The 144,179-nt window shown below is 42.2% G+C and overlaps 2 protein-coding genes across 3 annotated transcripts; one reads left to right on the forward strand and one right to left on the reverse strand.

The window, feature by feature from the left end:
* Window positions 1–7,586: 7,586 nt before the first annotated feature.
* On the forward strand, window positions 7,587–17,215 carry LOC121574661 (protein-glutamine gamma-glutamyltransferase 5). Its single transcript, XM_041887199.2, is given in 15 exon segments — window positions 7,587–7,593; window positions 8,187–8,366; window positions 8,546–8,592; window positions 8,594–8,780; window positions 9,414–9,532; window positions 9,793–9,921; window positions 10,360–10,537; window positions 10,758–10,893; window positions 11,080–11,183; window positions 11,481–11,720; window positions 14,932–14,964; window positions 15,273–15,482; window positions 15,751–15,908; window positions 16,162–16,298; window positions 16,966–17,215. Coding segments are annotated over 15 exon segments (2,019 nt in total). The 3' UTR covers window positions 17,120–17,215.
* A 32,659-nt stretch (window positions 17,216–49,874) lies between these two features.
* On the reverse strand, window positions 49,875–95,622 carry LOC121576024 (eyes absent homolog 2-like). 2 transcript variants are annotated; one of them, XM_041889323.2, is made up of 16 exons: window positions 95,238–95,622; window positions 70,330–70,400; window positions 67,859–67,899; window positions 66,479–66,601; window positions 66,090–66,191; window positions 61,585–61,661; window positions 61,097–61,277; window positions 60,821–60,960; window positions 60,314–60,397; window positions 55,664–55,753; window positions 53,605–53,663; window positions 52,455–52,615; window positions 52,100–52,214; window positions 51,586–51,707; window positions 51,104–51,204; window positions 49,875–50,575 (listed from the first exon to the last, which is right to left on the reverse strand). In XM_041889323.2, exons 4-16 carry the CDS (start codon window positions 66,579–66,581, stop codon window positions 50,495–50,497), a joined length of 1,416 nt encoding a protein of 471 aa, XP_041745257.1. In that variant the 5' UTR covers window positions 66,582–66,601; window positions 67,859–67,899; window positions 70,330–70,400; window positions 95,238–95,622; the 3' UTR covers window positions 49,875–50,494. The 2 variants fall into 2 exon arrangements, with proteins under 2 accessions (XP_041745257.1, XP_041745258.1); XM_041889324.2 differs by lacking the exon at window positions 66,090–66,191.
* Between the last annotated feature and the right edge of the window lie 48,557 nt (window positions 95,623–144,179).

Consider the following 144,179-nt stretch of genomic DNA (forward strand, 5'->3'; position numbering starts at 1 on the left):
AAAAAGTTGTTCGCCCCACCAAGATTGACATGCTAAAATCAATACTGACAGTATGTGAATGTACAATATGTAAAACTACATGTACAGTATATCAATATATAGATAATTTAGCCCTTTTTTCTAAAAGACTAACTCAGACATTTTTTCTCAAGGATCAGAAAATGTCCTAATCATTACAAAATTAGCATGTACTGCGGCACAAACTCTGCACCGTTGACCCATTGTAGAGTCTCACTCCGGGCCCTGTTTGAAACAATAACTGTCACGCCCTGACTCAGGGGATGCTTAAATGTTGAGTCAGGGTGTGTATGTTCTATGTTGGGTATTTCTATGTTGGTGTTCTATTATGTGTATTTCTATGTTGGCCGGTGTGGTTCCCAATCAGAGGCAGCTGTAGCTCGTTGTCTCTGATTGGGGACCATACTTAGGCAGCCTATTGGCACTAGTGGGTTGTGGGATCTTGTTCCGTGTTAGGTAGGTTGTTTGTGTACCTTGGACGTCACGTTTCGTTTCTTGTTTTGTCGTTGTGTTTAATAGTCAAATAAACATGTATGCATATCACGCTGCGCCTTGGTCTGACTCGTCAATCAACAAACGTGACAGAAGATCCCACCAAACGAGGACCAAGCAGCGTGCCCAGGAAGAGCGAATTGCCATGTCACAGGTGGGCAAATGGTGGTCATGGGAGGAGATATTTGCGGGGAAAGGGCCATGGGCAAAGGTAGATGCCCAGGCAGGAGAGGAGCAACGGCAGCACAGAGGAAGCCGGTCGAGGAAGAAGCCCGAGAGACAGCCCCAATAACATTTTGGGGAGGGGCTAAGAGGGTGGTTGGCGGAGCCTAGGGTTAGAGCAGGTTATGTTATGCGGAGCTACGTACTGTGTCGCCAGTGCGTACCAAGCCAGTGGTGCGCGTCGCCAGTCCGGCCCGGCCTGTTTCTGCCCCTCGCACCAAACCAGTGGTGGGTGTTCCCAGCCCGGCCCGGCCTGTTCCTGCTCCTCGCACCAAGCCAGTGGTGCGCGTCGCCAGCCCGGTCCGGCCTGCTCCGGCCCCTCGCACCAAGCCAGTGGTGCGCGTCGCCAGCCCGGCCTGTTCCTGCTCCTCGCACCAGGACAGTAGTGCGCGTTGCCAGCCCGGCCCGGCCTGTTCCTGCTCCTCGCACCAAACCAGTGGTGCGTGTTCCCAGCCCGGCCTGTTCCTGCTCCTCGCACCAGACCAGTGATGCGTGTGTCCAGTCCGGCACGGCCCGTGCCTGTTCCACCGGTGCCTGATCCGGCACCGGTCAGCTGCTCCACACCGGAGCCAGAGCAGTCCGCTCCACCGGTGCCTGATCCAGCTCCGGTTAGCTGCTCCACTCCGGAGCCAGAGCAGTCCGCTCCACCGGGGTCCAGTCCAGCTCCAGTCAGTGGCTCCACTCCGGAGCCAGAGCAGTCCGCTCCACCGGGGTCTAGTCCAGCTCCGGTCAGTGGCTCCACTCCGGAGCCAGAGCAGTCCGCTCCACCGGTGCCTGATCCAGCTCCGGTCAGCGGCTCTACTCCGGAGCCAGAGCAGTTCACTCCACCGTCGTCGGGTTCAGCTCCAGTCAGCGGTTCCAGTCCAGACGTCAGCCCCTCTCCAGGTTCGGGGTCTCCCACACCAGGGTCCAGACAGGGCTTGGTACTTCTTGGGAGGAAGGAGAGGGCAAGCAGCGCGCCGAGGTCCAGACCAGACCAGGGGTGCAACAGGGAGGCGGAGAATCGGTGGTTGTCACACCCGGAGCCGGATCCGCCTCCGAGGCGGAATGCCCACCCGGCCCCTACCCTGTTATGTTTATGTTGTGCAGTCGGAGTCCGCACCTTTGGGGGGATACTGTCACGCCCTGACTCAGGGGACGCTTAAATGTTGAGTCAGGGTGTGTATGTTCTATGCTGGGTATTTCTATGTTGGTGTTCTATTATGTGTATTTCTATGTTGGCCGGTGTGGTTCCCAATCAGAGGCAGCTGTAGCTCGTTGTCTCTGATTGGGGACAATACTTAGGCAGCCTATTGGCACTAGTGGGTTGTGGGATCTTGTTCCGTGTTAGGTATGTTGTTTGTGTACCTTGGACTTCACGTTTTGTTTCTTGTTTTGTCGTTGTGTTTAATAGTCAAATAAACATACAGTGGGGAGAACAAGTATTTGATACACTGCCGATTTTGCAGGTTTTCCTACTTACAAAGCATGTAGAGGTCTGTAATTTTTATCATAGCTACACTTCAACTGTGAGAGACGGAATCTAAAACAAAAATCCAGAAAATCACATTGTATGATTTTTAAGTAATTAATTTGCATTTTATTGCACGACATAAGTATTTGATCACCTACCAGCCAGTAAGAATTCCGGCTCTCACAGACCTGTTAGTTTTTATTTAAGAAGCCCTCCTGTTCTCCACTCATTACCTATATTAACTGCACCTGTTTGAACTCGTTACCTGTATAAAAGACACCTGTCCACACACTCAATCAAACAGACTCCAACCTCTCCACAATGGCCAAGACCAGAGAGCTGTGTAAGGACATCAGGGATAAAATTGTAGACCTGCACAAGGCTGGGATGGGCTACAGGACAATAGGCAAGCAGCTTGGTGAGAAGGCAACAACTGTTGGCGCAATTATTAGAAAATGGAAGAAGTTCAAGATGATGGTCAATCATCCTCGGTCTGGGGCTCCATGCAAGATCTCACCTTGTGGGGCATCAATGATCATGAGGAAGGTGAGGGATCAGCCCAGAACTACACGGCAGGACCTGGTCAATGACCTGAAGAGAGCTGGGACCACAGTCTCAAAGAAAACCATTAGTAACACACTACGCCGTCATGGATTAAAATCCTGCAGCGCACGCAAGGTCCCCCTGCTCAAGCCAGCGCATGTCCAGGCCCGTCTGAAGTTTACCAATGACCATCTGGATGATCCAGAGGAGGAATGGGAGAAGGTCATGTGGTCTGATGAGACAAAAATAGAGCTTTTTGGTCTAAACTCCACTCGCCGTGTTTGGAGGAAGAAGAAGGATGAGTACAACCCCAAGAACACCATCCCAACCGTGAAGCATGGAGGTGGAAACATCATTCTTTGGGGATGCTTTTCTGCAAAGGGGACAGGATGACTGCACCATATTGAGGGGAGGATGGATGGGGCCATGTATCGCGAGATCTTGGCTAACAACCTCCTTCCCTCAGTAAGAGCATTGAAGATGGGTCGTGGCTGGGTCTTCCAGCATGACAACGACCTGAAACACACAGCCAGGGCAACTAAGGAGTGGCTCCGTAAGAAGCATCTCAAGGTCCTGGAGTGGCCTAGCCAGTCTCCAGACCTGAACCCAATAGAAAATCTTTGGAGGGAGCTGAAAGTCTGTATTGCCCAGCGACAGCCCCGAAACCTGAAGGATCTGGAGAAGGTCTGTATGGAGGAGTGGGCCAAAATCCCTGCTGCAGTGTGTGCAAACCTGGTCAAGACCTACAGGAAACGTATGATCTCTGTAATTGCAAACAAAGGTTTCTGTACCAAAAATTAAGTTCTGCTTTTCTGATGTATCAAATACTTATGTCATGCAATAAAATGCAAATTAATTACCCACTGTATATGCATATCACGCTGCGCCTTGGTCTGACTCGTCAATCAACGAACGTGACAATAACATTACATTGAAATAAAGTAAATACTGTGCAAGAAAGAACAGATAGGCAAAGTCTCATTAGGGCTAAGTGAATGTAACGTTACAGACCTCCATGGCTATCACATCCACATTGTGCTGTGGTGAATACGATGCTGGGGCTGACCATTGCCCTAATGGAAAGACAATGGCTTAGCTAGCTAGAAGGGACTTTTTCTCCTCTGTATGTAGCTAACTACATAGATATAATGTTAGTCAATGTTGTTAGCTAGGTAGCAAACCATCTTGGTTAACGTTAGCAAGCTAGCTAGCTAAGTAACTCGGCTAGCAAGGACACAATCAGATAGCAAACTAGCTAGCCAACTTAACCATATTTACCATCATTTAGCTAGCAACTGTCAAGTCCATGTTTCTAGCTAGCTACACTGCATGACCAAAAGTATGTGGACACATGCTCGTCGCTCATCTCATTCCAAAATCATGGGCATTAATATGGAGTTGGTTCCCCCTAGATGTTGGAACATTGCTGCGGGGACTTGCTTCCATTCAGCAACAAGAGCATTAGTGAGGTCGGGCACTGATGTTGGGTGATTAGGCCTGTCTCGCAGTCGGCGTTCCAATTCATCCCAAAGATGTTTGATGGGGTTGAGGTCAGGGCTCTGTGCAGGCCAGCCATTTTCATCTTTCTTGTATGGACCTCGCTTTGTGCATGGGGCATTGTCATGCTGAAACAGGAAAGGGTCTTGCCCAAACTGTTGCCACAAAGTTGGAAGCACAGAATCGTCTAGAATGTCATTGTATGCTGTAGCATTAAGATGTCCCTTCACTAGAACTAAGGGGCCTAGCACAAATCCTGAAAAACAGCCCCAGACCATTATTCCTCCTCCACCAAACTTTACAGTTGGCACTATGCATTGGGGCAGGTAGCGTTCTCCTGGCATATGCCAAACCCAGAATCATCCGTCGGACTGCCAGATGGTGAAGCGTGATTCATCACTCCAGAGAACACGTTTCCACTGCTCCAGAGTCCAATGGTGGCAAGCTTTACACCACTCCAGCTGACGCTTGGCATTGCGCATTGTGATCTTAGGCTTGTGTACGGCTGCTCGGCCATGGAAACCTATTTCATGAAGCTCCCAACGAACAGTTATTGTGCTGACGTTGCTTCCAGAGGCAGTTTGGAACTCGGTAGTGAGTGTTGCAACCGAGGACAGACGATTTTTACGCGCTACTTGCTTCAGCACTCAGTGGTCCCGTTCTGTGAGCTTGTGTGGCCAACCACTTCGCAGCTGAGCCGTTGTTGCCACAGCTGTTGTTGCCACAGATGTCTCAAGTTTTGAGGGAGCGTACAATTGGCAGGAATGTCCACCAGAGTTGTTGCCAGAGAATTGAATGTTCCATAAGCTGCCTTCAACATCGTTTTAGAGAATTTGGCAGTACGTCCAACCAGCCTCACAACCGCAGACCACTTGTAACCACGCCAAACCAGGAACTCCAGCCGGACAGCTGATGAAACTGTGAATTTCTGCACAAACTGACAGAAACCGTCTCAGGGAAACTCTTCTGCGTGCTCGTCGTCCTCACCAGGGTCTTGACTTGACTGTAGTTCGGCGTCGTAACCGACTTCAGTGGGTAAATGCTCACCTTCGATGACCACTGACACGCTGGAGAAGTGTACTCTTCACGGATGAATCCAGGTTTCAACTGTACCGGGCATATGGCAGACAACGTGTATGGCGTCGTGTGGGCGAGCGGTTTGCTGATGTCAACGTTGTGAACAGAGTGCCCCATGGTGGCGGTGGGGTTATAGTATGGGCAGGCATTAGCTACGGACAACACACACAATTGCATTTTATCAATGGCAATTTGAATGCACAGAGATACCGTGTCGAGATCCTGAGGCCCATTGTCGTGACATTCATCTACCGCCATCACCTCATGTTTCGACATGATAATGCACGACCCCATGTTGTATGGATCTGTACATACTCACCAGACATGTCACCCATTTAGCACGTTTGGGATGCTCTGGATTGACGTGTTGATAAAGAAATGTGTGAGTAAGATATGACTAAAATGTCACACCCTCAGTTAAACTAATAATGTATGACTAATTAGTAGACTAGAGCTTAGAGAGTTAATCAAATGTGTTTATATCCCAGCAACAGAGTATTTGTGTCTTGTAATTAGGCAAGCAGAAGTGCAAAACGATTGAAACCAATAACAGGAGACTGGTTCCAAAAACACACAGGGAAAGGGGAGTGAAAAGGCTTGCAGGATATTGTGAGGACGGTGATAACTAAAGAATGCAGCCTGCCCGAGCAAGGAGTAGACTATGATAAGAACATGTATGTGTGTGTGTGTGTGTGTGTGTGACCTGATGGTCAGGAGAGCAGAGGAAAATCACATGAGCTAAACCCAGGTGTGAGCTTACAAGATGTGTACGGTGGATAAATACAGCGTGCCTAAAGCAGGGTGGGATTTTTCCTCTGACGTGTGTGTGTATAAAAAGATTGTACGAACATTTTGTTGCAGAGCGCTCTCAATGAATAAAGGCTGACCATTGCAGGATTGGGTCTTTGTTTAATTAATTTCTGGGAATTATTCAAAGATTTAAGAAGTGTTTGACTTCAACCATTGAGATAACAAAATTCTCGTGACACGTGTACAACAGAGTGTTCCAGTTCCCGCCAATATCCAGCAACTTCGCACAGCCATTGAAGAGGATTGGGATAACAATCCACAGGCCACAATCAACAGCCGAATCAACTCTATGCGAAGGATATGTCGCACTGCATGAGGCAAATGGTGGTCACAACAGATACTGATCGGTTTTTTGATCCACTCCCCTACCTTTTTTTTAAGACCAACAGATGCATATCTGTATTCCCACTCGTGAAATCCATAGATTAGGGCCTAATGAATTCATTTCAGTTGGCTGATTTCCTTATATTAACTGTATCTCAGTAAAATCTTAGAAATTGCTGCATGTTGGTTTATATTTTTGTTCAGTGTAGTTTTATAGAAATAGGCAGGGTTTATGACTCTGTGGCTGTGGTAACTAGTGATGTCCATGGAGGATGGTAGCTATGAAAAACGTTATGTTGAGGCTTTTCCGCTGTGGGTTTTCTTCAAGTGGGTGAGACAGTTTAGGAAGTGGCATTTATTGCTAGAAAGGAACCGTTTGTAGTGCCTCAAATACATAGTAGCCTATATTAAATCAATGGTAAAAATGTAGGCTATTTTTGGGCATAATCATGATATCATTAACTTAAACAATAAATGATTAGATGTAGGCCTATCAACTTTTGTGTAATCAGCAATGATTGTAAATTGATTATGTCCACATGTGTGGTTGTATTGTGTTTTTAAATTGGCAAATAAATTACATCTAATTAAAATCACAAAAATATAAGGTATTTATAGAAACAACAAAAATAGCTTGCAGCCTCTGGCTGGCTGTGGTTAGCTGGAAGGTGGCAGGCCGAATTTGAGCTTAGAGAAAATCCTTGCTATTGTCTTTGGAATTATCTCATGGCTTCCCTAGCTTTCCTCTGAATGGGGGCTAACCTGTCATGTCTTGAGTGGCTAATTCTTCCGCTGGCAGTATGAATTTATGGCCTTGGGCGTAGCGGTAAATATCTGGGATGTACTGTCCTTTTGAGTGGGTTGGTCCTGTTAGTCACTCACATTCTAAACATGCACATTGGCAAGAACACACCTATGACTTTGACAATTGTGCAACTCTTTCCCTAGGCGACCACATAAATGTTGTATGCCATGTTAAAAACCTGTCAGTGATCAATGGCGAAACCAGTAAATCCGCTTGCAAACACCCAGTACAGTAATTGTTCAGACATTCCTGTGGGTGGGGCAGAGGAGACTTTAAATAGGTGGAGAGGGAAAGTGTTCCCCATATCATTAAAACAGTGTATCTTTCAAACCGGAGCACACACAAATGGAAGGTGAGATACTGCTTTTGTTATACTTATCGTTAGGTTGTTTCTTACGACTATCACTACACTATTTTCTTTTTAGACTACTTAAATTATCAGCCTGTGACATTACAAGTTTAGTGGTATGATTCTTTGGTGGGTTATGTCACAACTCAGATTTACTCAGCTATCAAGCTGTGGTTTGTGGTCACATGGTCAATCCGCAATAACACTTTCAAGGCAGTTTAACATTGCACACCTGTGAACTCTTGACACCACAATTGAATCAGTATGCTTTTATAATCCTTTATAATCCTTGAAATTATTCTAGTGTAAATGATCATGCACAACTGAACGATTTTATTATCTGTAAAAAAAAAATATATATATATATATATATATATATATATATATATATATATATATATTCTAGATGGAATTGTTACATGTGTTCTTAGCACTGCTAAGTAGAATTTACTATTCAGATGAGATATCTTATTGAATAGCAAAAAGGAACACCTTGGTATTGCTTCATTTTGATGTAGTTTCTGATCTCTGCATTTTACTCACATTAATGTTTTCAGTATTCCATTGACAAAAGCCCAATGTTTCTTTCTTTCCAGAATTGATTATCCAATTTGTCAACTTGGAACTGCAGGGCAACCATGAGAGCCACAAGACCCAGGGGTTCAGCTCTAAAACCCTGGTGGTGCGGAGAGGAGCACCCTTCAAAGTCACCCTGCTCCTCAAGGGACGAGCCTTTAACCCACAAACTGACACCCTGGTGTTCAGAGTCCTCCTAGGTACACTGCCATACATACTGTTCAAGTCAATAATTGGTTAGGACATTTCTTGTCAGAGCGTGGATGATGTATTTAACTCTGTAGAAAGCTAAAGTATACACATTCATGAGGATTAAGGAGACAATAGTGGTGGTGTGCGTTGCGTTATCTGATCCATATTCATTCCTTTTCCCCAACAGGTCAGATGTACGTGGAGTTCCCCGTCACCTTCTCCAAGCAGGGATCCCCCCTCCCAATGGAGCGCCTACTTCACCACCAAAGGCCTGAACCCCAAATCTCCCTCTTTGTACATATCCAGCCCTGCCTCTTCCTCCGTAGGGCTCTACAGTATTCAGCTCCACGTGCTCACACAGCACGGTCAGCAGGGCTACGTGGTGGGAGACTTCATCCTCCTTTGCAACCCCTGGTGCCATGGTGAGTTAATCTACAGAACAACTTAAACCCGCTCCTATGATTAAATGTATTGATGTAGCCAGGTTTGGGGTCAAGTCCATTTCGCTTCATAGCAATATGAAAGTGAATAGAAATTATGATTCAAGACACGAAATGGAATGGAATTTACCCCAACACAGATTGTCCTTCAGTCTAGTGTAAACTTTAATCTTGATTAGATAGGATAATAATATTTATGGAAATGCTAATAGGGACTGCATTAATGCAGTGCCTTTCATCAAAAGTGCTTTACTAAGTGTGATCACCTTGGTGATGCATGGCGGCCATTTTGAATCCTACCTCCGTTATTGCGGTGGAGAGGTAAGGTAATTTCTACATCGATCTATTTTCAAACTAAGTACCAGTACTATACGATACAAATATATACTCCATGTTTGATGTTAATAATAATTGGTCATTTAGCAGACGCTCTTATCCAGAGCGACTTACAGGAGCAATTAGGGTTAAGTGCCTTGCTCAAGGGCACATCGACAGATTTTTGACCTAGTCGGCTCGGGGATTAGAACCAGCGACCTTTCGATTACTGGCACAACGCTCTTAACCACTAAGCTACCTGCCGCCCATGTTAAAGTAATCAAAGTTTTCTCCCTCCAGAGGATGCAGTGCACATTCCCTTCGAAGACCAGAGAGAGGAATATGTAAAGAATGACTCTGGTTTATTGTACATGGGGACCCCTAAAAACCTTGAATCAAGACCTTGGTCGTTCGATCAGGTGAGCATCTCCTGACCAGCTTCAAAACATTTTACAATACCATTCAAAGTCAATTTACATATTTTCCAAAGAGATCTGCAAAAAGGCTTGACATGACAACATACATGACTAAAAATAAATTAATAAAGGAAGAAATGAAAAATCTATTACATAAATTAAGAAATAATGACATAAATTGACAAAATAATTACATAAATGAAAAATGTATAACGTAGATTAAAAAAAAATATATATATTCCAAAAAAATTATATCTATGCAGTACGAGCCAGAGATTCTGGATATTTGTCTGAAGCTGCTCCAGGTCAGCCCGCAGCATGGCAGGAACTGGCAGAAGGACTACCTTCACCGCGCTGACCCTGTCTACCTCAGTAGGGTGGTGTCTGCCATGGTGAGTGACAACGCCTCAGATCCCTCAGATAGTAAATGAATCACTCAGGCTTTATGTGTGGGAATGAGAATAACAGCTCAGGAGCTCACAAAACAGTTCCTGGTTTGATATGACTGGCAGTCTATAATACTGATAATATACTCACGCAATGTAATGTATTTCAGTTCAAGCAATGAAGGTTAAAGTGAGGTTACGTGATAAGGCCATTAAAAACTATTGTATCTATGTAGCTGAGTCATCTTACTACATTAAACTTTCTTAAATAATTTCTCTCGAATTGAATTAATGGTACTTAGTACTTAACTTTTGGAGTAGAAGAAAATGACCATGGAAGTACCTTGTTACCAGGTATTTACCTGTCAAATAAATGGTTACCGAATAAACGTTGTTGATCCCTAGAGGGAACATTGGGTAGATAATTGTGTCATTCTCTATCAGATTAACTGCGAAGACGACCGAGGAGTCCTGAGAGGGAACTGGTCGGGCGATTTTAAGAACGGGGTGCCCCCCTCCAAGTGGACAGGAAGTGCGGATATTTTGAGACAATGGGCCAAGTCCAAGTTCAGCCCAGTGAAGTACGGCCAGTGCTGGGTGTTTGCTGCTGTGATGTGCACAGGTAATGAATATGTTGGAAATGTATGTATTGTAAACATTTTTATCTATGCATATTCAATAATATCGCTTCCAGCTGAATTTCTGTATATGTGCATCATGGCACAATCATAATGAAATATTTTAAGAAGATTGTCTAATTTATGTTAGGAATATAAATAGTTAAGAACTCATTGGTCAAATCATTGACAATTTCTTCATCCTTGTATTTCTATCTTTGCTAGTCATGAGAGCTCTTGGCATTCCATCCCGTGTCATCACCAACTTCAACTCAGCCCATGACACCAACGGCAACCTGGTCATCGAGGAGTTTTACTCTGAGACGGGCAAGAAACTACCTCACAGTAAAGACAGCATATGGTAAGCACATCTGTAGTCTACAGCATTACCACACGTTGAATAATAAATATTATTTGTAGATTAAATAATATGAAAGTAGATTATATGATAGCAATAAGTATTCTAAGTAAAATGTAAGTAATTGCATGTAAAAATCAATCAATCTGTCTTTGGTATTAAAATGTGCTGTTTTGTCCTCCATTTCAGGAACTTCCATGTATGGGTGGAGTGTTGGATGACCCGGCCAGACCTGGGTGCAGGATTTGATGGGTGGCAGGTTTTGGATCCAACCCCGCAGGAGAGGAGCGGAGGTCAGAGTCAAAACAGACTAAAGAGAAACTCCATAATAAATTAGATTAAATAAAACTGAAAACCCATACATAAATAACAAGTAAAAAACTATTATTTTAGTTTTTATGATATTCAGACACTGCACTTGTCACAGTCAGCCGCCACCAACACTGATAACCAGACATAAATATATGTATAATTATTACCTGTTATATTATTTAGGACACGTTCTACATCATCCAGACTGGAATCAACCAAAGAGTACAGCTGCTATTGCTTCTAGTTCTAAACCTCTACCATATATTTCCTCCTCCTAGGAATCTTCTGCTGTGGCCCAGCCCCAGTGAAGGCTATCAGAGACAGGCGTGTGGACCTGGTCTACGACATCCCCTTTGTGTATGCTGCGGTGAATGCTGACATCCATACGGTCATTGTGAAGCAGGGCCAGGTGCTGAGCTCCAGCACAGACACAGAGAGAGTTGGATCCCTCATCGTCACCAAGACCATAGGCTCACCAAGGCCTCAGAACATCACAGGGGACTACAAACCCACCAAAGGTGAGTCGAACAGGAAGTGATGTCATGAATCAAATGCTAATATCAAATCGGTAAGACTTTATAATAACTATCATGAATAAGCTATTTGTAAACTATGAAGACACACCACACACATTTAAATTTAAGTCATTTAGCAGACGCTCTTATCCAGAGCGACTTACAGGAGCAATTAGGGTTAAGTGCCTTGCCCAAGGGCATATCGACAGATTTTTCACGTAGTCGGCTCGGGGATTAGAACCAGCGAACTTTCGGTTACTGGCACAACGCTCTTAACCACTAAGCTACCTGCCGCCCCTTCAATTTTTCCACATTTTGTTACGTTACAGCCTTATTAAAAAATGTATAACAAAAAAAATAAAAACATCAATCTACACACAATACCCCATAAGGACAAAGCAAAAACAGGATTTTATAAATTTTTGCACATTTATAAAAAAATACAAACTTTAACATCACACTTACATACAATGAGGGGAAAAAAGTATTTAATCCGCTGCTGATTTTGTACGTTTGCCCACTGACAAAGAAATGATCACCTTTTGCAGCAATTACAGCTGCCAGTCTCTTGGGGTATGTCTCTATAAGCTTGGCACATCTAGCCACTGGGATCTTTGCCAATTTTTCAAGGCAAAACTGCTCCAGCTCCTACAAGTTGAATGGGTTCTGCTGATGTACAGCAATCTTTAAGTCATACCACAGATTCTCAATTGGATTGAGGTCTGTGCTTTGACTAGGCCATTCCAAGACATTTAAATGTTTCCCCTTCAACCACTCTAGTGTTGCTTTAGCAGTATACTTAGGGTCATTGTCCTGCTGGAAGGTGAACCTTCGTCCCAGTCTCAAATCTTTGGAAGACTGAAACAGGTTTCCCTCAAGAATTTCCCTGTATTTAGCGCCATCCATCATTCCTTCAATTCTGACCAGTTTCCCAGTCCCTGCCGATGAAAGACATCCCCACAGCATGATGCTGCCACTACCATGCTTCACTGTGGGGATGGTGTTCTCGGGGTGATGAGAGGTGTTGGGTTTGCGCCAAACATAGCTTTTTCCTTGATGGCCAAAAAGCTCAATTTTAGTCTCATCTGACCAGAGTACCTTATACAATGTGTTTGGGGAGTCTCCCACATGCCTTTTGGCGAACACCAAACGTGTTTGCTTATTTTTTTCTTTAAGCAATGGCTTTTTTTGGCCACTCTTCCGTAAAGCCCAGCTCTGTGGTGTGTACAGCTTAAAGTGGTCCTATGGACAGATACTCCAATCTCCACTGTGGATCTTTGCAGCTCCTTCAGGGTTATCTTTGGTCTCTTTGTTGCCTCTCTGATTAATGCCCTCCTTGTTTGGTCCGTGAGTTTTGGTGGGCGGCCCTCTCTTGGCAGGTTTGTTGTGATGCCATATTCTTTCCATGTTTTAATAATTTAATGGTGTCCGTGGGATGTTCAAAGTTTCTGATATTTTTTTATAACCCAACCCTGATCTGTACTTCTCCACAACTTTGTCCCTAACCTGTTTGGAGAGCTCTTTGGTCTTCATGGTGCAGCTTGCTTGGTGGTGCACTTGCTTAGTGGTGTTGCAGACTCTGGGGCCTTTCAGAACAGGTGTATATATACTGAGATCATGTGACAGATCATGTGACATTTAGATTGCACACAGGTGGACTTTATTTAACTAATTATGTGACTTCTGAAGGTCATTGGTTGCACCAGATCTTATTTAGGGGCTTCATAGCAAAGGGGGTGAATACATATGCACGCACCACTTTTCTGTTATTAATTTTGTAGAATATTTTGAAGCAAGTTATTTTTTTCATTTCACTTCACCAATTTGGACTACTCTGTGTATGTCCATTACATGAAATCCAAACAAAAATCCATTTAAATTACAGGTTGTAATGCAACAAAATAGGAAAAACGCCAAGGCGGATGAATACTTTTTAAAAGGCACTATGTATATATATATATAAATATATATATATATATATATATATATATATATATATATATATATATATATATATATATATATATATATATCACAGTGCCTTTAAAAATATATATATACAGTTGAAGTCGGATGTTTACATACACTTAGGTTGGAGTCATTAAATCTCGTTTTTCAACCACTCCACAAATTTCTTGTTAACAAACTATAATTTTGGCAAGTCGGTTAGGACATCTACTTTGTGCATGACACAAGTAATTTTTCCAACAATTGTTTACAGACAGATTATTTCACTTATTATTCAATGTATCACAATTCCAGTGGGTCAGAAGTTTACATACATAAAGTTGACTGTACCTCTAAACAGCTTAGAAAATTCCAGAAAATGATGTCATGGCTTTAGAAGCTTCTGATAGGCTAATTGAAATCATTTGAGTCAATTGGAGGTGTACCTTTGGATGTATTTCAAGGCCTATCTTCAAACTCAGTGCCTCTTTGCTTGACATCATGGTAAAATCAAAAGAAATCAGCCAAGACCTCAGAAATAAAATTGTAGAACTCCACAAGTCTGGTTCATCCTTGGGAGCAATTTCCAAACGCATGAAAGTACCACGTTCATCTGTACAACAATAGTACGCAAGTATAAACACCATGGGACCACTCAGTCATCATACTGCTCAGGAAGGAGACACGTTCTGTCTCCAAGAAATGAACATACTTTGGTGCGAAAAGTGCAAATCAATCCCAGAACAACAGCAAAGGACATTGTGAAGATGCTGGAGGAAACAGGTACAAAAGTATCTATATCCACAGTAAAACGAGTCCTATATCGACATAACCTGAAAGGCCGCTCAGCAAGGAAGAAGCCACTGCTCTAAAACCGCTATAAAAAAGCCAGACTACGGTTTACAACTGCACCAGTAGCCCCCAGCTATCTTGGCACGCATACCTTCTGGCTCCCACCAGTGACAGAAATAAATACATGGAATGTCCTCATCCTCCAAATCCTATGCAGTTCACAATATCCAACATCAACTAATGCTGTATAAAATATGTAATATCAGGGATATACAAGGATTCACCATAACCCTACACTACCTTTCTATATTATGAGAAAAGTGGCCTTTGAGTGGCTGTTATGAATCCATAAAACAATTGTGAATATTGGTTCAAGAATACTGATCTCTTATGAGTCTCAATGTCACAGCGTTGTGTTTATACTGTAACGATCGTCTTTATATCTCAATCTAAATCCTTTTTGTTTCATATGCAGCTGCCATGTCCTCCCACAGATCAAGGGGTGCAAGTAAGTGTTAACTTATTATCTACATTATTCAATTAGTGTATGAAAAAATAGCACTATTCAACAGTATTTATTACAAGCAAATTCATATTCCTATTTCCAAATGTTATTTGATCTTCTATTTGGTTCTGTCTATATTCCATCTTTCCACACATTTCATTGACATCATACATTTAATTGAGTAATTGACATAATAAACTTCATTGAATCATTGACATAATACACTTAATTGTGTCCTTGACATATTACGCTTCTTTGAGTCATTGACATAATACACTTCATTTAATGTTCCATTCATATGTTTCTCGTAGGGTCAACTCAGGGCCTCTCAGTGTCTCTGAGCCTCCTTAAAGTGCCTGCTGCTGGGGAAAACATCTCCTTCACAGTCATGGTCACGAACATGGAAAGCGTCCCCAAGGTGCTGAGGGAGCATGTCAACGCTCAGACCAAGGAGTACAACCACAGTCCCTCAGACGCCTTCTGGGAGGCCCACAACATCATACGGATAGCGCCGCACGAAGGTAGGAACCTTAACGCATAGTTAACGTTAACTCTGGCGCATAATGTCGAATGGCTAGCACCCTGAAGATAGTGTATCTCCCTCCACACTGATATATGGAATTAAATCTGTTATATTTCTTGACATACCAGTAGTAATTTTCCTTGAAATTATGTCTTTGGTCATATGGAACATTTCGGGGACACCATGCCATTTTGTTGAACCTACCTCATGTATTCACTAATTTGTCCCCCCTCTCTCTTTCTCCCTCTCTCTCTCCCTCCCTCCAGCTAAGGCCATTCATCACCAGATCGGCCATGTCCTGTATGAGTCTCTGATGGGAGATGACCTGGTCAACCTGGCTGTGGTCATGGAGGACAAGTCTACTCAGGAGAGAGTCCTGGCCTCAGAGGAGTTCAACATCACCAGCCCTCAGCTCTTTATACAGGTATAAGCATCTCTTCAGAAAGTCTCTAGACACCAAATTAACTTCACACAGGGTATTTGAATGCCGTTATTAATCTTGCGTCGACATTCAAAGCAATTAAGTCCTAGACTAAACAATATTGCTATGTTTAGACAGTGATTTGCTGTGTGAAATAGGTCCATTCCTTGTTTTACACCTAAAACAAATGAGTTGATAACATCCTGTGTACTATGTGTGCAGATGAAGGACATAGCTTGAACCTTTTATTCTTTAGATTGCAGATGAAGACTCCATCGTGCCACACAAGGAGCACACTGCCCTCGTAGTCTTCCGCAACCCCTTCTCTGTACCTGTGAGCGGCGTATTAACCGTGGCTGGCTCTGGTTTGATCGAGGGGAAAATTCACTCAAGGTAAGAACGTGTTCTTTTAGTGTTCTTTAAATGTGTTTCATTCTTTGGTGTCTTAGACGTCAACTAGAAAAAATGTCTTACATAAGGAGTGACGAAAGGCAGTGTTGGTAACTGCCAATTTGGATTCCATTGAGTATTAGCAAAAGAAGGTGCAACCACTAGGAGTGGCATAGTCGTAAGGTATATGTCATAAGTCCTTACATATTTGTATGGTTAATCAAGGACAGAACGTATGCTGCGCAATAAGGGCCAATTTAAGATCATTTGGAGAAACAATTGTAACTCTTATATAAAGGCTGTAACTATTCTGTACATGGTTACTTCGTGCCATGTAATTTGAGCGATAACCACAGAGGAACTTTATAAGATCCAGAGACAAAACTACATTCTGTCAACTCTTTGCACTTCAACATTTTCATTATGAGATGGCATGCAGTAGATTAACTTCACTAGATTCAAAGGGATAGTTCACTCTTATTACAAATTACCTTGTCCATAGACTGCTTACAGGGTAAAGAAACAAATATGTCATTTTGTAATTGGGTGAACTACCCCTTTAATCTCCATTCCCCTAACCTTCACACGAATAACCAGTCTTGTCAATTCATATGTTGCATCATTCAGACAAATACCTTACATACTGTATACATTCCTTCCTATCTTGCAGGATTCACCTGTTAAAGCCAGGGGGCACTGTGGAGAGGATTTTCAGTTTCACTCCGAGGATTGTGGGAAAAAAGATGTTGCAGTCTACTCTAGTCCTCAAAAACAACTCTACAAAAATTACAGGCTACAGAATGATCTCTGTGAAGGCAGCGTAGTCATTTTGCAATGATTCAGATGGTGCAAGTAAATATGCTTGTATTTCAGGTAGGAATATCATGTACAACTTAAGTATTATATACATTATTTATATTTATGTATTTTTAACTCAAACATGTATTTATTTATTTATTATAATAAATGTATTTGTTGTTTAATGTTAATGATATGTATTTTATGTTTTAAAAAAACCAACATATTAATGTATGATTGGTAATCACTACTTGAATAGTCACTTATGACTTTGAATAGAATGAGGTTTAATTGTTCAATTGACATTGGCCTATGAACAAGTTAAGGTTTGTGGAGTTTGTTTCATTTAGTTTGTTTTCAGATTGTTTCAAATGTATTGAGTTGAATTTTTATTTTATTATAAACCACTTTTTATACAAATCTGTATACAAATCAGATAATTGAATTCTGAGTTTTGTAGATCACTCAAAGACAGGTTTATTGACATTAAGTGAAACCACATCCTCATCAGCTCAATATCTTCTTAGTATTTCTACAGCCCAGGTATTTTAAAACAGTCATATGTAATAAACACTGTTTTAAATAAAGAAACTCCGAAATCTTGACCATAACCACATAATCTAGTCATTATTTGGATACTTCCTATGTAATCTCCAGGCTAAATAACCCCAAAACTATAGTCCATATTAGCTAGGCCTACTGTAGATGGGTGACAAAAGTAATCTATTTCTAACTCAAGTACCCTCAGAGTAGCTTGTCATCGCTGGGCCATCAATTTACTGGAGAAAATGTGGCGAAATTGTCATATTTTATCACACATGCAGCAGTAGAAAAATACTGGGAAAATAATCAAAAATAAACCCATACCCCAACGCAACCTCAAAGTGTGTGTTTTCCTGTCTCCAGACCTATTTAAAACAAGGATTGCCCACTCACTAGAAACTTGCTGTGAGATATAAAACCATTGAGAGAGTGGACCGAAGTTGTAAATTATATTTATAACATGGAAAAAATCCAAATTTGAGAAAACACAGTCACCTAAAGACAAACGGTTGAAACGGAAGGAATTGATAAACATTGATAAGGTACCTTGATAGGCCTACAGAGCCTAGTGAAAGTCTACACCCTTCGCACAGTTGTCACCTTTTGCTGCCTTAAAATTAAATGTAAAAAGGTTCATTCAGATCTACACAACCTGCTCCACATTTTCTAAATTAATAATAATAACAATAAAAACATGTCATGATTGCGTGTCTTCACACCGATTTAATACTTGGTGGAAGCACATGTGGAAGCAATTACAGCAGGCTCGGCGCCAGAACGAATCAGTTGGACGGGCCTTTTTATTTCCATAGGCGGGAAATAACTTACATCATCAACTAAGTAAAATACATAGGCCTAAAGCCTAAAGCCGACAAATAAACACAGTAGAAAATATCCTGATGAAAAATCCAGTTCTTTCAATCACTCTTTTCTCTTCTCCGCCTGTCTGTGCGCTCGCCAACTTGCCTTTCCAATTCGCAAGAGGCTGAAACCAGAGAGCCATATATCATGACGAGATGCTCATGTCTCCGTCCTAACAATGGGTGTCTTTGTCCCAGAGGCGACAAGCTTAGGTCTGCATATTATTCCTATTGAAACGCATTGGGTTTATACTGGACAGATTTTAGCGAGCGTGAGCCCTCTCGCTTCGCCTCTTCCTATCTGCTGAAAGTATATAACCGGGAAAAGCAGGGATTTTGTTCCACTCCTCTTTGCAGATCTTCTCCAAGTCATTAAGGTTTCGAGGCTGACGTTTGGCAACTCGAACCTTCAGCTCCCTCCACAGATTTTCTATGGGATTAAGGTCTGGAGACTGGCTAGGCCACTCCAGGACCTTAATGTGCTTCTTCTTGAGCCACTCCTTTGTTGCCTTGGCCGTGTGTTTTGGGTCATTGTCATGCTGGAATACCCATCCACGACCCATTTTCAATGCCCTGGCTGAGGGAAGGTGGTTCTCACCCAAGATTTGACGGTACATGGCCCCATCCATCGTCCCTTTGATGCAGTGAAGTTGTCCTGTCCCCTTAGCAGAAAAACACCCCCAAAGCATAATGTTTCCACCTCCATGTTTGACGGTGGGGATGGTGTTCTTGGGGTCATAGGCAGCATTCCTCCTCCTCCAAACACGGCGAGTTGAGTTGATGCCAAAGAGCTCGATTTTGGTCTCATCTGACCACAACACTTTCACCCAGTTCTCCTCTGAATCATTCAGATGTTCATTGGCAAACTTCAGATGGGCATGTATATGTGCTTTCTTGAGCAGGGGAACCTTGCGGGCGCTGCAGGATTTCAGTCCTTCACGGCGTAGTTTGTTACCAATTGTTTTCTTGGTTACTATGGTCCCAGCTGCCTTGAGATCATTGACAAGATCCTCCCGTGTAGTTCTGGGCTGATTCCTTACCGTTCTCATGATCATTGCAACTCCAAGAGGTGAGATCCTGCATGGAGCCCCAGGCCGAGGGAGATTTACAGTTATTTTGTGTTTCTTCCATTTGCGAATAATCGCACCAACTGTTGTCACCTTCTCACCAAGCTGCTTAGCGATGGTCTTGTAGCCCATTCCAGCCTTGTGTAGGTCTACAATCTTGTCCCTGACATCCTTGTAGAGCTCTTTGGTCTTGGCCATGGTGGAGAGTTTGGAATCTGATTGATTGATTGATTGCTTCTGTGGACAGGTCTCTTTTATACAGGTAACAAGCTGAGATTAGGAGCACTCCCTTTAAGAGTGTGCTCCTAATCTCAGCTCGTTACCTGTATAAAAGACACCTGGGAGCCAGAAATCTTTCTGATTGAGAGGGGGTCAAATACTTATTTCCCTCATTAAAATGCAAATCAATTTATAACATTTTTGACATGCGTTTTTCTGGATTTTTTTGTTATTATTCTGTCTCTAACTGTTCAAATAAACCTACCATTAAAATTATAGACTGATCATTTCTTTGTCAGTGGGCAAACGTACAAAATCAGCAGGGGATCAAATACTTTTTTCCCTCACTGTACATGGTCTACACATACTGATACAGAGGGGTGCTGTTTCGCTCGCTCGGATGCTTTAAGTGAGATTAATGCGTTTTTCTGTCGACGCGCGTCTCGTCAAATAAATTATCAATATTTCAATATTTTATTTGGACAGGCAAGGAGGTACGATAGGGACCATGGCCGGCCCTAAGGCCCATCCATAATACCGGCCCTGAATTACAGCTATAATAATTTACATTTTGAATAAGATACTACCAACTCTGCAGAAGTCTTAGGCAACATACTGTATATTCATTGTTTTTGTAAAATTGCTTAAGCTCAGTAAATGTGATTAGGAATAATTGATGGACAGCAATATTCAAACCTTGTCTCAGACTTTCAAGCAGATTTAAAACAGGACTGAGACTAGACCCCTCGGGAACACTCAACACCTCTTGGAAAAACATTCTGGTGAGTCTTTGGCATTAAAATGAGTGTAATTGTCCCACAGAAAAATACAACTCTATCCCAGGGTTAGGTATTTAGAAGACTGAGGCACTGTGGCCGGAGGCGCTGTCTGACAAACATAGGTGTGATCTTGTCAAAAAGGGGCCAAAACAGATCAGAGATATTGTATTCCGTCAAAGTGTATTCCCTCAAAGTCCCTTGAAGATTTTCTAGTGACAACTATGAAAAAGTTATAAAAAAGATTGATAGTACACAGACATGGCTTCTGTATAGAAGTAGAGCTGATGCAGCTTTTTGTTTTTGTTGTTGCATTTTTGGAAAAAGAGACTCATTTGAGCAGTGATGGTTTTCATTACTGGAAGCATATCAGGACCAATTTAAAAGCACATGAGCGTTGTACTGAGCATTTAGAAAACATGGAGAGTTGGCGACACCTTGCGGAAAGATTGAAAACAGGCACAACCGTTGACACAATCAACCAAGAGTTAATGGAACTTGAGGTAAATCACTAGCAGGTGGAGTTAATGGCACAATTTGACCCTGAAAATCAGGAAATAAGTGACTATTATCTTAGCAAGAGTATCCGAAATGAACTGATAACTCTGGTTGCACATAAAACAATAGAGGGAATTGTTGAGAAGATTAAGAAGGTACAATTATTTGCTGTCATCATGGACTGCACGCCAGATATAAACCTTACTGAACAGCTGTCAGTGGTATTACGTATCTTACACCGTGTGTGAAATACAATGGTGTTGCCATTGAAGAGCACTTTGTGGGGTTCATCGATGTCCATGATACAACTGGGAGGGGACTGTTCGACACATTTTTAAACCATCTGAACAAAGTCAAACTGAACATCTCTGACTACCGTGTGTGTTCCATGTGAGAGTCACACCTTAATTAATCTAGTAGTTGGGGATGCAGCAAAATCATCTGTAAAGTTGCTGAGCTTTGGGGTTCTCCAGAGGGCTTTCAACCCGTTCAGCTCCTCTGTGCAGTGTTGGGAGATAATGCAAGAGCATGTCTACTTGACAGTCAAGAATCTGTCAACAACCAAATGGGAGTGTCGTGTAGACAGTGTTAAAGCTTGTCGGTATCAAATTCCTGAAGTTTTGGAGGCTTTAGCTACACTTACAACATATGCCCTGGAGAAAAAGGATGCTGGGCTGTGTCCACATCACAGGGCATATACAAAGAAATTAGGATATGGAGTTACTGCAAGTTATTGTTTGGTATAACATATTGTATCAAATCAATTGTGTCAGCAAACTCCTACAGAGTCCCCATGTGTGAATAGAAGCATTGAGAAGTGAGACTGATGCAGTGAAAGACTTCCTACAAGAGTACAGGGACACAGGATTCAAAGCAGCATAAACAGATGCAAGGGATATTGCAGAAGAGTTGCAGATTGAAATGACACGGCCAGAAGAGAGACGGTGGATGAGAACTCGGTAGTTCCTTTATGAAGGGAGAGAAGAAAGTCAGTAAACTCCAGAGCAACGGTTTAACCTTGAGAATGTTTTGTATTCACTAGAGAACATTAAAAAAAGCATTGCCGGATGGAACATTGGGCCAGAGCTGCAGGAACATGAAAACAGAAAATGTTGACAGTGAGGACTTTGAGCTGTAGGTAAGGGCTGCTGTTAAGGCCTTCCCCAACTGGATTTCTACACCAACAGAAATGCTGGACTACATATGTACAGAAAACCTGATTGATTTGTATCCCAACTTAAGCATTGCTTTCCGCCTACTTCTCACCCTCCCTGTAACTGTACCCTCAGGAGAAAATAGTTTCTCTGCTCTAAAACTCATCAAGAACTACCCGAGGTCTACAATGTCACAAGAGCAGCTGTCAGATCTTGCATTCATTTCAACAGAGCAGGGAGTTAGAAAAATGCAGGACATGGAGGGCCTGATAGCAGCATTCGCCAACTTTAAAGCCCAGAGGGTGACGTTTTTGAACACCAGCATTTCCTGCTAGAAGGTAAACGGAACTATTTTGACATAATGTAACTGACTTTTCAGTTATATTGCTGAAAGGTTTTTGAATTCTGTTCTAAATCTGTGCTCCATAATTCTTTGTCCTAGCCATGAGAGGTCAATTCCAGCTGTATGGGTCCAGACTCCCAGCGTTCGTTGTCAGTGTGGTTGCCATGGCAGCTGAAATTAAGGATGTAAGTAGTAACATTTGACATTTTTCCACCAGGGGCCCTACAGCCTATCACTCCGTGTATGATAATGTGCGTAGTTGTGTTGTGCATGTAATAAGCCCTGTATGTGACTCTTGAATTGTGTTCTAAGTCTGAGCTCCATAATCCTGTGGCAGTGGAAAACATCTCCTTCACGGTCCTGGTCACCAACATGGACAGCGTTCCCAAGGTGCTGAGGGAGCATGTCAATGCTCAGACCAAGGAGTACAACCACAGTCCCTCAGACGCCTACTGGGAGGCCCACAACGTCCTATGTATAGCGCCGCACGAAGGTAGGAACCTTAACGCATCGCTAATGTTAATATTAACCATAGAATATTAACCACCATTGAATCTTAGCTATAATGACAAACAAGGAATAATAATAACTCTATATCCTCTCTTAATTTGTCCAGAACTCTTATTAATTTTACAGCAGGTTTGCAAGTCATAAAAATAAGTGAAACTACATTTTAGTATAGTTAAATCCTTCCTTCTCTCACTCCCAAGCCAAACATATCCCTCTCCACCTCCCCTTCCCAGTTTCTCCCACCTTTAACCCACCCAAGCCAAGCTTGTCCCAACCTCCCATCCTTGCCCACCCTTACCCACCCAAGCCAAGCTTGTCCCAACCTCCCATCCTTGCCCACCCTTACCCACCCAAGCCAAGCTTGTCCCAACCTCCCATCTTTTCCCACCCTTCCTCTCAGACACACTTCTTACCATCCACCCAACGACTTCCTCGTCCATTCTCATTCATTCCCACACCTATGCATCCACACACTCATTCTCTCCCACCCTCTTACACATATTCATCATCCCTCACTTCTCCCTCACACTCCCATTCATATACAAAGATAAAGGCACCAACGCACACACACACACACACACTCACCCACACACACACATAAATGGAAGTTATTGTCATACTGTACATGCTATATTTTCTCCTTATAATTATATTTTCAGTGTCCATGTAGCCCATTGGCATAGGCTACTTCTATCGTTACTTCATAGAGAAGAACAGTTACTTGGGGAAAGTGTAGATTGTTTTGAGGGGAGGGGGAAAATATTGTCTCAACTAACGATAAGCTGGTCTTCGGCATCAGTATACTGTATGTAGCCTACAGTGCGGTCATCGCTTATTCCCGCTTCGTCCTCTTCTTAGTGCAGGGGACTCTCCTCCTTCGACTGGAAAGGTTTCTTGCAGCTTTATTAGGGCTTTGTCGGCGTTTGTGAATTCCACCCTTTGCGTTCCCTTCCATACCCACAGCACTTCCAAGAAACGGAGCTAAGATTGTATCCCTTTTTCCTCCAGTGACTGTCTGATCGGGATGTAATCCTTGTGTCTTTTTCTCTGCTTTTCAGACAGGTCCTGGATGTATCGAATGGTCTGGCCTGTGGATTTTGATCTCCTTTCCCCCTTGTGCCTTCTGAATCTTGACAGTTCCACAGTTTGAAGATTACCATGCGTGGGTATTTAGCATTCTTCTGTTTCACGCCGATCCTATGGCATCACTATACATCTTTTGGTGATATATCCACATTTGTGACCAACCGCCTAGATTCGGTCTTATGTCGCAAAATTTGAAATTGTGTTTTTTACATTGGATGAAAGTAGAGACTCAGAGCTAGAAAATGGTATATCATACACTGCAGTTGAGGAACAATGGGAAAGTAATTCTGCTGTGAAAGTTGATAAACTTGTAACCCCACATTTGAGAAAATGGCCCTTGAATGTTTTGGTACACCTACTGGAGAGCTCTTCTTTGTCTACACCCATTCAGCATAGTTTACAACCTCTTAAGCCTTCAATCAATCAATCAATCAATTTCAATCAATTTTATTTTATATAGCCCTTCTTACATCAGCTAATATCTCGAAGTGCTGTACAGAAACCCAGCCTAAAACCCCAAACAGCTAGTAATGCAGGTGTAGAAGCACGGTGGCTAGGAAAAACTCCCTAGAAAGGCAAAACCTAGGAAGAAACCTAGAGAGGAACCAGGCTATGAGGGGTGGCCAGTCCTCTTCTGGCTGTGCCGGGTGGAGATTATAACAGAACCATGCCAAGATGTTCAAAAATGTTCATAAGTGACAAGCATGGTCAAATAATAATCAGGAATAAATCTCAGTTGGCTTTTCATAGCCGATCATTTAGAGTTGAAAACAGCAGGTCTGGGACAGGTAGGGGTTTCGTAGCCGCAGGCAGAACAGTTGAAACTGGAATAGCAGCAAGGCCAGGCGGACTGGGGACAGCAAGGTGTCATCATGCCCGGTAGTCCTGACGTATGGTCCTAGGGGCTCAGGTTCTCAGAGAGAAAGAGAGAACGAGAGAATTAGAGAGAGCATACTTAAATTCACACAGGACACTGGATAAGACAGGAGAAGTACTCCAGGTATAACCAACTAACCCCAGCCCCCCGACACATAAACTACTGCAGCATAAATACTGGAGGCTGAGACAGGAGCGGTCCGGAGACACTGTGGCCCCATCCGAAGAAACCCCCGGACAGGGCCAAACAGGAAGGATATAACCCCACCCACTCCGCCAAAGCACAGCCCCCGCACCACTAGAGGGATATCCCCAACCACCAACTTACAATCCTGAGACAAGGCCGAGTATAGCCCACAGAGGTCTCCACCACAGCACAAACCAAGGGGGGGCGCCAACCCAGACAGGAAGATCACGTCAGTAACTCAACCCACTCAAGTGACGCACCCCCCCAGGGACGGCATGAAAGAGCACCAGCAAGCCAGTGACTCAGCCCCTGCAACAGGGTTAGAGGCAGAGAACCCCAGTGGAGAGGGGAACCGGCCCGGCAGAGACAGCAAGGGCTGTTCGTTGCTCCAGCCTTTCCGTTCACCTTCACACTCCTGGGCCAGACTACACTCAATCATATGACCTACTGAAGAGATAAGTCTTCAGTAAAGACTTAAAGGTTGAGACCGAGTCTGCGTCTCTCACATGGGTAGGCAGACTGTTCCATAAAAATGGAGATCTATAGGAGAAAGCCCTGCCTCCCGCTGTTTGCTTAGAAATTCTAGGGACAATTAGGAGGCCTGCGTCTTGTGACCGTAGCGTACGTATTGGTATGTACGGCAGGACCAACTCGGAAAGATAGGTAGGAGCAAGCCCATGTAACGCTTTATAGGTTAACAGTAAAACCTTGAAATCAGCCCTTGCCTTAACAGGAAGCCAGTGTAGGGAAGCTAGCACTGGAGTAATATGATCAAATTTCTTGGTTCTAGTCAGGATTCTAGCAGCCGTATTTAGCACTAACTGAAGTTTATTTAGTGCTTTATCCGGGTAGCCGGAAAATAGAGCATTGCAGTAGTCTAATCTAGAAGTAACAAATGCATGGATTAATTTTTCTGCATCATTTTTGGACAGAAAATTTCTGATTTTTGCAATGTTACGTAGATGGAAAAAAGCTGTCCTTGAAACAGTCTTGATATGTTCGTCAAAAGAGAGATCAGGGTCAAGAGTAACGCCTAGGTCCTTCACAGTTTTATTTGAGACGACTTTACAACCATCAAGATGAATTGTCAGATTTAACAGAAGATCTCTTTGTTTCTTGGGACCTAGAACAAGCATCTCTGTTTTGTCCGAGTTTAAAAGTAAAAAGTTTTCAGCCATCCACTTCCTTATGTCTGAAACACAGGCTTCTAGCGAGGGCAATTTTGGGGCTTCACCATGCTTCATTGAAATGTACAGCTGTGTGTCATCCGCATAGCAGTGAAAGTTAACATTATGTTTTCGAATAACATCCCCAAGAGGTAAAATATATAGTGAAAACAATAGTGGTCCTAAACGGAACCTTGAGGAACACCGAAATGTACAGTTGATTTGTCGGAGGACAGACCATTCACAGAGACAAACTGATATCTTTCCGACAGGTAGGATCTAAACCAGGCCAGAACTTGTCCGTGTAGACCAATTTGGGTTTCCAGTCTCTCCAAAAGAATGTGGTGATCGATGGTGTCAAAGGCAGCACTAAGGTCTAGTAGCACGAGGACAGATGCAGAGCCTCGGTCTGACGCCATTAAAAGGTCATTTACCACCTTCACAAGTGCAGTCTCAGTGCTATGATGGGGTCTAAAACCAGACTGAAGCATTTCGTATACATTGTTTAGTCCCACCCACCTCTTTAAGGATTCACATGTGAGGCCATGTGGTAAACACCCGCTATATCAAATAAAATCTAAGTTTATTTGTCACATGCACAGGATAGTGCTTGCATACTTGCATAGTAGCAATATCAAAAACAGAAAGTGTCCAGATAAAAATATTTTATAAATATTTTATTGTTATTAGATGACGCTTACCTGACACACTTTGATGGGTCATGTGAAGGAAATGCTATAACCACCCCTCACCCACATCTAGCTAAGTGGATGGGTCACTATTGTCTAGACATGTACACATGTTCATGAAATACAATCAATGGCCGTAATCACCCCCAGACACACCTGCTAATTTGATGAGTCATGTAATAATCCAGCCGAAGTGGAGTCTTTTGTTTAGACATGTAGCTAGCTAGGTAGCTAGCTAGCTAAACAATGAACCGGCATAATCCCAACTCATACTACTACCAATGCAAACATTGTCATAGCTGTAGTATGAATCTGCAGGTAGCTAAAGCTAACAAACTAGGTTCAATGTTAACTAGCTAACATTAGTCTATAACTAGCAATGCAAATAGATTTCTGATTCGAATAATATTACTACACAGATCATACATGTAACGTTAGCTAGCGAGCCAGCAAGCTAATGTTTGCTAGCTAACTAACAGTATTCTTTAACTTGCAATAAAAATGACTTTCTGACAAAATTAGAAACGTATATCTGGAAAATGTAGCTAGACTCTTACCCGTATACATGGATGAATGCTTCACAGCAGACTGGAACCATTTAACTCAGTTTTGTTTGTAGCTACATCTTGTTTGGCCAGCTTTGTGTCAAGTCACTCCGGTTCACACTGACCGTGGTGTGTGCAGAAAGTAGCCCATCACTTTTTCCTACTGATCTGTCGATAGCACCTGCTAAATTCAGGGCATCAATGTTGTTGAGAAAAGTAGCAAAACTTTTGTCGTTCTCGATGGCTAACGTTATATCTTTCAAAAACGGCATGGTAGAAAGGACTGTCAACACATATTGAACAGCTCACGTTATAGACAGAAGCATGCTACATGGCAGACTAATCCAAACTCATCTCCCGGCATGTCCAGCCCATACATTATCTCAGCCAATCATGGCTAGTGGGAAGGTTCCTGTCTTTTTCCATAGCTAAACCAACTAGGCACGTAATTTAACAATTCGTATTTATGGATGGAATACAAGTTTGTAATTAAGGCACATTAAAGTTCACATGTTCCAGAAGGCATTTCTGCCAAACAACGCATTTTGATAAAAAATAAATGTTGATGTTCAAATGCTTCTCCTGTGAAGTAGTGATGTGCGACATACACCTAGTTTCCTGAAACGAGTCACATTTAGTTTGTCTGATATTAGTTTGACCACGTAGCTGGAAAGGTCTCCTTTTCCCTTGTCTTCCAGGAAGGACCATATTCTCATGTTTTTTCATCTAATTCGGTTTTCTTCCTGGTCCAATTCATCTTCAAAATTTTGCAGCTTTGTTTCCAAAAGGCTAATTTTGGTGTATTGTTAGTTCATACACATGCCTTGGTTGTGCGTGTCTGACACGATTGCTTCTACTTTCTTTTCGAGCGAATGTACTTATTTAACAACAGATTGTAGCAGTTTGTTTGTTTTGGTGTGCATTGAGATAATTTTGGCTATGTTATCCTGGATAGCATTAAGCTGTTTATTTCTCTCGTTTGCGTCTCCAAGTTGCTCCTTGTCTTTTCCTCTGAAGGAAGCCATGGCTTGTTGGATTCATGTTGCCGCACCACTTTACCTACTGATTGGTGCGCTGTTGTACATAACTGATCGCTCACACTCTCCCAGTTGCTTGGGGATATGTTGATTTATCGATTTTGAGACCTGATTTAAACTTTATTATCTGGTTTCTACATATAACCACAGTTTTGACGGTACAAAACGGAGCTACTCACTCTTGTAAATTATATTTATAACATGGAAAAAATCGAAATATGAGAAAACAAAGTCACATAACTGTTGAAATGGAATGAATTCATAAACAGTGACACGTGCAAATGAGGTACCTTGATAGCAGTGGCGGTCAGTGCTATTTAGGATGAGATTTTTTTTTTATGAGCATGGCCTTATTTCTATTACAGCAGCATATTGGATTACTGTCATTCATTTTCCATTCACCCAGTTCAATGTAACATTGATAGGTTTAGGCTACTACATTATCCTCAAATTTTCCCTATACCCATCATGAGGTTGATACAACCTAGCCTATGAATGAAAGTTTACAACGTAGGTGCACAGGTCAAGAGAAATGTTTTAGTAATCAAGGTGACAGACACACATTCAATAGCGCTTTGCACAACCTTGCTGATCTAGGGTGTAATCATTACTCTAACAGTTGCAAACGAGAGTTTCTATAGTATAAATTCAGGTATCTTTATCCCCGTTTTGTTCCTTTCTCTTCCGTTTAAGAACATTTTTTCAACAGAATTGCCAGAATGAATACACCCCTGATCACCGCAAAGGCAGTTCACTTTCGTAGCAGCCACAAACAAACAGCATGATCATTTTCTCGTTGTATAATTCCTTCTCGCAACTACGCGCTCTCCTCCTCTCAACTTTTCCCTTCGCTTGTGGACTTCAGTGCACAATACAAAAACATTTTGAAGCCAAAAATTCATACCATAACCACTACACACAGCCTACATCATTGTCACCATATTAGCTAACGTGTCATAGTCAACATAGCTAGCGACTAGAACTAACACATTAATAAACCCCGCTACAATCATGCACTACAGTGTACAGCAAGGAGTTTAGCAGTTGAACTGGCGGGCCCCAGTGGCAATTCATTTATAAAACCAAAAGCTTACCTTGACTTGGAAGAGTTCCAGTGTTGGATAGCCATAGCCAGCTAGCTAACATAGCATCCCTCTCTGTTTGAGCCGGGTGTTTGAGTAGGTAAGTGAAAGTAAAAAAATAAAAAATAAACTATACTGTAGCTATCTCTTTCTCTCTCTCTCTCTCTCTCTCTCTCTCTCTCTCTCTCTCTCTCTCTCTCTCTCTCTTGCTTCTCCTTCATTTTCGAAGAAATGTATTTGTTCAAAACTGTTCAACTATTGTCTCTCTCTCTTTGAGAGCTGTATCTTATGCTTTCAGTACTATATTCATTCTCTGATCCTTTGATTGCGTCGACAACATGTCAGTTCACATGGCAAGAACTCTGAAAGGTTGGAGGATGTCCTCTGGAAGTTACTTACTGTGTAAGTCTATGGATGGGGGTGAGAACCATGAGCACCCAGAAGAGGACGGAAACTAGCTGTCCTCCGGCTAAACCAATGGCGCTACCCCAGAGAGTGCTGTTGAGTCTACTGTAGACCTTCATTGCAAAACAGTATGTTTTAATTAATTATTTGGTGACGTGAATATATTTAGTATTGTTTTATCTAAAAAGAAGAACCTTTTTTAATCCACTTCCTCCTCTGATGAGCCTCCACTCCTTGATAGGCCTAGAGTGCCTAGTGAATTTCTACACACCCCTTGCACAGTTGTCACATTTTTAAATTCAATCTAAAAAGGGATTCAATTAGATTTTTGTCCTACAGATCTACACAACCTGCTCTACATTTTCTAACTTAATAATAATAATTTTAAAAAATATGTCTTGATTGCATATGTCTTCACACCCCATAGTTAATACTTGGTGGAAGCACCTTTGGCAGCAATTACAGCTGAAAAAATAGTTTTGAATAAGATTCTACCAATTTCTTCAAACTCCATATTTCGTTACGTTACAGCCTTTTAAAAAAAAATTGATGTTAAAAAAAAACATTTTCCTCATTAATCTACACACAATACCCCATAATGGATTTCTTTGCTAATTTATAAAAAACAAAAAACAGAAATACCTTATTTACATAAGTATTCAGACCCTTTGCTATGAGACTCGAAATTGAGCTCAGGTGCATCCTGTTTACATTTGATCATCCTTGAGATGTTTCTACAACTTGATTGGAGTCCACCTGTGGTAATTCCAATTGATTGGACATGACTTGGAAAGGCACACACATTTCTGTAAAAGGTCCCACAGTTGACAGTGCATGTCAGAGCAAAAACCAAGCCATGCGGTCGAAGGAACTGTCTGTAGAGCTCCGAGACAGGATTGTGTCGAGGCACAGATCTGGGTAAGGGTACCAAAAAATGTCTGAAGCATTGAAGGTCCCCAAGAACACAGTGTCCTCCATCATTCTTAGATGGAAGAAGTTTGGAACCACCAAACTCTTTCTAGAGCTGGCTGCCCGGCCAAACTGAGCAATCGGGGGAGAAGGGCCTTGGTCAGGGAGGTGACCAAGAACCCGATGGTCACTCTGACAGAGCTCTAGAGTGCCTCTGTGGAGATGGGAGAACCTTCCAGAAGGACAATCATCTCTGCAGCACTCCACCAATCAGGCCTTTATGATAAAGTGGCCAGACGGAAACCACTCCTCAGTAAAAGGCACATGACAACCCGCTTGGCGCACCTAAAGGACTCTCAGAGCATGAGAAACAAGATTCTCTGGTCTGATGAAAACAAGATTGAACTCTGGGGAGTTTTTCCTAGCCACCGTGCTTCTACATCTGCATTGCTTGCTGTTTGGGGTTTTAGGCTGGGTTTCTGTATAGCACTTTGTGACATCTGATGATGTAAAAAGGGCTTTATAAATACATTTGATTGATTGAAATAGAAAACTATTTAATAAATTTTAGAATAAGGCTGTAATGTAACAAAATGTGGAAAAAGTCATGAGGTTTAAATACTTTCCAAATCCATTGTTTTTGTCATAATTGCTCAAGCTCAGAAAAGAAGGTCAGGAATCATTGATGTACCATATTCAAACCTTGTTTCAAGAAGATTTAAGACAGGACTGAGACCAGACCCCACAGGAACACCCAACACCTATTGGAAAGCCATTCAGTTGAGTCTTTGGCATTAAAATTAGTGTAATTGTCCCACTGAAAAATACAACTCTCCCAGGGTTAGGTCTTCAGAAGACTGAGCCAGATTTTCCTTTAACTGTTTACCTGGGCTTTGCTCCTTTCTTATTTTTGAAGTCTGAATTTTTGTTTGAATTTTAGGCCAAAAAGTAAATTTCTTTGCCATGTTGTCTTGCAGTATTACTTACGGGCCTTGTTATGAAGAGAATGGATTATTTGAAATGTATTTCTTAACACAGGCTTCCTTCTTTTCACTTTGTCATACAGGATAATTATGTGGAGTGAATACAATTCTGTGAAACCCTCTGTATTTTCAAGAATTGTGGTAGCCGCATCATGTTATGGGTATGCTTGTCATTGGTATGGACTGCGGAGTTTGTCAGAATCAAAAGAAAATATGAAAGGTGCAAAGCCCAGGTAAAAAAACCTGCCTCAGTCTTTTGAATAGATAGAGTTTTATTTTTCAGCGGGACAATTATACAAATCTTAATGCCAAAGACACATGAATGGCTTTCTAAGAGGTGTTGGGTGTTCCAGAAGGGTCCAGTCTCAGTCCTGACTTTAAATCTGCTTAAAAATCAGAGACACGGTTTGAATATTGCTGTCCATCAATGATTCCCAACAAAATTTCCTGAGCTTAAGCAATTCTGACAAATATGAGTTTACAAAACATTAGGAATACCTTCCTAATATTGCGTTGCACCCCCGTTTGCCCTCAGAACAGCCTGAATTCGTCTGTGCATTGATTCTACAAGGTGTCAAAAGCGTTCCACAGGGATGCTGGCCCATTTTGACTCCAATGCTTTCCACAGTTGTTTCAAGTTGCTCTAAGTGTTGTACAGAGTTGGTAGAATCTTATTCAAAATGATTTACAGCTGTAATTGCTGTCAAAGGTGCTTCCACCAAGTATTAACTCTGGAGTGTGAAGACATATGCCATCAAGACATTTTCGTTTTTTGATTTTTGATTAATTTAGAAAATGTTCTATACTTTTTCTTTCACTTTGAAAATGTGGAGCAGATTGTGTTCATCGGTAGAAAAAATATTCAATATAATCTCTTTTTAGATTGAATTTTAACTCCATGGCTCCCAGGCCTCCCCCATTGAAAAAGCTGAAAGCTTTCAATAATCTGCTTGCTCTGCCCTCATATTTAACCTCACATTTAAGTGTTTTACCATTTTATTTTCAGGATAACCAGGCCTACAAGTACAACACAAAACAATTTGGCATAAACAGTTGCATTCATGAGTTTTATTGACAAAGGTCAATAAGCAAATAAGGTCTGCCAAGCAAAAACCTGATAGAAAATGAATGCTGTAAGTACAGAAATGAATATCCAACTAGTCAGTCACAACTGTGTGGTGTTTGCAGTTTGTGACAGGAACTTATTGTGAACTCATTACAGTATTATAGACACTATGTCCTGGGATTTCTTCTGATCTTCTATGTAGAATAACCACTTACCTTCTAACGACTCTTGTGTGGCTTGTGAGCATCATAAAGCAAAACCATTCAGACTTTGCAGATGTTTTGAGAATGAGAATAACGGTTTTTGGGATCTGCCCTTGTCTCACAAACATCGCTCTAGTTCAGCCCCGGTCAATCGCAGAGGCTAATGGTTGGTATTGGCAGATGTAGAATAAAAAATTGAATTAGAGAATTACAATCCATTGCACCATTCGACTGTGATAAGAATTCCATGTTCAACAAAAGGTCACAATACCGATGCATCATCATCATTCTCAGAATTCTCAAGTTAAGATTATTCTTGACTCAGCAAACAACCAACTCAGTTTCAGTATTTTAATCTTTAATATCAGAATCTTCTTAAACAAAACTCAAATACGGAGAACGATTTTACAGTGGGGAAAAAACGTATTTAGTCAGCCACCAATTGTGCAAGTTCTCCCACTTAAAAAGATGAGAGAGGCCTGTAATTTTCATCATAGGTACACGTCAACTATGACAGACAAAATGAGATTTTTTTTCTCCCGAAAATCACATTGTAGGAATTTTTATTAATTTATTTGCAAATTATGGTGGAAAATAAGTATTTGGTCAATAACAAAAGTTTCTCAATACTTTGTTATATACCCTTTGTTGGCAATGACACAGGTCAAACGTTTTCTGTAAGTCTTCACAAGGTTTTCACACACTGTTGCTGGTATTTTGGCCCATTCCTCCATGCAGATCTCCTCTAGGCTGTCACTGGGCAACACGTTTCATCTTCAATGCCCTTGCTGATGGAAGGTTTTCACTCAAAATCTCATGATACATGGCCCCATTCATTCTTTCCTTTACATGGATCAGTCGTCCTGGTCCCTTTGCAGAAAAACAGCCCCAAAACATGATGTTTCCACCCCCATGCTTCACAGTAGGTATGGTGTTCTTTGGATGCAACTCAGCATTCTTTGTCCTCCAAACATGACGAGTTTAGTTTTTACCAAAAAGTTCTATTTTGGTTTCATCTGACCATATGACATTCTCCCAATCCTCTTCTGGATCATCCAAATGCACTCTAGCAAACTTCAGACAGGCCTGGACATGTACTGGCTTAAGCAGGGAGACACGTCTGGCACTGCAGGATTTGAGTCCCTGGCGGCGTAGTGTGTTACTGATGGTAGGCTTTGTTACTTTGGTCCCAGCTCTCTGCAGGTCATTCACTAGGTCCCCCCGTGTGGTTCTGGGGTTTTTGCTCACCGTTCTTGTGATCATTTTGACCCCACGGGGTGAGATCTTGCGTGGAGCCCCAGATCGAGGGAGATTATCAGTGGTCTTGTATGTCTTCCATTTCCTAATAATTGCTCCCACAGTTGATTTCTTCAAACCAAGCTGCTTACCTATTGCAGATTCAGTCTTCCCAGCCTGGTGCAGGTCTACAATTTTGTTTCTGGTGTCCTTTGACAGCTCTTTGGTCTTGGCCATAGTGGAGTTTGGAGTGTGACTGTTTGAGGTTGTGGACAGGTGTCTTTTATACTGATAACAAGTTCAAACAGGTGCCATTAATACAGGTAACGAGTGGAGGACAGAGGAGCCTCTTAAAGAAGAAGTTACAGGTCTGTGAGAGCCAGAAATCTTGCTGGTTTGTAGGTGACCAAATACTTATTTTCCACCATAATTTGCAAATAATTTCATTAAAAATCCTACAATGTTATTTTCAGGAAAAAAAAATCTCAATTTGTCTGTCATAGTTGCCGTGTACCTATGATGAAAATTACAGGCCTCACTCATCTTTTTAAGTGGGAGAACTTGCACAATTGGTGGCTGACTAAATACTTTTTCCCCCCACTGTATATCAGGTGTGAGGAAGGAAATTCTAATTCAACATTTTAAAGGGAGACATTTATTGAACAATTATTTTGTGGAGAAATATATCTCAAAGTAGGCCTATGGAAAATTTGGCCTTTTGGCTGCATTTGTGTTAACGTAGCAAATTAACCATCTAATACCATACAGATGACTTAAAGTTGCATGATTTGTGTTTGAGTTTATAAATGGCTATATTTTCTTTAATCTTACATAATCCATAACGAGAAAACTATTGTTATGCTCAAACCATTTATTTACCTTGAAGTGCTATAGTGTTTCTTTCAGATCTGACCCTGAATGAGATGGTCAACTCTTCCAGGTCAGGTTTTGAGATGGAGATAAGGGAGCCAATTGGAAGTATTGGTTCACCCTCCGCCATACAGTTCTTCCTAAATAGCCTGAAAGACGAGACTGTCAAGCTCAGTGCTGAAACAGCTTCAAGTGTCCTGACTCAGGATCCAAACCTGGGCTGGGATGCCCATAATCACTGCTGTGTTTCTTCCCTCCTCTGTGCTGGTGAGGATTGTGCATCAGTTGATTTTGTGTAGAAGAGACAGCCTCACCTTGCTGGGGAAAAGGACTGATTGATGTTCATTTGTGAGCCCCTTTCTCATTAAACGAAATGTGCTTTCTCTATCATATTATTTATTTATTTGTGTTTATAAATTATTTTTCATAAATTATTTTCTCTGTAACCGTGTCCACTATAACCTCATAAAGAAGGGATCAACTAAAACCAATGACTGTTAGAAATGTTATATAGAAAGTATAATCAAATGGGCAGGTATAACTAGTTTTATGTAATTATATTCATGAACTTCTACATTGGCTACGGATGGTTGAGGGGACATAATCCTTTCTGTTCAAATAATTTTTTTGCAATTTCACCAATCAATTGGTCTGCAGGTGGCGCTATAATGAAGGGTACCAAATATCTCTTAAACAGAGTCACTGGACGCATACAATGAAGGATTGTTTAATAATTATCAAATATCAAAAATGCTATATAGGCCTATTAAAAGGTAACCATTTGAAGGCATGTTTTAATAGGAAGTAGCATAGCTGCTGGAAGTAGGGGTGCTGAGGGTGCTGCAGCACCAACTGAAAAATCCACAAAAGTAGTGCACTGGGCCTTTGCTAGTCCTGTATTAGCAGACTAGTAATTCCGTAGACAAAAAAAATGATGTTCTCCTATATGTATTCTTTTGTATATATTTATGGTAAATAGTTCACTAAAGTTTATTGCAATCAAATCTAAAAAAAAAAGTAGCACAATCGGCACTGTAAAAATATAGAAATGTTTGAGAAATAGCATCCACACATGGGGGCAGTGTCATCTCAATTAATTTTTCAATTATAGTTTTTTTCTAATATATTCCATTCTCCTTTCACTTGTTTATATTTTGACTATATTCCCACTAATATTCCCCTGTAGCTCAGTTGGTAGAGCATGGCGCTTGCAACGCCAAGGTTGTGGGTTCGATTCCCACGGGGGGCCAGTATGAAAATGTATGCACTCACTAACTGTAAGTCGTTCTGGATAAGAGCGTCTGCTAAATGACATAAATGTAATTAAGCTTTTACATGTATATTTTTCTGTCTTTATAATAAGAATAATATTTAATTTGTAGAGTGCATTTCCCACCCTCATTGCACATGTGAAGCTTGTTGGTGCTTTCTTCTGTGCTCAAATCATTTGACCGCTGCAGTTTGAGATTATTTATAATATTATATATTATTATATATATATTATTATATTGTATTTATAAAATATAATGTAATATGATACTGACCTTTATTATTTACAATTTATTTCTGATATTTTAGCTTTTATATTATGGTGTTTCTATTCCAAGAAAAACTAGATAACGTTTACTGTGGGAGGAGTAGGCTAAGTAATTACAACTGAATAGGCCTAATTAACCGTTTACTGCAGTGGGCTAAATCAGGGTCTTGGTAGTCTTAAACAAATCTAATTTGAAACAAAAGTATACACCTTACACACATGGTTATGGTCTTTAAAAAAATAAGACACCTGTACCATGTCAGATATAGAGTTGAAATATATTACATTTTGAGTTTGTATTCCAATATTACACTTTATATACATCACAGAAGACTGAAATATAACAAAACTGTTTGACATAGAAACACCAGATGTGTATTTATTTAAATATTCTTTATTAATTATGGAATTCTGAAAAATATTAATAACATTCCACCCATGAGGCCAAAGAGGGCTATTTTTTGGTCATTGACTGCAGGAAAGGGCTACAAGAATAGTGATAAAGGAAAAGAAAAACGTGAGGTAGAGCATGCCCAGAGCTTGTGGCTGAGCAGTACCAGAGCTACATTTTTTTATCTACTCAGCTACGCTCTGCTCCTCGCTCCACACTTGCCCACTTACACGCTCTGGCATTCAAAAGCAGCCATGCTTTAGGCTATCAAATAACTGTCAATGAATAATCATGTCAATGGATGGAATCAGTGAATCAATGGCTGCAACAACAATTACAAGGTCTGACAATCTGCATAACAAATTAGGCCTAATTGGACAAAATAACAAATCAGTTGTTTGAACAAGATACTAAGTCGTTCAAATGAGATACTAAATCATTCAAACAAGATAATTCCAACTTACTGTTGAGAATCAGAATAGTAAAATACAGAAGGTGCCATTTCTAAATTTGGTTGTGCATCAGCAGTTTTTCTCTTGTTCTGTCAGTCACTGACAGTCACTTAATTAGCCATTTCAGCTTGCAGTTGTATGCTACTCCCCATGAGACCTATAAGCCAATGGCCGGTGCGCATTTATTGCGCCCGTCGCTCCATATCTAAAAGTCATATCAAATATATTGGTTTTTAAAAAGTTTATATTGAGCTGAATCTTAAGAGTTGAGAAATAAACATGATACCTACAGAAAGCTGAGGTCCTCCTCTCTTCGACAAGGACAAGGGGACGCTTCCAAAGCTGTGTTTTTCCCGCAATTGCATTTTGAAATATTATACAATCAGAATATATTTATTTTTCGAGTGCATGGGGAAGATTCATTACCAGAATCATAAGGATAATGCACTTTACTGTTTGACCAAATCATGGTTTTATCCGCCCCAAAAATAGAACGCTTTGAGTGAGGCGACAATGTAGAACGTGCTCTTTCTACTTTTATAGGCATCCTTTTGTTTTTTGATGATCCATGATCTTGGCTGTCTAACTGATGACAGAGTTGGAGAAGGTCTCTTTGCTGATGTGAGTTTGCGTGACCTCAGCTCACAGAAAACCAGACTGGCCCATCTTGGTAGGGGGGCCGGCTGTTGCCCACTGATCAGCCAAAGGCTCATTATAGGTTAGTATAACAGGGAAATTGTGAAAAAAACGTTCAACTAAAATCTTAACAGGCCGCCAACCATGTCACCTTTTTCATTGTTTTTGTGTGTGTGTCAATTCTGTGTCAATTTTGACCAGCCCACCCAACAAAAACATTGTCCTGCCCATCTGGCATTTGCCAGAATTGCCAGATGGCCAATCCGCCCCTGGTCCACCTGAACATGATTTGTAAATTGCTACAATAGATCCTCAGGGAAATGTAAGTATAGATCACAAGAATACTGTATACCATCACCAAAATGCTTCTGATTATATGCTAATAGATTTGTTATTCGCTTTCTCATTTACATTTTACATTTTCTCCAGTGATATAGCACTGTATGTGCTCCAAGACACTCCAGACTTGGATATTAATAGGATTTATTCGGATTTCTTACTGGTATGTGAAGAATCATGCCTTTCTCCTTGCAAAAACTGCCTTGAATGCAACTTTCTCTCAGGAAAACATACATCCCCCCCAAAAAAATTGTCAGACTATGGGCTCGATTCAATCCGTATCGCTGTGGTTCAGCGCTATACCGTGATATAATATGAAAACCAATGATCCCGGTTCGCGGAGACTGCATTCATGGTAAACACTGCAAAAAAATCTAATAAAATGGTATTTGTCACATGCGCCGAATACAACAGGTGTAGACCTTACATTGAAATGCTTACTTACAAGCCCTTAACCAACAATGCATAATTTTTTAAGTAAGACAATGTTGTAAAAAAATTATAATAAAATAAATAACGGAAAAGTGGTGCGTGCATATGTATTCACCCCCTTTGCTATGAAGCCCCTAAATAAGATCTGGTGCAACCACTTACCTTCAAAAGTCACATAAATAGTTAAAAATAGTCCACCTGTGTGCAATCTAAGTGTCATATGACCTGTCACATGATCTCAGTATATATACACCTGTTCTGCAACACCACTAAGCAAGGGGAACCACCAAGCAAGCGACAGCATGAAGACCAAGGAGCTCTCCAAACAGGTCAGGGACAAAGTTGTGGAGAAGTACAGATCAGGGTTGGGTTATAAAAAAATATCTGAAACTTTGAACATCCCACGGAGCACCATTAAATCCATTATTAAAAGATTGAAAGAATATGGCACCACAACAAACCTGCCAAGAGAGGGCCGCCCACCAAAACTCACGGACCAGGCAAGGAGGGCATTAATCAGGGCATTAATCAGAGAGACCAAAGATAACCCTGAAGGAGATGCAAAGCTCCACAGCGGAGATTGGAGTATCTGTCCATAGGACCACTTTAAGCCATCCACTCCGCAGGGCTTTAAGGAACAGTGGCCAAAAAAAAGCTATCGCTTAAAGAAAAAAATAAGCAAACTTGTTTGGTGTTCGGCAAAAGGCATGTGGAAGATTCCCCAAACATATGGAAGAAGGTACTCTGGTCAGATGAGACTAAAAATGAGCTTTTTGGCCATCAAGAAAAACACTATGTCTGGCGCAAACCCAACACCTCTCATCACTCAGAGAACACCATCCCCACAGTGAAGCATGGTGGTGGCAGCATCATGCTGTGGGGATGTTTTTCATCAGCAGGGACTGGGAAACTTGTCAGAATTGAAGGAATGATGGATGGCGCTAAATACAGGGAAATTCTTGAGGGAAACCTGTTTCAGTCTTCCAGAGATTTGAGACTGGGATGGAGGTTCACCTTCCAGCAGGACAATGACCCTAAGCATACTGCTAAAGCAATACTCGAGTGGTTTAAGGGGAAACATTTAAATGTCTTGGAGTTGCCTAGTCAAAGCCCAGACCTCAATCCAATTGAGAATCTGTGGTATGACTTAAAGATTGCTGTACACCAGCAGAACCCGTCCAACTTGAAGGAGCTGGAGCAGTTTTTCCTTGAGGAATGGGCAAAAATCCCAGTGGCTAGATGTGCCAAGCTTATAGAGACATACCCCAAGAGACTTGCAGCTGTAATTGCTACAAAAGGTGGCTCTACAAAGTATTGACTTTGGGGGGTGAATGGTTATGCACGCTCAAGTTTTCTGTTTTTTTGTCTTATTTCTTGATAGTTTCACAATAAAAAATATTTTGCATCTTCTAAGTGGTAGACATGTTGTGTAAATGAAATGATACCAACTCCCAAAAAAACAATTTCAATTCCAGGTTGTAAGGCAATAAAATAGGAAAAATGCCAAGGGAGGTGAATACTTTCGCAAGCCACTGTAGGTAGGGGTTAAGTGTCTATGCATAGATAATAAACAGCGAGTAGCAGCAGTGTAAAAAAGGTGGTCAATGCAAATAGTCCCGGTAGCCATTTGATTAACTGTTTAGCAGTCTTATGGCTTGGGGGTAGAAGCTGTTAAGGAGCCTTTTGGACCTAGACTTGGAGCTCTGGTACTGCTTACCGTGCGGCAGCAGAGAGAACTGTCTATGACTAGGGTGGCTGGAGTCTTTTACAATTTTTAGGGCCTTCCTCTGACACCGCCTGGTATAGAGGTCCTGGATGGCAGGAGGCTTGGCCCCAGTGATGAACTGGGCCGTACACACTACCCTCTGTAGCACCTTGCGGTTGGATAATGAGCAGTTGCCATACCAAGCGGTGATGCAACGAGTCAGGATACTCTCGATGGTGCAGATGTAGAACTTTGTGAGGATCTGAGGACCCATGCCAAATATTTTCAGTCTCTTGAGGGGGAATAGGCATTGTCGTGCCCTCTTCACAACTGCATTGTTGTGTTTGGACCATGATAGTTTGTTAGTGATGTGGACGCCAAGGAACTTGAAGCTCTCGACTCGCTCCACTACAGCCCCGTCGATGTGAATGGTAATACAGTTGAAGTCGGAAATTTACATACACCTTAGCCAAATACATGTAAACTCAGTTTTTCACAATTCCTGACATTTAATCCTAGAAAAAATATTCCCTGTTTTAGGTCAGTTAGGATCACCACTTTATTTTAAGAATGTGAAATGTCAGAATAATAGTAGAGAGAATTATTTATTTCAGCTTTTATTTCTTTCATCACATACCCAGTGGGTCAGACGTTTACATACACTTAATTAGTATTTGGTAGCATTGCCTTTAAATTGTTTATCTTGGGTCAAACGTTTCGGGTAGCCTTCCACAAGCTTCCCACAATAAGTTGGGTGAATTTTGGCCCATTCCTCCTGACAGAGCTGGTGTAACTGAGTCAGGTTTTTAGGCCTCCTTGCTCACACACGCTTTTTCAGTTCTGCCCACAAATATTCTATAGGATTGAGGTCAGGGCTTTATGATGGCCACTCCAATACCTTGACTTTGTTGTCCTTAAGCCATTTTGCCAAAAAAATTGGAAGTATGCTTGGGGTCATTGTCCATTTGGAAGACCCATTTGCGACCAAGCTTTAACATCCTGACTGATGTCTTGAGATGTTGCTTCAATATATCCACATAATATTCCTTCCTCATGATGAAGTGCACCAGTCCCTCCTGCAGCAAAGCACCCCCACAGCAGGATGCTGCCATCCCCGTGCTTCACGGTTGGGATGGTGTTCGTCGGCTTGCAAGCAACCCCCTTTTTCCTCCAAACATAACGATGGTCATTATGGCCAAATAGTTCTATTTTTGTTTCATCAGACCAAAGGAAATTTCTCCAAATTGTACAATCGTTGTCCCCATGTGCAGTTGCAAACCGTAGTCTGGCTTTTTTATGGCGGTTTTGGAGCAGTGGCTTCTTCCTTGCTGAGTGGCCTTTCAGGTTATGTCAATATAAGAATTGTTTTACTGTGGATATAGATACTTTTGTACCTGTTTCCTCCAGCATCTTCACAAGGTCCTTTGCTGTACGTTCATCTCTAGGAGACAGAATGCGTCTCCTTCCTGAACGGTATGAAGGCTGCGTGGTCCCATGGTGTTTATACTTGCGTACTATTGTTTGTACAGATGAACGTGGTACCTTCAGGCATTTGGAAATTGCTCCCAAGGATGAACCAGACTTGTGGTCTACAATTTTTTTCTGAGGTCTTGGCTGATTTCTTTTGATTTTCCCATGATGTCAAGCAAAGAGGCACCTAGTTTGAAGGTAGACCTTGAAATACATCCACAGGTACACCCAATTGACTCAAATGATGTCAATTAGCCTATCAGAAGCTTCTAAAGCCATGACATCATTTTCTGGAATTTTCCAAGCTGTTTAAAAGCACAGTCAATTTAGTGTATGTAAACGTCTGACCCACTGGAATTGTGATACAGTGAATTATAAGTGAAATAATCTGTCTGTAAACAATTGTTGGAAAAATTACTTGTGTCATGCACAAAGTACAGTGGGGAGAACAAGTATTAGATACACTGCCGATTTTGCAGGTTTTCCAACTTACAAAGCATGTAGAGGTCTGTCATTTTTATCATAGGTACACTTCAACTGTGAGAGACGGAATCTAAAACAAAAATCCAGAAAATCACATGGTAGGATTTTTAAGTAATTAATTTGCATTTTATTGTATGACATAAGTATTTGATCACCTACCAACCAGTAAGAATTCCGCTCTCACAGACCTGTTAGTTTTTCTTTAAGAATCCCTCCTGTTCTCCACTCATTACCTGTATTAACTGCACCTGTTTGAACTCGTTACCTGTATAAAAGACACCTGTCCACACATTCAATCAAACAGACTCCAACCTCTCCACAATGGCCAAGACCAGAGAGCTGTGTAAGGACATCAGGGATAAAATTGTAGACCTGCACAAGGCTGAGATGGACTACATGACAATAGGCAAGCAGTTTGGTGAGAAGGCAACAACTGTTGGCGCAATTATTAGAAAATGGAAGAAGTTCAAGATGACGGTCAATCACTCTCGGTCTGGGGCTCCATACAAGATCTCACCTCGTGGGGCATCAATGATCATGAGGAAGTTGAGGGATCAGCCCAGAACTACACGGCAGGACCTGGTCAATGACCTGAAGAGAGCTGGGACCACAGTCTCAAAGAAAACCATTAGTAAAACACTACGCCATCATGGATGAAAATCCTGCAGCGCACGCAAGGTCCCCCTGCTCAAGCCAGGCTATGTCCAGGCCCGTCTGAAGTTTGCCAATGACCATCTGGATGATCCAGAGGAGGAATGAGAGATGGTCATGTGGTCTGATGAGACAAAAATATAGCTTTTTGGTCTAAACTCCACTCGCCGTGTTTGGAGGAAGAAGAAGGATGAGTACAACCCCAAGAACACCATCCTAACCGTGAAGCATGGAGGTGGAAACATCATTCTTTGGGGATGCTTTTCTGCAAAGGGGACAGGATGACTGCACCGTATTGAGTGGAGGATGGATGGGGCCATGTATCGCGATATCTTGGCCAACAACCTCCTTCCCTCAGTAAGAGCATTGAAGATGGGTCGTGGCTGGGTGTTCCAGCATGACAACGACCCGAAACACACAGCCAGGGCAACTAAGGAGTGGCTCCGTAAGAAGCATCTCAAGGTCCTGGAGTGGCCTAGCCAGTCTCCAGACCTGAACCCAATAGAAAATCTTTGGAGGGAGCTGAAAGTCCGTGTTGCCCAGCGACAGCCCCGAAACCTGAAGGATCTGGAGAAGGTCTGTATGGAGGAGTGGGCCAAAATCCCTGCTGCAGTGTGTGCAAACCTGGTCAAGACCTACAGGAAACGTATGATCTCTGTAATTGCAAACAAAGGTTTCTGTACCAAATATTAAGTTCTGCTTTTCTGATGTATCAAATACTTATGTCATGCAATAAAATGCAAATTAATTACTTAAAAATCATACAATGTGATCAAATACTTGTTCTCCCCACTGTAGATGTCCTAACCGACTTGCCAAAACTATAGTTTGTTAACAACAAATGTGTGGAGTGGTTGAAAAACGAGTTTGAATGACTCCAACCTAAGTGTATGTAAACTTCCGACTTCAACTGTATATACATGTAGGTAGGGGTAAAGTGACTATGAATAGATAATAAACAGTTAGTAGCAGCAGCGTAAAAAAAGGGTGTCAATGCAAATAGTCCGGGTAGCCATTTGATTAACTGTTTTGCAGTCTTATGGCTTGGGGGTAGAAGCTGTTAAGGAGCCTTTTGGACCTAGACTTGGTGCTCTGCCCCCCTTTTCCTGTAGTCCACAATCATCTCTTTTGTCTTGTTCACGTTGAGGGAGAGGTTGTCCTGGCACCACACTGCCAGGTGAAGGCATTTAGCTCGTCTGTGAAGGCATTTAGCTCGTTGTCACGATCGCCGGTAAGAGAGGAGGACCAAGGCGCAGCGTGGAATGCGAACATATTTATTTAATAAATGATCACACGATCAAAAACAACAAAACGATGACGTGACAGTCAATGGTCAAACACAAACCAACACGGAACAAGAAACCACAATGAATGAATGCCTAACGGCTACCTAAGTATGACTACCAATCAGAGACAACGAGCTACAGCCGTCTCTGATTGGGAGCCACCCTGGCCAACATAGATATACAACACCTAGAACCAACACACATGACAACTCACACCCTGGCTCAACATACTAGAGTCCCCAGAGCCAGGGCGTGACAGTACCCCCCCCTAAAGGCGCGGACTCCGACCGCGCCAACCAAGTACCACAGGGGAGGGACCGGGTGGGCACTCCGCCTTGGCGGCGGATCCGGCTCCGGGCATGATCCCCACTCGCTCTCTAACCCCCCAAAGTACCCCTGGTCCGGTCTGGCCCTGCTGACCGGAGCTGGACTGCACACTGGTGGAGCGGATTGCTCTAGCTCCGGCGTGAAGCAGCTGACCCGTGCTGAACCAGGCACCAGTGGAACAGGCACGGGCTGTGCCGGACTGACGACGCACACCACTGGCTTGGTGTGGGGAGCAGGAACGGCCCGAGCCGGGCTGACGCAAACGCACCCCTGACTTGGTGCGGGGAGCAGGAGCGGGCCGAACCGGGCTAACAAACGCACCACTGACTTGGTGCGGGGAGCAGGAACGGGCCGAGCCGGGCTGACGGGGCGCACCACTGACTTGGTGCGGGGAGCAGGAACGGGCCGAGCCGGGCTGACGAAGCGCACCACTGACTTGGTGCGGGAGCAGGTACGGGCCGAGCCGGGCTGACGAGCGCACCACTGACTTGGTGCGGGGAGCAGGAACGGGCCGAGCCGGGCTGACGAGCGCACCACTGACTTGGTGCGGGGAGCAGGAACGGGCCGAGCCGGGCTGACGAGCGCACCACTGACTTGGTGCGGGGAGCAGGAATGGGCCGAGCCGGGCTGACGGGCGCACCACTGACTTGGTGCGGGGAGCAGGAACGGGCCGAGCCGGGCTGGGACGAGCGCACCATTGGCCTGGTGCGGGAGCAGGAACAGGCCGGACCGTACTGGGGACACACACCACTGGTCCTACGCAGGGATCTGGAATGGGCCGGACCGGACTGGTAACACACCCCCAGTACCTCTCGCCGTGCCTCTACACCTTCCATCCCCTCTTCGACCAGTGGCCCCCGTAACCTGGCGGCCTCCTCTGCCAACCCGCTGGGCCGCTCTGCCGCGGTCTCCTGCTGGCCCGTCGTCCACGGCGTTAGCCCCCCCTAAACATTTTCTGGGAGTCTCTCCTACCCGTGGACCAGGTCTCCATGTCCCTCGCCAGCCTTTCGCCCTTCTGCCTCCATGTCAAGCCCTTCTCTTCCTCACCCGGCTTGACCCAGTCGAGGAGGCGAAGGAGATCTGCTAGAGATCTCCCTGGCGATGGCTCCTGGACACGCTGCTTGGTCCAGTCTTGGTGGTTTCTTCTGTCACGATCGCCGGTAAGAGAGGAGGACCAAGGCGCAGCGTGGAATGCGAACATATTTATTTAATAAATGATCACACGATCAAAAACAACAAAACGATGACGTGACAGTCAATGGTCAAACACAAACCAACACAGAACAAGAAACCACAATGAATGAATGCCTAACGGCTACCTAAGTATGACTCCCAATCAGAGACAACGAGCTACAGCCGTCTCTGATTGGGAGCCACCCTGGCCAACATAGATATACAACACCTACAACCAACACACATGACAACTCACACCCTGGCTCAACATACTAGAGTCCCCAGAGCCAGGGCGTGACACTCGTATGGTAGGCTCGCGTCACTGGGCAGCTCACGGCTGGGTTTCCCTTTGTAATCCGTAATAGTTTGCAAGCCCTGCCACATCCGACGAGCGTCAGATCCGGTGTAGTAGGATTCAACCTTAGTCCTGTATTGATGCTTTGCCTGTTTGATGGTTCGTCGGAGGTCATAGTGGGATTAGTGTCCCTCTCCTTGAAAGCGGTAGCTCTAGCCTTTAGCTCAGTGCGGATGTTGCCTGTAATCCATGGCTTCCAGTTGGGATATGTAAGTATGTCACTGTGGGGATGACGTCGTCGATGCACTTATTGATGAAGCCGGTGACTGTGGTATACTCCTCAATGCCATTGGATGAATCCTGGAACATATTCCAGTCTGTGCTAGCAAAACAGTCTTCAGACCACTTCCGTATTGAGCGAGTCACTGATAGTTCCTGCTTGAGTTTTTGCTTGTAAGCAGGAGTCAGGAGAAAATAATTATGGTCAGATTTTCGAAATGGAGGGCGAGGGAGAGTTTTGTATGCGTCTCTGTGTGTGGAGTAAAGGTGGTCTCAAGTTTTTTTTCCTGCATTGATTTGTGGTGGTAAATAGACAGCTATTAAAAATATATATGAAAACTCTCTTGGTAAATAATGTGGTCTACAGCTTATCATGAGGTACTCTACCTCAGGCAAGAAAAACCTTGAGACTGCCTTAATGTTAGAGATCGCGCACTAGCTGTTGTTGACAAGATAGACACAGACCACCATTCCTCATTTTACCGTAGGTTGCTGTTCTGTCTTGCCGATGCACGGAAAACCCAGCCAACTGTAAATTATCCATGTCCTTGTTCAGCCACGACTCGGTGAAACATAGGATATTACAGTTTTTAATGTCTCGTTGGTAGGATAGTCTCGAATGGAGCTCATCCTGTTTATTCTCCAGTGATTGTATGTTCGCCAATAGGACGGATGGTAAAGGCGGATTATCCACTCGCCGACTAATTCTCACCAATCACCCATATGTCGGCTTAATCGCAAATTACCTTTAAATGTTTACCAAATGTTTATGTTATGCTCTTCTCTTTTACTCCTTGTACCTTTAAATGGGTTTATATCTTGGGAGACTATTGGTGTTTGGCATTATTTGAAAGTTAATATTTCCTAACATTATTGAGTTCAGATCAGTGCAGTAAGCATCCACTTGAGGGTGCTATTGGCCCGCATTTTCTAATTTGTAGCCTGCCAATCTAAAATCAAAGTTAGATAAATACATGACCTAATCATTTTATTTGCTTGAGAGATCTGTATGCTAACCTCCTCTCCCAAATTATTATTTGGTTTGAATGTGTTCTGGTTGAATATGAGTACATTATTTTCTTCTATTTGTCTTCAACAATTTGTCCAATCATGGCATCTTGAAATAAAAGTGATTGCGCTGTCTTCTCATGGGATCGTTCAATGTCTGAAAAATGTCCATTCAATTAAGGTCTGAAATGTTACAGATTGCGCGATAGAAACGTATAGATTGCGCGACACCTTGTATACTCAGTGTATATTCCTAATTTAATGGTTAACAAACTATCTAATATTGTTCATAAGTAGACGTCAAATGACCTATTACCTGAAAATTCTGGAATACAGTTAAAATGTGTAGTCAATGAGCAATTCAATCTTAAATAAGAATGTAATTAATTTATCTTTATTAATCTATTATAATTGTCCGTCAAAACAAATCAACAATAAAACCTTATATACAAATCGTAGCTAAGCTGACAGGCAGTGTAATAGGCACATGCTAGTCCAAAGACAACCATACCATTTTCATTACATACAGGCTATATAAACATTCATGGAGAAAGATGACAATTGTACACCCATCAATTTAAGAAACAGGAAAAGATTCAATCGCCAGACTAAGTACTCTATTCAATCTGTGAAGCTGAAGTATTACATATTCTGCGATAGAAATGTAAAGGTAATTTCCGATTGAGCCGACACATCGTGAATGCAGTCTCCGCTAATGCAGGAACATTGCCTTTACATTTCAGTCACGTTGTAAAGCTGAACTTCCGCAATGCGGATTGAATAGAGCCGTAAGTCCTCTCCATGACAAACTTACATGCTAAAAATACGTTTCACGAGGAATTGATATTTCTTAAGTTAAGTATATGATTTCCCTGTGCTTTGTCAAATGGTTGCTTTGTCTGTCTGTTTGTCTGTCTGTCTGTCTTTCTGAACCTCTTGGCTTAGCTGCAAATGGACATTGCAGAGTTGGCTTTTACCAATTTATACTTTATTTTCAAAGAATGGCATGGAATGGATAAGATAATTGAGTATTAATCTTTGGTATATTAGATAACATTAAACAGTCATCATCCAGAAGAGGTATGGCACCTTCGGTAGGGTTGGAAGTATTTTGTTTAGATTGACTGCATAAGTGTGTTTGTTGCAAATCAATAGAAGATTAAATTAAATTATTTAGGACACATATCATGGTTATGGTTAATCAAATGTTATGGTAATATAAGAAAATGGTTGCTATCTCCATCTTCATTTTTAGATAATTGTCGCTGGTAGGTTTTGCTCAAATCCTCTCCCATGTCTTTCTTTTAGGTCTCAGCTCATAATATTGTGATTGGACACTTGACTGATTTGTATCTTAATCTACAATATCAATTTGATTAGGTATAACTGAACTGACCAATAAATACTGTAGGTCACAAATTATAGGTAACAATATATATATATATATATATATATATATATATTTAGACTATTAATGAATCAATAACTTGCTGAATGAGACAGAGCTACTATTGGGGCCATAGTTATAATAGAAATGTACAATGTATCAAAAAAGCCATGTGAAAAGATCAAGTCAAGGTAGGATTTATCTTTAATAACTTGCTGGTAGTGTCCAATCCTCATTCATAATCCTTCTTCTAGAAGGTTTCTTATCTTAACAATTGCTTCTATCCCATTCCTAATAAGAAAAGTGAGCACACAACAAACAAATAAACAAAAATCATCTCCCATGTAAGGACTAAATGCACTTAGATCACCTAGGCCATGGATGGGCAACTTTGATGGGGGTGGGGGCCACAAAAAAACTGAACTCATTATGAGGGATGGCAGTTGCTCGCCGGTCACACCCACCACATTGTGAGCAAAACATATTAGCAGCCCCCCTCTTGACAGCGGAGAGACGTTTTTTAAAAAGTTTTTAATTTTGTGCAATTCTACACATTCTGCCATGGGGCATAGAGAAAATGTTGCAGTTTTAAAGAAAGTTTGCTGCAATTCTACACATTTTGCCATGGGGCGGAGAGAAGATTTTGCAATATTGTAACACATTTCCTGCAATTCTACTCATTTTGCCATGGGCGGAGAGGAAAATTAGCTGTTTTACAGCAACATTTTTGTAATTCTACACATTTTGCCGTAGGCTGGAGAGAAATGTTTGCAGTATTTAATATGATATCTGACTGAGACTGACTAACAAAATCAATGGGGGCCCCCGGCCGGTAATTCAACCATGATTACTAGTTTAGATAGCTGATCGCTGGACTAACTTACCAATCTAAAACATTTTAGCTGATATGGGCTAATTGACATAACAAGAGAAAAACTGCTGATGCTGAGGCCACCAGTTGCCCATCCCTGACCAAGTCATTATTTTCAGTGCAACGCTCTAAAGTTCCAAAGTGGGATACCTTTCACATGTAAAAGTCCCTGTGTGAAAGGGTGAAAGCACATGTAATATTTCCAGTAACAATTGCGATTCCCTGCTGATACAAAGATTGGTCCCTTATTCTTTGCTTTTGTATGGTGGTGAATCGTCGCCGCCCTCAACCCAATTGGTCCGTTGGACAGGAAGTGGCATCACCAGGCAGGAACTGGCTAAAGGCATGATGGGATGGTTATAGCGCCCACTAGAGGTAGTCCAGCTCCAGTGCATGACTTAGAGCCTCCAGGTCAGGCCGACACGACACTCTCCAGAAAGGCATGTTCTTCTGCAGGACACAAATAGATATGTTTAAAACATTGAACATTGACTAAATTAGCTACTGCAAGGTACAAAAGGACATGTTTAAAATGTGGAGCACTGGCTAAACTAGATACTGAAAGACACCAACAGAAATGTTTTAAATGCTGAACACTGGCTAAACTAGGTAGCTAATGTAACTAGATGAACACTGGCTAAAATAGCTAGCTAATGTAACTAGCTGAACACTGACTAATGTTACTAGCTAGCTATTATTGTTCGGTTAACCACACTCAAGTTGCCTAAGCTTGGCGAGCTAATACAGTCTTAGGCCATGTTGGAGAGAGTTCAGTCAAACTAATACCAAACACAATTTCATCCTGCAGGATATAAACATTATTTTGTTTTTTCAAATAATAACAAGCAAACGCGTCAAATAATATGTATGGGTGCATATTCGATTTCATCTGACTTCCTGGCACTAGCATGAAAAATAAGGCAGGGGGTAATATCTTGTGTACCCCCACCCCTTTTCCTGGTTACATGTGAGTCTCACCTTCTTGGCTACAGACTCCTCCTCCACTCCGTCCCCTATGACCACGTACACTGCTCGCCGGCCGAACCTCTGGGCCACACGCTCAAAGCAGCTCTCTTTCCCTGGAAAATAAGAAAATAAGTGTTAAGTGTTTAAAAGTGTTAAAAGTAACAGTTAATAAATAAGTGTTAAAAATATGTAAGTGTTCAAATTGTTTACAAATTAAGCGTTAAAAGTGTTAAACGTAAGTGTTAACAAATAAGTGTTTAAATAACACTTTTAATAAAAATGTCACAAACGTAAACAAGGATTGCACAAAAACAAAGTCTGCTAGTACTGGCTTGTGCACAAATCGTAGTACACGACAGAAACTGTTACCCAACCACGGTGCGAAAACAATCAGCCCAACTGTAAATATAATATTCCTTCCTTGAGACGATGAGTTGCTCTTTTTAACTCTAACAAGTGTTCTACGCCATATTGAGTGCTGTGTGTTGCCTCACCTGTCTTGGTGGCACTGTAGATGTTCTCTATGGGGAACGCTGAGCCCAGTCCGTAGAGCAGGACCTTGGACAGGGCTGGGATCAGCTGGGTGGTGGTCACCAGCACATTCACACAATTTGGTCTGGAAACAGAGAAATGTCAACACATGATGTCAATATGTGAGTCATGTTCAAACAAGTAAGAGAATTGCATTTTGTCAGTTTGAATGGGACAAAAAAAGAGTGACAACAAAGGAAAAAATACCAGCCAACGGGTATTTCAGCTCCCGATCTTAGTCTTGTCAATATTTCCTGGTTGTGAATATACCGTAGCTCTATAGCGCTCCAGGTTCAATTTCTATACTTTTTTATTATATTTATTAACCATGCAAAACATGAATGGTCAATACATTTGGAGTACTGTCCATTTCATTTTTATGGATTACCTACGCTAATATCACTTTACATTGTTTAGTATTTTCTGAATAGTTCCACCATAGAGTAGCTAGGCAGTTGAGAAGGGGTGTGTCCTGACCTGGAGTTAATCAGGGCCAGGGCCTTGAGAGCCTGGGTCAGCCACAGATCTGTCAGGACCTCCATCTCCCTCCGCAGCTGCAGCCATTCCTCCCGCTTGGGACTGCCCACCAAACCTGACACAACCACAACCACAATCACACACTAACACATTATTCATCATAGATTGGTATACAAAAACAAAACACAAATTGATAGCTGAGCAGTATAAAAAGATGCAACGTTCGTTATTTATTATGATCATGATTATACAGAAAGGACAAATTAAATGTACATTGTGATTTGTATATCAGTTAACCGCTAGAGAATATTACACAAACACACACACACACTTTCTAGCTCCTGTCAGAACCCACCTCCCACGTTGTTCTTGTAGGTGTTGTAGATCTCCTTTACTCTCCGGTAGCGGAAGGCTAGTTTCCTCATCCAGTCCACCCCACCATGGACACCTGAGCCCAGGCACAGAGTACCAGCACCCGCAGGGCTCTGAAACCCGTCTGTGCCAAAGTTATACATGCTGCAAGACAACAACCAGGAGAGAGCTAAACATGAGAGAGAGAGAAGCATGCCAATGGGCTAACGTCTAAACAATGTACACATTTAGTTGATGTTTGGTGGGATTTGACCAGTGCCTAAGACCAGAACCTGTAGATACATGGAGTAGGCCTAGTATAATATCATAACTGGAGTAGTGTAAAGAATAATGGATTAATGCATTATGCAAAAACAATTATCCAAAAGTTAAAGAGCAATAATAAAAAGAAAGGTACCAACCATGAGCCTTATAAGACCAATAGCTAACAGTATAATTGACACAATAAATAAAACAAATTAAATACACAATACATCAATATTATAAGTGTGTTATATCTAAGTGGGAGAACATGCAGTTTGCACATCCAATGAGGTTCATCAATATTTTTGTGTGGAAAAGAGCAACATGCCCGAAAGCACTTAAAAACGGTAAGGAATGCACATAAGCATTTGAGCAACATCTTGCACTTTCTCAACTATTCCTTTGAAATCTATCCTAAAATTCTTCATCAATTTATGTAGTAAAATGTCTGGAACAAGGGAGACAGAGAGAATGACAGAGTACTATTCTGATTAGATGTTGAAGAATGATGATACTGTTATTATATTATTATATTGCCAAAGAGAGGGGGGAGAGAGAGCGAGAGACGCATACACATGCACGCATGTACGCACACAGACAAACACACACAAACAGAAAGGGACGGAGAGAGAGCGAGAAAGAGAGAGAGAGACAGCCCACTGGGCACCGATGTCAATTCAACGTCTATTCCACGTTGGTTCAACGTAATGTCATTGAAATGACGAGGAAACAACGTTGATTAAACCAGTGTGTGCCCAGTGGGAGACGTTTTCAAGAAAGAGAGCAGGACTTATTTTCAATATACCCCCCACCCCTTCTTTTACAAACCCACTCAGTGCTGGTTTAACTGTGGGGCCGAGTTGAGTTCAAGAGGAAAAGCTGTACAGTACCTCAGGTCCTGCCCATTGTCGTCTGACGCCACGTCATCAATATGAACTTGGTCACATTCCTGGGAAAGAAAGTGGATATATTAGAGAGCGAGATCCGTTTCAGAGCTGTGCATGGGCAGGTTTCTTCTTAAGGGAGCCTCGGGGAGCGATAGAACAAAATAAAAAAATTTAACATTTAAAACAAAAGACAACAGGGAGGCGGAAATAGGCTGCTGGGACATCCAGGCGCCAGAAGAAAAAAAGAAACTTGGAATCTGGCGTACCAGCTCTACCTAACGCCACCACACTCCACTAATAAACCCCACTAAGTGACGCATTATCAACACCTTTTGCCAACTGCCAAAGAACCTTCAGATATATGCCCATCAAAAACAGGATCCACTGAACAGTATTTTGTGAAGTATTCATGTATTATTTTTAAAGTATTAGGTTTTCTGGACTTTTGATATATTGGTAGCTAGGTCTATAGTAGATATAAAGCAGGGTAGCGAACTACTGTGCAAAAAGTTGCTTCCTCAAACAAATCCTAAAAATGAATTTCCCATGATGCTACTATACAATACACGCACTATCCTCCCACCTCCTCCCCACCAAATCCCTTTGAATCTAACTTCTGATCTGCTATTCTCATTTCTTCCCTTCTTTTATCCCCTGACACCTACTTCAGTAACTACTGACTTCTATCTCTTCTCTCACACGGCTACACCGGACTGACAGGCCGCACTATCGCCTTTCAACTGGCCTGAGACACAGGAAGACGCTAACTCATCACACTCTTACATATCAGCATCCCTCATTCCCCCAATGCTCCCCAATGCTCCACTAACGCTCTCCCAATGCTGCGACCCAGCTCCCACAGACACAGAGGGAATCGATAACACGACCCACAGAACCCAATAGGCTAAGCTAGGGTTTTATTAGGCAGCTCTAGACCCCACAGCAGTCATTTCAACACCTCTCCAACTAAAGTGATTTAATTACATGAATTGGCATGCAAGGACATGTACATATCTGCCTTGTTTCGATGATGGCTATAGAGCTACATGTGCAAAATTAACAGTGACATATGGCAGATTTGAGGCTATTCTCATAGCACAAGACCACCACATTGTTGGAGCTACTTAAATTAGCCTCCATTTCTTCTAAAAGCATGTTTCTCCATAACCTTGGTATCGTAGAGCTTTTCCTAGCTTGTATCTCTTCATCGCCTACAGGTTACTCAGCCTGTGGCATCTATTAGCGCTCTATTAGCTGCTGACAAACCCGAAGGAAAATTCCTTCATAAATCAACCACATCATATGACTAACAAAGATGGCCCCCACTATAGGCCTACTGTATGCATGTGGAACTAACAACAGGCTGACAAAAAGAAGGAACTTAAAAAGCGGGTTTGAAAACGGCTTTTTCTGCCTTCCTCCCCTCAGCTGTTCCTCCTCCCCACAATTAATTTCCCTTTCAGAGACAGACACACACCTATAATTAACAACTCACAGTGTTCCTTCTCACCACAAAACAAAGTTATGCCTGATTTTTTTCAGAACAAGGCCGTGGAATGCACAGAGAAAAGCCTACCTGTTGTTCATGCTGTTAAAAATACTCAAGTTTAACCCTAGCCCATTTAAACAATTAGGCTTTCAACTCAAATCTTTTGAGAATATGACAGAGTAACCCTAACAATATGAAAGGGAATATTTATAGAACGTGATGTAATATTGTCATGAGGGATGTCACATAACTCCAGGGAAAACTCCTGGCCCTACTGATAGTATCAAATGAGGATGATGGATGATGTTTGACGGATAATGGAAAATAAACAAGAGTATAGATGATGGATATAAGTGATGTTATGGATGATGCATTATAAACAAGAGGATGGATGATGTATGTATGATTGATGATGGATAATAAGCACAAATATGGATGATACATTATAAACACAAGTGTGAATGTTAGATGATGCATGATGGATAATATGCAACAGTATGGATAACGGAGGATGGATAATGAGTGAAGGAATGGATAAAATATTATCTAATCCATTAGGTAAATAAGTCTCACCTCCAGGTCGTTGAAAAATAGCCGTGAGTCGGCCAAGTTGAAGATCATCTCTTCCATCCACAGCCCCAGCGACACTGCCTTGGATGAGTCCTGACAGGAGACACAAAGACATTACAAAGGTCAATACAGGGGATGTACTCTCATTACACTACTTCCACACTTAGTTTTTACCTTCTCTCCCATTGACATCAATGCATAACTTTAGACTAAAGTGGAAGTTAGGTTTCACCCCTTCATGAACCACTTGTTTACATGTGTTTAAGAGGACATACTCTCATAACATTACTTCCATAGGTAATTGTTCATCTCAAGAAAGAAAAAAGGTTATCTCTCTTGATGTTATTGGGTATAAAACAGTGGAGGCTCCTCAGAGGAGGAAAGGGAGGACCATCCTCCTCAGTGATTTTTCAGAAAAATATATATTTTTAAACATTTAAGTTATCCTTTTTTGATAAAACTACACTAAATATAATCACGTCACCAAGTAATTGATTAAAACATACTATTTTGCAATGAAGGTCTACAGTAGCCTCAACAGCACTCTATAGATTAGCACCATGGTGTAGCCGGAGGACAGCTAGCTTCCGTCCTCCTCTGGGTACACTGACTTCAATACAAAACCTAGGAGGCTCATGGTTCTCACCCCCTTCCATAGACTTACACAGTAATTATGACAACTTCCGGAGGACGTCCTCCAACCTATCAGAGCTCTTGCAGCATGAACTGACATGTTGTCCACCCAATCAAAGGATCAGAGAATGAATCTAGTACTGAAAGCATAAGATACAGCTAGCTAGCACTGCCGTGCATAACATGTGGTGAGTAGTTGACTCAAAGAGAGAGAAAGACAATAGTTGAACAGTTTTGAACAGACTAATTTCTTCCAAAATGAAGGAGAATCAAGAGAGATTTCATGATTTTTTTTCACTTTCAGTTTCACTTACTTAGCAACCAAATGCAGCTAGCTAGTTTAGCCTACTCAAACACCCTGCTCAAACAGAGGGATGCTATGTTAGCTAGCTGGCTATGACTATCTAACACAACACTGGAACTCTTCCAAGTCAAGGTAAGCTTTTGGTTTTACTAATTTATTGCCACCGGGGCCCGCCGGTGTAAGAGCTAAACTGCTTACTGTTACTGACTGTAACATTACAGCATGATTGTAGCAGGTTTACTAATGCGCTAGTTCTATTAGCTATGTTGACTATGACGTTACTTTAGCTAATATGGTGACAACGATGTAGGCTGTGTGTAGTAGTTATGGTTTGGCTTGGAAAGGTTTTTTCGCCTGGTCACATACAGTTGATGTGTTGTGCATTGAGGTCCACAAGCGACGAAGGGAAAAGGTGAGAGGAGAGCGCATAGATGCGAGAAGGAATACAACGTGGCTGTTATGAAAGTGAACTGTGTTTATGCGTGATCAGGGGTTTATTAATTCTGCCTATTCTGTTGAAAAACGTTTCTTTAAACGGGACAAAACGGGGATAAACATACCTGAATATGTCCAATAGATACTCTCGTTTGCAACTGTTGGACTAATGATTACACTCTCGTTTGCAGCTGTTGGATGTGTCACACCAGATGCCGTTCCAAACTCCAACCCCCCTAACAGTAATTTTTTCTCCCTGTCCAAACAGCCTTCTAAAGACACTGGCAGCCCTTCTCTTGGATTGACAGGACAGGTTCTATCACCTGAGCAGGAAGTCTGATTACCTTTCTGTCAATCATTCTTTCCACCAAACTGCACCCTGCTCTTTCTCTCTTTCTCTTTCTGTCTCTTTCTATCTGTATCGCTCTCTTTCTGTCACACACACACAACACACACTCGCACATGTACAAACGCACGAGCACACACACACACGCACACAAGCACACACACAGTTATTGAAGAATTCAGGAATGAAGAAGAGACACTTTTCTAATAATGGGAGAATTACAAATCTTCTGTAGACAACAGAGAAACCACAGTCTGTAAGAAAACAGTCCAGTGCATTGTTGTTGTGGGGAGTGGCTGGGCACCAGCAGGGCAGGTGGCTGTGTGCTGTACTGTAATGACAATGTGGCTGTAGCGGTGGTTCTACAACTTGGCAGTGTGTCAAAAATGGAGTAGTGTGGCGTCAGCCAAAGGTGAGTGTTAGATTTTTTGAAAAATGACAGCCTTCCTCCCACCTCCAATTGATCCACAGCAAAGTGGATTTGGTGAATGAGGAAGGGGGGCAGAAAGAGAGTGTTGGGATGAGGAGAGGGAGGGGGTGGAGGAGAGGGAGGGGGTGTTTAGTTTAAATAGAGATAATTATCCGTAATCACACTCTCTGCTAAGCACAAGTCTTCTTCAATGCGGAGGGAGGTAGTAATAAAAATGAAAGAGGTTCAGCTTACTCTTCCTGCTAATCACAGGCAGGAATTTGCAGAGAACAAGAAAACATCAGAAAGCACAGAAAGGACTTTTGTATTCAAATCGTTCACGCAGAGAGGAAATTCACATGCTGAGACAGAGAGAGAGAGAGAGAGAGAGAGAGAGAGAGAGAGAGAGAGAGAGAGAGACGCGGCCACTGTAGCCTACGTATGATAAATAAGATGCCGTTGGACCAATAATGTAGGGAATAAAATCCTCATGTGCTTAGAGTTCACCTCGGTTTTTCAAAGGCAGTGAAAACCACAGTCTTTCATCACGACCATTTGTTTTCTACCCCTTCCTGGGTCCAGGCTTGCCTTGTTCGCCTTAACACAGGCCAAACACTTGTTTACCTCAATGAGTTTGGTCATGACACAATGACTGTCATACAGAAGGAGTTACAATATAGTCTGTCTGGACTAGACACGCCATACATTGTTTTTAAAGAAAAGTTGGGGTCTTGTTTCTTTCATATAGGGAAACCTAAGCTAACATAAACATTGGTCGTTGCCTAACAGTGAGCCATATCAAACATATCAAACTCACTCCTGTCTAATTGAAAACCAATTCCTGGCTCGTAAATAATCCCACTAGGCCTTTGGTCAGAATCATTTTGGGGGATTTGAGGATTCCACCCCCCTACCCAAAACCTTTTTTTTTCCTGGCATGTCTAAGTTTTGATGTCAGAGCATGTTGGATTGAAGTTTGCCGTTTCAGCGGGGAAGCTGGGTGGGTGGAATCAGGAATTTGGCACATCAGTCAAATGTCAACGCTTCCACCCTCTGCTTTCTCCCCGACGATATGTTGAAAAAGAAACAACGGAGTGCCGAAATGGTGGAGCGCTTTAGGTCTAATACTCTCTCTCTCCGACTCCACGTTTACATCGCATCAAACCGCAGAGGGACCGTGAGAATTCAAAACACAGTTGTGGCCAAAAAAAAGAAACATGACTATTGTTCCCCTCATCAGCTGCCTGTCTATTATGTAAAGGTTATTCAGCTGTCAATCAAACAGTGGGATGTGGGTTGGCCAAACAAGTCCACTGGATTATATAAAGAGACAAGAGGGCACAGAAGGAAAACACCAAGTGTGTGAAAAGTTAAGGAAAGAGCAAAGGACAAAAACACTTCTTAAAAAGGTAGGCTTTAAGGAGTGAATCCTAACTTCGACCTAAGTAGAATATTCATTTTGTCCCATTGACATCAATGCGCAAAATTCCACTGGAAGTTAGGATCACCCCTAACTGATATTGCATAGTTTATATCATCAATGATTAGGGTTGCAAAGGGAGACAATATTACTGGAAACTTTTTAAGTTTACCAGTAAACTACCAGAATATTTTATCAGATTATAAAAAACGTGGCCTTTTTGGGTACTTCAGATTATCACAGGTGTCTGTAATTATCTCTGTGCGGCCTTATTACGTCCCGAGTGGCGCAGCGCTCTAAGGCACTGCATCGCAGTGTTGCGGCGTCACTACAGCCTGGGGTTCAATGACCAGGAGTCCCATAGGGCGGGCGCACAATTGGCCCAGAGGACGCATGACTCGACCTTCGCCTCTCCCGAGCCCGTTGGGGAGTTGCAGTGATGAGACAAGATCGTAATTGAATCGCAATTGAATATCACAAAAAAGGGGGTAAAAAAAAAACAAAAAAACATATGTATAAAATAAGAATATAAAAAAAAAAAAATAGAATGACAAAGATGTAAATCATTATCCTAAATATAACCAATCAATTTAGTGAATAGCATTGGAGTTTAATATTAGGGTTTCAGCATGAAATATAAATTTAAATACATTACACACTATTATACTATGTCAATATGTCTTTGTTGTAAATGTTTTGGCGCCAAACTGGTGGCAGCTGTGAAAAAAGCAAATAGTTGGAAGAGTTGCAGAGTTAATTGAAAATAATGCCAATGTTGATTAGATGCTTTTTAGGCTATTTTCTCTTAAACCATATGGTCTTCCCACTAGAAACACATGGACAATATGGACACAGATATAAAAATGTTATACTATATATAAATACATTTTATTCAAGTATAAATTACTAAATGACCATAGATTGCCATAGATTACCTGTTAATCACCAAAATTACTGAAGATTCCGCTAACTTTGTTAAATTACCTGTAGCTTTGCAACCCTATCAGGGATTAGTTTATATAAGCCGGCAAATACTTTCAGGGTTACTTAATTTGAGAAGTGATATGGAGAGAGTCTTTTAAGTCATATAAGTCGATTTTTTATACCTTGCCAAATCGTGTGGAGAAGCTCCCTGTGAGCAAAGAGTGGAAAATGATGATGGTCTCATCAAGGTCCCACACAAACACACGCTGGAAAATAAGACAAAGACATACACATATTTAGCCAAATAGCCAAATAACACAATATCTCAATTGAAGAGAAAATGACAGTGCGGGCTACACATACAAACTGATCAATCAGTAGAAACATTCGTTGGAAAATGTTTTTGTAATACTGATGACATGAATGACTGAGGTCTGTAAATGACACTACTGATGATTTCTTTACAGTTATGAAAGTGCAACTTCACTTTAAACAATCTGTCCAGTAACCTTTGTTCTTCCTGTTTAATAACAGTCTGTGGTCTGTTGTGTGCCTATATGTCTATACTGTCTGTGGTCATATTGTAGGTCAGTGTCTCAATGGCTACCATTGACGGGATGTGTGTGTGTGTGTGTGTGCATGTGTGTGTGTGTGTGTGTGTTTGTGACTTCCATGGACTGTAACATTACCTCTATATCTGAGTCCAGGGGGGGCTGTGGGTCACTGACTCTTTTCCTGCCCCTCAGTTTCCCGTCTGAGCTCCGTCTGGCTGGCACCCCCTCCGGCTCTTTCCCTGGGGTGGGGGGGCTAGGGGGCGGATGGTACTCTCCTGGAACACACACACACACATCCCGTCAATGAAAATGTCTAAAACAGCAAAGAACACGACAGAAAGATAAATACAATGTTAAGAGGATAATAAATCATTCTCCAATAAAGGGAAGAGGCAGGCCAACCATCTGTACCTGTGTGGGACTCAGGGCTGTGATTGGGCACCACAGCGGGGTGTTCTGGATGCTGATAGGGTATGGGCGTGGTGATGGCGCTAGGGCTGATGTTGCTGCTTGCGAGGTACGGGCTGTTGTAGTGTGTGTTGTAGTATGGCGAGTACTGGCTTTGGCTGTAGCTGGAGTACGCTGAGAAGTCCTGACAGAGGGAATAGGATAAATATTATATCATAAGATATATGAGTGGAAAATAAACCGAATATTACAAATGATCACATATTGGGCTTCACCCTTTCTTCACAGTTTATTTTTAAAAAAATTTTTTTACAATGTCATGAAGGAGGCTATTGCTGAAGGCAAATGAGTGGCACATTCAATTGTAAGTTGCAGTATTCCAAACCCATTTAATGCCATCCCAGCAATTTTGACACTTTTTGCAATGCGAGAGCTGTTTTCATTTGTATAAAATATGTTGTCCATAATGGTGTGTTACATCCTGTGCTGACCTGTTGTGTGGGGTTGAATGGAGTTGAGCCTGTGATGGTGTTGGCTCCCTGGAAAATCCCAGAAGAAATACTGCTACCTGGAAAACAACATTAAACCAACGTTAAAAACAGACTCACATTGACTGACATTTACAGAAGTTGGACTTGCATTGAAAGCTCCATTGAAAACATATTTTCATTGGTATTGTAATCCTTGAAAGACATTTCTATAATGAATGGGAAAAAAACAGGCAAATTCAAAAATGCAAGGCAGTTAAACGTAACTCAACAGAAATTGCACACCCATCGTACAAGTATATCAGTCAATTACCCCTCATTATAGGGCATAACTATGCATTTGTAACTATGTGTACTAAGTGGATCGTGAGACAGCATTAGCCAAAATTCTGGTAACCTTCTGGTAAAATTCCCAGGTTTTCCAGAAATCCTAGTTGGAAGATTTGCAGAATAAGAACGAAATAAGTGGGAAACAACACTGTGTCATCGACTCGACACTAACCACAGAAGTAGCTTCACAACATGGCCTCAAAACATTGACTTGCCTCAACCCCTCCAGGGAGTATGGCGCTTGATTTATGAGTCCCAACAACAACAATGCAGTTGGGGGAAGCCTGGTGTGCTTGCTAGCTACTCCATCAGAGTTATCAACTCTGCTGAAGGAATGCCTTCCTCCGGGCTCTTTACCCCAGCCACACTCGTTTGTTACCCCTCAACATCCCTCCTTCCCTCCATCCCACCACCCCAAGACCGAACCATAGATTAATGACTACGCAGAACCACCCGGGAGTCTCCCAGGACAACAAAACATAGTCTTCAAAGCAACAACACAAAGAAACTAGAAGGTCTCCAAATAAACAGTGTAGTTTCTGGTTCTGATTTGGTTTGTCCTTTGTAGTGTGTGTGTGTGTGTGTGTGTGTGTGTGTGTGTGTGTGTGTGTGTGTGTGTGTGTGTGTGTGTGTGTGTGTGTGTGTGTGTGTGTGTGTGTGTGTGTGTGTGTGTGTGTGTGTGCGTGTGTGCGTGCGTGCGTGCGTGCGTGCGTGCGTGCGTGCGTGCGTGTATGTGTATGTGTCTGGGAGGAAAGGTCTGGTGGTCTTGTACATGGAGTTGCCATGGGAGTTTGTTTCAAGCCACTCTAGGTTTTGTTTACCTGTATTGTAACACATGAAAGAAAGCAGAGTCGTCCCATGCATTCCATTGAAAACTCATCAACTGTCATGGTTTCAGACAGTTAGAATACAAGTATTTCAGTCTTACTTTCTGACAACAACGGTAGCTGGCTGAAGCTGGAACAGACTGACATTTCGTCCAAGCTTAGACAAATGAATCTGCTACAAAATACAGACCAAGACACATATAAATATAACAAATATACAAAACTCTCTTTGAAGATCAGCGTGGATTCTATAAACCTGCTTTGCTATAGGGCCATATTCTCATCTCTCAAGTTTTCATCTTGAGTCTCCTCTTTTGCGTCGTATTCATTAGGATCAAACAGAAGAAAACGGAACTTGTCCAATAAGAAACGCTCATTTCCGTTTTCCATTGCTACTCATGAACACGACTCTGTTAACAGTGGCCCTACATTTCACTGTCAGTAAGTCCATGCAGTTCCTCCATTAGCCTCCCCTCCCAGCACCACAACATGCACCTTAACCTCTAGCCTCTGACAGAGCAAGGTCAATTTCACGCTGCTTTGAAAGCCATCAAGTCCTACTGAGCCAAGCATGCTTTGGGTGCCGAAGAACTGGGGAATGTGTGGAGCACAGACACACACACGGAACACACGGACGCACACATGCAGACACACACACGCAATCATACACACGCACCCGACACACACACACACTTTCTTTCACTCTCTCTCTTACACACAAACACACACACACACACATAAGAGCGTGCTGGTCCGGGCCGGGCCGTGTGGTGTGGGTGTGTGAGGAGGAAGGGGGCCTGACCCCCAGAGAGGAGAGAGAGAGAAGGGGAGAGAGATGGCTGACGCCAGGCACCCAGACCGCAGCTAATGGAGAACAGGTGTGGAGGAGGACAGACGGGCACTGCTACGGACACCCACCTGGAAACGCCAGGACCCCACTCACTGGGCTCGTAGTCAGAGGGGCAGATCATGACAGAGAGATCAGAGAGAAAGAAAGAGATAGGGAGGGAGGTAGGAGAAAGGACTGGCCATAGAAAAAAGGATAGATCTCAGCAAAAGAGATAGAGGGAAAGGGAGTGCGTGTGTGAGAGTGAGAGAGAGCGACAGAGAGAGACAGAGAGAGAGAGAGAAATGGAGGGAGAAAGACAGACTCACAGTAAGGAGGGTAGGATGGCTAGCCATCTGTAAAGCAGAGAAGAGATCAGAGAGAAATGCACAACGAGAGGTGGAGTACTGACCGTGTATGTGTGTGTGTTTGGGTGTTTGTGTGCCAGCATGTGTGCATGCATCCGTGTGCATGCAATCCTCTGTGTGTGCGTCTGTATGCATCAAGATCTCATAGTTTCCATTTGAAACTTGAAGTATGAATGTCTATTTTTGACCCATTCATTCTGCGTGGTTACAGGGTTAAAACAGAAACAATTCAAAGGTCAACAGTTTAGGGATTAATTCAGAGTGGTTAAGGTTAGGGCTATGGTTTGGGGAGGCTCTGCAAACCATCCGACCTCATACCATCAAGTATCATCAAGTATTCTCATGGCTTGCTAGAGCCTAAATGACTCTCAGACCATGAGAAACAAGATTCTCTGGTCTGATGAAACCAAGATTGAACTGGGAGAGTAGTCAGGATCGAGGGAAAGGTGAACGGAGCAAAGTACAGAGAGATCCTTGATGAAAACCTGCTCCAGAGCGCTCAGGACCTCAGACTGGAGCGAAGGTTCACCTTCCAACAGGACAACGACCCTAAGCACACAGCCAAGACAATGCAGGAGTGGCTTCGGGACAAGTCTCTGAATGTCCTTGAGTTGCCCAGCCAGAGCCCGGACTTGAACCCAATCTAACATCTCTGAAGATACCTGAAAATTGCTGTGCAGCGATGCTCCCCATTCTTACCTGACAGAGCTTGAGAGAGTCTGCAGAGAAGAATAGGAGAAACTCCCCAAATACAGGTGTGCCAAACTTGTAGCGTCATACCCAAGAAGACTGTAGCTCAATTGGTAGAGCATGGCGCTTGTAACGCCGGGGTAGTGGGTTCGATCCCCGGGACCACCCATACGTAAAAATGTATGCACACATGACTGTAAGTCGCTTTGGATAAAAGCGTCTGCTAAATGGCCTATTATATTATAAGACTCGTGGCTGTAATCGCTGCCAAAGGTGCTTCAACAAAGTACTGAGTAAAGGGTCTGAATACTTATGTAAATGTCATATTTCTTTTTTTTTTTAAACATACATTTGCAAAAAAAAAATACAAACTTGTTTTTGCTTTGTCATTATGGGGTATTGTGTGTAGATTGATGAGGGAAAAATAACAATTTAATCCATTTTAGAATAAGGCTGTAACGTAACAAAATGTGGAAAAAGTCAAGGGGTCTGACGGCTTTCCGAATACACTGCTCATTCCCCTCCCTCATATCGCAATTTGTGCCACCCATAAGTGAGAAACCTACATGCCAAGTATAGACCGTATATTGTGTTCCCTACAGGTTATAGAAAAGATCAGAAGGTCCCCAGTCCTACCTACCTACCTACCTACCTACCTACCTACCTACCTACCTACCAGGTTATGGAACATTTGCTCTATCAGTATTTCTCCAGTAGGTTTCCTGAAGGAGAAAGCCTCCACTTCGATGTCAAATAAAATAAAACCAGAACACTACAGTAAAGTCTGCAAAAACACTTCAGTGAATACTATAGTATTTATACCATAGTATACTATAGTATTTTTTTATGTGGGCATATAGTAAGCATAAACACTTATTGAAGCCATGCAAGTAGCCTAAAGGATGTTTTCTATTGGGGACTTTATGTTGAGGACATACGGTAGGCTGCTAGTGTTGTGATGACTGGTCTAATGTAACCTATGAATGAAGCCAGCGAGTTTATATGTCACACATGCATATCTTATATTTTTGCATCTCAGCTCATTTGCTCTTCTCTTTCTCGGCATATCCTCTCACCAGTTGTGATATGTTCAGGGGATTCTTGGGGAGGGTAGGCTATGGCCATCCTTTTTTAGCGCTGATCTGATGTTTCCTGTAGGCCTACTTCTGTTTGCAATGGCATGGTAGGAGAGCCTGTAGGACGCAGCGAGTAAATACGGTAGGCTACAACAGCACACACCCTCCCACTGAGCGTTGATCATGCAGATAGCAAAGCAGAGAAGGCCGTAGAGAAGTCACATTTAGACATTGCATATCATTTAACAGTTCCATTTCCCAGGCTGTTCATATTACTGGTTTCTCGCCATTATTTATCTCGGGAAACAAGAATGGGTTTGGGCAGGATATCCCGGTAAATCTCGGTAATCCGGTTCCCGATATTTAGCCCTAGTATGTGTGTGTGACTGACCGTGTGTGGGGTAGCTGTAGAGGCCCTGGCTGGGGGGAGTACTGCTGAAGTTGGAGTAGCTCAGCAGACTGTTCTGTCCTGCAGAGTCTTCTGTCTTAATGTCTGTAGATGAAAGGACATAAGGAGATAAATGATCCACACTGGATTCAGTTACTGAAACTGGTTACACTGTATTTTACAGAGGGGCATGCTGTAAAACTGGGTGTGTTGTAAATTGCGGGCCGCATTAAATCGGCTTGCGAGCCGCATTTGGCCTGCGGGCCTGTAGTTTGAGACCCTGGTGTATATGGATGTGGAGTTGTCTTAGATGCCATACTTTCCAGACAACTTTTAAACAGTCATATCCCCCCCTCTTCACCCCCCGTATTGAATTATATGACGGTACTTACTGTATGAGGGCATGCTGTAGCCCTGGGTGTGGTATGTGTACGGTGTGTAGGGTCCCGCAGGCTGGAGGGCAGGGCTGTACTGGGTCTGTCCATACGCCGCCATGACAGCTCAGGTCAGCTGATCTGGAAGGAGGAATTAAAGACTGGTAAGTTGCTAAGCAACATGGGGACTATATGTATTGTCCAAATTGCCATGTTGGCTGCTTAGCCTATGCTATGCTGTGCTATGCTAAGCTATGACTAAGAATTGTCACACGTCAGATGGCGTCACTCCTCCAGGACGCTCATCCCTCAACCGATCTGTGTTGTAGGACCTGGAACTCATATTGACATTTTAATATTGACCAACTGCCATTCAAAAAAGTAAAACATAGTTCCAAATTTCACAATACTACTGCACTCTCTTATGACTCTCCATGAAATAGAAAAAATAACTAGCAAGCTAAATTATTACAAACGCTGTGGCAGTGAATTAATAGTTTGCATTTGAAAATAAAAACAAACCGGTGGCGATCTGCTGCACAAATGCTGTGCAAGGACGTTGGTCGTCAGTGCAGTGACTTGATCAGCTGTGTAGCTAACTGTTGTAGCTAGCTACTTTACTGACATAGTTAGCTAGCTAGTTAGCTAGCTCTTCCTTCACTGACATAAAAAGCTTGCTTAGCCTGTTTAAATTACCCTGAAGTTGTAGACATGTAGCCCCACAATTAAGAGGGACTGACTGTTATCAGAAATCAGTCCATAGATGAGCATGTTTCTCCACGATCGTATCATTGGGTCAGCTGAGCACAGTCAACAGCTGACTCGGGAGGCTACTGCAATGACTCGTGGCAGAAGAACAGCTGCCTCATGAAAACTCATAATATTGTAAGCATTAGCACTACTAGCTACAATAGCTTGCTAGCTAGCTTTTGTTGGAAGATTCAACATTGTGTGTGCAGCACTAAGTAGGTAGCTGGTTGGTTAGCAGCATCGTTTCAGTCAAAGATGATTTAAGTGACTGGCTCAGCTAAAGTTTGGACAAATTATGCTAGCTTTCGTGCCATAGTCAAACTTCAGAAATACTGCTCATTGAAGCACAATCATCCTTAGCTATATGTAAAATGGAGCGACTAAGACTTCCTCAACAAAAAAACATCAACATTATTGACATATTTATTGTTTTAGCTTAGATTAATTCAGACAGATTTGAGGCAGAAACGGGGTTCAGCAGATGATGTCCCCTTGGTAATATTTTCAAATGTTAGACAGCACATTGTAGCAGAACTACTTTTGAGCTATCCTATTACCCTTTGCGAGATACAAGACAGATCAGTGCAGGCGAAATCAACGTGCTATCTGACGTAAAACAATGATGACTAAAATCTCAACAACACTCACTTGCAGATGAAGGAAGAGTCTGATATTGAGTCTTAGTGGCCCTAGAGGGGAAAACACAAGAAAGAAACAGAGAAACATATAAATACCAATAAAAAATAATATTAATTGAGTAATGAAAAGGGCAATAAATAACTTCAGATATGATTTCACAGTGATAAAAGGCTTTATACGATTCCAATTTCAACACTTAACCATAATGCCATAGAATGACATTTGATAAAACTAGTCTGATTCCACTGGGTAAGTTTCGTAAAAGCTGCTGAAAATACAGTGTCTTCAGAAAGTATTCACACCCCTTGACTTTTTCCAAATTTTGTTTTGTTACAGCCTTAATAAAAATTAAAAAAATTAATTCAGATGTTGTGTCACTGGCCTACACACAATACCCCACAATGTCAAAGTGGAATTATGTTTTTAGAATGTTTTACTAATTAATAAAAAATAAAAAGATGAAATGTCTTGAGTCAATAAGTATTCAACCCCTTTGTTATGGCAAGCCTAAATAAGTTCAAGAGTAAATGAAAATGTGCTTAACAAGTCACACCCCTGAGTCAATACAGTGCATTGCAAAAGTATTCATCCCCCTTGGCGTTTTTCCTATTTTGTTGCATTACAACCTGTAATTTAAATGGATTTTTATTTGGATTTCATGTAATGGACATACACAAAATAGTCCAAATTGGTGAAGTGAAATGAAAAAAATTACTTATTTCAAAATATTCTACAAAATAAATAATGGAAAAGTGGTGCGTGCACATGTATTCACCCCCTTTGCTATGAAGCCCCTAAATAAGATCTGGTGCAACCAATTACCTTCAGAAGTCACATAATTAGTTAAATAAAGTCCACCTGTGTGCAATCTAAGTGTCACATGATCTGTCACATGATCTCAGTATATATACACCTGTTCTGAAAGGCCCCAGAGTCTGCAACACCACTAAGCAAGGGGCACCATGAAGAACAAGGACCTCTCCAAACAGGTCAGGGATAAAGTTGTGGAGAAGTACAGATCAGGGTTGGGTTGTAAAAACATGTCTGAAACTTTGAACATCCCACGGAGCACCATTAAATCCATTATTAACAAATTTAAAGAATATGGCACCACAACAAACCTGCCAAGAGAGGGCCGCCCACCAAAACTCACAGACCAGGCAAGGAGGAGATTAATCAGCGAGGCAACAAAAATACCAAAGATAACCCTGAAGGAGCTGCAAAGCTCCACAGCGGAGATTGGAGTATCTGTCCATAGGACCACTTTAAGCCGTACACTCCACAGAGCTGGGCTTTACGGAAGAGTGGCCAGGAAAAAGCCATTGCTTAAAGAAAAAAATAAGCTAACACGTTTGGTGTTTGCCTAAAGCCATGTGGTAGACTCCCCAAACATATGGAAGAAGGTACTCTGGTCAGATGAGACTCAAATTGAGCTTTTTGGCCATCAAGGAAAACGCTATGTCTGGCGGAAACCCAACACCTCTCATCACCCCGAGAATACCATCCTCGTGATGTTTTTCATCGGCAGGGACTGGGAAACTGGTCAGAATTGAAGGAATGATGGATGGGCCTAAATACAGGGAAATTCTTGAGGGAAACCTGTTTCAGTCTTCCAGAGATTTGAGACTGGGACGGAGGTTCACTGTCCAGCAGGACAATGACCCTAAGCATACTGCTAAAGCAACACTTGAGTGGTTTAAGGGGAAACATTTAAATGTCTTCAAATGGCCCAGTCAAAGCCCAGACCTCAATCCAATTGAGAATCTGTGGTATGACTTAAAGATTGCTGTACACCAGCGGAACCCATCCAACTTGAAGGAGCTGGAGCAGTTTTACCTTGAAGAATGGGCAAAAATCCCAGTGGCTAGATGTGCCAAGCTTATAGAGACATACCCCAAGAGACTTGCAGCTGTAATTGCAGCAAAAGGTGGCTCTACAAAGTATTGACTTTGGGGGAGTGAATAGTTATGCACGCTCAAGTTTTCTGGTTTCACAATAAAAAATATTTTGCATCTTCAAAGTGGTAGGCATGTTGTGTAAATCAAATGATACAAACCCCCCAAAAAATCCATTTTAATTCCAGGTTGTAAGGCAACAAAATAGGAAAAATGCCAAGGGGGGTGAATACTTTTGCAAGCTACTGTACATGTTAGAATTACCTTTGGCAGCAATTACAGCTTTGAGTCTTTCTGGGTAAATCTTTAAGAGCTTTGCACACCTGGATTGTACAATATTTGCACATTACTCTTAAAAAAATTATTCAAACTCTATCAAGTTGTGATTTTGAAATATTTCTGTATTTCATTTTTAATAAATGTGCCAATAATTCTAAAAACATGTCATTATCGGGTATTGTGTGTAGATGGGTGAGAATTATCATGTTGAATTCAGTCTGTAACACAACAAAATGTGGAATAAGTCAAGGGGTATGAATACTTTCTGAAGGCACTGTATATTTTGCAAATGTTTGTACTACTTACTTGACTCTGTGGAGAGCGTGTTTTCTTCCCTGGCAAGGCTCAGTCACTCAAGGTCCTCGCCGTCAGCTTTCCTGTGGAAACAATATTGAATAAGCATTAGAAGTATGTGGGTGACTGACACATAGCAACATGCCTCGGGCACTGACTTACTTAAAAATTGGAACAGAACACAAATTTGTGCCAAAAGAGCAGGGGGATAATTATCGTACTCGGAAAGTTCACAAAGTGATTTAGGTTTAGGAAAGAATTGAGTTTTTGACAGAGAAAAAGAGACTGACAGCCCGACAGACAGACAGGCAGACATGCTACAAGTCGGATAGAGCCGACGAGGTTTACACAGTATAAGAATGCACCATTAAGGATGCCACTGACAGACAACAGTGAGATTACACAAGTTTTTTCTTCCTCGTCAGTCAAAATGGCTGTTTGTTAGTAAGAGCTTGACGGATGACATAGTTTCCTGGGAAAGCACAGAAGAATGCCCCACTTCTCTGCTTCTCTCACTGTCTCAACACCTTTCCGTACGGAGGTGTCACATCAAAATGACTGTGGAGAAGTAAACTAGGTCAAGTTAACTGCATAATCACACAGAGCAGAGTTGTATGTAAAGCACCTACTTAGAATGACCTAGAAGCACATGTAATCTAAGTAAACTCAGGCATACCGTAACATTGATGTTGTACAGAAGTGTGAAATACCAATATATACAAAGTCCCAATATATCCCAATTCAGTTTAGCATAATGAAGCACTGCAATTATTGCATTACCTTAATATATAGCTATCCTAATATATGCAATAAACAAATAACAATAAACAAGCATTAAAATGGCCTACAATAGATAAGGATGGGAGAGTGTGTGAGAGAGAAAATGATAGACAGAGAAAGAGAGAGCAGAGTGAGAGGGGGCAGGAGAGAGAGAGAGAGAGAGAGAGAGAGGGAGGAAGTCAAAAGGTCAGTGGGGCAGGGGTCACAGGGTCAAAGCCAACATTTGTCATTCCAAACACAGGAAGTTGTTCCTGGAGTCGTCCTGTCCCTACTGTTACCCCCCTAACCCCTCTTTCTCTGTCCCTCTGTCTCTGTGTCTCTGTGTCTCTCTCTCTCGCTCTCTCTCTCTCTCTCTCTCTCTCTCTCGCTCTCTCTCTCTCTTTTGGAAAGCCCTAAGGGGACATAACCTTCTCCAAATTATGCGCTGACTATGTGCTCTATGGGGGAATTCAGACCTGAGTTACGCGCATGTAAATATAACTTAATTCCCTTTTTATACACTTTTCTCTCTACGGGTATTCTGACCTTGAACTTAAGCATGGACCAGCCAGCTATACAGTACATTTGGGGTGGAGATCACATAAATGGAGGTGTGACAGATGTGTGTCTTCAGATACACATATTCTGACCTTGACTTAATTCCCTCATAATTCCACAACCTTTACACACGAGGAAACCATGAATAAGGTTGAGCACCTGTCGGTTCCAAGTGGAAAAACACAATTTATTTTTTTCAGATAGAAATAACACCATTCTCCATGCACTGTAATTTATAAACTGATAAGAGCTAGGCAAATGAGTAATCCATTTGGAGAAGCAGATTGTAAATACAAATAGCAATTGTTTTAGATGATTTTTCCTTGTGATCGCTGGAGACAAATGTCAAACCAGTCATAGAAAACTGAAAATCATATCAACATGTATTTCGGCCCTTTTTCCAGTAGGCTATAAATATCTGTGCCATTGTTTATTGTATGTCCTCCTCATTTGGATGAAATTTGGAGACCCAAGCTATAGGCTTCTGTAGCGCTGAACCTACCGAGTTGATTTATGCACTCTAGAATGTTTTAATTATACGTGTTAAATATTAGCCATTATTAGTAGCCACCGTCAGTAATACTCACATATATTCATAACTGTCACTTTAGTGTTCGTTTTCTTCCACTTGTAGCCTATACATTTTGCATCATTCCTTTCCTTTCCGTTTACCTTTCTTTCCTTTGTCACATCCGTGTGGTTGTTCCTGAGGGTCGCTAGCAATAGTGGATCATATTAGGCAAACGTTGTGCAATAATTTGGAACATACATGTATGTAGCCTATTTGAATCATTATGGAATGCAGACCACACTTAGCCATTTAAACCTGGAGCCTAGCGCATGGTTCAAGACAACTGGACCGTTGTCATTACAGTTCCATGATTAGTGAGGATTATTAGGGTAGATTTATAGCACTATTGTTCATCCCCTTTTCTACACTTTTCTCACCTTCCAATATTTCATGGATTGAACAATTGAATATGGCAATTTTCAGGATGAATTAAATCACTGTATTTTTGTTTCATCAATATATTTTGTGCATAAAGGCTCTCCAAACCTGTTTTTTTATTAATCATAAATACTTTCCAAACCTAATTAATCTCCAAGATCAGAGTATTTTTAAATCTACCAATTGCTGCTGAAACGGAGACAAATTATGCATAGATGGATTTCTTTGACTGAGCCCTAATATTCTCAACCCGTTCTTTTGATACTATATACAGTATTAAAGGTACACCATATTTTAAGGGATGGCTTTAGAAACATTTACTGAAAACGCTATTGAATGAAAACGTCACGAGATAATCTGATGGCCAGCAACTGGGAGGGTTTTAGCGGTTGAATTACATTTATTCAGTGTGCACAAGGGAACCACACCTGCAGAGCACATTACGGGCCTGCATAAGGTAAGTCTGAATACCAACTACTGAAAAGTGCTTCAATCAAAACGAGTAAAAAAGGAATAGATTTCCTAAGTCTGAATCGGACCCTATGTGTTTTGTAAGAACTGTTTTCAATCGAAACCAGTATCCAGGTTTCCTTGGTAAGAAAAACAAAAATAAACAAACATAGTGAGTGAGGGTTTGGATTCATATAATTACTGTCTGAAAGAAATAGAACCTCACTGCGTAACAACTTGAACATGCTCTCATCTTGCGGCTCAAGAAGATTGGATGACCTAACTTAAAAATGTGATGTAGTGCTATCCTCCTGACAGAGAACCTCCAATGTGTTTTCAGTCATGAGTTTTCCTGCCTTGATTTGACATATTATGTAACTGTAAACATAATATAACAATTGTCACTTTTTCCCTGAAGTTTCAGACCCACTTTTCAGTAAGTGGCTTGACAACTGTTTATTTACATAGCAATTACATACGTGGATACAGTGGGAATTTCAATGTAGACACATTTCCGTGTTGGTACACAGCACTTTTAACTGTTCAACCTGTTTGTGGCCATTAAGTTAAACTATTAACTGAGAATAAGTGACGGTGAGAGAGAGAAAGGTTGACAGTAAGAAAGACAAAAATGAAGAGTAAGAGAGAGTGAGATGTACAGTGGGGAAAAAAAGTATTTAGTCAGCCACCAATTGTGCAAGTTCTCCCACTTAAAAAGATGAGAGAGGCCTGTAATTTTCATCATAGGTACACGTCAACTATGAAAGACAAAATGAGAAAACAAAATCCAGAAAATCACATTGTAGGATTTTTAATGAATTTATTTACAAATGATGGTGGAAAATAAGTATTTGGTCAATAACAAAAGTTTCTCAATACTTTGTTATATACCCTTTATTGGCAATGACACAGGTCAAACGTTTTCTGTAAGTCTTCACAAGGTTTTCACACACTGTTGCTGGTATTTTGGCCCATTCCTCCATGCAGATCTCCTCTAGAGCAGTGATGTTTTGGGGCTGTCGCTGGGCAACACGGACTTTCAACTCCCTCCAAAGATGTTCTATGGGGTTGAGATCTGGAGACTGGCTAGGCCACTCCAGGACCTTGAAATGCTTCTTACGAAGCCACTCCTTCGTAGCCCCGGGCGGTGTGTTTGGGATCATTGTCATGCTGAAAGACCCAGCCACGTTTCATCTTCAATGCCCTTGCTGATGGAAGGAGGTTTTCACTCAAAATCTCACGATACATGGCCCCATTCATTCTTTCCTTTACACGGATCAGTCGTCCTGGTCCCTTTGCAGAAAAACAGCCCCAAAGCATGATGTTTCCACCCCCCATGCTTCACAGTAGGTATGGTGTTCTTTGGATGCAACTCAGCATTCTTTGTCCTCCAAACACGACGAGTTGAGTTTTTACCAAAAAGTTATATTTTGGTTTCATCTGACCATATGACATTCTCCCAATCCTCTTCTGGATCATCCAAATGCACTCTAGCAAACTTCAGACGGGCCTGGACATGTACTGGCTTAAGCAGGGGGACACGTCTGGCACTGCAGGATATGAGTCCCCTGGCGGCGTAGTGTGTTACTGATGGTAGGCTTTGTTACTTTGGTCCCAGCTCTCTGCAGGTCATTCACTAGGTCTCCCCGTGTGGTTCTGGGATTTTGCTCACCGTTCTTGTGATCATTTTGACCCCACGGGGTGAGATCTTGCGTGGAGCCCCAGATCGAGGGAGATTATCAGTGGTCTTGTATGTCTTCCATTTCCTAATAATTGCTCCCACAGTTGATTTCTTCAAACCAAGCTGCTTACCTATTGCAGATTCAGTCTTCCCAGCCTGGTGCAGGTCTACAATTTTGTTTCTGGTGTCCTTTGACAGCTCTTTGGTCTTGGCCATAGTGGAGTTTGGAGTGTGACTGTTTGAGGTTGTGGACAGGTGTCTTTTATACTGATAACAAGTTCAAACAGGTGCCATTAATACAGGTAACGAGTGGAGGACAGAGGAGCCTCTTAAAGAAGAAGTTACAGGTCTGTGAGAGCCAGAAATCTTGCTTGTTTGTAGGTGACCAAATACTTATTTTCCACCATAATTTGCAAATAAATTCATTAAAAATCCTACAATGTGATTTTCTGGATTTTTCTCTCTCAATTTGTCTGTCATAGTTGACGTGTACCTATGATGAAAATTGCAGGCCTCTCTCATCTTTTTAAGTGGGAGAACTTGCACAATTGGTGGCTGACTAAATACTTTTTTCCCCCACTGTATCAGTCAATCAGCATTCAGGGCTCGAACCATCCAGTTTATAAGGGCCTTTAGGGCACCTCAATCTGCAGAACACTACTGCTAACTGTGGCCTCATCACCGACATAAGACTGACAGAGACAGAGGAGAGGTATGACAGATAGGGGCAAGAGGGATATTAGCAACTGCACAGCAGAAAGAGAGGGGGATGAGAGAAAGAGGAGGGAGGGAAGGAGAGATAGAGAGAGGGCACATGCACGAGAGAGAGAGAGAATGGACAAAAAGCCACATTTTGACATCTTAACAAGTAGAAAGAGAGAGAAGGAAAAACTAAAATTCTTAGAACTAGAACATTTGAAAGAGGATTGGAGTTACATAGGTTGTGACGCACAATATTGAACAGCAGACATGACAAAAAAAGTATACTTTACATCTAGAGAGGCTAAAGCTTTTCACATTAGCACATTAGCCATAAAAATACATTGCACATAATGATGAATCATATGTTTTGGCAACTCCAGCTGACGCAGCCGACCTCCCAGCTTGTCCAAACACGGTGATGTGAGTCATTGCAGTACAGGCTGTTTTCATAGTAAATCATAGTATTCCTACTGTGGAGGGGCAAAAGGACTCTAAAAACCCACTTATGTGCCTGTGTTAATGACCGAAAGGAAAACATAAACACGGTCAGACAGTAAATGTGTCAGGGACCCGGGGTGATGTATGGTCAATAGTAGCTCGATAAACTGTATATTACCAACTGTTCCGCGACACCAAGACTACTATTTTAAATCATAGAAAGTTCCCATAAAAGGAACGAATAATGAAACACACTATCCATGTCTGCGATTGTCTTTGAAAATTTGAAAATTAAATGATATAATACAACATCTGATGAAGATATACTGTTCAAGTCTGGAAATGTTTCAAAATAAACGTTTTTGTATATATACACTACCGGTCAAGGGTTTTTCTTTATTTTTACTATTTTCTACATTGAAGACATCAAAACTATGAAATATCACATATGGAATCATGTAGTAACCAAAATATATTTTATATTTGCGATTCTTCAAATAGCCACCCTTTGCTTTGATGACAGCTTTGCAGACTCTTGGCATTCTCTCAACCAGCTTCACGAGGTAGTCACCTGAAATGCATTACAATTTACAGGTGTGCCTTCTTAAAAGTTAATTTGTGGAATTTCTTTCCTTCTTAATGCGTTTGAGCCAATCAGTTGTGTTGTGACAAGGTAGGGGAGGTATACAGAAGATAGCCCTATTTGGTAAAATACCAAGTCCATATTATAGCAAGAACAGCTCAAATACTTTAAGGCATGAAGGTCAGTCAATATAGAAAATTCCAAGAACTTTGAAAGTTTATTTAAGTGCAGTTGCAAAAACCATCAAGCGCTATGATGAAACTCGCTCTCATGAGGACCGCCACAGGAATGGAAGACCCAGCGTTACTTCTGCTGCAGAGGATAAGTTCATTAGAGTTACCAGCCTCAGAAATTGCAGCCCAAATAATGCTTCACAGAGTTCAAGTAACAGACACATCTCAACATCAACTGTTCAGAGGAGACTGTGAATCAGGCCTTCATGAGTAGGTGTTCTAAAACTTTTGACCGGTGGTGTATATACACTGCTCAAAAAAATTAAGGGAACACTTAAACAGGGATGTTGGTAGAGCATGGCGTTTTGCAATGCCAGGGTTGTGGGTTCGATTCCCACGGGGGGCCAGTATGAAAAAATATATAATGTATGCACTCACTAACTGTAAGTCGCTCTGGATAAGAGCGTCTGCTAAATGACTAAAATGTAAATGTTAAACAACACAATGTAACTCCAAGTCAATCACACTTCTGTGAAATCAAACTGTCCACTTAGGAAGCAACACTGATTGACAATACATTTCACATGCTGTTGTGCAAATGGAATTGACAACAGGTGGAAATTATAGGCAATTAGCAAGACACCCCCAATAAAGGACTGGTTTTGCAGGTGGTGACCACAGACCACTTCTCAGTTCCTATGCTTCTTGGCTGATGTTTTGGTCACTTTTGAATGCTGGTGGTGCTTTCACTCTAGTGGTAGCATGAGACGGAGTCTACAACCTCAGGTAGTGCAGCTCATCCAGGATGGCACATCAATGCGAGCTGTGGCAAGAAGGTTTGCTGTGTCTGTCAGCGTAGTGTCCAGAGCATGGAGGCGCTACCAGGAGACAGGCCAGTACATCAGGAGACGTGGAGGAGGCCGTGGGGAGGGCAACAACCCAGCAGCAGGACTGCTACCTCCGCCTTTGTGCAAGGAGGAGCAGGAGGAGCACTGCCAGAGCCCTGCAAAATGACCTCCAGCAGGCCACAAATGTGCATGTGTCTGCTCAAACGGTCAGAAACAGACTCCATGAGGGTGGTATGAGGGCCCGACGTCCACAGGTGGGGGTTGTGCTTACAGCCCAACACCGTGCAGGACGTTTGGCATTTGCCAGAGAACACCGAGCTTGGCAAATTCCCAACTGGCGCCCTGTGCTCTTCACAGATGAAAGCAGGTTCACACTGAGCACGTGACAGACGTGACAGAGTCTGGAGACGCCGTGGAGAACGTTCTGCTGCCTGCAACATCCTCCAGCATGACCGGTTTGGCGGTGGGTCAGTCATGGTTTGGGGTGGCATTTCTTTGGGGGGCCATGAGCTTGCCAGAGGTAGCCTGACTGCCATTAGGTACCGAGATGAGATCCTCAGACCCCTTGTGAGACCATATGCTGGTGCGGTTGGCCCTGGGTTCCTCCTAATGCAAGACAATGCTAGACCTCATGTGGCTGGAGTGTGTCAGCAGTTCCTGCAAGAGGAAGGCATTGATGCTATGGACTGGCCCGCCCGTTCCCCAGACCTGAATCCAATTGAGCACATCTGGGACATCATGTCTCACTCCATCCACCAACGACACGTTGCACCACAGACTGTCCAGGAGTTGGCGGATGCTTTAGTCCAGGTCTGGGAGGAGATCCCTCAGGAGACCATCCGCCACCTCATCAGGAGCATGCCCAGGCGTTGTAAGGGGGTCATACAGGCACGTGGAGGCCACACACACTACTGAGCCTCATTTTTACTTGTTTTAAGGACATTACATCAAAGTTGGATCAGCCTGTAGTGTGGTTTTCCACTTTAATGTTGAGGGTGACTCCAAATCCAGACCTCCATGGGTTGATAAATTTGATTTCCATTGATAATTTTTGTGTGATTTTGTTGTCAGCACATTCAACTATGTAAAGAAAAAGTATTTAATAAGATTATTTCATTCATTCAGATCTAGGATGTGTTATTTTAGTGTTCCCTTTATTTTTTGAGCAGTGTATATACAGTACCAGTCAAAAGTTTGGACGCACCTACGCCTTCAAGGGTTTTTCTTTATTTTCTACTATTTTCTACATCGTAGAATAATAGTGAAGACATCAAAACTATGAAGTAACACATATGGAATCATGTAGTAACCCAAAAAGTGTTAAACAAATCAAAATATATTTTAGATTTTAGATTCTTTAACCTGTCTCCTCCCCTTCATCTACACTGATTGAAGTGGATTTAACAAGTGACATCAATACGGGATCATAGCTTTCACCTGGTCAGTCTGTCATGGAAAGAGCAGGTGTTCCTATTGTTTTGTACACTCAGTGTATATATATATACATACACTGAGTGTACAAAACATAAGAACACCCTCCCCCCTCTTTGCCCTCAGAACAGCCTAAATTCATCGGGGCATGGACTCTACAAGGTGTCAAAAGTGTTCCACAGGGATGCTGGCCCATGTTGACTCCAATGCTTCCCAAGTTAGCTGGATGTCTTTTGGGTGGTGGACCATTCTTGATAAACACGGGAAACTGTTGAGCATGAAAAACACAGCAGCGTTGCAGTTCTTGATACACTCAAACCAGTGCGCCTGCCACCGACTACCATACCCGTTCAAAGGTAATCTTTTGTCTTGCCCATTCACCCTCTGAATGGCACACATACACAATCTGTGTCTCAATTGTCTCAAGGCATAAAAACCCTTCTTTAACCTGTCTCCTCCCCTTCATCTACACTGATTGAAGTGGATTTAACAAGTGACATCAATAAGGGATCATATCTTTCACGTGGATTCACCTGGTCAGTCTATGTCATAATGTTTTGTACACTGAGTGTATATACGTGTATACATAGATAGACTATAGCATCAAAAGAATAATAAATCCCCAAATACAAGGAACTGGAACACAAAAGTACTCAAAAGCCTGAAATTAGGCAGGAATCAACAAGTTGGAAATAAAAACACTACAAACAGAAGACATAGAAGGTAATTTATACAATACAATGATAATACAGTGCCTTCAGAAAGTATTCATACACCTTGACTTATTCCACATTTTGTTGTGTTACAGCCTGAATTCTAAATGGATTAAATATATATTTGTTCTCACCCATCTACACACAATACCCCATAATGACAAAGAGAAAACATGTTTTTAGAAATGTTTGCAAAGTTATTGAAAATGAAATACAGAAATATCTAATTTACATAAATATTCACAACCCTGAGTCAATGATGTTAGAATCACCTTTGGCAGCGATTACAGCTGTGAGTCTTTCTGGGTAAGTCTCTAAGAGCTTTGCACACCTGGATTGTACAATATTTGCACATTATTCATTTTTTAAGTTCTTCAAGCTCTGTCAAGTTGGTTGTTGATCATTGCTAGACAGCCATTTTCAAGTCTTAACATAGATTTTAGATTTTCAAGCCGATTTAAGTCAAAACTGTAACTAGGCCACTCAGGACATTCAATGTTGTCTTGGTAAGTAACTCCGGTCAATATTTGGCCTTGTGTTTTAGGTCATTGTCCTGCTGAAAGGCGAAATTGTCTCCCAGTGTCTGTTGGAAGGCAGATTGAACCAGGTTTTCCTCTAGGATTTTGCCTGTGCTTAGATCTATTCCATTTATTTTTATCCTACTGTAAAAACTCCCTAGTCTTTGTCAATGACAAGCATACCCATGACATGATGCAGCCACCACCATGCCTGGTACTCAGTGATGTGTTGGATTTGCCCCAAACATAACGCTTTGTAATCAGGATATAAAGTTAATTTCTTTGCCAATTTTACAGTGGGCATTCAGGTCAGGGAGATACAACCATATTCTCTATAATACCATAGTACCTAGCCATAGCCTACAGACAATGCAAATGCCTCAGCAACTCCCGGCACATGAAACCTCAGCTCGGGGCCGGTGGGCGGCAGACAGGCTGGGAGAAAGTAAACGTGCATTCTAATAGACCTTTTCGCCCAACATTGGAATTATATTCCTAATATTATACATTTCCATAACCTAAATAATTACATATGCGATGCCAGCCGTATCATTGTTTGAAACCTGGACGTGTTACATCTTACCTTGCTTTTAATAGCCTACAGCCAAAATCCGAACTTAGAAAAAAAGCAAAGATTTCCTGATATGCCATTGAAAGCAGCATTGCTTCTTCTACTGTAAGGCACAATCCTATTGTTGCATCTTCAGATATTCCCTTTCTACCATTAGGCTGTATATCCATCTCCCTCGCATTATAAAAACTGCTCGCATCAGGTACGCGTTTGAGAATGGTGGTCTCCCATAATAGCATTTCGGAACATTCACGCATATGGCCAAGACTTTGGGGGTGTCTTGCTAATTGCCTATAATTTCCACGCTTGTAATGTGAATTATTCATAGTTGATCAACTTTTAAGCTAAATGTTACGATCTGTTTCATCAGCCTTGTCTTTGTGTTTAAACATTTTAGTTTGGAACCACTGTTGTATACATTTGATATTTTTCTGGCCCAACATCTGTTTTGAACCGTCCCAGACATATTTATTTTAGTATCCGGGACGACGGGACGCCCTTAATATCGAGCCCTGCCCTAGACACCCTCCTGAGCGACCCACCCACTAATGAGACGTCTTTAACCGTTTGATAGGCTTACTGCAAGTAGCCTACATAGGCAAGACAGAAAGATGAACGCAGTCAAAGACCCACTAAAGCAGCACCACCCCCCCCTCACGATGGAACAACTGTTGAACAACTGACCTGTGTGTGTGTGTGTGTGTGTGTGTGTGTGTGTGTGTGTGTGTGTGTGTGTGTGTGTGTGTGTGTGTGTGTGTGTGTGTGTGTGTGTGTGTGAGTGTGCGTGCGTGCGTGCACATGCAGCTGGGTGTATGGGTTGAAGGGAAGAGCTGTAGATGTATACGTAAGTGTATACATCCCACAGTTGTTGTTGCTAGGGTAGGGTAATGATGTTAGGGACCATATAGGATGGAATCACTACAGCCAAAATATAAAATAAATAATATCTGCGTGCCTAAATGTGGATTTCCTACTGCTGGTCCTTGTTAAAGATTGCACATTAAATGTCAATTAATTAATGTATGCGGATAAAAATGATATAATTATATATATAGCATAACCGAAGGGAAATACTTATGCCTGCTAACCTGGTTTTGTTCTGTAAGTGTCACTTTGTGCTCTTTTCAAGGGATGGGTCCCAACCTCTTAAGGGCCCAAGGGACCATTTGTATGGTGGTCTGTCAGTCACAGGGACGACAACACTACATGGGATGGGGGAGGTTTCTGCGGGAGGGAAATTGGAGGACAACTGGAGGTCTAATTAGAGGCAGTTGGAGCTAGGGTTGGGTGGTATCCAGATTTTCATACTGTCATACCGTTTCTGTACCATATTGGGGTATACAGTTTTACCGGAAGTGCACACAAGGGGCGCACAAAACAATTTAGGCAACAGGGATCTTGATCCAGGAGGGAATTGAATGTCTCTAGTCTGGGTAACAGTCTTTTTAGCTAACATTCCACACCTTGCCACTCCTTGTCATTGCCAAAGAGACTGGCCTTTCGGCAATCTCAACGTTCAATTGCACGGCGGAGTTGCTCATTGGTTGTTAGTGGGGATGTTAGACAACTACTACAAAATAATGGAAAACTACGAGAATGCAGGGAAACCAGGTATAATATTTATAGCAGATTTTGAGAAAGCCTTTGATACAGTACGTCTAGAATCTGTTTATAAATGCCTGGATTATTTTTTTACTTTGGAGAATCTCTCATTAGATGGGTAAACCTCATGTACAACAATCCTTTATGTAAAATAATAAATAACGGTTAATTCTCTGAGAACTTTGAATTGTCAAGAGGAGCAAAACAAGATTGCCCTCTGTCACCATACCTATGCATTATGGCCATTGAACTGATAGCTTTAAAAATGTAATGATAACATTAAGGGGCTAAACATTTATGGATTAAAGACAAAAGTATCAATGTACGGCGATTATTCAAGTTCTCTTGAGTCCTCAATCTTCAACCTTGACGGGCGTCATTGAGGACCTGGATCATTTATCCAGTTTCTCTGGACTAAAACCCAACTATGATAAGTATACTATATTATAGATAGGGTCTCTAAAAGATACACATTTTAAATCAAACTTTAAATTGCCATGTGGTCTCCCGATGAAATGGTGAAGTCAATGTGCCTGGTATACATATCCCGGACATGGGATATGTTGAGCGATATTGCACATTTTAACTTTGATAGAAAACTTAGCAAATAGATAAAATCTTTAAACCGTGCTGAGGGAAACACCTATCCATTTACGGGAAGATTACACAGATTAATCCTCAAGTAATATCGCAGTTTACATATTTATTCATGGCTCTACCGACTCCAGGAGAATCCTTTTTTAAATCATGTGAGAAAAAAATATTTCACTTTATTTTGGAATGGCAAACCAGATAAAGTTAAACGAGCATATTTATATAACGAACATGAGTTTGGTTAAAACTATTAAATATTAAGGCATTAAACCTCTCTCTTAAAGCCTCCATTGTACCGCAATAGTATCTAAATCCAAACCGGTTTTCTAGAAAGCTATTAAGAGAGGCCCATCCTATGTTTAAGAGTGGGCTCTTTGCCTTTTTGCAGATTAAAACCTTACATTTTTGGGGGATTGACAATGGATCCCTGTTTAAAGTGTCCTTTTTAAATTAATCAAATCAAATCACATTTTATTTGTCACATACCCTTTATACAACAGGTGTAGACCTTACAGTGAAATGCTTACTTACAAGCCCTTAACCAACAATGCAGTTTTAAGAAAGAATACCCCAAAAAATCACAAAACAATCCAATGTAAAATAATATGAAATAAAAGTAACAAATAATTAAAGAGCAGCAGTAAAAATAACAATAGTGAGGCTATATACAGGGGGTACCGGTACCGAGTCAATGTGCGGGGGCACCGGTTAGTCAAGGTAATTGAGGTAATATGTACATGTAAGTCACAGAGTTTGATACAATTTCAATTTCATCCTCCAGAAAAGGCAGCTCTAATATTACAGCAAATAATATGGCTAAACTCCAATGTACAAGAAGGGTATAATATTTATGAACGACATTGTAAACAAGGACGGTAAAATTATGTCACACAAGCAACTAACAACAGTGTATGGAGGTGTATGTTCAATACAATATTATAACCAACTCATCGTGACACTGCCACAAAATTGGAAGAGACAATTACTTAAAGAAGAAATTACAGAATTAGTCACCCATTAAAAATCATAGTCAAAAGGTTTGACAGCAATGCCGTATAAAATTCAAGTCAGTTGGGAACAGGTCTATGATGTCCCAATACCTTGGCATCTGGTCTATGAACTGATATATAAAACAAAAATTGACACATCAATCTGTTTGTTTCAATATTAGATATTATATAAAAGACTTGCTACAAACCAGCCTTTCAAAACACTTCATGGCTACCGACGTGAGTGCTACGGGGCGGTAGTCATTAAGACAGGTTACCTTCACTTTCTTGGGCACAGGGACTGTCACGCCCTGGCTCTGGGGACTCTTGTATGTTGAGCCAGGGTGTTAGTTTCTTTGTGTAGTGTCTATGTTTCGTTTTCTATGTTCTGTTCTAGGTTATGTGGTTCTATGTTGGTCGGGGTGGTTCTCAATCAGAGGCAACGAGAATCAGCTGTTGCTTGTTGTCTCTGATTGGGAACCATACTTAGGCAGCCTGTTGTGCACTTGTGTTTTGTGGGATCTTGTTCCGTGTTGGTTTGTGTATATTACCGAGGACTTCACGTTTCGTATCGTTTTGTTGTTTTTGTTGCTGTTTGAAAAGTACCTATTAAAGTATGTACTCATATCACGCTGCGCCTTGGTCCGCTGTGTATAACGATCGTGACAGGGACTATGGTGGTCTGCTTGAAACATGTAGGTATTACAGAATCGGTCAGGGAGAGGTTGAAAATGTCAGTGAAGACACTTGCCAGTTGGTCCGCGCATGCTCAGAGTACACGTCCTGGTAATCTGTCTGGCCCTGCGGCCTTGTAAATGTTGACCTGTTTAAAGGTCTTGCTCACATTGGCTACGGAGAGCATGATCACACAGTCGTCCGGAACAGCTGGTGCTCTCATGCATGCTTCAGTGTTGCTTGCCTCGAAGTGAGCATAAAAGGCATTTAGCTCATCTGGTAGGCTCGTGTCACTGGGCAGCTCGCGGCTGGGTTTCCCTTTGTAGTCCATAATAGTTTGCAAGCCCTGGCACATCCGACGAGCGTCAGAGCCGGTGTAGTAGGATTCAATCTTAGTCCTGTATTGACGCTTTGCCTGTTTGATGGGTCGTCTGAGGGCATAGCAGGATTTTTTATACGCTTCCGGATTAGTGTCCCGCTCCTTGAAAGCGGCTGCTCTAGCCTTTAGCTCGGTGCGGATTTTGCCTGTAATCCATGGCTTCTGGTTGGGATTTGTACGCACGGTCACTGTGGGGACGACGTCGTTGATGCACTTATTGATGAAGCCAGTGACCGAGGTGGTATACTCCTCAATGCCATTGGATGAATCCCGGAACATATTCCAGTCTGTGCTAGTGAAACAGTCCTGTAGCATAGCATCTGTCCACTTCTGTATTGAGCGAGTCACTGGTACTTCCTGCTTTAGTTTTTACTTGTAAGCAGGAATCAGGAGGATAGAATTATGGTCAGATTTGCCAAATGGAGGGCGAGGGAGAGCTTTGTATGCGTCTCTGTGTGTGGAGTAAAGGTGGTCTAGAGTTTGTTTTTCCTCTGGTTGCACGTGTGACATGCTGGTAGAAATTAGGTAAAATGGATTTAAGTTAGCCTGCCACTAGGAGCGCCGCTTCTGGATGAGTATTTTCTTGTTTGCTTATGGCCTTATACAGCTCGTTGAGTGCGGTCTTAGTGCCAGCATTGGTTTGTGGTGGTAAATAGACGGCTACGAATAATATAGATGAAAACTCTCTCGGTAGATAGTGTGGTCTACATCTTATCATAAGGTACTCTACCTCAGGCGAGCAATTCCTTGAGACTTCTTTAATATTAGACATCACGCACCAGCTGTTATTGACAAATAGACACACACCCCCACCCCTCATCTTACCAGACGTAGCTGTTCTGTCCTGCCGATGCACGGAAAACCCAGGCAGCTCTATATTATCCATGTCGTCATTCAGCCACGACTCGGTGAAACATACAATATTACAGTTTTTAATGTCCCGTTGGTAGGATAATCTTGAACGGAGATCATCCAGTTTATTTTCCAGTGATTGCATGTTGGCCAATAGAACAGATGGTGGAGGCGGGTTACCCACTCACCAAACAATTCTCACAAGGCACCCCGATCTCCGCCCACTGTATTTCCGTATTTTCTTCACGTGAATGACGGGGATTTGGGCCTGGTCTCGGGAAAGCAGTATATCCTTCGCGTTGGACTCATTAAAGAAAATATCTTTGTCCAGTTCGAGGTGAGTAATCGCTGTTCTGATATCCAGAAGCTATTTTTGGTCATAAGTGACAGTAGCAGCAACATTATGTACAAAATAAGTTACAAACAAAATAGCACAATTGGTTAGGAGCTCGTAAAATGGCAGCCATCCCCTCCGGCGCCATTATCCATCTTCATGGACCCATCCTGCCTGGTGGTGGTGTACTGGTGTGGGGAATGTTTTCCTGGCACACGTTAGGTCCCTTGATGCCAAATGAGCAACAAACATTTCCAACAGCTTGTACAATCCATGCCCTGAAGAATTCAGGCTGTTCTGGAGGCAAAAGGTGTCCAAGCCAGTTCTAGATGGGTGTACCTGATAAACTGGTCGATTATTGTATATATTATTTTTTTATTGGTAAAACATTTTAAAAACATGATTTTACTTTTACATTATGGGGTATTGTGTGTAGGCCAGTGACAAAAACATCAAAATTGTATCAAGCTGGACAGGGAAGCCGTGAGGTTGGATAGACACATTGAAGAATATACTGTAAGAAACGTGACACTTTAGTTTACAACCCCATTTCACCTGGTATCTTCCTGGTATTTTCTGAGAAAGTATTTGGTAACTATGAGTACTTTTTGATGCTTACTTTAAAAAACTCAACATTATTTGAGCCAAACTACCTGCATCAAATGATTCATAACAGTGCTTGTTTGAATTTAATCCTAAAAACCTAATAGAGTAACCGAAGTCATTATTATGCCATACTGAGTCATTACCGTTATATAATTTCTCAGTAAACACCAGATAAACATTAGGGATAAAATAATAACCAGAAACAATTACTAAAAGCCTTAGCAGCGAATCATCATGCCCAAATCTGACCTCTTCCAGTCAGATGATAAGTAAGCGTAAAAAGTAATCCCACCACAAAGTACAAGAAAACACACTTGTTGACTCACGGCTGTACAAAGACGATATAACACTAAGCAGTACGCACTACATAGCAGACTGACCATGCTAGTGGGGAACTGAACATGGGAAAGTCAACCGGGACAGCTCCATCCGACTTCCCCTCTCATCCCTGTGATGTGCAGGGTGCTTCCTGGTAGAGTCCAGAGGAGCCCAGTTGCGGAGCAAAAGGGCATGGGAACACGAGGAGATCTGGACGGTTCCAGTTGAAACCGAAGCTAAAGCAAACCTCAACAGGGCCATGGCCCCATTGGCCTCGGTCGGTCTTAGTTCACCTGCCGACTTTTGCAAGAGCTGGCTTTTTTTCACGGATATCGGATTCTGGTGCACTGTGTGACGTGTTGCTTCATACATATATCTATCTCTCTCTGACATTTGTAATGACAATGGATGATATTTCCAAATTGTCCTTTGGAATGGTTCATTGCCTCAATAAATGAAAGTGTGGCTTCTTTTGCTTTAAAAATGTATATATGCACTATATCCTAAGGTACTAAAGTATGCATGTAGTCTAGTCTGAAAAAATGTGTGTGTGTGTTGTGTGTGTGCCTGTGCTTTCGTGCATGCATACTTGGGTGGATCAGTGTGTGTGTTTGTGTGCCAGTGTGTCTGTACGCGTGCGCCAGCGTGATGGATGGCAGGCAAGTCACACAATGGCAATGACCTCTAAATGAGCTGACCTCACCCTGCAACATAAAGGCTCCACGTGACATGCATTACAAGGTGGAGAAGGTGACTGAATAGCTCTTAATGACACCATATGGACCTCCACCTGGAACCCTAAGTTCTGCCCCACTGACTGCCTGGGGGGACTGAATACACTGTCTCACACAGACAGACCCCCGCTCTCTCTTCAACAAAGGCCCCTGAACAAGACTTCAGTATTGTAGTCCTGCCATGGCTACATAGACTCCATTCTGGAAGTTAGTGCCATCTGCCAGTAATAACCTCTATGACCTTCTGTCTGCCCTTTGGCACAGAACTACAGAGCAATTGGATAGAAAAAACACTAAGAACAGTACAAAGAGATAAGCCTATCTGAAAAGATGTACTGTAATAAGTCAAGTGTGCATAATCTAGGTAGTCTACAGTACATTAGTGAGTAATTGGGCATAAATACTTACTTTGACATTAACTAGAGAGGCGTGTACAAGCCATAAGGTAATGTTCAGCTGAGACAACATAAGCACAGAGAGTTTACAAAGTGTACAGTCAAGTCACTGAATTGGGTATGCCATTGCTAAGGGAGTCATATAAACACAACACAAAACTGTCATAACCCAACAATCCTCTCAGCCTCTACATAGCCAAACCCCATACAGACTGGAGTAGAATAGGTAGAGTACAGTAGAACACAATAGAATAGAATAGAACACAATAGAACAAAATAGAATAGAAAAGAAAATGACCATTATTATTCACACAGGCAACTTTCCATATTGACACTCAAATGTATTTCTATATATTCTACCCTAGGAACTGACACACACACACACACACACACACACACACACACACACACACACACACACACACACACACACACACACACACACACACACACACACACACACACACACACACACACACACACACTCACTGGGCCTGTCCCCACTCAGAGCACACAGAGCCTCCGGCTTCACCCCGTCTGCAGCCTTTGAACCGCATGGCTCGTAAATAAGGCTGGCTGCCACACTTGTGTATGTACGTGTGTGTGCTTGTGTGTGTGCATGCCTGCGCATGTGTGTGTCTGTGTGTCTGAGACTGTGAGCAGATGTGAGAGGCGATTAGAGTCCAGTAATGGGCTCCTGAGAGAGAAGACTCCTATAAAGGGATGACCTCAGAGCCCAGGGATTTCATTAACACTAGAACACTGAACACACACAAACTAGAACACAGGCCCCCCTATGTTGGCAGTGGGAGGAAGTAGCCCCTATACTGGTCTTGGGTCATTTTGTGCTCCCCCACTAATGGTAAAGGTTATGATTTGGGGAGGGAAATCTGATCCTACATCTGTACCTAGATCTGTACCCTGGAGTTCCCATAGTTTCCCCCAGTCCTAATCCCTGCTCCTAGAATTCAATTCAAAATAACTTGAATCATCGTGAATGCTGTGTATTTATTTAACCTTACATTGACAAGTCATTGAAATGATCTTTTACTAAAACAACTTGGTCGGTCAAGAGGTGAACAATCTTTTAAAAAGTTGCTTCTGTCAAAAGTCAGATGGTCAGATAATCTTTGCTAGTGTAATTAGCAAATATTCTATTAGACAACCATCATGGTGTGGGGTAGACATTCAGAAAGATGAAAGTGTTAATGTAAATAATGTTAATGGGATGTGTTTATTGATTCATGTGTTCATTGATTGAACCATATGATCAGGTCAGGGAAATAAACACATATAGGCCACCTTTATGGCTCATAATCATCTTCTATTTTGGAAAACCTGCTCCACATGTCCACATATACAGCTGAGTGGAGCAAGGCAAGCCAAGGCAGGCTATGTGTGAGGTGAGAAGCCTTTAAGTGAAAGTTAATTTCCAAGCTTGAATTTGCCTCAGTAATGTACTATCAAACTGACAAGGCCTGTACTGAGAGTTGCAGGAAACACAAAGATTCCTAAGTGGAAGAAACATCTAAATAAAAGCATAACAAATAATATAAAATGCCCAATAATGCTGAAAGTATTCATTGGAATAATCTAAGAAAATAGTTTAAATAATGAACCCAGGGATAAATGTGACAAACGTACTCAACTCAAACAAGCTGCTACTATGCTCCATTCTCTATCAAAAACAACAAATTAAGCAAAGAAATCCTATTTAACATTCAAAAGAGTAAATGGCAATTAAGTGGCTTTCAGCTCATAAAAGGTCCCTCCCTCTTGTACCTGTTGCCATTTGTGTGTGTGTCAGTGTGTGTGTGCACGTTCGTGTGTGTGTAACACTAGCTGAGAGACTTGGTGGCCTTTTCCTTTCCACTTGGTGGACTCCGACCAACAAGCCTGCTTTTATGCCAGCTGCACGAGGATCTAGACCCCCCTACCCCGCGTAATCGAGCCCCCTTTCATTCAATCACGCTACCATGGCTCTCTCTCCCTCTTTTCTCTATCTCTGTCTGTCTCTCTCTGTCTTGTTCCCTCTCTCTGTCTGTCCTTCAAACCCCCCCGCCCCATCTCTTGCCAAGAATCAGTGCCCTGGAACAAGGGTCAGGGAGAGGGACAGCTGGCAGACCTACCGGAAGCCCCCTTAAAAACGAGGTGTGGGCCAGAGCGGTGGGTGACCCCAGTCAGATGGTGGTCTGCTCTCAGGTAAAACATCTGGTTTACTGATGGGACGGGGGGAGGGGTAGGCACACACACAGGCACACTCGCAGGCACACGCACACACAGTCAAGCATACATGCATGCAAAAAGCAGGGAGGCAGTCAGGCAGGCACCTAGGAACACACAGACACAGACTGAGCAGGCCTCTTTATTAGTCAGTTGGACAAAAAGCGCTGTCCTCCACCCTTTCCCCTCTGTCTACACAGTCAATGACAACGCCCGCCCTAGTTGCCAGCAGCTGTCCAGAGCTCACCAGCACACACACAAACACATACACACACACTGGAGCGAAGCATAAAGCCATTACCCAAAGACGTGGCAACATTAGCTAGTGCCTGGCTGAATGATTTACCTGTAGTTTACTTGACGTGACAGAACTTGCCATTCCAGTACATTAGGAGTAACAGCTAAATTACTCTCTGTAGGATAAACTCATCAGTTTAATCTTAAAATCTGAAGGTGTTTTTTCCCATGGTAAACAGCCCAGTGCAACTGAATGTAATAACACAGGTGTTAATGATACAGCTACTGTATAAAAACGAATAATGTATGATGTATGTTAGCTAGGTCAAAATTCCCGATACAGAGCAGAATATGTGAATATCCTCAAATCTGGAGCTAGGTTCTAGTTGAAATTGTGAAAGAGTAAAGCGACAGGTGTGAACAGGTTGAACACAACAGCATGGTGTGTGTGTGTGTGTGCGTGTGTTCTTGTGAGAATGTGTCCATGTGTGCAGCTCCTCCAAATAAGATAAGGAGAGTGGCAATAGCCAGCGAGACAGCTGTTGTCTGCTGACAGACCAGGAGAGAGGACACATGTGTGTGTGCATGTGTGTGCTTGTGGGTGTGTGTGTATATGTTTCTGCGTGCATGCATGTGTGTGTGTGTGTGTGGCGGGGGAAGTAATATGGAAGCCTCTCCACAAACTGCTCAAGCAGAGCCAATGAGACCCACCATCTCTTTCAAATCTCCCTTCCTCATTTTACCACATTCACTCAGTGTTCCCTCCTCACACTCCCCATATTCATCCAACACAATAGACCCATTGCTCGTGGTAATCACGGATTACAGTGAACCTGTATTGCATTCGCCTCTCAATCTAAAGCCTAAATTAAATGGTAATTGTAAGGGTTATTGGGTAAATGGTCACTGCAAAGAGACAGTGAGACACAGAGGTATGAGGTTTTGATAACTATGAGATTATTATGAGACATTATAAGGGGGTTGTATGCTTATGATAAGTCTTATAATGCATTATAACCGCATCATCAGGCAATATAATTGCAAGTTTAAGTAACGTGTTACTAAGGTTTTAAATCAACAGATGGAAGTTAGGTTTTGATTTTTAAAGGAGAACAATCATTTGATTTTACAATTAGAATAGGAATATTTCTATTTAAAACCCAATAAACAATTTCCTACATGTTTTATTTCAAATGCTGTTCTTGTTCTAATTATGCATTGTGAAATGTAAAACCATAGTTCCACAGACGGAAATTGTGGTCAGGGTTCTTTGGTTGCAGCCTATGGACCGAAGGCTTAAATCCAGAGGCGTATTGTTGATTGAGTTTACACACAGTTCAGTTCAATGCTTTGACTGAGTTGCATTAAACCTGCCTCATGTTTTAAAATGAGTTTTAAGAGCAAATTAATTGATAAGTGAATGTGACCAAAACAGCTGTATGTTACATTTAGCTTGCTGCTTTTATGGCCATTAGCTGTCCCCAGTGAACAGAATATAAATACATTATGAACTACTAAATAAATATTAAGACATCTGGGTTGAGGGTTAAGAACCAAAACAGTGAGATGCTGCTGTAATTTAAATAACGTGATTATTGAGAACCCTATTGAAACAGTGTCAAATGCTTTGCAAGAGACAGATAGAAAATAATGAATAGAAGAGTATACTCTATTCTGGTTGACAGATTGATTCTGCAAATAAAGTGCAGTTCACTAGTCCCTTTGAAAACACTATATTTTTGACTTATTCAGGATATATGCATGTGCTGCTTTAGTGCACACACTTAGGACAGTCCAAAGCCATTGCATTTATCTGGAGTAGATCAATTGCATTTTTACCGAGTGGCTCTATTGCACAGAGGATTGGTTGACCATACAGGCTGAGTTGCAGAGGCCCCAGAATTCAGGCCCCCTGACTCCCAGGGAGAGACAAAAGTGCTAGCTGTGAAATAATTAAATTAGTGGCGATAAAGTCAGGAGAAGCAGAGCTTCCTATGAAAATATGTATAACTCCACAAACTTTTGGCTCCAGAGGAGTTTGGAATTAATTTTGTGTTTTCTTAAGAGGGGGTGCCTCGCGGTACAGGATGGGGAATTCTCCTCGATCCAGGACTTTGGGCTCCTGCTTATTCGCTTTTTATTAGACTCAAGTAATAGGAACCATGAAGGGAGAGGATCCCGCGAAGCAGAAGGCCATTCCAAAAATGGGGCCTAATATCATTAGGATACGAAACGGAGTGTTAAATCAAACACACCCCAGCACACACTGCCTTCGGTATGTGGTCCACTTTGTTTTATTTTCACAAATGTTATTTGTGGGGGTAGAAATTCAGATAGGAAGCAGTTTTCTGATCATTTATATTCAGTCGTATATATTATATTCAGCATCGATACAAAAAATATACTTGTGGAGCTGATATTTGCTCCACAAGTATATTTCAGATAATTAATTGACTTGGACGAGAACTGATAAGTCAAAGATTTGTATAAAATTGGGGAAAAGAGTTGATATGAGGCATATTTTATTAGATTTAATACTTGGTTGTTTGCTGAAATACAAAATGGTGGGTTGTAGTCTTTCTGCCCATTCAGTCACATGAAAATTTAAAAATTAAGATGGATTTGCTCAAAACGTTGTAATCGGTTAGATACTAAACTAATACTCTTCCTGGGTCTACACCACATGCATGTATAGGAATTAGGGCATAATTCTGTACAATTTCAGCCAAAGTAGCTGAATAATTGTATCTTCAGTTAACTGAATAAGTTAAGTAGGCCTACTAGTGTTAAGTACTATTTGATACACATTTGAATAAAATAAGGGTATTGTAATAGTGTTCTTATATGTCTGATGGAAAGGTATGCATATTTGATCACCTCAACAAGTCAAGTAAATTAATATCCATATGCAAGCCATGACTGAACATTTGCCACATGCACTATTAGGTGTGAATCAAGATGTCAATGGAACCATTGTCTGCATTTCTCAGACACAAAATAATGGTTTTGTTATTTTTGTGCTGAGAGCAAAAAGGAGAGATCCAGACATGGCTACTTCTGACTGAAGCTCTCATGATCTACGAGTGTTTAAAGGTGATTGGAATGGCTACCAAAACACAGGAGGCGATTTTAGATTGGAGCTATGAAGGGGTCCTTGAGAAATATGAATACCCGTCTTTGAAAAATGCTTAGCGTGGTACCCTTAAATGACTTAATTAGGTTCCTGGCAAGGAAAGGGCCTCCGTGATTTAGGTGTAATCTTCAGTACTTAGGCCAAGAACAAGTGTTGAAAGGATTCAACTGCCACTAAGGAAAACAAAGTGCTTTGACGAAAAGTAGGACAGAATGGTATATTCCCCCAACATTCCCCTTAGTACACAGACAGACACTTTACTCAAACACACACACACACACACACACACACACACAAACTAAGTGATTTAGCATAACTGTGAAATTTATATTTTTCTAAACTTACAAAGCAGTACATGGACAACTCACACCAAGTCATGTTGCCTTAAACTGTAATTGCTACCATGGAGTAAAAAGGCAATGTTATGTAATCGATTATGGGTGCATGTAAAAGTTGGATTCCCTGGAAAAGTTTTCTATGGTTTCTTGAAAACGTAACTGTAGCCTATAATATACTGTACAATGGCGCAATGGGTATTGTATGCAATATGCATAGAAGTATATTGATCATAACTCATATCATAGCTATTGTTTTATATTAAAATATTTGCCTGTCAAGTAGGCCTTAACCTGCAGTGCAATATATTTCAGTTTTAATTGAGGAAAATATAGATAACTGTACCATACATAGGCTACTCATTGGAAATATGATTGAATTGTCTTTGAAATTGTCTGATGGGCTACTTCATTATATGCATAGTAATTTGCTGTAATTCCATTCCAATTTAACTGAAGAAAAAAACCTTACAAATATGTAGGAGAAAGGAAAATGCTGATAAGAAATATCAGTCACTGTCTCATATACTGTAGCCACATTTACAGGCTGTGAATTTGTTTTGTTTTCAAGCGGGTAGGCAGTAGGCTACTGGCGCTTAAGCTATAAAGTAAAATGGTATTGGTGATAATTATTAAAGAATGATTCAAAACTGCTGTACATTTTTCCCAATAATGTTCAAAATGAAGTTTTATGCCTACTAAAAAAGGATACAGGTAGCTTACGTCGTCGGTCAGTTGAAACCGCTAGGACATGAGTTGTCATCAACTCAAATGCAAAAAATTGCTGATTGAAGTTGGTTTAAAAATACAATAGCCACAAGCTCAAAACATATTATCTTTACATTATGTAATATCCTAATGTTGATATGGCATTGCCCCGCTCTAGTAAAGTATTGTTTGTTTATTATAGTGTACTATGACAACAACAAAAACAATACAGGCCTACTTTAAGTTAAGTTTAAACTTGTTATGTAGCATTGTAGCCTAACCTAAAGGCCTACAGATAATTCAAGTGCTCCAAAAAATCGTATAATTGCACACACAATGAACACATGCTATTCCTTTTTCTGAACATGCAATAAGACTTTTGAAAAGCAGCATGGCATGATACATTCAATCATATGATATGAATCCACTTACCATGATTTGTGTCTACGTCAGGAAAACGAAAATGCCAGTATTTTTTTTCAACAGTGTTGTCTCTCCATATCACGTAGTGTGTTCAACACTCTATCACAAAACGTCTTCCACAGATTAAACTGGAACGCTCAATGGTCAAGCTCAAGTCACAGCAAGTCTTTTCTCACTGTCTATGCATTTCTCTTCTTCAAAGTGATGACTGCATATTTTAGAATTGTACGCGCACTTCGTTTGGACTTCTTGAATCGTTCGTGTATGGTCTAATAACCCGAATTGACAGATATCAACCAAATCTAAAGGTGCGTTTCATCTGAAACGTTGTACCGTTTCTTGATTAGTGTCAGAAACACCTTCTGGAGCGTGTTTGATTTGGCGCGGGTAGGGAAGTGATGTTATGCAAATGAAAAATCTTGGTTCCTCCTCCTGAGCTTATTCTCAATACGCACGAGTCGAGTGCTGTACAGTGTGTGTGTGTGTGTGTGTGTGTTTGTGATCCCCGCGCGCGACCGTGCGTGTTCCATTACGCAGGAGTTGCTTTCAATTGGCTCTCTTTATTCTTCAGTTAACAAAATAGCTCAAGCAGAGTTGAGCTCTTCCTTTATCTCTTTATCTCACCTTTATATCTTTGTTTGGTCAAGAGTGCCTCTCTCGACTGTTGTTTACACAAAGACAACTGTTGTTTACACAAAGATGAGGAGAAGAGCTCACTAGCTAAGGGCTATTCTCTGGATGTCTGTGATGGTGTTGACAGTTGGCTACTTCAGATGTGTGGATGAATCAATTCTAATGAGCCTAGGCAATTGGCTGGTTTCTATAGGTCCTAAATGTGTGTACATTTTGAGATCTTCTAGGCTTCTATCTTTAAAGTAACACGTATAACCTGCTTATATAAAATTAAAGGCCTTAAAAAATGGCCAAAGAATCCAGCCACCCAAGTCATAAACTGTTCTCTCTGCAAAGAATCCAGCTCCCCAAGTCATAGACTGTTCTCTCTGCAAAGAATCCAGCTACCCAAGTCATAGACTTGTGCTACCGCACAGCAAGTGATACTGATGAACCAAGTCTGGAACCAAAAGGATCCTGAACAGCTTCTACCCCTAAGCCATAAGACTGCTGAATAGTTAACCAAATAGCTACCCGGACTATTTGCATTGACCCCTTTTGGTCAATTTGTTTTTTACTCATCACATATGCTGTTGCTACTGTTTACTATCTGTCACTTTATACCTGGTTATATGTACATATCTACCTCAATTACCTCGTACCCTGCACATCAACTCAGTACTGGTACACCTTGTAAATAGCCATGTTATCGTTACTCATTGTGTATCTATTATTACTTTTATTATTTAGTGTTTTACTTTCCACTATTTCTGTATTTTCTTTCTCTCTGCATTGTTGGGACGGGCCCGTAAGTAAGCATTTCACTGTCAGTCCACACCTGTTGTTTACGAAGCATGTGACAAATACAATTATGAAGGTTTAATTAGGCCTTTTCAAGATATACTTAATTTAAAGTGTGACATATGCAGTTTAATAAAAACTGGTTTGGAGAGCCTTTTACACACGAAATATGTTGATGAATCAAAAATACAGTGATTTGATTCATCCTGAAAGTTAAGATATTTAAGTTCAATGCATGAAATATTGGAATGTGGAAAAAAGTGTACTATAAGGGTTGAACAATAGTTCTATAAATCTACCCTAATCCTCACTAATCATGGAACTGCATGACAATGGTCCAGTCATCATGAACCGTGCGCCAGGATCCAGTTTAACCTGCTACACGTGGTCTGAGTTCCATAATGACTCGAGTAGGCTACATGTCCCAAATTATTGTACAACGTTTGCCTAATATGATCTGCATATGCTAGCAACCCTCAGGAACAATTTACAAGGACGTGACAAAGGAAAGAAAGGTAATGGAATGGAATGATGCAAAACGTAAGCTACAAATTGAAGAAAACTATCACTAAAGTGACAGGAATGAATGTATGTGGGTATTACTGATGGTGGCTCCCAATAGAGGCTAATATTACATGATAGAAATTGTAAAATAAAACGGATATAAGTTAAAAACGGCTATATAATTAAAACAATCTAAAGAGCATACGTTAACTCGGCAGGTTCAGCGCTACAGAAGCTTATAGCTTGGGTCTCAAAATTTCATCCATGCAAATTGTGAGGGCACACAATTAAAAATTCTGAATAATGGCACAGCTATTTATAGCCGACTTTACTGTGGAAAAGGGGCCACAATACATGTCATGTTGATATTATTTTCAGTTTGCTTCCATATGACTGGTTTCACATTAGTCTCCAGGGATCATAAGGAAAAATCTTCTAAAACAATTGCTCTGTGTATTTACAATCCCCTTCTCCAAACGGGTTACTCATTTACCTAGCTCTTATCAATAGCTCTTATCAATTTAACAATTACAGTGCATGGAGAATGCTGTTATTTCTATCAGAAAGAAGAAAGTCAATGTTTTTTCCACTTGGAACCGGTAGGTTCGCTCTACCTTATTCATGGTTTCCTCCCGAGCAAAGGTGGTGGAATTATGAGGGAATTAAGTCAAGGTCAGAATAAGACGTATCTGTAGACACACCTCTGCCACACCTTCATTTCTTAGATCTCCACCTTAAATGAATAGCAATGGAATAGCAATGTGCGAGCCACAATAAACTCTGCTTCCACTGGTTCAGTTTTGGTTAGATTCAACAGGTTGTCAGTTGCTAGTGGCTGGTGTAAGGGAGGTGCTTTTTGTGATGTTATCCTCGTGCTGCTGGTGCTAGGCCCTGGATCTTTTCAATCTTGTTGGTCAGCAGGAGGCATGGGGGATGGGCGGGTATTGCATTTGATGCTAGGCTCCTCAACCTCGGTGGTCGGGCCTGCTGCAGGCTGGTCTGTGAGCTTGGCATCGCTCTCGACGTGGTGGTCCTCTGTTTTTTTGCTCTTGACAGTACCCAGCCATTTTCGGATATCCATGCTGATCAAAGCTTAGCAAGCTAGCTGTAATTATTCAGTGCGCCGCTACCAAAACTTAACGAAGCTAGTAGCTACTAGCTAGCCTATTATTAGCTGTAGCTGTCTACAAAAGTGAATACTTTTTTCCCCCCTCTGTGAGAAAAGAAAAACCCACCCTGGGATCCAATGAGCTTCCTAAACAAGGTAATGAATGTGGTACCTTATGACATTGCATGGCTAGGTGGCCAATCAGAATGCAATTTGGGATTTTAACTACTAAATATTACATTACATTACAGACATGGGGCGGCGCACAATTGGCCCAGCATCGTCCAAGGTAGGGGAGGGTTTGGCCGGCAGGGATGGCGTTTGGGTTGTGGGTTCGATTCCCATGGGGGGCCAGTTTGAAAAAAATAATGTATGCACTCACTAACTGTAAGTCGCTCTGGATAAGAGCGTCTGCTAAATGACTCAAATGTAAATGTAAATGTAAAATTATTACATCTACCCTCCCTCACCCATCCTCAGATCATGAGCGCACACCCGGCATATAGCCTCTGTCCCGGTCTGCGCTACTGGCAGGCCCGGCAGTGCTACATTGGCAGGGTAATTCATATACCGTTTGTTATGTTTATGGAGAAACAAAACTGAGGGAGCACAAATTCTATCTGGGGGGTCCATGCCTGGCTTTGCCACCCCGTAGAGGCCTGTATGGAAAGTATTTCAACTAAACATTTCCCAACCAATTGCATATATATAAGGCTATATCCCCCTAAAGTCGATTGACGCACCGATTACATAACAAAGAATCTCCATCAAAATCCATCAGTTTAAGCTAGAGATATATGTTTTTTTGCATTGGATGTGTCTCAATCCACTGCATCCACCAGTGTCGCACTTCCACATCTGCGGTGAAAGGTGGCAGAGCTACAGCGGTGTTTGTCAAACCATGAGACATCCTGGAAATTGGTCTTCTCACGAAAACGTCTGTAGTGTCCAAACGGTTTGACCTACAAATGGTTTGACCTACAAACGACCACACTGTGGAAAGGAGAGATTCTCATAAACACGATGGTGTTATCCGTTGTGCTCTACGACCCCCAAAAGTGTCACAGGACTCATCTGAAGGTAACCAGCACCGGATAAAAAAAAAGAAATGGACGTTTGAAGGTAGTTTTGTGTGTAAAATGTAAATATATTTCCTGATTTTTTTTTATATGTCCTAGATTTAGGACAGACACTTCAAAACCTTGTTTCTTATGATTTCTTTTTTGACTGTACTTTTTGCCATTTATGAATGTGTTATTCAATGCGTTTCTATGGGCTTTAAAATCTACGGGCCAAAATCAATATTTTATCAGATACTTGTTTCGGGTGGGAGGGGCGGGGGGGATACCTAAAGGGGTCCTAAAATTCAAAATCAAATAGCTAAATGATCCATAGTATGACCATCTTCAAACAATTCCATATGTCAGCTTAGCACCCCCCACCCAACCCCCCAATGTCTTAAACTGTAAATAAATAATAGACATTATATCATATTAGTGAATATATCCCACCGCTGTTTCAATATGCTTTGTGTCCGTTAACAGCAATCGGCCTATGTGTAGCCTAACATTTGCTACAATGAGTGGAGAAGCACGTCCAAGCACATATCAACAGATTTGCATATGGAATGTATCAACAGAACATTTTCCAACCAATGGCATCGATATTAGGCTACATCATGCATACTATATCACATAAGCATAAGCATAAATTTCATATCACAGACACAAAACCTAAGCCACATAACGTAAACTACGTTAGAATGGGGGCAGGCGGTTGTCTAGGAGTCGTGTCGGAGTCATGTCCTTCCCAGTCTGGATGTATTTCCTGTAATATGAGCAAGTCTGTCGCTGGGAACCTGCGAACTGCAGGCCTAGCAAAAGAGGAAACCTGTCTCCTTGTGCATTTCCAACAGGGAGCCTTCTCTGACATCCTTTTGACACCTTGAGAACGATAAAGTCAGCCAGCATTAGGGAATGCAGGCAGGAGTTTCTCATGCATGCTAACTCCTATTTAGAGACACAAAACAAGGAATATAGGGCTAAATTATCCCCAATTCTTGCCATTTTTGGCACACGGCGTTGGAGTATAACCATGTGTACATTAGTCCATTTCACCATCGCCTTTGATGCGTTCGTGATGAATTTCGATAGCTCTTTGACAAATGTGTACATTTCCTATATTGATACTCTCTCACTTATTGTGGAACTCAAAACAAAACAGAAGAGCAGAGGAAAGTGGTGGGGGGAGTAATATGGAAAAGTTCCGTAACATTACCTATGACTCTGGGATGTAATGTGATCCAGACATGGAGTTTGTCTGCTTCTGATTCATTTGCAAGGCGGGTGGGCAAGTTCCATTCTTCCATAGGAATGTACGGCGGAGAAATAAAAGCGACCATTGTCTCCTCTTCCTCTAAAGAGATTGGTTGGCTCACTGCAATGGTCGCACTGTCACAAGGCTTAATAGCACTGATGATGGCCTTGCTCGCTCAGAAAACCTATTCTCCTTTTAAGTATCAAAATGCTTAGCTACATCAAGTACATCAACGTGTATAAAATACTAACTTGAGCCTCGAAATGCTTTTATAAGGCCTAAGCTGAGAACGTAAACAGGGAAAGATGGCCGTAATAGTGCACCTCACAGGGTGTTTACACAGTGGAAGCTGTCCTGTAATAACTACCACATCTGTGTCCCCCCCCTACCACTCCCCCCATCACCCTCCAAACCCCCAAACTTGCTCTCCCCTCTCTCTTTAGGCCAAGTCTCTCTTCTCCTACATCCCTCCTTTCCTCTAACTTTTTTGCCTTCATGTTACCTAATAAACACACAAGTGACTCCCAGTCCATCCCTCCTCCTCCCCCTCCTCCCCCAACAGTGGATCGACCCTCCCTCCCTCCCTCCCTCCCTCCCTCCCTCCCTCCCTCCCTCCCTCCCTCCCTCCCTCCCTCCCAGTGAACGGGACTACTTTCTCTCAGGGTGGTTCTGGATGCGTGTGTTACCCAGCCGACCCCCGCCTCTTACCCCGGTACCGAGTGGCCCCCACCCCCCGACCGCCCCCACGCTGCGAATCTCCATACTGCTCCCCTTGTCTGCGGAATGTGGGAATGATTGCCTTAATTTTATAATGCAGAGGGCTCCCTTTGGTTCAATTTTCACCAACACCATAAAAATACAGCAGTTGTAAGACCATCGGAGCCCATCTGGTTTTGCCATTGCCACGGCTTTAATGACCAGGTAATAAAAGTTCAATTTGACAAAAATTACAACAGATGTTTCAGGTCATAAACCTCCAATAGAGCCGATTTCTCAGGAGGAATTCGTAACCTGTGAGTGATGCCACCACTGCCACTTCCCTAGACACAACAGCTTTCTGATGTGTGTACCACAATTTACTTTACATGGACAGTAATAAAAAGAGTGAGGCTAAATGTTAAATTGTATAAAACTATGGACCGTATGTATGTGATACATTAATATTTCACAAAAACTGCTGTCATTGGTTCTGTGCCTTTTCATCTCATATAGTATGAAAACAGAATTATAGTGAATTATGCAATATCATGTTTTTTTCTGTGTTATTATTTGATTTACGTAGATTAGCCTTTTAGATTTGGGGGCTTTTAGAAAATATTACCAGCATTATTTTATTACATTTATTTGGCCTATTATCTATATGTTATCCTATCTAATTATACATTTAATTGGTTAAGTTTAAGTTTAGTTTAAGTCAAATTTATTTGCACCATAGAAAACAAGTGATAAACAACAATACAGAAAAAAAACTAATACATTTAAAAAACGGTGAGCAGGTGTGGTTGGAAGCCCAAGGGCTTATATGAAAACCACACCACAAAAAAACAATACACAATACATAAGTACAAAAATAAAAAAGATTTGTTAAAACAGATAACAAAACCTACTAATTATAAATGTATAAAATAATTGATCAGTAATCACACAAAAATACATATACTGCATATATTTCTTCAACCCTACTGTAAATACACCTTCCTTGCCAGCCACTGTTTCTTTGGTGCTCCAAAGACAAGACACACATCTCAACAAATACATGAACCATGATACATCATCATAAATGTACAGGAATGTCTCTGCGAAAATGGAGAATTGAATGTCCTTGAGGCAGGATTTCATTTAATACATTTGCTTGCTTTCGAATTGTGTCTTGTGTTAAAATTGTTTACATACCTGTCATATCACATATAGATCAGCAAACAACAAACAATTTGATACTGTATGTTATATCAACAATAACAACTTGATACTACTCTCCAATATTTTATTCACAATACAAATCTTCCAAAAACACTTACAGTATATACTAATATGTTTCAATTATTATCAACAATAACAATTAGATGGTACTTTCCACTATAAGCTATGTAAACAACAATGTAAGAGCTTATGAGCAGCTTGGAAGTCATAAAACCCTGTTAGTCCTTTATGGCAACGTGTGAGGCCTGTAGAAATCTAGGGGCTTCTCGGGCCGATGGCCATGATTGACACTTGTTCTCGCCTCGAGAGATTTATAACCCCTGTATGAACGCTTATAAAGCCTAGCCACATCCAGCCAGTCACCCTCTCTTATGATCTCCTGCAAGAATTGCCACTTTTATTTCCCACGTCGGCCCAGAGGTGAGAAAGATACGTTCGCACATAGCTTTTCAGGTTCCCACGGCAGTCAAAAATGCATCAGGCTGCAGGGCCCATGCATATTTTAGAATGAGTGGGGATTTTATATTCTTAAAGGGACAAGGCGTGTCAACGTATAACCTTTCTGAAGAACTCTCTATGGGCCAGAAAGACTGTGTGAAATAGTTTCACACACAACACGGGCTCTGTTTACGTTGACAATATGCAGTGTGTGTACTGACGGTGACACAGCTCTGACATACTTGGGTGACGATGTCTCTTTGAATAAGCCACCTGAGATAATGGTTTGTTGGAACAGTGAGAATAGTTCTGCTCCAGGCAAAGGCAGCAGTGTTGGTTGGATAATAGGGCTTTGTGAGGTATTTTTTTACTTATATTTATGGTTTCCAACCTAGTCAGGCTGCTTGTACTGCTGTTGTTGAGTAGCTATGTGAAAAGATGATGGAGTTGCTAGTGGGGGAATATATTGTTCTGGAAACAATACAACAGAATAGGTTATATGAGCAAAGCAGTTGCCATCATAACAACTACAGTTTGTTTCCGTTTTTATCTCCTGGCCAATGACATGGGTGAACTGAGATGAGGTCAACATATGTTTGGGGCAATATTCAAAAAATGTGTTAGATGTAATAGTTTATTGTGATAGTTCCATGAGCTTACACCCTTGTGGCATGACCTTTATAAATGCTTTCCTGTAAAATTAGGAAAATGTCAGTTTTGCTCTCCTGGCTCTTTAAATATCCTGAAAAACACATCTCACACATATTCATTTTCTGCAAATATGTACACTACCGGTCAAAAGTTTTAGAACACCTACTCATTCCAGGGTTTTTCTTTATTGTTACTATTTTTTACATTGTAGAATAATAGTGAAGACATCAAAACTATGAAATAACACATATGGAATCATGTAGTAAGCAAAAAAGTGTTAAACAAATCAAAATATATTATATATTTGAGATTCTTCAAACAGCCACCCTTTGCCTTGATGACAGCTTTGCACACTCTTGGCATTCTCTCTACCAACTTCATGAGGTAGTGACGTGGAATGCATTTCAATTAACTTCTTAAAAGTTAATTTGTGGAATTTCTTTCCTTCTTAATGTGTTTGAGCCAATCAGTTGTGTTGTGACACGGTATGGGGAGGTATACAGAAGATAGCCCTATTTGGTAAAAGACCAAGTCCATATTATGGCAAGAACAGCTCAAATAAGCAAAGAGAAACGACAGTCCATCATTACTTTAAGACATGCAGGTCAGTCAATACGGAAAATGTCAAGAACTTTGAAAGTTTCTTCAAGTGCAGTCGCAAAAACCATGAAGCGCTTTGATGAAACAGGCTCTCATGTGGACCGCCACAGGAATGGAAGACCCAGAGTTACCTCTGCTGCAGAGGATAAGTTCATTAGAGTTACCAGCCTCAGATATTGCAGCCCAAATAAATGCTTCACAGAGTTCAAGTAACAGACACATCTCAACATCAACTGTTCAGAGGAGACTGTGTGGATCAGGCCTTCATGGTCGAATTGCTGCAAAGAAACCACTACTAAAGGACACCAATAATAAGAAGAGACTTGCTTGGGCCAAGAAACACGAGCAATGGACATTAGACCGGTGGAAATTTGTCCTTTGGTCTGGAGTCCAAATTGGAGATTTTTGGTTCCAACCGCTGTGTCTTTCTGAGACGCGGTGTGGGTGAACGGATGATCTCAGCATGTGTATTTCCCACCGTAAAGCATGGAGCAGGAGGTGTGATGGTTTGGGGGTGCTTTGCTGGTGTCACTGTCTGTGATTTATTTAGAATTCAAGGCACACTTAACCAGCATGGCTACCACAGCATTCTACAGCGATACGCCATCCCATCTGGTTTGGGCTTAGTGGGACTATCATTTGTTTTTCAACAGGACAATGACCCAACACACCTCCAGGCTGTGTAAGGGCTATTTGACCAAGAAGGAGAGTGATGGAGTGTTGCATCAGATGACCTGGCCTCCACAATCCCCCGACCTCAACCCAATTGAGATAGTTTGGGATGAGTCGGACCGCAGAGTGAAGGAAAAGCAGCCAACAAGTGCTCAGCATATGTGGGAACTCCTTCAAGACTGTTGGAAAAGCATTCCAGGTGAAGCTGGTTGAGGGAATGCCAAGAGTGTGCAAAGCTGTCATCAAGGCAAAGGGTGGCTATTTGAAGAATCTCAAATTTAAAATATTTTGATTTGTTTAACACTTTCTTGGTTACTACATGATTCCATATGTGTTATTTCATAGTTTTGATGTCTTCACTATTATTCTACAATGTAGAAAATAGTAAAAATAAAGAAAAACCCTTGAATGAGTAGGTGTTCTAAAACTTTTGACCGGTAGTGTATCGTATTGTGATTAGGCTTAAATCAACTTGAATGGCCTGGGGCAGTTGCATTGCGTGACTAAGGATCTTCTCTGGACCATCAAATGTTATTTGTCACATGCTTCGTAAACAACAGGTGTAGACTAACTGGAGCAGAGTAAAAAAACATGGCTATATACAGGGAGTACCAGTACCGAGTCGATGTGCAGGGGTACAAGGTAATTGACTTAGCTATGTACATATACAGTGCCATCAGAAAGTATTCATACCCCTTGACTTATTCCACATTCACTGTCTTCTTGGTAAGCGACTCCAGTGTACATTTGTCCTTGTGTTTTAGGTGTTGTCCTGCTGAAAGGTGAATTCATCTCCCAGTGTCTGTTGGAAAAAAGACAACCAGATTTTCCTCTAGGATTTTGCCTATGCTTAGTTTTTACATTTACATTTTAGTCATTTAGCAGACGCTCTTATCCAGAGCGACTTACAGTTAGTGAGTGCATATATTTTCATTCTGTTCCATTACGTTCCTTTTTAGAAAAACTCCCCAGTCCTTAATGATTACAAGCATACACATAACATGATGCAGCCACCACTATGTTTGAAAATATGGAGAGTGGATTTGCCCCAAACATAACACTTTGTATTCAAGACAGAAAGTTAATTGCTTTACAATTTTTTTTGCTGTATTACTTTAGTGCCTTGTTGCAAACAGGATGCATGTTTTGGAATATAATTTTTTCTGTACAGGCTTCCTTCTTTTCACTCTGTCAATTAGGTTAGTATTGTGGAGTAACTACAATGTTGTTGATCCATCCTCAGTTCTCTCCCATCACAGCCATTGAACCCTGTAGCTGTTTTTAAGTCACCACTGGCCTCATGGTAACATCCCTGAGCGGTTTCCTTCCAATCCGGCAACTGAGTTAGGAAGGATGCCTGTATCTTTGTAGTGACTGGGTGTATTGATACACCATCCAAAGTTAAATTAATAAGTGTAATTAATATTTTTACTCCTGAACTTATTTAGGCTTGCCATAACAAAGGGGTTGAATACTTATTGACAAGACATTTGATCTTTTCATTTTTTATTAATTTGTAAAAAAAATATCACATTGACATTATGCGGTATTGTGTGTAGGCCAGTAACTAAAATCTAAATGTAATCAATTTTATATTCAGGCTGTAACACAACAAAATGTGAAAAAAGTCAAGGGGTGTGAATACTTTCTAAAGGCACTGTAAAGTGACTAAGCAAGAAGATAGATAATAGACAGTAGCAGCAGAAGGTAGCCATTTTATTAGCTATTTAGCTGTCTTGTTTAGCAGTCTTTTGTCTTGGGGGTAGAAGCTGTTCAGGGTCCTGTTGGTTCCACACTTGGTACCGCTTGCTGTGCGATAGCAGAGAGAACAGTCTATGGCTTGGGTGGCTGGAGTCTTTGACAATGTTTTGGGCCTTGCTCTAACACCACCTGGTATAGCGGTCCTGGATGGTAGGGAGCTCGGCCCCAGTGATGTAGTGGGCCGTACTCCCCACCCTCTGTAGCGCCTTGCGGTCGGGTACCTTGCAGTTGACGTACCAAGCGGTGATGCAGCCAGTCAAGATGCTCTCAATGGTGCAGCAGTATAACTTTTTGAGGATCCCATGCCAAATCTTTTCAGCCTACTGAGGGGGAAGAGGCACTGTCATGCCCTCTTCACAACTGTGTGGGTGTGTGTGTGTGTGGACCATATTAATTCCTTAGTGATGTGGACACAGAGGAACTTGAAGCTCTTGACCACCACAGCCCCATCGTGCTCGCCCCTCTGTTTCCTGTAGTCCACGATCAGCTCCTTTGTCTTGCTGACGTTTAGGGAGAGGTTGTTGTTCTGGTAACACACTGACCTCCTCCCTATAGGCTGCTTTATCGTCGTCGGTGATCAGTCCTACCACCGTCGTGTCGACAGCAAACTTGATGGTGATGGTTTTGGAGTCGTGCGCGGCCACAAGGTCGTGGGTCAACAGGGAGTATAGGAGAGGAATAAGCACACACCCTTGAGGGGCCCCCGTGTTGATGGTCAGCGTGGCGAATGTGTTGTTGCCTACCCTCACTGCCTGGGGGCGGCCCTTCAGGAAGTCCAGGATCCAGTTGCAGAGGGAGGTGTTCAGTCCCAGGATCCTGAGCTTGGTGATGAGCTTGGAGGGGAATATGGTGTTGAATGCTGAGCTGTAGTCAATGAACAGCATTCTTACATAGGTATTCCTTTTGTCTATGTGGGTGAGGGTAGTGTGGTGTACAGTCGTGGTCAAAAGTTTTGAGAATGACACAAATACTAATTTTCACAAAGTCTGCTGCCTCAGTTTTGATGATGGCAATTTGCATATACTCCAGAATGTCATGAAGAGTGATCAGAATAATTGCAATTAATTGCAAAGTCCCTCTTTGCCATGAAAATGAACTTAATCCCCCCAACAAATGTCCACTGCATTTCAGCCCTGCCACAAAAGGACCAGCTGACATCATGTCAGTGATTCTCTCCTTAACACAGGTGAGAGTGTTGATGAGGACAAGGATGGAGATCACTCTGTCATGCTGATTTAGTTAGAATAACAGACTGGAAGCATTAAAAGGAGGGTGGTGCTTGAAATCATTGTTCTTCCTCTGTTAACCATGGTTTCCTGCAAGGAAACACGTGCCGTCATCATTGCTTTGCACAAAAAGGGCTTCACAGGCAAGGATATTGCTGCTAGTAAGATTGCACCTAAATCAACCATTTACTGGATCATCAAGAACTTCAAGGAGAGAGGTTCAATTTTTGTGAAGAAGGCTTCAGGGCGCCCAAGAAAGTCCAGCAAGTGCCAGGACCGTCTCCTAAAGTTGATTCAGCTGCGGGATCGGGGCACCACCAGTGCAGAGCTTGCTCAGGAATGGCAGCAGGCAGGTGTGAGTGCATCTGCACGCACAGTGATTCGAAGACTTTTGGAGGATGGCCTGGTATCAAGAAGGGCAGCGAGGAAGCCACTTCTCTCCAGGAAAAACATCAGGGACAGACTGATATTCTGCAAAAGGTACAGGGATTGGACTGCTGAGGACTGGGGTAAAGTCATTTTCTCTGATGAATCCCCTTTCCGATTGTTTGGGGCATCCGGGAAAAAAGCTTGTCCGGAGAAGACAAGGTGAGCACTACCATCAGCCCTGTGTCATGCCAACAGTAAAGCATCCTGAGACCATTCATGTGTGGGGTTGCTTCTCAGCCAAGGGAGTGTGCTCACTCACAATTTTGCCTAAGAACACAGCCATGAATAAAGAATGGTGCCAATACATCCTCAGAGAGCAACTTCTCCCAACCATCCAAGAACAGTTTGGTGACGAACAATGCCTTTTCCAGCATGATGGAGCACCTTGCCATAAGGCAAAAGTGATAACTAAGTGGCTTGGGGAACAAAACATCGACATTTTGGGTACATGGCCAGGAAACTCCCCTGACCTTAATCCCATTGAGAACTTGTGGTCAATCCTCAAGAGGCGGGTGGACAAACAAAAACCCACAAATTCTGACAAACTCCAAGCATTGATTATGCAAGAATGGGCTGCCATCAGTCAGGATGTGGCCCAGAAGTTAATTGACAGCATGCCAGGGTGGATTGCAGAGGTCTTGAAAAAGAAGGGTCAACACTGCAAATATTGACTCTTTGCATAAACTTAATGTAATTGTCAACAAAAGCCTTTGACACTTATGGAATGTTTGCAATTATACTTCAGTATACCATAGTAACATCTGACAAAAATATATCAAAACACTGAAGCAGCGAACTTTGTGAAGACCAATACTTGTGTAATTCTCCAAATGTTTGACCACGACTGTACAATAGAGATTGCATCATCTGTAGATCTGTTGGGGTATGCAAATTGGAGTGGGTCCAGGGTCTCTGGGATGATGGTGTTGATGTGAGCCATGACCAGCCTTTCTAAGCATTTCATGACTAGATATCAGTTCTACGGGGTGATAGTCATTAAGGCAGGTTACCTTGGCGTTCTTGGGCACGGGGACTATGGTAGTCTGCTTGAAACAAGTTGGTATTACAGACCGGGTCAGGGACAGGTTGAAAATGTCATTGAAGACACTTGCCAGCTGGTCAGTGCATGCTCTGAGTACGCATCCTGGTATTCCGTCTGACTCCACGGCCTTGCAAATGTTAACCTATTTAAAGGTCATGCATAGGTCAGTGTTGCTTGCCTTGAAGCGAGCACGGAAGGCATTTAGCTCTTCTGGTAGGCTTGCAGCGCTGGGCAGCTCGCGGCTGGGTTTCCCTTTATAATCCGTTGAAGTTTTTAAGCCCTGCCACATCCGTTGAGCGTCAGAGCCGGTGTAGTAGGATTCGATCTTTTTCCTGTATTGACGCTTTGCCTGTTTGATGGCTCATCGGAGGTCATAGCGTGATTTCTATTAAGCGTCCGCTATAGCCTTTAGCTCAGTGCAGATGTTGCCTGTAATCCATGGCTTCTGGTTAGGGTATGAACGTACGGTCACTGTGGGGACAACGATGTCGGTGCAATTATTAAGCCGGTGACTGATGTGGTAAACTCCTCAATGTTATCGGATGAATCCCGGAACATATTCCAGTCTTTGCTAGCGAAACAGTCCTGTAGCTTATCATCCACTTCATCGGACCACTTCCGTATTGGGCGCGTCACTGGTACTTCCTGTTTGAGTACTTGCTTGCAAGCAGGAAGCAGGAGCATAGAGTTATGGTCTGGTTTGCCAAAGGGAGGGCGGGGGAGGGCCTTGAATGCGTTTCTGTGTGTGGAGTAAAGGTGATCTAGAGTTTTGTCGCCTCTAGTTGCGCAGGTGACATGCTGGTGAAAATGAGGTAAAATGTATTTCAGTTTCCCTGCATTAAAATCACCGGCCACGAGAAGCGGCGCCTCTGAATTATATTATTATCTTATATTTGAAATGAGCATGATCATAACATACTTACCATACTTATTGCCAAGTATAATCATATGACTTTTTACCTATGGAAAAACATGCATTGTCCAACATGAATATCAAGCTCCCTCCCATGCAGTGTTGTGGCAACATACTGTAACAATGCAATCAAAACAGGGAATTCCTCATCTGGGTTTACAGCCAACCAACTTAATGAAAAATATTGCATCAACAACTGCTAAGAAAACATATCCTCCATACACACAAGACAGACACTTAGAGGTTGTAGTTGTAGTATCTTTTTTGCTATCAAACAACAAGATACTTTTTTGATGTATTGTTTTAACAGTGCATGACCAAGACACCAGACAGCCAGTGCCTTCGGAAAGTATTCAGCCCCCTTGACTTTTTCCACATTTTGTAACGTTTCAGCCTTATTCTAAAATGGATTAACAATAAATAATCCTCAGCATTCTACACACAATACCCCATAATGACAAAGCGAAAACACGTTTTTAGATTTGTTTTTTACATACGCATTCAGACCCTTCGCTATGAGACTCGAAATTGAGCTCAGGTGCATCCTGTTTCCATTGATCATCCTTGAGATGTTTCTACAACTTGATTGGAGTCCACCTGTGGTAAATTCAATTGATTGGACATGATTTGGAAAGAAACACACTGGTCTATATAAGGTCCCACAGTTGACAGTGCATATCAGTGGAAAAACCAAGCCATGAGGTCGAAGGAATTGTCCTTGGAGCTCCGAGACAGCATTGTGTCGAGGCACAAATCTGGGGAAGGGTACCAAAACTATTCTGCAGAATCGAACGTCCCCAAGAACACAGTGGCCTCCATCATTATTAAATAGAAGAAGTTTGGAACAACCAAGACTTCCTAGAGCTGGCCACCCGGCCAAACTGAGCAATCAGGGGAGAAGGGCCTTGGTCAGGGAGGTGACCAAGAACCCGATGGTCACTCTGACAGAGCTTTAGAGTTCCTCTGTGGAGATGGGAGAACCTTCCAGAAGGACAACCATCTCTGCAGCACTCCACCAATCAGGCCTTTATGGTAGAGTGGCCAGACGGAAGCCACTCCTCAATAAAAGGCACATGACAGCCCGCCTCCGGCTATCGGACCTGTCTCTACTACTCCTGGGGCCTGCTTTGATTACACGTTCAATCTTAAACCCCCAAAAAAAGGGAGAGAGAAAGAGAGAGAGAGGAAGCCTTGTTTTTATGAAAGAGAACAATGTTGCGTACTTCTGCTCGGCTTCCTGAGTTTCAGAAGCCCCGCAGACTCACAATCTGAAACAGATTTGCATCACAGAAGGAGAGAGAGCGAAGGAGAGGCCATGGATCAGTCACTCAGGACCTCCCTTATACTGTACAAAGGTCAAGGTCAGAGAAAAGGGTTGTGTTGAAGCAATAACATTAAAAGTGGCCCAAGTATGCAACCTTTAGGTACACCAAAATGCACCTTTTTTTATATAATGCCGTGCTGAAATGTTGACACATTTCCTGACTGTCTTGGCTCGGTTTCTATATGTGGCTGTTTGCCGCCCAACATTTGGCGTATGATGGAAACATGGATTGTTTTCCTCTTAGTATCCAACAATGCTCCAAAAACACAGAATGAAAACATTTGAGGGCTCTCTTCCAATTGCATGTGGCCTTGAGGTCGTTCCACTGCATCCACATTCATATTTGAAACATACAATTAAAAACTCGTTTTAAGGCTACACTTAATTGGGGCCATACTGTAATGTTGAATTGTATTGTTATGTCTGACTTCAAATATTAAAATATACTTTATTTTATTGAGGACATTAAACAATCAATTTAATGTAAGGCCAGATGAAGGGAAAACTCTTAATGAGACTGACTGATTGACTGACCGACTGCAGTCGGGCTGTACAGAATCACTGATCTATAAATCACCCTGCATTCTAAATCACTACTCATTATGTGATCAAGAGTAGCGATTATTCGCCTTGCTCAAACTGATCCACTCAAACACGCTGATTGACTAACTGACCCTATAACTTCGTCAGGACAACACATTTGGGCCAGTGTACTCAAATGGCAGCGTCTCATTCGATCAATTTAATTTGTCTAGTAAAAATATATCATGCCTTTTGTTTTCACAATATCGAAATAAGTATTATATTTTCACACAAAAACATTAACATTAGAGCTAAATGTGTTTCAAAACAAAAGATGAGCTATAACATTAACATACATGAATGTCCCATAACTATGTCTATGAAGATGTTAGTTTTTTTGGCAATATGATATCTCTTTTGACGCGTAGCTGTTGTTAATGTATTATTGATATTTAGACGGCATTGGAGACGATGGGAAAAATGCTTAAGTGGTTTTTGGTCAATACGCAGCATGAATACATATGTTTTTATGGATTGGATGTCGGACGGAGGTGGGGATGACATTTTGGTGTCATCTGTTTACCAATCTGCTTTGGCTGCAGTACCATTGATCGTTTCTGAACAAAATTTTGGGAGGGACTTTTACCCCCCCCCCCGATGCTCACAAGTTAAGATGGTTAATTGCAAATCAATGAGAGAGAGAGAGAGAGAGAGAGAGAGAGAGAGAGAGAGAGAGAGAGAGAGAGAGAGAGAGAGAGAGAGAGAGAGAGAGAGAGAGAGAGAGAGAGAGAGAGAGAGAGAGAGAGAGAGAGAGAGAGAGAGAGAGAGCCCATTGAACATGGAAGTTAGGTAAAGAAAAAAAAGAGCCAGGTAACAAAAAGAAAGACACCTGTTTGACATCTCAGAGTCCCATGCCACGGGGTCAATCTGGAGCGGAACTCCAGTAGGTTGTTTTCGGTTTTTTTGTCTTAGGAGAGAAAGGGATGGGCGGGGTCACAGAGGGAGTCTCCAGGTGACCTTTGTATTAGCTCTTCTATGCCTGAGGTGGCGGGAGAGTTTAGAGAGCGTCGAAGGTGAGAAAACATTTTTTGTGGTATGTTCATTTCCTCCTCTCCTGTTTGCCAAGTGGCTCCAGGCTCTACATGTTCACTGCCTCATCTTGGTCCTCATTGTCTTGTCACTCTGAACTGTGAGAAATCTCCTTCCCTTTCAGAGCGAGTCAAGTAACGTATAGAACCCTCAAACTCAACTCTGGACTGGTTCCAGTGCTTCTTTTCATTGTTCCCCTCTAATCACAGACTGATTTAGACCTGGGACACCAGGTGGGTGCAATTTAGTATCAGGTAGAACGGAAAAACAGCAGGCTCCGGACCTCGTAGGGTAAGAGTTAAATATCCCTGGTATAGAAGAACACAAGAGGACTTAGTAGACTTTGAACCATTAGGAAAATGTGTAGCATTTCAAATGGTCTTGAATGGTCACAACTCATGCTTTGGTTTAGGATAGGTTTATCATGTTGTCAGACTAGAGCCCACATGAAAGTCTCACTGTTGCTCCATTACCACAAACTCATCCAAAATGTCTATAGCAACTTAATTGTCTTACTTATAACAGCCCACTCTACAACAGAGGGTTCAACTAAAGTGTTCCCATCATGGTCAATGTTTTCCTCTGACTCCCTTTCATGAAAACCCAAGTCTCTATCCAGCACCCTCTGTGTCGTCTCTCTCCCTCATTTGTTTTGCACTGACCTTCCTTTGTGTTCTTTGGCATACACGCCAGAGCCTCACAGCAGTCGCAGGCCTTATTGGTTCCATCCCTGTCTCACGGGCTGTTGCACGGCGAACGTGTTTACGACCATGTCTGTGAGCGACCGGCAGACGCTGGAACACTGCAAAACCACACCTAATTAAAAGGAAATTGTGGGACTTACTGCATTACCCAGTGATTACTTCTGCTGTAGGCTAGACCGAGTTCTTAAAAAGTCACTTTACTGAGAGTACAGTACAACCCAGTGAGACCTAACTTCTAATTAAGCTATTGTTGATGTGCTCACCTTGTTGAGGGAGATGTAGCTAACTGGATGGATGGATGGAGATGGATGGATGGTTGGAGATGGATGGATGGGTGGGTGGGTGAACGGACGGTCGGTCGGATACCCCACTATTTGAGAATACGAGTAGAGGGCGGTTGAACCTACAGTATGGTGGACCCTCCTCCCTTAACCAGATGGACTCTATCCATTATTGAAGACCCCCAACTCCCCCATGGGTTCCAGTAGCCTATCAATAATTCAGCTCCGATCAGTAACAGATTCCTCTATTGGCTAATTCAATTATCTGACAAGTAAAAAGGGTTTTAAGGGCCATGCCTTTCTATTAGGCTAATCCCTTTATTGATGAACCATGGGGGATGGGTAGGCCTACCGATGCTAGGCTAATCGCCAGGGGCCGGGATTCATTGATGGACACTGAGGGATTTGTAATTTTTTTTTTACATTGCGGACATAGTGGACCGTATCCATTACGACCCTCCCCCTCCCTTTCTGGTCTTATCGTGGCTGCGTCCCAAATGGCACCCTATTCCCTATATAGTGCGCTACTTTTGACCAGGGCTCACAGGCCTATTAGGGTGCCATTTGAGACACATCCCATATTGTCTTCAAGGTGGCTTTGATTGGTAGCTACACAACACGACATGTCTGCCTTAAATGGTTCAATCTGCCATTGCTCTCCGTGATGAAATAGCTAGCCGATTTAGCTGTGTTAGTTTCACACAGCTGCATCACATTTAGTGGATTGTAAAAAATCTTTGTGATATTTTTGTTTGTAGTTTCTAGTGTAAGTTCCCAATAGAGGGTCATTAGCTTGAACTGCCATTGAGTTGCTTTGTCCTCATTTCTCGCTTATCTTTCCTTTTCATCTCTCTGATCCATGCTGTTATTCCTCCTCTCCCCCTCTTCCAATCCCAGCCGTCACCACACAATGAATACTCTGTTCAATTCCAAGCGCTGCCTGTGTGGAATCTCTTCCATGTATATAACCACAAAGTGCATTTGACATATTGGAACATTTGGCGCTCGAGGAATACTAGCATAGATATTACGCAGCTGGGTTCGATGACAAAGCAGACAGAGAGAGTCTAAAGCCTATTCAGACTCCCGGATTGTGCTAATGGGACTTCAGGGAGTCATAAAGCCTTGCCGACTGCACCGATGGTGTCTGAATGTCTCAATGTGTGAATCATGTTTTCGACTCCTTCTTGCACCAAACTTTGAGATATGAATGTAGGATATATGGTTCTCATAGTGATAGACGCATAACGTTGTGCCTATACTCACTGTGTTATTGAGATAATGTCAGAGTTTTGAATGTCTCAGTGTGTGAATCATGTTTTCGACTCCTACTAGCCCCAAAGATTGATCCGAGTGGAGGCTATGGTTCGAATTTGGAGAAGAGTTCACATATTGAGGTCAGAGTTTTTTTCCAAAGCGTTCCATTTGAAGTGAATCCAGAGGGGCCTTCCCCTGACTCCTCCGTCCACTATCATCACTTCCTTTGACCCGGATCACCGCACTCACCTCAAGTCTCCTTAAACACAGGCTGCTGCTCTGGCCCCCATCTGAGGCTGGGAAACCTGAGTAGCCTTATTGATTGGACCTAGGGTCATTAGCTCCATTCTACACTTGGTGTCCTGCCTAAGAGAGCTGGTGGTGGATACTAGACAATGTTGAAAGAAGAGACTGACTTTACCTTCGAGAGGAGAGGAGAGAGAGGAGACAATGTGTGCCCTCTGAGAAAACATGGATTTTCTCTGAAATTACTTATTGAATCACCACTTGACCACTTGCTTTAAGTCTCTGACTTCCTGCATGGACAGTTTTTTGTTTATCTTAATGTTTACTTTTTTACAAAATATTCCTGCCAGACTGATCATTGATCAAATAAGCAGAAAGAAGATTCATATATTTAAACACTACCGTTCAAAAGTTTGGGGTCACTTAGAAATGTCCTTGTTTTCAAAAGAAAAGCAATTTTTCTGTCCATTAAAATACATTGATCAGAAATACAGTGTAGACATTGTAATGTTGTAAATGGCTATTGTAGCTGGAAATGGCTGATTTCTAATGGAATATCTACATAGGCGTACAGAGGCCCATTATCAGCAACCATCAGTCCTGTGTTCCAATGGCACGTTGTGTTTGCTAATCCAAGTTTATCATTTTAAAAGGCCAATTGAGCATTAGAAAACCCTTTTGCAATTATGTTAGCACAGCTGAAAACTGTTGTGCTGATTAAAGAAGCAATACAACTGGCCTTCTTGAGACTAGTTGAGTATCTGGAGCATCAGCAACTGTGGATTTGATGACCCCCACACCATCACACCTCCTCCTCCATGCTTCACGGTGGGACCGACACATGCGGAGATCATCCGTTCACGTACTCTGCATCTCACAAGACACAGCGGTTGGAACCAAAAATCTTAAATTTGGACTCATCAGTCCAAAGGACAGATTTCCACCGGTCTAATGTCCATTCCTCGTGTTTCCTGGCCAAAGCAAGTCTCTTCTTCTTATTGGTGTCCTTTAGTAGTGGTTTCCTTGCAGCAATTCGACCATGAAGGCCTGATTCATGCAGTCTTCTCTGAACAGTTGATGTTGAGATGTGTCTGTTACTTGAACTCAGTGAAGCATTTGTTGGGCTGCAATTTCTGAGGCTGGTAACTCTAATTAACTTATCCTCCACAGCAGAGGTAACTCTGGGTCTTCCATTCCTGTGGCGGTCCTCATGAGAGCCAGCTTCATCATAGCACTTGATGGTTTTTGCGACTGCACTTGAAGAAACGTTCAAAATTCTGGAAATATTCCGGATTTAAGTAATGATGGACTGTCGTTTCTCTTTGCTTATTTGAGCTGTTCTTGCCATAATATGGACTTGGTCTTTTACCAAATAGGGCTATCTTCTGTATACCAACACTACCTTGTCACAACACAACTGATTGGCTCAAATGCATTAAGAAGGAAAGAAATTCAACATATTAACTTTTAACAATGCACACCTGTTAATTGAAATGCATTCCAGGTGACTACCTCATGAAGCTGGTTGAGAGAATTCCAAGAGTGTGCAAAGCTGTCATCATGGCAAAGGGTGGCTATTTGAAGAATCTCAAATATAAAAAATATTTTTGGTAAAACACTTTTTTGGTTACTACATGATTCCATATGTGTTATTTCATAGTTCTGATGTCTTCACTATTATTCTACATTGTAGAAAATAGTAAAAATAAAGAAAAACCCTGGAATGAGTAGGTGTGTCCAAACCTGACTGGTACTGTATATATATATTGCGTCTCATGCTTTATTTCTCACTTCACTTTTCTCCGTAACTTTGGACTGAGACTAGACGTTCGCTCTTTGATATTCATTTAATGATTATCTTTCTATGGAATTAAGACCTAGTACTGCCCAGTCTCTCCAGCCGTAAGACATGATTGTTAGACTTGGCGTAATCGTAAGAAGAAAAAGAATCAAACAAAAGAAAGTGAAGATAGACAGCGAGGAGGGGGATGCCAAAGAAAAATATCGGAACAGCATTTTGCAAAGCACCTCTTAAGTTAAGAAAACATTGGGTCTGAGGAGAAACAGCTGTGTGCAATGAACGTTGGCATTTGGGATGAAAATACCGGCCGTTAATAAAAATAATAACTGGCAGAGCTCATAATAAAAGGCCCCTGGTGAGATAATTTGGTGAGTGAAGGGCCTCCAGCATCCCAGACACCCCTGTCACCGCTGCACCCCTCTCCCCAGAGTCCACCATAGATGGGGAGCCTGGAATATCGTACCCTCACCGCCCGTCCCTTTATGGTGCCACACGGGGACGCAGACTCTGCCATGTTGACATTGGCAGGACGTCAGCAACAGCCGCCGAGCCCCGAATGATCCTGAACGCTTCAGCATCTGTACATATGTGTGTGTGGAGAAAAAGGAGAGGTTGCTTAACCCTGGTGTCAAGACATCCAGGATGCCAGGGATAACCCTCTCTCTCTCCCTCCCTCTCTCTAGCTCTCACACTAAGATGCACCTCTCTCTCTCTCTCTCTCTCTGCCATCTGGCTCCAGTAAACAGACATCTGATAGAAGCGCTCAGAAAACCCCATTCATATAGGTCTCTGTGGTGTTAAGAGGGCTTATTTTATTCCCCCCAAAATCTCAATGCCGAATTACTGGGGCCAATATCTCTCTGCCAAGAAATAAGGTTGCAGATTTCTTAATCTGTAGAGAAATAGTACATGAAAAAAAGAACAAATAACATCAGCCCATCATCAGTCATTGTCACAAAGTCTATCAAGATGATCGTGAATAGACACTGAAATAAATAGTAAGGTATTTTTCAATTCACCTGTATACCCTGTGCTTTTGGCCTCTGTAATTCCCCCGAGGTGTGTCTGTGGCATGAGCGGCATGAAGCCAAGCTCACTATACCCCTGTGATTTATAGCATCCCAGGGAACAGGAATAAAAAAGAGAGGGGAGACTATTAGAACATAAATCATCATCATCACAATAACGACGCCATAATAAAACACCAGCTCAACCTTTCACGCGCAAAGAACTGAGGGAGAGAGAGGAGAAAGGGGAAGACGACAGAAAAGGGAGAAGTGTGAGAACAGAGAAGAGGACAGATATGTCCAGTAAAACAAACCCGGTAGAATTAGTCATGCCATCGATGGCCTGGAAAATGACCCTTATTTCCCCTGCTTCAAATGATGGCACAGTCTGGTAGAACTGTGTGTACCTCCTAACCTGTTCTCTCTGTTGAATTACAATCGTAACCCTCATTTCTAGTTGCATGAATACTTTACTAAGGTTATAAAACTATAAAATGGTTTACCGTATTAGCCATGTTTTTCCCAGGGTAGAACATAATGGCAAGGGAGTACTGTATATGTTCTGTGAGCCGCTACAAAGAAAGACCACTCCGCCGTTGAGACGGAATTGATATGGCAACATTCGAGAATGTTCACCTCAGATTGCCCTGAAGGGGACTGTTGTTGTTGTTGTTGCGAAAGGAGTAGGTTGAGGAGGAAATAAAGGCTATGAAAAAAATAAATATGTATGCACTCACTAACTGTAAGTCGCTCTGGATAAGAGCGTCTGCTAAATGACTAAAATGTAAAAAAAAAAAGGTATAATCTCACTGGGTTTCCATTTAGCCCGTAGCTGACCTACAGTATACTCTCAAGGATCCTTTAAGGTTTAAGTAGACGACTGATTTGTAAACACTTCAGATGGAAGAGGATGCATACTCCATACTCCTGAAGTTAGTTGTCAAACTTATTTCTAGAAACATTATTGTTAAAATGTGATATTAGTTTAGTGAAAATAAATCAAAAGGTAAAACCTAAGACCAGATAATACTTAACTTAAATACTTAAGTTATATTCACTGTACTAATATAATATTTCATGTTGTTGTTGCTATGGCTGTAATTTAGTGTAACAGGCCTCCCGCCGCTATTCAACATAACTTCCACCTTTGCGTCTCACATTTGATATTCCATGTGTGCTCTGTGATGTCAGTATTTACTGAGCTTTCGCCCAGAAAACCCCAAACGTCCTCACAATCATGTGTTGTTCATTACCTCCAAGTCTGTCCTGAGACTCCAGACCAAGGGCTTCCACCACCACTCCTTCTCCCTTCATATGGTTTGGAGCACAAGCCCTCGCTGAAAATCTCCCTTGATCCCACCCATCTCCCCCCTCAACCTCCCAACCCCCATACCCCCACTCCTGTCCACCGGGCCTTCCCCATGAGGCAGTCTGATTGGCAGGGCTGGGTCCTCCGGGGGGATTATGGGGGACGAGGGGAGGATTAAGCGCACTGAGCTTCATTAACCTGAATGTTTACACAAGCTGATCTCTCGCAATGAGATCTTTTCCTTCCCACAAGTGTCCCCTTCAAGTCTCCCCCCACCACCACGACTAACACCACCATCACCACCATCATCAGTCCTTTGCCTCAGTGGTGGGCTGTTGAGCCCCACTGAGGGTGCATGGGGGTGCATTGGGTTGGGAGTGCTGGTTGGTAAACAGAATGATAGACATCATATTGACATCATGGAGAAGTGTTACAGTGAATACACCAAAGAGTTTGGAAAGTGAACTTTGTGAAATACCTCATGTGGTTTGGTTAATGTTGTACTTGTATATCTTATTTCTAAAGTTAGATACATAGTTAGAGATATAGAAACAGGTAGTTCACACATTTCTCAAAGACAGAGAGATAGAAAGAGAGAGAGAAAGATACATATAATGAAAGTGGGTGTTCTCTACAACACTTTATTGGTTCCTTGCATAGGATAGTAAAGTGCTTCAGAGTTCAACTCAACCATAGAATTTCCGTCAACCGATGAAAAAGAAAGAGCCTTTCTGGCTGTACCGTTGTAGCTGGCAACGCAGAGACAGACTCAATTATGGCTGAATGAGGACAAAGGGGGAAAGAAGCCGTAAATGACTGCCCATCAAGAGCTAGACTTCAAATGCACTGACTCATGCTTTTTTGTTGCTATTCGGCAAGCCTGAGTTGTGCCTGAGCTCTTAAGACAACACTGGGAGCTATTTGCCTTGAGATTAAAGACCCCTTCCTAGATAGATAGGTGAGGACCTGCTCTCCCTAAAGAACTGTTACCACACAAGGAATGCCCACATTGTTTAGTTACTCTAGGCCCGGTGTTTTTTCTCGGCACTGAGGTGGAAAAGTAAATTAGTTTCCCCCTGGCTCCGGCAACAAATTGAATGGTGTGACAGCCACAGAGTTGCACTGGTCTTAGATGGGGCTATAGTAAACATAGAAACACAACTCAGTCCACACCAAGACGGACGGTCTGTGGCACAAACTCAAAGAGGACTATCACATTTGGAGGCACTTATTTCATTAAACGGTGTATTTCTGTTTTTCTTGAGTGACTCGCCTATGTAGGCCAAATTTTTCACCCCGAATGATTGTGACTGTTCAGGGAGGTCGGTCGGAGGTGCGTGCCTTTTCGACAGGAAGCCAATTCTCGGCGAGAGAGAGAGAGCGAAGGCGGCCAAATCATGACGCCGAGGACCAGTCCAGTCCACTTGACATGTGGAATCTCAGACAGGAAAAAGGGGGGAAAAAGAGAGGAGGAATGGAAAGGGGGAGTGGTTGAGGAAAGAGAGGTGAAATGGTTAAGAGGAGGACATCTGGGTTTGATTTTCAAGGGGTGCTGTGGACACGCTAGACTGTGCTTGTTTTGACTAGGATTCCTGGGGACGTTGCCGTTGTTTGTTTTTGAATAGCAAGTGGGTTGTTAATTGATGAACACGGGGCGCAGACACAATGAGTACTGGAGACACATGGGTTCAAGGGTCAGAGAGGGCAGAGGAAACAATACATGCAAATGGTAATTTCTCCTTTCAGAATCCAACCTGTTTATGTTTGGTCTGGGGCAGCAAGCTCTTTAAAGGTGAGCGACAGCTTATCAGTTGTCTGCCTGTTTGTGACCCAGTTCTGATCCAAACATTCAATGAGCAATATTATAAAACGGATAGTTCCGGCCATGCAATCTGATTAGACGAGAGCATTTGAAGCTGTGCTATAGCTGTGCAAACTTATAATGATCTTTCTGAAAAGTTGACAAGATGCAGACTAAACTTTTGCACATTCTATAATCTTCCCAGTAATTTATTGTTAAACCAACATTTCAGTACCAAGTCCCTTCTTCTCTCTGAAACTGCAAAACAAAACAAAAAAATAGGAATGAAACGAACACGAGACATTGACTCTCTTCAGCCATTTTGTATGGTGTTCATGTCACGACAGATGTCACGACAGGACAGCCCCATTTACAAACACTTCAGTAGGGAAGACCATAACTCGATGGAGTTAGACCTCATTCCTGTCACTCCTCCAGGAGAGGGATTGAGTGAGAACGACCTCACGGCAGACCGTATGCAGCCGCCACTGAATATGAATTAACCATCAGCCGTCAGAAGTTGCCAAGCAAAACTCAGCACAGTACAAATCACAGCATAGAATAGAGCTTGAGGCCTACTTGAGGCCTACCCCTCATTGGCAAACACCCAACAGCCCACCAGAGTAAATAGGCCATCAAAAAAAGTTAGCAAATCATACATGCACTTCCATTTTGTTATTATCCTGCCATGTTTTTCAGATGTTTTCCAATTTTCTCACAATTTCCATCTCGTTAGAGGGAAATGGCAAACATTCCAGGAGGTTCCAGGAGATGAGAGCGGGGGAGTTTGGAGGGAAAGCCGCTGGACTTTTGGGAAGCGTTGCCACGGAGCTGAAACTCTAGATTAAGAGCATGGCTTCTCTCTCAGGGCTCAGAGGCTCTGATGATAATTAGTGGTGATGTGTGTTTTTGGTAGCAGCAGCTCCAACAGGAGTCTAGGCCCCTAGAGAGCATGGTAGCTGAATGTAATTCATTGGGCTTGGGTGAGGAGGTGAAAATTGCACTATTGCAACTATTATCATCATCATCATTGTCATTATCGAAGGCAGCAGTATTATCATCATCATTGTCATTATCGAAGGCAGCAGTATTATCATCATCTTCCTCATCATCAGCAACAGTATCATGATGATCATCATCGTCGTCATTTTCACTGTCATTTTTGTCAGTCCATACCTTTCCAGATACACACAAACAACTGGGAACATACTGGTTGAATCAACGTTGTTTCTGCGTCATTTCAATGAAATTACGTTGAACCAACGTGGAATAGACATTGAATTGAAGTCTGTGCTCAGTGGGAAATTGGTACAAAGGTGAAAGTCTAGAGCTTGCATAACTTGGGTATGCTTTATTTAACAGTCAACTAACTTCTTACCTGTATAGAGATATTACATTGTAAAATGATCATTTCAGAATATTGATTTAAAGCTGCAATATGAAACTTTTTGGGCGACCCAACCAAATTCACATAGAAATGTGAGTTATAGATCTTTCATTGTCATTGGAAGGAAGTCTAAGAAGCGGTATATCTGTTCTATGTGCAATGTTTCTATAATTCCCGTTCTTAAGTTTCATTTTTGCATATTTTACTTTTGGTTTTGTATGCCAGCGTCAAACAGCTGAAAATACAATATTTTGGGAAAATATATTTCACAGCGGTTTAGATGGTACAATTATTCTCTACACTATACTTGCTTGTTTTGTCACATAAACTGAAATTAGGCGAAATTAGGCTAGCAACCAGGAAATGGCGGCGCGATTAATAATTTAATTGTAAATTCTTTGAGTCATTCGAACAAGCACCATTCCAGTACGAGTACCAGGTAGTTACCAATCATCTTAAATAATTTCCAATAAGAATAAAATGTTGTTAGCTACCGTATAATTTCTCCGCAAACACTGCTGAAATAGGCTGTAAAAGAAAGTATTACTGACAAGTCATATAAGCGCTCCTAGAGTTGAGCTTGTTATCCTGTTTTCTTTCATTCTGTAAGAGAGCCCAACCTTCTGGCCAGGCACCACATCTTGACCGCAGTTACCACTAGGGGTCAATTAAACATTATCTGTTGGTTAAGAAACAGCTGAGGAGAGGAGAGACACACACACACAAACACATGCGCACACATACACATAAACATACATATATGCAAATGAGCCTGTTCCAGACATAAGAGACTATGCTGCTATGCTGGTTTCTTGGCTCTATTTTACCTTGTAGCGGTCATGGAGGACGGAGGACGCGGGCAGTTCTAGTTCTATTTCACCTCATAAGTGGTCAGTCTGCGCAAAATTATTAACTCAGAATCGCTCTCCGAGGAGAGTGTTTTTGACGTCGACTACCTGCTGACTACCTACTCCTTCAGAGGACTTGTTTTCTTGTTTTTATTTTTTTATTTTATTTTTATTTTTTAGGGGGTACGTCAGCTTTAATATTGCAGATAGATTGTAACTTCCATCAATGTAATTGTCTGCATCACTTCCAATCCCCCATATGTTTTTCTCTCTCGCATATATATATATATATATATATATATATATATATACATAACATACATACATACATACATATACATACATACATATAAATACATATACATACATATATATACATAACCTTTAAAAAAATATATCTCCCTTTATTACTTTCCAACCCCACCACCCCTTCCCTAATTGGAGTAAACTAGTGAACAACAATGCTTAGGCCTCTACTTCCAGCTTATACATACTATATACATTTTATGGAGGAGTACCTGTGGATGTATTTCAAGGCCTACCTTCAAACTCAGTGCCTCTTTGCTTGACATCATGGGAAAATCAAAAGAAATCAGCCAAGACCTCAGAAGAAAATGGTAGACCTCCACAAGTCTGGTTCATCCTTGGGAGCAATTTCCAAACGCCTGAAGGTACCACGTTCATCTGTACAAACAATAGTATGCAAGTATAAACACCATGGGACCACGCAGCCTTCATACCGCTCAGGAAGGAGACCCGTTCTGTCTCCTAGAGATGAACGTACTTTAGTGCGAAAATTGGAAATCAATCCCAGAACAACAGCAAAGGACCTTGTGAAGTTGCTGGAGGAAACAGGTACAAAAGTATCTATATCCACAGTAAAACGAGTGCTATATCGACATAACCTGAAAGGCCGCTCAGCAAGGAAGAAGCCGCTGTTCCAAAACCGCCATAAAAAAGCCAGACTACGGTTTGCAACTGTACTTTTTGGAGAAATGTCCTCTGGTCTGATGAAACAAAAATAGAACTATTTGGCCATAATGACTATCGTTATGTTTGGAGGCAAAAGGGGGAAGGCTTGCAAGCCGAAGCACACCATCCCAACCGTGAGGCACGGGGGTGGCAGCATCATCCTGTGGGGGTGCTTTGTTGCAGGAGGGACTGGTGCACTTCACAAAATAGATGGCATCATGAGGAAGGAAAATGATGTGGATATTTTGAAGCAACATAACATCTCAAGACATCAGTCAGGATGTTAAAGCTTGGTCGCAAATTGGTCTTCCAAATGGACAATGACCCCAAGCATATTTCCAAAGTTGTGGAAAAATGGCTTAAGGACAACAAAGTCAAGGTATTAGAGTGGCCATCACAAAGCCCTGACCTCAATCCTATAGAAAATGTGTGGGCAGAACTGAAAAAGCGTGTGCGAGCAAGGAGGCCTACAAACCTGATTCAGTTACACCAGCTCTGTCAGGAGGAATGGGCCAAAATTCACCCAACTTATTGTGGGAAGCTTGTGGAAGGCTACCCGAAACGTTTGACCCAAGTTAAACAATTTAAAGGCAATGCTACCAAATACTAATTGAGTGTATGTAAACTTCTGACCCACTGGGAATGTGATGAAATAAATAAAAGCTGACATTTCACATTCTTAAAAGAAAGTGGTGATCCTGACTGACCTAAGACAGGGAATTTTTACTAGGATTAAATGTCAGGAATTGTGAAAAACTGAGTTTAAATGTATTTGGCTAAGGTGTATGTAAACTTCCGACTTCAACTGTATATAGTTACCCCAAAATATATAGGGGATTGGAAATGATGCAGACAATTGCATTGATGGAGCTAACTCTATCTGCAATATTAAAGCTGATCTAAAAAAAGGGTGATTCACCTGATTATTTTACACAAGTACTAAAGGAACCTATGACAGGGACGTGTCATGTGGCAAATATATACCTTTAAGTTTTATTTTCTTCCGTTTGGTTTCATTTCCAATCATACAGCATATCACATGATCAAGGTAGAAAAAGGTTGAGAAGGGGCAGATAAATAATCAAAATGACTGGTAGGCCAAGAGTTAACTTAGACAAGGTAAGCCCCCTAAATGGCAGGTAATCCAAAAAAGAAAACAGGTAAGTGGCCAGTAACGATGCAAAAAACTTAAGTGAAACTATTTACAGGTTATACAGAAATACATATAGGTGTGAGCAGATCAGCCTAAAGGTTACATAACATCAGGACGCATAACTTCAACACATTTCGACTATGTGAGTGTTCTTCAGGCAGCGCTAGCTATATGTATCTTGCATACATAATCTGTTAATAGATTTTTTAAGGCAAAGAGTTTAACCACCAAATAGCTAAATGTCTTTAGAAAATAAAAATGTTTCAAACCCTGATGGTTATGGAGTCACTGTTTACATGTTTCAGAACACTACAATTTCATTTTCATTGTACATTACACTGTTATTTCCAATATATTTATTTGCGCCTGTCACGCTCTGGCTCCGGGACTCTGTAAATTGAGCCAGGGTATGTTCATTCGTTGGGTGTATTTCTATGTTTGTATTTCTGTTGGGTTTATTTCTATGTTTGGTCAATGACTCCCAATCGGAGGTAACGAGTGTCAGCTGTCGGCTCGTTATCTCTGATTGGGAGCCATATTTAATCTGTATGTTTTCCTGTGGGTGTTGTGGGTTTTTGTTCCGTTGAGCGTATTTCTCCACTGTGCTGGAGCTTAGTTGCACTTGTGTGTGCACCGTTTCATTTTTGTCGCACCTGTTAGTGCGCATCTACCTTTCGCCTTCGTGCGTGTTTTTGCTGTCGGGCTTAGTTGTCCTGTTGCCTGTGTTGGGCCAGTATTACAGCATTTGGAACATTCAGTCTGCGTCCTGCGTTTGATTCCTACACTACACCTACAACACGCCCTGACAGAAAAACCCACCAAGATGGGACCAAGCAGCGTGTCCAGGAGCCATCGCCGGGGAGATCCCTCACAGATCTCCTTCGCCTCCTGGACTGGGTCAAGCCGAGTGAGGAAGAGAGGGGCTTGACATTATGGCAGAAGGGCGAGAAGCTGGCGAGGGACATGGAGACCTGGGCCACGGGTAGGAGAGACGCCCCGAAAATTTTAAAGGGGGGGCTCACGACGGCGGACCAGCAGGAGGCCGCGATAGAGCGGTCCAGTGGGTTGCCGGAGAAGGCCGCCGGGTTACGGGGGCCACTGGTCAAAGAGGGGATGGAGGAAGTAGAGGCACGGCGAGAGGTACTGGCGTGTGTTGCCAGTCCGGTCCGGCCCGTTCCAGATCCCGGTGTAGGGCCAGTGGTGTGTGTCCCCAGTACAGTCCGGCCCATCCAAGCTTCCCGCACCAAGCCAGTGGTGTGCGTCGTCAGTCCAGTCCGGCCCATTCCTGCTCCCCGCATCAAGTCTGTGGTGCGTCTCGTCAGCCCGGCTCTGCCCGTTCCTGCTCTCCGCACCAGGTCTGTGGTGCGCGTCGCCAGTTCAGCCCTGTCCGGCCCGTTCCTGCTCCCCGCACCAAGTCTGTGGTGCGTGGCGTCAGCCCTGTCCGGCCCGGTTCCGCTCTCCGCACCAAGTCAGGGGTGCGCCCGTCAGCCCGGTCCGGCCCATTCCTGCTCCCCGCGCCAATGGCAGTGGTGCGCGTCGTCAGCCTGGTAAGGCCCGTTCGTCCTCCACGCACCGGGCCAGGGGCGCGTGTCGTCAGTCCGGCTCCGGCCAGCGGGGCTAGACAGGACCAGGGGTACTTTGGGGGGTGGGAGAGGAGGTGGGGATCAAGGCCAGAGCCAGAGCCACCGCCGAGGAGGTATGCCCACCCAGCCCTCCCTTGTTTAGCCCGTATTGAGGCGCGGTCGCAGTCCGCGCCTTTAGGGGGGGGTACTGTCACGCTCTGGCTCCGGGACTCTGTAAATTGAGCCAGGGTATGTTCATTCGTTGGGTGTATTTCTATGTTTGTATTTCTGTTGGGTTTATTTCTATGTTTGGTCAATGACTCCCAATCGGAGGTAACGAGTGTCGGCTCGTTATCTCTGATTGGGAGCCATATTTAATCTGTATGTTTTCCTGTGGGTGTTGTGGGTTTTTGTTCCGTTTCGGTATGTTTAACCGTTGGACTTCACGAGTCGTGTTTTGGTTTGTTCGTTAATTAAAATAAAGTCATGTTTGTATCACACGCTGCGCCTTGGTCCGCTTCCTGTAACGACGATCGTGACAGCGCCCCAAATAAGACTAGATAAAACATTTAATGCCATTGTTTTATCCAAGTATTTTTCTTTGTTTATCAGACAAACACTTTTATTTTCCAGACTAGGTCTCTGTCCCAAATTGCTCCCTATTCCCAGTATAGTGCACTACTTTTTTATCAGGGCCCATAGGAGTCTAATCAAAAGTAGTGTAATATGTAGGGAATAGGATGCATGCAATTTGGGATGCATGCTATATCTGTACCGATTAGATCTAATGTACTGTGAATGTGTGCTAGTGGGAGTGGGAGTAGCAGAGAATGAACTCACTTATATCCTCATGTTGTAGCCAGAGAAGTGGGAGGTCCTGGAAATCCAATTTACTTGATTTCTTATATCAGCAAACACAATGCAATTGAGTCAATGTCCTGTGCAGTAATTCGGTTTTGCTTCCCACCGAGATTTGCAGCATTACATCCACTGCAACATGACTTGCTGACAGAATATGATAGGCTTGTCAAAGTAAAAACATAAGTGACATATATCACCATCAAGCAAGGCAAAAACACCATCACAACCTCTTTGAAACAGAAATATGGTTTTGTGATAGCAAAAGAGATGACTGTATCAGCATGAAAATGAATGTCGATGTAAAAGGTGTCAACAGGAAACGTTTGGGTGCAATCTGAGCTTAAATACCCATACTACCAGAGATCTGTATATAATGACGAGATGCTCATGTCTCTGCCCTAACAATGGGAGTGGTTGTCCCTAAGGCGGGAAGGCAGGCGACAAGCTTATGTCCAAAATAAGTCCATAGAAACGCATTAGGCTTATTTTGGACAGATGTTTGTGAAAGTGAAACCACTAGCTTCGCCTCTTCCTCGCTGATACTACTCATAAAGGTATGGTGGCCCTTAGGGGCAAAGTATAAAGAGTATTTCTGTGTAGTCAGACTACTGCCTGTGTGACCTTTTTTCATTACACTTTCCCTTATCTCAGTAATTAGACTATCACTCTCTGGGTGTCGGAACAAGAGCCTGCAGGTGGGTCCTGTGGCTGTCCATCATTATCTCATCATCCTATCAATCATCTCTCCTGGGTCACCAGGAGGAAAGCATAGCCCCCAGGGCACGTTTGCCAATAGACATGCAGGTGACTCACAGGCCTGTTTTAAATGTGTGGGAAAGTGAGCCGGGTTGTCTTTATGGGGTACAAATGACTCTGTGCCAGCCGGATGCAGAGAGAAATATAGTAAAGGATCCTCGGTAATGAATATGATGTAGAAACAAGGTTTGATGGGCAGAACTGATTGGAGCCATATTCAATGAACATGCAAACAATCAAACTATTGAACTATTACTAATAATTTCAGCAACATTATCAACATTTCAAATATTTACCTGCTGCAAGACATGTGCAGTAGGATTCACTCCATTTTATTCCTACCGTGTCTATCCTGTGTACAATACTAGTGGGTGTCCTACTTTGTTTCCAAAGTAGGACACCTACTTTACCCTATACGATACGTGCATGTACACAACAGTCTCTGCACCTTATATAAGCTGTAAGCAAAACACATTCCTAGTCACCCTCCACTAGCCTTAATGTAACTGCAATAGGAGGCATCCCTTTGGCTGCTCCTACTCTACACACACAGCATCAGTCACTACATCATGTGTATGTGAGAACAGTGCATCATGGGTATGGTACTGTACAAGTCTCTCTAGCCAGTGTAGAGGAGTCTGCCACTGGACTGGAGCCGGGTGGGGCTGCAGCCCCTGGACTCCCCTCTCAACTCAACACTGCAAATTTATTGACAGCCTTTAAACATTTTAGTACTCTACTTCCTCTCCCCACGGGCACCCAGGCTGTAATCTCCTTCCCGGTTTATTAGATCATTTGTCAAAGCCCCAAGCTTTTCTTCTCTCTTTTCTTTTCGTCTTCCCTTCGGTGAGAGTTATTGTGCAACCAACGGGCCATGCAGGTCAGGCTGGGAGATTAACTCCTTCCCCGCCTCCCCTTTCCTTTTCAGAACAGAATTTACAGCTGATTAGGCTCCTCGGTATAGCAAAACATTTATGCAAGGCCAGACGCGCAGACCCTTATAAAAAACACGTGTTCCTCCACAGCCCCATACCTAAAGGTCCCAGCGGAGACTTCTACTACTCAAAGGGGGGCTGCAGCAGTTCATTGGAGAGTTGCGTGGAGAGCTGTGTGGAACTGGTAAGAACATCAGAAGGGAAAAGCAGTGGTGGGTATCATCTGGCCGTGGTGCACGTAAAGAAATAAACAAGGCCAAGTGGATGTGACTCGGGAGACCTGGTCGCCAGGCTCCCAGTGTGTACATTGAAACTCACAGAATAATCACAATATCAACGTATATTTGGTTTTCTGGGTCTGATTCAAACTTAGCACTGAGCTCATCGTCCGTAGCAGTCTGTGCAATCACCATTTCGCCATTTCTCTCACGTGTGTCTGAGGCTAAGCTAAAAAAGTGTGGCTAATTTGCATTCCCCCAGCAGCAGTGTGCTATTACCAAGGTGTATGGTGAGGCGACGGTTAGCAACTGGGACATGTCGGCTCCAAAATGGCCACCAACCTCTGTGTGTGATTCCTGCCACGCACCCACAGAGTACACAGGGACGGCCACAGGTATGTCCCCGTCGCCCCCGGGCAACCCCTAGGCCGGCCAACCAGCTGTCAGAACCTCTCGAGCTCTCTCCGCATGCTAACGAGATGTGACTAGAGCTGAGCAGCCAGCGACTTGGGGGATTGTTCCATTATAAGGCATTCACACACACACACACACACACACACACACACACACATACACATACACACACACACACACACACAACCTAGACTGATATATGGAGATTTTCCCCTTTTGGTTTCAGCTTAAACTGGCTAGCTGGACTGTGTGGTGGAGTCTTGGTATGTGACTGTGGAAAAGATCATGTCAAATTGGGACTTCGTTTAATAAGTGTGGGCAGGTGCAGTAAAAGTGGTTCCCTGGACCACTGTCTGTCACCATAGCCTCGCCTTGGAAGGATCTGAATAAGCTGAAATAAAATGAGTTGAGCCAAGACTATAGGGGTGCATCTGACATTTGACCTGGGCATATTGGGAATATGGTGCCATTTGGGATACATCAACTCATATCAAATTTTATTTGTCACATGCGCCGAATTCAACAGGTGTAGACCTTACAGTGAAATGCTTACATACAAGCCCTTAACCAACAATGCAGTTTTAAGAAAGAATACCTAAAAAATACCAGGCAGTGATGCAACAGTCAGCTCTTGATGGTGCATCTGTAGAACATTTTGAGGATCTGAGGACCCATGCCAAATCTTTTCAGTCTCCTTAGGGGGAATAGGTTTTGTCGTGCCCTCTTCACGACTGTCTTGGTGTGCTTGGACCATGTTAGTTTGTTGGTGATGTGGACACCAAGGAATCTCTCAACCTGCTCCACTACAGCCCCGTCGATGAGAATGGGGGCGTGCTCGGTCTTTTTCCTGTAGTCCACAATCATCTCCTTTGTCTTGATCACGTTGAGGGAGAGGTTGTTGTCCTGGCACCACACGGCCAGGCCTCTGACCTCCTCCCTATAGGCTGTCTCGTCGTTGTTGGTGATCAGGCCTACCACTGTTGTGTCATCGGCAAACTTAATGATGGTGTTGGAGTCGTGCCTGGCCATAAAGTCACGAGTGACCAGGGAGTACAGGAGGGAATGTGTTGTTACCTACCCTTACCACCTGGAGTAGGCCCGTCAGGAAGTCCAGGATCCAGTTGCAGAGGGAGGTGTTTAGTCCCAGGGTCCTTAGCTTAGTGATGAGCTTTGAGGGCACCATGGTATTGAACGCTGAGCTGTAGTCAATGAATAGCATTCTCACATAGGTGTTCCGTTTGTCCAGGTGTGAAAGGGCAGTGTGGAGCGCAATAAAGATTGCATCATCTGTGGGGCGGTATGCAAATTGGAGTGGGTCTAGGGATACATGTAGGAGTACTGCTGTTAATCATGGCCTACTATGAGAATCAGTCAATGTAAACGTATTTATCTTCATCTCTTAAAGATGAGTGATACATCACATAAGGGAGAGAAACCACAGATCCTGAGTATTTCTACCTCATACTTTGCAACTCAATAATTGCAAATGAGAGGTGACCAGAGCAAATCAAAAGAGTAAACCACATTATTATCATGGGGCTAAACCATGCCCTATAGATTAATAGTATCGAAGCACCTATACACACACACCTGAGTCATTTCATGTATGTATATCTCAGTAACATCATGCCGGCACACATCAGATTACATGTTTGTTATACGTACACGTGTGGTGTAGCGCTGCTCACATAATCCATGGATTCACGTTCTTTATTCAATGGCCATTTGTAACTTGTGTTTGCAGTTGTGAAAGGCCTACCGTCCACTGGCGTACCACACACCCCCGCAGCCCCCACAAGGCGTGGGGGCCCATGGGCTCTGGGGGCCCGCTGGTTCTGGGGGCCTGTCATGCCAAATAGTGTCCTCCTGCCAAAAAGTGTCCCCCACTGCGTCACAATGGGATTCGATGAGTTCTAGCTTCCGTTGCTAGGGCTGTTGCTAGAACTTGCAAAATTCTGAACCAAAGCGTCCGTTGCTATGCTGGTTGCTTGTAGCCCATCTCAGCCTTGTGCAGGTCTACAATTTTATCCCTGATGTCCTTACACAGCTCTCTGGTCTTGGCCATTGTGGAGAGGTTGGAGTCTGTTTGATTGAGTGTGTGGACAGGTGTCTTTTATACAGGTAACGAGTTCAAACAGGTGCAGTTAATACAGGTAATGAGTGGAGAACAGGAGGGCTTCTTACAGAAAAACTAACAGGTCTGTGAGAGCCGGAATTCTTACTGGTTGGTAGGTGATCAAATACTTATGTTATGCAATAAAATGCAAATTAATTACTTAAAAATCATACAATGTGATTTTCTGGATCTTTGTTTTAGATTCCGTCTCTCACAGTTGAAGTGTACCTATGATAAAAATTACAGACCTCTACATGCTTTGTAAGTAGGAAAACCTGCAAAATCGGCAGTGTATCAAATACTTGTTCTCCCCACTGTAGCTTGCACTTCAATGGCATCCCTCGAGGAGATTTTCTTTTATCTTTCCAACCAGGCAAAGTACTATAAAGGCACCACTGATCTCAACAACATTCGTAAGGGACAGAGAAATTCACAATTCGGGGTAACGTTGAGCAGTTAAATTATATTAGATAACTGGAAGGATTTAACTATGTAAACCATTTTTCAACAACCATTTTCCATCTAGTTGGTCATCTACATGTTGCTAGCTATACATGTATACTGAACAAACATATAAATGCAACATGCAACAATTCCAAAGGTTTTACTTAGTTATATTTCATGTAAGTAAATCAGTCAATTGAAATACATTCATTAGGCCCTAAGCTATGGATTTCACATGACTGGGAATACAGATACGCATCTGTTTGTCACAGAAAACCAGTCAGTATCTGGTGTGACCACCATTTGCTGCATGCAGAGCGACACATCTCCTTCACATAGAGTTGATCAGGCTGCTATCCCACTCCTCTTCAATGGCTGTGTGAAGTTGCTTGATATTGTTGTGAACTGGAACACGCTGTCGTACACGTCGATCCAGAGCATCCCAAACATGCTCAATGAGTGACATGTCTAGTGAGTATGCAGGCCATGGAAAACTGGGACATTTTCAGCTTCCAGAAATTGGGTGCAGATCCTTGCGACATGGGGCCGTGCATTATCATGCTGAAACATGAAGTGATGGCACCTGATGAATGGCACGACAATGCACCTCAATATCTCGTCACAGTATCTCTGTGCATTCAAATTGCCAGTGATAAAATGAAATTGTCCTTATGCCTACCCATACCATAACCCCACCGCCACCAAGGGGCATTCTATTCATAACGTTGACATCAGCAAACTACTTGCCCACACAACGCCATACACGTGGTCTGCGGTTGTGAGGCCGGTTGGACGTACTACCAAATTCTCTAAAAAGACATTGGAGGCGGCTTATGGTAGAGACATTACATTCTCTGGCAACAGCTCTGGTGGACATTCGTGCAGTCAGCATGACAATTGCACGTTCCCTCAAAACTTGAGACATACAGTGCCTTGCAAAAGTATTCATCCCCCTTGGTGTTTTTCCTATTTTGTTGCATTACAACCTGTAATTGAAATTGATTTTTATTTGGATTTCATGTAATGGACATACACAAAATAGTCCAAATTGGTGAAGTGAAATGAAAAAAATAACTTGTTTCTATGATTCAAAAAAATATATGACGGAAAAGTGGTGCGTGCATATGTATTCACCCCCTTTGCTATGAAGCCCCTAAATAAGATCTGGTGCAACCAATTACCTTCAGAAGTCACATAATGAGTTAAATAAAGTCCACCTGTGTCCAATCTAAGTGTCACATGATTTCAGTATATATACACCTGTTCTGAAAGGCCCCAGAAGCGAGCGGCACCATGAAGACCAAGGAGCTCTCCAAAAAGGTCAGGGACAAAGTTGTGGAGAAGTACAGATCAGGTTTGGGCTATAAAAAAATATCCAAAAAATCCCACGGAGCACAATTAAATCAATTTTTTAAAAATGGAAAGAATATGGCACCACAACAAACCTGCCAAGAGAGGGCCACCCACCAAAACTCACGGAACAGGCAAGGAGGGCATTAATCAGAGAGGCAACAAAGAGACTCTGGGAATGTTTTTCATTGGCAGGGAATGGGAAACTGGTCAGAAATGAAGGAATGATGGATGGTGCTAAATACAGATACATTCTTGAGGGAAACCTGTTTCAGTCTTCCAGAGATTTGAAACTGGGATGGAGGTTCACCTTCCAGCAGGACAATGACACTAAGCATACTGCTAAAGCAACACTTAAGGGGAAACATTTAAATGTCTTGGAATGGCCTAGTCAAAGCCCAGACCTCAATCCAATTGAGAATCTGTGGTATGACTTAAAGATTGTTGTACACCAGCGGAACCCATCCAACTTGAAGGAGCTGGAGCAGTTTTGCCTTGAAGAATGGGCAAAAATCCCAGTGGCTAGATGTGCCAAGCTTATAGAGACATACCCCAAGAGACTTGCAGCTGTAATTGCTGCAAAAGGTGGCTCTACAAAGTATTGACTTTGGGGGCTGAATAGTTAGGCACGCTAATATTTGTTGTTTGTTTCACCCCAAAAAATATTTTGCATCTTCAAAGTGGTAGGCATGTTGTGTAAATCAAATGATACAAACCCCCCCAAAATCAATTTTAATTCCAGGTTGTAAGGTAACAAAATAGGAAAAATGCCAAGGGGGATGAATACTTCTGCAAGCCACTGTAAGTGGCATTTTGTTGTATGACATTTTAGAGTGGCCTTTTATTGTCCCCAGCACAAGGTGCACCTGTGTAATGATCATCTGTTTAATCAGCTTCTTGATATGCCACACTTGTCATGTGGATGGATTGTCTTGTCAAAGGAGAAATGCTCACTAACAGGGATGAAAAACTATTTTGCACAACATTTTAGAGAAATAAGGTTTTTGTGCATATGGAAAATGTCTGGGACCTTTTATTTCAGCTCATGAAACATGGGACCAACACTTTACATGTTGCGTTTATATTTTTGTTCAGTGTAGTTATATGCCTGTCATATTGAGGTATCTAGCTATAAGTTAAACCTGATCAATCAAATGGATAGCTGTAAGCAATTATGGTAATTCCAACTGCCCTTAACAAGGTGTCTTTGCTAGACAGAGAGAAGACTTTAGTATTTCAACAACTCTTCTCTTCCAACTTGTTAGGCAATCACATGTACCTACAGGGGAAGGACGGCCAGCCACACAGGAGGGTGGTTTTCACTGAGGAGGAGAAGGAGGCCCTGCTGACCGTGATGCATGCTGGCCATTTTGGAGTGAAGCGCATGATTGCCAAAATCAACATACGCTTCTTCTGGTGTGGGATTGTCAAGGATGTGGACAGCTGGGCAAGTGAAATAACCTTTTATTTATAAATTCTATCATATATGAAATTATTATGATTTCAATGAATGTCATCAGAGAGCACACAATGTTTCAATTTGTCACTTTGTGCTTAAAGGTGAGTACCTGTCTAGCCTGCCAGAAGTTTGAGAGGGTGAAGACTGTGGCGCCGGAGTTGAAACCTATCAGTTGTTTCACCATGGCACATGATTGGTAAGTGGCACAATTCAAATTTTTCCCTGATAAGTTGTTTTGTATTGGCTGCTTTATTTGACCACAACATAGTTCAATATTATAGAATGTGTGTGTCAGTATCCTTACAAATATGAACATCTGTATACTGTATGACACAGATACGGGTAAGAATGAAGTAATCTTCTCTCTAAAACTTTAAATGTTTGGGGTGGACCTCATCAGACCCTTCACAAAATCCAGGTATGGCAACAGCCAGTGTCTGATGGCAACTGATCACTTTACCAAGTGGGTGGAGGCAATAAGGTCAGTAAAAGAAGAGAACGTGCTTAACTCTAAATTCCCTTCTGTAACCCATTAAAAAGGGAGCTTGGAACCAACAATGTATTTTCATTTTGTGACGAAACTGGCGAGGCCACCTCCAAGGCGATGATGGACATCTTCAACACCCACGGTTCTCCCGAGGTCATCTTGAGTGACCGAGGTTGTGAACTCTGGAACAAGGTACGAATGTTATAGGTTATATTCTGTCACTAATGGTTTGTTTTGTATATTCTTTACAATTTGTTTTTGTTTTTCCATGGTACATAAGACATACACTACATTACCGAAAGTATGTGGACTCCTCCTCGTCGAACGTCTCATTCCAAAATCATGGGCATTAATATGGAGTTGGCTTTCCACTAGATGTTTGAACATTGCTGAGGGGACTTGCTTCCATTCAGCCACAAAAGCATTAGTGAGGTTGGGCACTGATGTTGGGCGATTAGGCCTGGCTCGCAGTCGGCATTCCAATTAATCCCAAAGGTGTTCAATGGGGTTGAGGTCAGGGCTCTGTGCAGGCCAGTCAAGTTCTTCCACACCGATCTCGACAAATAATTTCTGTATGGACCTCTCTTTGTGCACGGGGGCACTGTCATGCTGAAACAGGAAAGGGCCTTCCTCAAAATGTTGCCACAAAGTTGGTAGCACAGAATAATCTAGAATGTCAATGTATGCTGTAACGTTACGATTTCCCTTCACTGGAACTAAGGGGCCTAGCCAGACCAATCCTCTTCCACCAAACTTTAAAGTTGGCATTATGCATTCGGGCAGGTAGCTTTCTCCTGGCATCCGCCAGACACAGATTTGTCTGTCGGACTGCCAGATGGTGAAGCATGATTCATCCCTCCAGAGAACACGTTTCCACTGCTCCAGAGTCCAATGGTGGAGAGCTTTACACCACTCCAGCCAACGCTTGGCATTGCGCATGGTGATCTTAGGCTTGTGTGTGGCTGCTCGGCCATGGAAACCCATTTCATGAAGCTCCCGACAAAAAGTTATTGTGCTGACGTTGCTTCCAGAGGCAGTTTGGAACTCGGTAGTGACTGTTGCAACCGAGGACAGACAATTTTTATGTGCTTCAGCACTTTGCGGTCCTGTTTTGTGAGCTTGTGTGGCCTTCTACTTCACGGCTGAGCAGTTTTTTGCTCATAGACGTTTCCACTTCACGTGGTCTTCTGTAGCTCAATTGGTAGAGCATGGCGCTTGTAATGCCAGGGTAGTGGGTTCGATCCCCGGGACCACCCATACGTAAAAATTTATGCACACATGACGGTAAGTCGCTTTGGATAAAAGCGTCTGCTAAATGGCATATTATTATATTATTACAATAACAGCACTTTGTAACAAAAATTTGACAAACTGACTTGTTGGAAAGGTGGCATCCTATGACGGTGCCACATTGAAAGTCACTGAGCTCTTCAGTAAGGCCCTTCTACTGCCAATTTTGGTCTATGGATATTGCATGGCCGTATACTCAATTTTATACACCTGTCAGCGATGGGTGTGGCTGAAATAGCCGAATACACCAAGGGGTGTCCACATACTTTTGTATATAGAGTGCATTCGGAAAGTATTCAGTCCCCTTCCCTTTTTCCACATTTTGTTACATTACAGCGTTATTCTAAAATTGATTAAATAGTTTTCCCCCCCCTCATCAATCTACACACAATACCCCATAATGACAAAGCAAAAATTGTTTTTTTAGAAACTTTTGCTAAAATAATATAAAATAAAAATAATTTCAAATACCTTAATTACATAAGTGTTCAGACCCTTTGCTATGAGACTCAAAATTGAGCTCAGGTGCATCAAGTTTCCATTGATCATCCTTGAGATGTATCTACAACTTAATTGGACATGATTTGGAAGGGCACACACCTGTCTATATAAGGTTCCACAGTAGACAGTGCATTTCAGAGCAAAAACCAAGCCATGAGGTCGAAGGAATTGTCCTTAGAGCTCAGAGACAGGATTGTGTTGAAGCACAGATCTGGGGAAGGGTACCAAAACAATTCTGCAGCATTGAAGGTCCCCAAGAACACAGTGGCCTCCATCTTTCTTAAATGGAAGAAGTTTGGAACCACCAAGACTCTTCCTAGAGCTGGCCGCCCGGCCAAACGGAGTATACGTGGAAGAAGGGCCTTGGTCAGGGAGGTGATCAAGAACCTGATTGTCACTCTGACAGAGCTCCAGCGTTCCTCTGTGGAGAAGGGAGAACCTTCCAGAAGGACAACCATCTCTGCAGCACTTCACCAATCAGGCCTTTATGGTAGAGTGGCCAGATGGAAGCCACTCCTCAGTAAAAGGCACATGACAGCCCACTTGGAGTTTGCCAAAAGGCACCTAAAACACTCAGACCATGAGAAACAAGATTCTCTGGTCTGATGAAACCGAGATTGAACTCTTTGGCCTGAATGCAAGCTTCATGTCTGGATGAAACCTGGCACCAACCCTACAGTGAAGCATGGTGGTGGCAGCGTTTTTGCTTTGCATTATGGGGTATTGTGTGTACATTGATGACGTTGAAAAACAATTTAATCATTTTTAGAATAAGGCTGTAACATAACAAAATGTGGAAAAAAAAGAGGTCTGAATACTTTCCGAATGCACTGTATATTATATTTCAACATCTTACTCCTCCTCCAGGTTTGGATGAATGGACCAACCAGACCAACCAGACCCTCAAGACTGCCATGTGAAAGTCCCTTGACGGGTACCAGGAAAGGTGGGATGACAATGAGAAGGTCATTATCTTTGCACACAACAGCAGTGTCCAGGCCTTCACCGAGTACATCGCCTTAACACCTGCTGTAAGGACTGGAGCCGCAGCTGTTGACTGAGGTAAACAATGCAATTGTATATAGAATTATTACATATACTGTAGTCTTTAAAATGTGTGATTTGACTTAGTCTATTGCTATTTTGGTATAACGTACTTTCAGATCATTGAAACCCCATCTGATGTGGTGGAAGAGCAGAACTCCTTCAAGGACCACCTTCAGGCACAGGCTGAGAAGGATGTGGTTTTTGACCAGGTAAAAATAATTGTCCGATGTAATTTTATTTTCTGGCCCTCCAAGAGATATGTATGAAATGTATTTGTAATAATATGAAATATAATTGCATTTATTTCTGTTATCAATCAAGGTGAGACTGAACATCAACAAGGCGCAGGAGAGACAGGAGAGCTACCGGAGGAGAATCAAGAAGGGGACCAAGTGCTTCGACATCCGGGCGAATGACTTGGTTTGGAAGCCTACCTGGGATCATTGAAAAACGGACCAGAAGGAAATTCCTGCCCATTTGATAATAGGCCATTCTAAATCGAAAAAACTTTTACGTACTAGTAAAGACAAGATTAAAATGAGAAGTCTGATAGGTAAAAATATGATCACTTGATGAGAGAACAGTGTGTGCAACCTGAGGCAGGCTTTTTTTGCAACATTCTCAAATCATCAATAGCCTATAGTCTCATCATGCAGCCCATATATGTTTTGATTTCTAAGACATTCTAAGGTTTGTATCATTCAAACTAAAGCTGCCAAATAACTCTAAATCTAGCGTATAGGACCTGTTTCAAATGATCACTTTTATGCTCAACATAGCCACTTCATATGTGCACTCGCTCCGGAATGGGAAAAATATCCTTTATTTTTTTCTATTATATAAATTATATATTATATTCTTCTTACTATAAAATCATATAATATAAAATAATGGCACGGGACTTATAAGCATATCTTGTCAGCTAAATGAAGAAGCCTACAGCCTATGGCATGGAGCGTAGCCAGATAACATACAGTAGGCCAACTGATATTCTGTTATTTTCAAATACATTTTCTTGATATCATAATGTTTCTTTAGACCTGACTAAAATAAATAATGGATATATTGTGATGGTGAATATTAAATTGATTTATTTGACTTTTTTTAATGTAGTAGTTCCAAAGCAGTGCATCAGAGGCTTGTATGCAGCGTGTATGTGTGGAGGCCTGGAGATGCTAAATGTGTTTATGTTAATTAACGGTAAATTACCATGAGACCAGCAGGCTTTTGCATGACAATAACTGGCTGACAAAATGTCATGACCGCCACAGCCCTACTCATGGTCAAGATGTAGGATTCTGTACAGCCAAGGCTGCAATTGTTATTGACATATGATACTGTACAACTGCTTTTCCAGCAGTGCAATGCCATCAGATCATTTGTAACAATACGGTGTGTGTTTACAATTGCATTGTTTACTAACAATCGATTAAAACAAGCTTATATTTGGGGTTCTGATGGGGGTATGACAGTTAAACTAAGGTCATGAGGCTTTTATAAGTTACATTCCTCAACAATCAATGGGTATACAGTATATGGCTATGCCCAATGCCAAGGACATTAAAGAGACCCAATGTATACATGGGACCATGCTGAGCACCATACTGAAGCAGCAAGATGGTAAATCAACTGGTTCATTTAGCAAACAAGACAGGCTTATATTACCCTGCCCTTAGCACAGTCAACACACTAGTATGAATTTAAAAAGATTCTCTGGTACTTTTGTATACTTTTTAGCCAGTAGTTCTGAAAGTAGAACTCACAAGCCAAAAGTGGTCCCCGAAAAAATTGCGTACAACATCACATACTGTATGTGCAAATATGTGCCCCATATCATTTCTTTCTCCTCTCTCTGCTGTGTCCACTGAACCATTGGGCTCTACAACCTCATTGGATAACGCTGGGCAGGCCTCTTGGTAGCTGTCACTTAAATGCGAGGGGCTGAAGCTCATTGGCTAGAACTCAAATTGCTAGGGGGCTGGCTCAGATGGGGCGGGTGTAAGGAAAATGACACGGCACAGCTTCAGTCGCTTTCAAAATAGGGATTTCATGGTTAATTGAGGTAAAATAGTAATCCTTCTCATAGATTATGCATGTATGAACTACACATTGGCACATCCAGCCCAAAGCGGGAGGTTTAAAGAATACATTCGTAGTCGCCAAAGTACCGGAGCATGTCTTTAACAGAATAAAATAGAAAGGATATTTTCCCAAACAAACTATTGCTGAGTGTGGCCAGTGCTCACACAAGGAACCTTCTTCTTCTACAAAAAGGTGATATTTTGTAACAGAGCCTGTCCGCACATTTTTTAAGGTTGTGTTAGAAACCTTAGATGTTGCCCTTTCTGGTGGTATGTAGGAATCAACATTTTTGGGCTGTATGCCACTCTGTGGGAGGATTTGAAAAAGTTGGCTTTTTGTTTAAAAAAAACATGTGCTAAATTCCCTGCCTGTGTCAATTAGGCTGCATTGACACAGGCAGCCTAATTCTGATATTTCTGTCACTAATTGGTCTTTTGACCAATCCGATCAGCTCTGAAAAAGATCTGATGTGAAAAGATCTGATGTGATTGATCAAAAGACCAATTAGTGGAAAAATTATCAGAATTGGGCTGCCTGTATAAACGCAGCTCAAAACACACTGCACTGTCTCTTCATTCACAATTTGACGATAATGTTGTCACCCATCAGACTATTGTCAATTTAATTTTGTATTTTGCCTACATCTATTACATGTGTTTAATTAGTTTCAATATACACTACCGTTCAAAGTTTGGGGTCACAGCAAGAGGACAAATACATTATACTAGTTTGAGAAACAGACGCCTCACAGGTTCCACTGGCAGCTTCATTAAATAGTACACAAAACACCAATCTCAACGTCAGCGAAGAGTGACTCCGATGCTGACACTTCTAGGTAGAGTTGCAAAGCAAAAGCCATATCTCAGACTGCCCATCTTAATTTTTTTACTTTTATTGGCCAGTCTGAGATATGGCTTTTCCTTTGCAACTCTGCCTAGAACGTCAGCATCCCGGAGTCGCCTCTTCACTGTTGACGTTGAGACTGGTGTTTTGCGGGTACTATTTAATGAAGCTGCCAGTTGAGGACCTGTGGCTCTGTTTCTCAAACTAGACACTCTAATGTATTTGTCCTCTTCTCCACGTCATCGGGGCCTCCCACTCCTCTTTCTATTCTGGTTAGAGACAGTTTGCACTGTTCTGTGAAGGGAGTAGTACACAGCGTTGTACGAGATATTCAGTTTCTTAGCAATTTCTCGCATGGAATAGCCTTCATTTCTCAGAACAAGAATAGACTGACGAAGTTTCGGAACAAGTTCTTTGTTTTCTGGCCATTTTGAGCCTGTAATCGAACCCACAATTGCTGATGCTCCAGATACTCAACTAGTCTCAAGAAGGCCGTTTTATTGCTTCTTAATCAGCACAACAGTTTTTCAGCTGTGCTAACATAATTGCAAAAGGGTTTTCTAATGATCAATTAGCCTTTTAAAATGATAAACTTGGATTAGCAAACACAACGTGCCATTGGAACACAAGACTGATGGTTGCTGATAATGGGCCTCTGTACACCCATGTAGATATTCCATAAAAAAATCAGCCGTTTCCAGCTACAATAGCCATTTACAACATTAACAATGTCTACACTGTATTTCTGATCAATTTGATGTTATTTTAATTGACAAAAAAATTTGCTTGACATTTCTAAGTGACCCAAACTTTTGAACGGTAGTGTAGTTTAGGTCGGAAGACAACTATCGGATGAAGAAGGGGCAGGGAGAAAAATTACATCCTCAAACTGCTTAAAACAACTTCTTAATGTACAGTGGGTATTCGACTTGACAGAATCTGAATCATCCACATAAGTATTAGATTTAAAATATTCCACTTATTAAATGTAAGCACCTCAATAAATTGTACAGTTATAGCTAGGCAAAACAGTTAAACAGAACTTTACAATAGCTCATATTCTTGACCATGTCTGCACACAGCATGGTGTCATTTCATGGCCCATCCTTTGTACCCATATAGAATCATGAAAAGGCTTTTCAAAAGAACCTTACTTTTTTTATCCCTGAACTGGCTGAAGAATCACTCTGTCCACCATAATTTACTTGTCTGCTCTCCCAGTGAAGTTTGAAAGGCCAGACGAAGTACAGCCTCAAGTTTCTACCAGAGTCTGTATGTGTGTGTGTGTGTGTGTGTGTGTGCGAACGTGTGTGTGTGTGTTCATGTGTGTGTCTGGAATGGGGTCTAGTTCTAGTAGCCCTTGCCAATCCAAACAGAGCAATTCCTTACAAATTAGAAACGCTAAATGCATTTGACTCAGTGCCATGCCCAGTCTGATACATGCAATTAATGTTGCCCTCGTCTCCACTGGCTGGTTCAAATGGATACAGTTACAGTTCAAGGCTAGTGGTGGTGTGATTGTGCAGAGAAGATTGTAGACATTTAAACAGAGCTGACATGGACATTCAGTGGTTGTGGTGTTCAATGGTTCAGCTGGGGGTGTGTAACTTTAATGTAACAAAATGTGGAAAAGTCAAGGGGTCCAAATACTTTCCGAATGCACTGTATGTTGTTAATACTCATGCACGAGTCACTTCCGCCATTGTTATGAGAGAAGGTAAATCTGACTACGAACAGTACAGCCATAGATAGAACTTGATACAACTACACTAACAAATAACTCTAAAGCTAAAAATGAATAATGTAAGCAGCAAATTGGTCAGTTGGAGATGTCCAAGCGGTTTTGAGCAAACATTTGATACATTAGCTAAGATAGGAATCCATTGGTCAGT

The sequence above is a fragment of the Coregonus clupeaformis genome, chromosome 10 (assembly GCF_020615455.1).
Source record: "Coregonus clupeaformis isolate EN_2021a chromosome 10, ASM2061545v1, whole genome shotgun sequence".
Classification (NCBI taxonomy): domain Eukaryota; kingdom Metazoa; phylum Chordata; class Actinopteri; order Salmoniformes; family Salmonidae; genus Coregonus; species Coregonus clupeaformis.

Excerpts from the sequence above, each read along its gene's own strand:
- LOC121576024 (XM_041889323.2), bottom strand. The coding sequence starts at position 66,581 with ATGGCGGCGTATGGACAGACCCAGTACAGCCCTGCCCTCCAGCCTGCG. Across the intron at positions 61,278-61,584 it reads CATTCAACCCCACACAACAG|GACTTCTCAGCGTACTCCAG; the intron begins GTCAGCACAGGA and ends TCCCTCTGTCAG. Across the intron at positions 60,398-60,820 it reads CCCTGGACTCAGATATAGAG|CGTGTGTTTGTGTGGGACCT; the intron begins GTAATGTTACAG and ends CTTATTTTCCAG.